We start from the raw sequence: 144,179 nt of genomic DNA, 5'->3' as shown, positions 1-144,179 counted from the left end.
CAAGCTTTGGAAAATAGTATGGTCGGAGGGCACCTTGATAGACACTATCAAGGGCTGGCAGAAGGAGGGGTTCTACATCACTGAATCACGAGAAGCAAACTCAGAAGCACCCGCCGAATTCAAGTCCGGCCCACCAGTGAGGCTAACCTCCTGGGTTAGAAAAAGCCATAGATTGGGAGTCACCCGTAGATGTAAAGATGATGCAGAAACACCTCAAACAGATGGTGGCGACAAACATCCATCTGACTGACCTGATCCAGGTCACGCTTCATTGGCGTATCCTACCCTGCGAGCACTGGGCCAACCCGATGTGGGTTTACAAGCCTGACGAACCCCGGGTAATAAAAGAATTCTTCCGCATCACCCACGAGGATATATGGAAGATATTTTTCAAACCCTAGGAGTGGCCGACCGAGGAAGAAGACATATATTTGGATGACAAGACACCCCCAGTCGAGGTATGTCTGAGTATGTACATGTCGAAGGCTTCTCTTTTTTAATGGAAGTGTTAGTTTTCCTCATATTGTTCCAACATGAATGGCTGACCAAGGCGTGAATATCCACGAACCAGCCCCTCTACCCGAAGGGCCTCGGCCGGATTTGCTGACCGCGATGCTGGTTCCGATGCCGTACACCGTATCGGAGCCAAAGAAAAAAAGAGAAGGAGACTTGTGGGGGTCTTTGTTACCGAGGACTCCCGGACACAAAGTCTCGGGACACACATGCTTCCTCTACCCGAGAGGAGGAGGACGCGGAAGATGAGGAGGAGAAGGACTCCTCGCAATCAGGGAAGAGAGCCATGCCAGAGGGGGGCGAAGAGGCCCTGCCTCCTGTTGCTCCGAAGAGGCCTTGTAAAAGCAAGGTTATTCTTCTTGATAACTGCTTGGACTCCGACGACGAGGTCAGGGAGTTCGAGATGGTTCACCGCCAAGCCCCCAGGGTCAAGCCTCCGACCCGAAGGTATGGAATCCGATGACTTTATTGAGTGGACTCCACACCGAGTTTTATGTTTAACTAGTCGGTCATGTGCCTTACTTATCGCAGCCCCATTCGAGACCTGCCAACAGATCAGATCTCGGGGGGAGATTTTCTGCCAGCCGAGCTGGCGAGAGCGGGAATGTGTCCCGCACCTCCCTTCGCCAGGCCTCTAATGAGGCCGTGGAAGTGGCTTTCCATCAAGCCCCGCCTGATGCGAGGGGCCAGGAGGTGATGGCCGAGGTGAACACCTCGGACACCGAGGACCAGGAGGTCCTGGCTACAAAAGACGTGCCAGGCATCGTGAACGAGGAGGCTGTGTCTCAAGCCAGTTCCCCGGGCAACTCAACCCGGGAGATCAACCCTTCAGAAGGTGGAAGGGAGGGTCGTAATTCGCCCGAGCTCCCTCCAACGTCTTCGGCGACACCCTCGGTGCCGCCCATCCAGAACGGGCTACGGTCGAGTGGTCGGCAATGATGGAGGAGATTCTAGCCAACTCCTTCATTGCTCATGAGCACCACACCTTAATGGGTGTGGTTATGGAGAGCATTCAGTCTGTTAACAACGGAATGAATGAAGCCTTTATTGGCTTATTGACGCGCTTTAAGGTAAAACACTCATTCATTAATATTGTTTTTATATATTTAAAATATATTTTTACTGGTATGACAGCCAGAGAGCCAGGGGACCTGGAAAAGCTAACTCGTTGCTCAAAAAAGGATTGCACCAAAAATTGTCCGAAGACTTTGCTTAGAACACTTGTCTTAAGAAACTTGGTTAAGCCAGGTTAGTTAAATAGGCTGAAACCATGCTGGCAGATTGTGCACTTTGTAGGCCTCGTCATCGTTCGCCAATGGTAATGCGTTGGAAATAGCCGAAGTAAACGGAAACTGCAAATGTCCGATGAAGAGATTGAGCACATCAATGGCCGGTTTGACGAGAAGCGGGGTAAGTTGTATAAGAGTACTGCATTTTAGTAATATCCGACGGAATGTCCTAGCCCTGCCATATGACCATTGTCATTTTATCTTTGATCAACAACTCAAGACAAAGAGCTTGAAAAGCTCCGAGCCGAGGTGGAGAGGGCCAAACAAGAGGCGTTTTCCCACAAGGCGGCGACCGAACAAGCGGCTGCCAAGCTGGACACCCTGAAGACCATTAACAAGCAATATGAGGCCAGGGTGACGGAGGTCCAACAAGAGCTGGAGGAGGTGAGGTCGAAGTGTGAGGCCTTTGAGCAAAAAGCCAAAGATCAAGCAGCCGAGCAGACCAAGCTATCCGACGAGCTATAATCAGAGTGGGTGGACCGGAGGTTCTATGAAGAAGAGGTGCACCAGGCCAAGCTGATGGAAACCAGTAAGCCATACTTACTGCAGTGTGCGTTTGGTGGGAACCGGTTTGCCTTTCTTACGCGGGTATGGCATTCCGCACGCGCCTTCACCAACCTTCCGCAAAGTGCAGCGGATGCAGCCAAGTACTTTGCGGCTCATGACGGGGATGCCGAGCAACGGCTGTTCTGGGCTCGGTTTGAGACCGCTGAGTCTAACCCTAGTATGAGCTACCAAATGAAGCAACTCCTGGAGCTACACATGATGGCCGAGCTGGCTATGAAGGACATGTGTGTTCGGTTGTGGCCTACCGAGCCCTTGCTGAACAGCTACTTCGCCTTGGTGCGGAATCTGATCGACACCGCACCTCGGATTCAAGCCCTACAACACTCATCATGTATAGAGGGGGCTCGGATAGCCTTCGTGCGGATGATAGTGCACTTCTTGGGGGTAAAGCCACTGAAGATGGCTAATAATCTGCCGCCCACCAGAAAGGAGCACACACGCCCTGAGTTGTACTTCTCTTCCGCCATGGAAGGTGCTCGGACAATCGAATCGCAATGCTCCAAGGATGTAGCATTAGAATAAATATATGTTGATGTAACTGAGAATAATTTGCCTTAAGCAATACATGTCCTAAGTTGAGTATGCTTTATATTATTTTGATTCCTATTGTGGCCGTTTTAATCTGAAAGTTGCCAGTCGTCGGCTTCAGCCCCCATGTAGATACTACTCGGGGTGTTGCATTGTCCGCACATAGCCCTTAGACGATTTAATCCGTGCCCGAAGCTGGTAGTGTAGGAGGCAAACGAGGTAATCAGACTATCAGGCTTTATCGCTTTCACTTAGCCTTAGGAATGTTTATAATGCGGGGCTAATGACAAGCCCCCAACCCTTGTTGCAGTAATCGAAAAAATTGAAGATCGGAATGATTACCGCGGGGTTTAGTTAATTGCAAACCCGTCCGTGTGACACGGAATAGCCTCTATCAACTATGTGAATAATCTCGGAGCAATCCAACTGTAGACCCAAGTCATAATTCAGAACCGATGCATATAATGCAAAATCCCGAGAAACCGAACACAAATGTAAAAGAAAGAATGACAGTGTAGTACTCGGGGCGGTGAATTTATCCCAACCCGGGTTTAGTAGCCGGTCACACTTTTTAGCAATCATGAAATAAATTTGTCCTGTTAGCGCCACGCAGTAGAGAAACATGCATAAAAATAAGTAAATTAAAAGGGAAAGAGGAGCAGCTGTGACAAATATGAGCGGGGAATCTTATATTTTCTAATTGGATGCATCATACAAGCTTTCACGTTAATCCACATCATCAAAATTAATTTAGCCGTTAGATTAAAACTTTAATGATCAAGATCTATTAAAAGACCTTGCCTTATAAAAAATCACCTGAAGAATTAAACCCACACGTATAGAGACAAAAGACAATTCCTATTACAAAAAGAAGACATCACGCGGAAAAAAAAGATAGTCTTAACACTGTCAAATATATTTTTAATACTAACACTATCAAATATAGCCATCATGATTAGAAAAGATCATCTAAACACTCACGTACAATACTGAGACACTTCGTATTATTAAAGGGCTATGTCACGTGGAGAAAAAAGAGTCATGATGCTATAAAAGAGAGCTATACACCGGAAATTGCTTTTGGCTCCCGAGCTCCATGGAGGTCTTTAAATTTGAAACTCAAATTTCTTGAAAATTCGTATTTTCATATTTTAAAAAAATATGAGAAAAAATATAGGGATAAGTGAAGGCGTAACACACATGTGTGTAAATTTTCAGAAGAAAATACAATGAAATGAGTGATGTGCAAAAAAGACAAATCTAAGGCTTTTTTACACATGACACTATTCATCGTTTCAGGTTATGAACTTGACTTTTTTGTGCAGATCGTATTTTAAGATATTTTATCCTAAATTTTTGCACACATACACATAACATCCTTTTTTACTTGCATATATTTTCTTCAGATTTTTTTAAACCAAAAATTTTGAATTTTGAATTATTCAAAAATTTCGGCCTCCACGAAGGCCGAGCTCCAAACATCCGCTCTCGCTATACACCCGCAAGAAAAGCTCTGTAGTTCAACTTCTAAAAATCATGCCTAACTAAAAAAAAGGCACGTGCCTTCTCCTTTTTGAAAAAAAGGAAAAAAAGATACGTACAAAATAACATGTACACCATGTGCATGTACTCTTATTTATTTATTTTTTATGGATCACGTGCATGTACTCTTGAAGAAAGAAACAACCACATACAAATAAGGAACCTGCAGCCACGCAAAAAAAAGGAATCCACAAATGATGAAACAAAATTATGCGTAATAATTGAAAAACAAATACCAAAAATAAGATCCAGTCGAAATAACTCCATATGGCTCCTAGATATTATCACAAGAAACACAATCAATTTAATATGTGAAATCACCTAATTTGTAAACAAGAAGGAAATATGCATAGTCACAAATCAAAAAACATATATGAACTTAATCGCATTATGAAATATAAATGAAGGAATATCAATGTTTTTTCTAGGGTTTGGAATATCAATGTGTATACACTTGGATGGAAAAGTAGAACGTCGAATATTTCAATGAGGGACATTTCTCAACCAGATCCATTAACTTCTAAGTGTTTAGTGTTAAACACTTTCCCCAAGTATTATGAGACACTATATCATTTGATTGCGTTCTAGACAGATACATTCTGAATTTACATATGAAAAAGGATCCACATCCCAATTCCCAAGAAAACATAAACTATGTAACCGTCCGTTTGAAGTAAGAAAATAGAAATGTACAAATATTGAGTCCTCAAGCCTCACGTTAAGGAAAATAGGCCTATTAATGATGGAAAAAGGAATTCCCACCCCATATACTTAAATATCCCTCACATATATCACCCCTAACTAGGTCATTTATTTTATATGTGAAATCACGTAATTGTAAGACAAGTAGAAAAGTATGCATAAATTGTCGTGCATTGGAAAAACATATATGAATAAAAACCTGTGAATAAACCATAGTTGAAGGAATATCAGTGATTTTTGTAATAATATGAATAAATTTTACATATAAAAGCTTTTTTGTTAGGATTATGTGAGCTCAATATTTTTCATTTTAATACACCTTTAATAATAATTGTGTATCTTTATAATAGCTAGGCCGTGCAGATGCACGGGTTAATGACTAGTTTTCATAATTCTCGGCACCAAGGCCACCGTGTACAGGAAATTATCGAAATTAAGCAACGCCTCCCCTCCAGCCTTTTGCGAGTGACTTGAGGTACACCTGGCTCCCTCCAGCCTTTTGTGAGTGACTTTACGTACACCTAGCTCCTAGTTGCATTAACTCTCCAAAACATTGAAGGGCGTAGGTCCTTCAAAGGTTGTTGAAGATGGAAGACAGGCTTTCAATTGAAGAGCCATGAGAAGCTGCCGATGACATAGATCTTGACACTTGGGAGTCTCTTTACGGTATCCCTTATGTGTCCGAGAAGAAGCTGGTACCATAGTTTGGTTTATCCGAGCATATGGTACTTGTTCGAATGCTCCCACAACATCCCATGTTATTCAGAGAATGGAATTGTGTACTCGAGGGACATACCTTGAAGGTGCTCAGGACATGCTCTGGCGGACCTGATTGAGCTCGGGATCACTTACCTGCATGTCGAGGCTTGATCAACTTGTGACTTGACATTTCACTGTTGTTCTCGCTTTCGGCTGCTAAGGCTGCAGTGTGTTCTTCGGTCCGGAGAGATCATTTTGTATCACCATTGACGGTGATGACTCCTCGGGGTCTGGGCATCTTGATCTTGAGATAGGCATAGTGAAGCACCATGTTGAATCGAGCGAAGGCGGTGCAGCTGAGCGGTGTGTGGTACCCGGTGCGGAAGGGGGCAATGTCCAAGATCAATTCTTCGCTGCGGAAGTTATCGGGTGATCCGAACACGACTTCCAGCGTTATGGTACTAGAGCAGTGGGCTTCAACGCTTGGAATCACTCCTTTAAAGGTACTGTTGCTTGGTTTTATTCTGGATGGGTCAATCCCATCTTTTTCACCGTATCCATGAGGACTTTGGTGAGGAAGTATCCATCTATGATGGGATCTAGAACGAGAGCGCCCGACCCTCCGTGACAGATACTGGTCGGATGATCCCTGCGGTCGAATGTGATCGGGCAAGACGACTGTGGATTATACTTTGGAGCTAGAGGTTCTACGGTTTAGACTTCTCAGAGGGTTTGCTCCCGCTCCTTATTGGGTATGTGAGTCACGTAAATCATGTTTACGATGTTTACCTCAGGAGGGAACTGTTTTTGGCCCCCATTGTTAAGGCCACGGGTCTCCTCGTTGTCTTCTCTTTGAGGGCTCCTGCCTTGTTCTTCGGCCGCTGCTTTGCCGGCCTACTTGAATACCCAACAATTATGGTTGGTGTGAGTGGTTGGCTTGTCTTGGGTGTCGTGGATTTGACAGGGTCATTCCATAATTTTTTCCCATTGTGTTGGCCTGTCTTTGTTCCCTTTGAAGGGTTTCTTCCGTTGTCCTGGCTTGGAGCTACGGAATCCACCATTTACTTCTATGTATTCGGTGTTGCCGACGGGGAGGCGGTGCTTATTCTTGTTTTTTTCCTTGGCTTGCATTTTTCGTCCCGAACCTCAGAGGTTCCAGGGTCGTCGGTGTTGTGGCTACGCCGAGTTAGCCAGTTGTCCCCGGCCACGCAAAAGTGGGTCATGAGGGATGTGAGGGCAGACATTGTCCTCAGCCTGTCATGTCCGAGCTGGCAATCCAACCACTCGTCTCAAATGTTTTGCCTAAAAGACGCTATTGCTTCAGCGTGCGGGGAGTCCACAATTTGGTTTTTGTTCGTTAATAACCGGTTCCAGAACTCTCTGGCTAATTCGCCCGCCTTTTGGATGACATTATTTAGGTCGGAGGAATCCAGGGGTGGGACATAGGTCCCTTGGAAATTGGACAGGAAGGCTTCTTCGAGCTCTTCCCAGCTTCCGATCGAGTCCTCGGGCAGGTTGTTTAACCAGTGCCATGTTGGACATTTCAACTTGAGGGGTAAGTATTTGATGGCGTGGAGATCATCCCCTCTTGCCATATGAATGTGGAGAAGGAAGTCTTCTATCCATACGTAGGGATCCGTAGTTCCGTCGTACTGCTCTATGTCGACGGGTTTGAATCCCTCCGGAAATTGGTGTTGCATTACTTCGTCTGTGAATCATAGTGGGTGTGCGGCGCCTCTAGTCTGGGTATCTTGTGCCGGAGGTCGGTCTTGGATTGATACCGGTATGAATCCCGGTCTAAGGTGTAGTAGGGAACTGAGGTGGCTCTCCATCCCATCTAGTGGGGGAGTACCTTCTGGACCCGTAAATGGACATGTTGCAACCTGTCTTGTTATCCAGGTTGTATCATAGGTCGTGTCTGCCTCGAGGGTCCACTTTTTCCTTCCCCTTCCCGCCGGGAGGCCCGAGATAGTATTCGGCGTCCTCCACCGCCCTGTCGCGCCCTCGGAGCGGGCGGTCAGGTTGGTCGTAATCTGTGCGCTTGGGGATCCGGGTTTCAGGGCCTCGTCATCGAATTGTGGCAGCAGTCAGCGAGGTGGGTAACTCTTCTTCTAATCAGTCCATCCAGGGCCGTACTCTTCTTTGGCGGCGAGTACATTAGTCCACCTGCTGTTTATAGTGTCTTGTTCGGCCTCGAGTTGTCGTTCCTTCGCTTTTAAGCTTTGAGCGGTAACTAGGAGTAGCTATCGAAACTCTTCCTGACCTCCAATGTCATCGAGAACTACGAAGGCTTCATCCTCCGGGTAGTCGTCGACGGGGGGGGGGGGGGGTAATCATCGCCGTTTGGCTTACTGATGTCGTCGGGGTCGTCCTGCTCCTCGGGCTTGTCCGCTTTCTCTTGTGGATGTTCTAGAATTTCGAGGTTACCATGGTCCTCTGGGGTTTTATTTTCCCCACTGCCTTGTGCATGGATTTTTCCCTTGTTCGCTTTAGCACACTTACGCTGCTTTCGACGCTTCGATTGCTCCTCCGTGGATTTGTCAAGTCATCATTTGGCTCGGGGGGGTGGGGGGGAGTCCCGTTGTTACACTACGGGAATCACGTATTTTGCCGTATGTTAAGATCTTTGCCGTCAACTTTTCGTCGTGGATGATGACAAAGAGCTATTTTGTCGTCAGCTGCTGACGGCAAAGAATTACTGAGAGCATAGCCAAATTTTTCCGTCTATAATAAAAACTATTGATGGCAAAGATATGTTGGTGTGTGTAAAAAACAACTGATGACGGCAAATACATTTTTTGCAGTCTATAATAAAAACTGATGAGAGCAAAGACATATTTTGCCGTATGTAACAAAAGTGATGACGGCAAAAAATCTTTGCCGTCTGTAGTTTATTTTACACACGGCAAAAAAAAAGACACCACGCGGGTCTCTCTCGCGGATTGATGACTTGGCAGCATCCACACCACACATCTCCCGCACCAGTCCACAAGGCTCTAGATCCCGCCCCACCTCGCACGTCTCCATCCCCACTGGCCCACCCCCACCTCACGTCAGGTCTCCATCACCTCCCCACCCCACCTCAGGTTTCTTCTCTCCCTAGTGCTGCACCTCACGTCTCCATCTCTTCTCTCCACCCCACTGTTTGTTCCCCGACAACCACCCCACCACCGTGCCCTCTCCACACACCTCCAACTCCGGCGAGCCAGGCACAATCACATCCGCCCACTGGCCTCGGGATCCCATCGCCACCTCGCTGTCGCGGCGGGCGTTCTCGCTACTCGCCGGCCTCAGAATCAAATTGCCACCTCTTGGTCAATTCCGGGAGCCACCTCCCGGTTGTTGTTCGCGCCACCTCCCGGTCGGGGCGACCGCGCTTGCCGCCCGCCGAACCCCGACTCCTATCGCGTGCGACGTCCTGCCTTCTCATGTCGCGAACTCCTGGTCGGGGCGGACGGTTGCGCCAGCCGGTCGCCGCCGCCAACCACGGCCTCCTGTCGTCACCACATCGTCGGGGCGGCCTTCCACACCTGCCGCTAGCGGGCCTAAAACACCTCCCGCCTCGCCGCTTGCAGCCGCAACATCTCCCCCACCCGCGCCTTGCCAAATCTCATCACCGCTGAGTCCCGTCAACATCCTGCCTCCCTGACCTCCGGGTCTACTCGCCCCCTGTCTACATGATGTGCAACGCCTGGACTTCAAGGAGAAACGCGAGAAGGCAGTGTATAAGAAGACCAAGGACTGTATTGCTTTTTTATCTTTAGTTTCAGGGTGCATTATGTAATATGCGAGGATTGCTCTAGAAATTGGGCTAATGTCAGGGTCCTTGTTCAGATTTGTATGCACTGATTGACTGCGGTTTCAAGGCCCTTTTCTGATTCTCCATTAGGAAAATAGACAGTTCAAACAAATTTATGTTTGAGATTTTTGCCTACGTTATTTTGAGGTGTACATTGTCGGTTCAACTTTTTTTTAATAATAATACAATGCTTCACCATCTCGGGCATTGAGGTTGACGGCAAAGATCTAGTATAGGTTTGTCATCTGGTAGTTCTTGCTGACGGCAAAAAACTCACATTGTTCACTAGGCACGCCATTCTGTTAGATACTTTTTTTGCCGTTTGGTAGTTCTTGTTGACGACAAACAAGGTTGACTAACGGCAAATTCTTTGCCGTCTACTCTCCCTTCAGTTGACGGCAAAACTACCTTTGCGGGCATGGTGTACGCCGACATTGTTTGCCGTCGTGGGCTCACGGCAAAATTTTCGCCGTCTGTAATTTGTTCTTTGCCGTCTGTAGTATCCTGATGGAAAAATGCCTGATTCTTGTAGTGTTACCATGCGTGTCCACCATGTGGACATCATAAGTATAAGTTGCGGCCCATTACCCTATATCTGTAGTAGTGGGTTCATCGGCCTCGTCTTCCGTGCCCTCAAGCTCCTCGGAGCCGTAGTCTAACGCATCGGTTAAATCTTCGACGGTAGCTACCAAGTGGGTGGTGGGTGACCCGTAAAAGTCCTCATATTCCGACTCAGATACGAACTGCGAGCATGTCGGGCTGGTTGAGATGTGCAACGATTGGTTTTGGCCGAAAATCTCGTTTAACACTGAGGGCTCGTCCTGGCACATCGCTGGATGTTTTTCGGAGTTAGCCTCCGGGACCTCCGTGAGGGAGGCGTGTTCAGCAAAAGTCATTTGTTGTGATCCAGGCGACATGGTAGGGTCCGGTCTTGGGGCCGACTCTTCGGAAGAGAGGGATCCGAGGACATGGCTGGACGTGGGACCTGAAATAAAGCTTCACGGTTTTTGATCTCATCGACCGAAGACGGGATTCTTGCGAGGACCAGATCGCTCTGCGGATGGGTTGGAAATTCAAAACTCCCTAACCTTGTTTGCTGATCGGGGACGAATCCTCTGATGTGGCAAAGACGGGCGGTTGGGTGTGCACACAGTGTAATGCTGCCGAACGAGAGAACCTGCGTGGTGACAAAGATGTATCCGTTGTTGATTCTGTCGCTGAAGGTTAAGCAAGCCATCGATCTTCTCACCGATCCAACAGTGGAACTCTCAGTGAAAGCACCAATGTCGGTGTCAAAACCGGCAGATCTGGAGTAGGGGGTCCCGAAGTGTGGACCTTGGATCGATGGGTTGTAGGAAGAAGGGGGAGACAACGGTTTACCTAGGTTTGGGCCCTCCTATGGAAGTAATACTCTACGTATGGCTTGATTGTATTGATGAAGATGGTTACACAAAAGATCTACCTCGAGATCGTATATGCTAAAGTCTAGATGATTCAGCCTCCTCTACATGGATAGGGGCGTTTCATTTATATAGACACCATGGATCCTAGGGTTACAAGTTACCGACCATAATCAGGCGTAGATGAGCCGACCTAGTCCTTCTAAGCTTGAAGTACACGCCAATCTTCGGAACATTCCTTCGAGAGTAGAGGTCATCATTAGCCTGATCTTCAATAGTACGGCTCAATGGGCCAACCCGACATAGACAAACAGGCCGCCCGAGGACCCTAGAATCCCGGACTCCCTCACCTGCCTCTCCTGATTTTCTCCCTTTGCTCCGGTGGATCGGTAAGTTTGGTCTGTGTTTGAGGCTTGTTCGGTGGTAGGCGGTGTCTGTGGACCTTCCATGCGTAGTAAATCATGTGTATTCGGTGATGATTTCGCTCTATGGTTTTGGACTATAAAGAAGGGGATTTTTGAGAAGAAACGGGCGATTTCAGTCCATGATAGTGGGTTGATGTACTTTATGTTTAATTTTTCGTCAATGACTATGAAACTGGGCCTAGGGTTTTGCCTTAGATCTGTCCAGTTGAAAGTTTGGTGAAAAAAATATGAACTTTGTAGTTCATTTATGCTTACGATGTGTTAGTGGTAAAATTCGAGTAATGCCATGCAGCAACATCATCTATACCATAGTACATAACAATTATTTGAGTATTTTCAGTACAATAATGTATTTTTCTATGGAATTTGGTGCGTATTTTTGCAGTTAACTGAATTTCTTCACTTAACTGAATACCTTTAGTTAACTATGCTCCTTCAGTTTACTCATTTTCTGCAGTTGTGTTGATGCTCTCTTGTAATGCTTACATTTTGCACTTTTTGGATGGAGTGTGTGATTCAGCAATGGCACAAAGTGTGGATACTCCATTTTTACACTAGAACTAGAGCATGGTAGCCCTATCCATGGAGCAAGCAATGAGAGGGAGTACTATAACTCTTATGTGGAGGTTCTTGATTATGTTGATTCTTGCAATTTCTCATATGCAATCCTTGAAGAATACTTAATATGATCGGCATATCATGCGGGTGAGCACATCATATATTGGTGCAGACCTCACAAAACAATTTCAAATGGGATGGTGAGAATTAGAGGTGAGTAGGAGTTGCAGCATATGATCAGAGCTAGTGCTTAACATAAAGTGATTGCAATCATGGTTGACCATTCAGATTTTATCTGTCGTTTCAGACAAGATTTGGTATTGAAGCTCCCATTAGTTGAGAGCCCTATGAGAATGTCCAACTCTAATATTGGTGCAGTCACTCTAGTATCTTCTCACAACCTCATATTGGTCAATGTTGAAGATCCAATTTCAGAGGTTGCATCAAATGGAACAGTAGAAGAGCCAGCATCTATCAGTGTTAGCTCATTTCTCACTGAAGGTGCAGAGAACTTGCTTATTGCTCGTGCAGAGAACTTGTTGATTGATGTTGCAGAGAATTTGCTTACTATTGGTGCACAAAATTTGTCGAGTGATGGTGTAGATGGAACGGTGGCAGAAAATTTGAGGTCTAAAGACATTGTGATGTCACACCCTGCATTTGTATCACCTCATTATATTAATAAAGCTTAAAAAATTAGGACCAACAAAAAGTTTTTGTGTGTTGTGATGCTTGACTTGATTGTTATTTGATTGCTTGTGTGAGTGTGCTCCTCAATCATAATGTTCCTCCTACTCCCAAGACTCATCTCCTTGATCCAAATCTTTGCCCAATGATCATGCCATATGTGTAGGACATAAAAACAATTTTTTTATAAAATATTATTTTGTCGAAAAATCATTTATTTGAGTTAGGTTTTCAAAACCCCGTGAAGAGAGGTTTGTACTACAAGTCCTCAAATTAGGGTAAAGCTTTTATACCAAGGATTTTAGTTGAAGCCTATTATATATAAGACTTCCTAAAACCACAAAAATATCATTTTAAAGTCTATTTTTGTATTTTATTTAAATACCCTTTTCCGAGGCTAGAAATTGTCTTTTATAGGGAAAAAATATTTGAGAAAAATTTAGGGAAACACACTAGACATATATTTTCCATATATATGAGTTTCATCACACGGTCATGTTCAAAATATTGGACAAAACCTTCCAAAACACTTTCTCTATATTTTAAGTATTTGAATTATTTCTATAAGAAATATAATCAAATAAGTCTAGGAAAATTATAGCAAGTCACATATGCCCCATGTGATAATATTGCCAAGTTTTATGTGAATGTAAATTGTTTTTGTTCACAAAAGTGCCCCAAAATCCTTTTTGTTCAGATCCAACTTTGAGCAACTTTACATTGCCAACTATCACCGTTTGCTCTCAAACTTTGTGGGCATGTTCTAATCCTCTAATAATGCATGCACACCAAGTGGTGCATCAAGGAGAACAAATCTACTTGCTCAAATCACACTAAATCCAATTTTGTTGATTACTAGGGTTTGAAATGTTTAATTAGAAAGTTTCTCCTAATGAGGTGAAAAATGTTGATCAAGTTCAAATTGAGCCCATGCCTAACCCTGTCAATTTTGACAGTCCTTGTATAGCCCTAGATGCCCTAGGAGGGCAACAAACACCTACTGCCATGAACTAGTGGACAAGCAAAGATACCCCAAACAGATTCTCCTTGCTCCTAACTTTTTACCACAACCCCGCCTACTTCCCTTCTATCTCCAGTAACTCTTTATTGGATAGGGAACAATCATTGGTGGGTAAACCCTTCCATTTTGCTACTTGGGCAGCATTGCCATGACCTCCTCCTCCTCTCCTTTTATTTTGTACATGCAAATGCCCCTAAATTTTAGCACAACCTCATTTTGTGGAATCACTAGAAGGGATGTCTAGAGGGGGGTGAATAGACTACATGACAAATTAAAACCTAGCCTCTTCTAATTTTAATTGTTGGCAGATTTTAGCATTTATAGCAAGTCAAACACACCCTACACGGGCCGGGATCTGTAACTCGGTCCAATCATTGACGAAATCGATGACGTCTCCCTCCCACCTCCCCGGGCGGCGACTCAATGGCGATCTGGAATTCTAGCCGGAATCTCGTCCACCCTTGCCGCCCATCTGCTCAGTTGAACCTTCTCTACACTTCTCTCGTGGCCGGTCATGGCCTGCATGGGAGGTTCCACGTTGGATCTGGATTTCTCGCATGGATTGGCTTTCTCTCATGGGGTTTATCGCCACTCGGGTTTTACGATGCATCCTATGAAGCATCGTCGCCCCTTCATTATGGTGATCTCTTTTGGACGTCACGTTTTCCGGCTATCGCCTGACACTATGGCTGCCGCTCTGGAATCGGTGATTGGTGGTTCGGCTATTGAGTTTCTGGTTTCTCAAATCACGGATTCGGTTTTCTCTTTCAAGGTCTCATGCATGCAAGTTGGCTTTCATATTTTGGACGTGCGCTCTTTCACATGCTCAAATTTTAAGCGCTTCTTCCATCTTTGGGGACATGGAGGTCCCAATTGGCGTCGGGAATTTGCTCTCTGGAAGAAGCAATGTGATGCTGAGTGGATTATTGTGAGCCCCTCCAAGCGGAGGGCTTCTCTAGGTCTGATGGCCATGCATTCCAGACCTCTTAAGTCTTCTCTCAAATCTGGATCTTCTGTTCGTAAGAATTTATCTTTTGCATCCCTACAGCAATATGAGGTTTGCAAGGGTTATAGATATCCTGTTTCCCATGATGAGTTAGTCACTCTTGAGCACGCTGGTTATTCGGTGCCTACCCCTGAACGTGTGATCATCTCCGCACCACCGCCGGCTGAACTCCGGTGGACGGTAGCCTCGCCGCACATTACGTTTGACACCGTTCCTTGCCAAGTTTCCTCTCCCGGTTCTTCCAGCGAAAATTTTCAAACTGCCAAAATTTTCGGAACCTCCCAGGCGCAGCATAAGGATACAGCTAATCCAACCGAGAATAGTGGGATTCCGTTGTCGGGGGCAAGTCTGGATTCTGAAAAAAATCTCCACTCTTATTAATGAGCCTGCTGAGGTTATTTCATCCTCTGGGCCTGATACTCAATCCATGATGGATATTCCCTCTTCTCAAGAGGCCCACATGGCCTTTGACGAGCTTATTAATGGCATGGTCGAGGATATCTTTTCTTGCTCTATTTGCAACGCACGGGGCCATCTAGCCGCGAACTATACGGCTTCGCCTGGCTTCTCTGACAGTATGGTGGGCCGCGCACGATCTAGCGGAGTCTCTTTTATGCGTAATAATTGTCTTACTGGGAACTGCAAGAGACCCACCACCTCCCGTGTCGCTGATATCTTGGGAACTGCTGATACCCTTGGCGAAACAGCAACCCCTGCCAAGCAGTTCCGTCCTGTCTCATCGCCGTCGTCTCCTCGAACTCCCTCGGCGACACCACCCATCACTCCGCCACCACCTCCAGCAATGGCAAACTTCGAGCTTGATCCAGAGTTCTTCCTCCCGCCTGGTCACAACATCATTGATGGAGGGGCCGATCGGCTGCCACAGACTTTCACCACGCCGGCAGTACCCATCACCCGGCGCCATGAGCGCTTCGTCATTGCCACGGTTCATCGAGCGCCACCTGCTGATGAGGTGATTCAGGTACGACAGGAAGTTGCTGCCCTTCTCCTACATCAAGGCTTCCATGTCCGGTCTGCTCAGCCCTGGATTGAGGGGGTAGGTTTGTTCGAGCTCCGGGATGCAGCGGAGAGTTATGCTACAGTCCACATGGTACCGCAGCCTCTTGCAAACTCGGTGGTGCGATTCATCCGTCATGATCACGGTCTCGGCTTCCGTGGCCAAGAGGGTTTTCGCCAGGGCTGCCTCATGCTTCTGGGGGTGCCTTTGGATTACCGTAACACCGAAGATCTTAGGGCGGCCGTTAACACCTTCGGGGAGTTTCATCATTGGGTCCAAGACGACCCATATTTGGTTCGCTCTATTGTTTTTGCTGCCTTTCCTGAAGACCGGCTAGTACCCCGCAGCATCAGTTTCTCAGAATATTCGGCCTGGGGTGGCGCACGGGTGTCCTGGTCTGCTCCTGTGTACATTTTGGGTACGGCGGCTGCTGAGATTCTCCCCAATGATGAGGATCCGATGCCTCTCAATGGCAATCCTCATCCACTCCCTGGGCAACTTGTTCATCACAATCTGCAATTTGCTTTGCCCCCATATCCTGCTCTAGGATGGAATGCGGTGCCATTAGCCCCAGGAGATCCTGGGCCTGCTGCTACGGATGCTGATGAAGGTGGCTGGGGCCAGCCACCCGTCAACCTTGAGGCTGGAGACCGGGGTCAGCCACCTGCTGACGGAGGAGGCTGGGAACATGCTGCGGCACCTGCTGCGCCCGCTGATGCGCCTGCTGTCGATCCAGTTCAAGACCAGAATCAATGGTGATTGATCAGCCAAGTCCCTCCTCCTCGGACTCGGTTCATGAATTGGTCGACCTTGATCCACAGCAGGGTCTGATGGTGGAGGAACCGGTCATTCCAGAGCTGCCCCTACATCTTCCTGATGCCGCCAATATTGATGTTGAAATTGTTGATGCTGCTGTTCTCGCTGATGCCCCGGACAATGCTGGGCTAGAGGCTCGTGTTGATGTTGCTATTGCTGGTCGGGCCAATGGGGCCGAGCTGGAGGTGGAAGAGCCTAGACTGGAGGAGGAGGAAACAAACCCTCTGGCCATGGTTATCTATACTGCCCCTCCACCTGATCAGTCCAACATCACTGTTGAGGTGCCTAGGGTTTTATTTGGGCCACCCTTGCCTCCACTGATGTCCTCGACGCGCACTTTTGAGAATCTGATGGGCCCTGCTGCTGCTCTGCATATACCACGCCAGTTCCAGATGCCACTCCTTCAGCCCATCCTGATCCCCAAGCGATCCTGGGACGTGGCTTTTGATGCTGACACTCCAGGACCCTCACTGTCGGACCCTGCTTCCTCGCTCTCTATACAGGAGGCATCCCCTATCAGCCCAGCTTCTTCTTCAGAGGACTTATCTTTCCGCTCTCCTGCTCCGTCCAAGAAGGGGTCCCGCAAGAAGGCCACCCCAGTGGTGGACTCCTCGGTGAGGCGATGTACTCGTGGCTCAATCAAACGTGATGGCTTCAAGCCAACTTTGCACGAGCTGCCTGCACACATCCCCAAGAAGAGGAAGCTGAAGGCCAAGCCTATGCCCTCAACGTCCCAGGAATCTGAAGATGTACCTCCGGCCACTCCTATCCCAGTACTCCAAGAAGTAGGTGTTGGAAATATGCCCTAGAGGCAATAATAAATTAGTTATTATTATATTTCATTGTTCATGATAATCGTTTATTATCCATGCTATAATTGTATTGATTGGAAACACAATACTTGTGTGGATACATAGACAAAACACTGTCCCTAGTAAGCCTCTAGTTGACTAGCTCGTTGATCAAAGATGGCCAAGGTTTCCTGGCCATAGGCAAGTGTTGTTACTTGATAACGGGATCACATCATTAGGAGAATCATGTGATGGACTAGACCCAAACTAATAGACGTAGCATGTTGATCGTGTCATTTTGTTGCTACTGTTTTCTGCGTGTCAAGTATTTGTTCCTATGACCATGAGATCATATAACTCACTCACACCGGAGGAATGCTTTGTGTGTATCAAACGTCGCAACGTAACTGGGTGACTATAAAGATGCTCTACAGGTATCTCCAAAGGTGTTAGTTGAGTTAGTATGGATCAAGACTGGGATTTGTCACTCCGTGTGACGGAGAGGTATCTCGTGGCCCACTCGGTAATACAACATCACACACAAGCCTTGCAAGCAATGTAACTTAGTGTAAGTTGCGGGATCTTGTGTTACGGAACGAGTAAAGAGACTTGCCGGTAAACGAGATTGAAATAGGTATGCGGATACTGACGATCGAATCTCGGGCAAGTAACATACCGAAGGACAAAGGGAATGACATACGGGATTATACGAATCCTTGGCACTGAGGTTCAAACGATAAGATCTTCGTAGAATATGTAGGATCCAATATGGGCATCCAGGTCCCGCTATTGGATATTGACCGAGGAGTCTCTCGGGTCATGTCTACATAGTTCTCGAACCCGCAGGGTCTGCACACTTAAGGTTCGACGTTGTTTTATGCGTATTTGAGTTATATGGTTGGTTACCGAATGTTGTTCGGAGTCCCGGATGAGATCACAGATGTCACGAGGGTTTCCGGAATAGTCCGGAAACGAAGATTGATATATAGGATGACCTCATTTGATTACCGGAAGGTTTTCGGAGTTACCGGGAATGTACCGGGAATGATGAATGGGTTCCGGGAGTTCAACGGGGGGGGGGGGGGCAACCCACCCCGGGGAAGCCCATAGGCTTTGGGGAGACACACCAGCCCTTAGTGGGCTGGTGGGACAGCCCAAGGGGGCCTATGCGCCAAGAGAAAGAAATCAAAGGAAAAGAAAAAAAAAGAGGGAAGAAGTGGGAAGGGAGGGGGACTCCTCCCACCAAACCAAGTCCAACTCGGTTTGGGGGGGGAGTCCTCCCCCCCTTGGCTCGGCCGACCCCTTGGGAGTCCCTTGGACCCCAAGGCAAGGTCCCCCTCCCTCCTCCTATATATATGGGGCTTTTAGGGCAGATTTGAGACGACTTTCTCACGGCTGCCCGACCACATACCTCCATAGTTTTTCCTCTAGATCGCGTTTCTGCGGAGCTCGGCCGGAGCCCTGCTGAGACGAGATCATCACCAACCTCGGGAGCGCCGTCACGCTGCCGGAGAACTCTTCTACCTCTCCGTCTCTCTTGCTGGATCAAGAAGGCCGAGATCATCGTCGAGCTGTACGTGTGCTGAACGCGGAGGTGCCGTCCGTTCGGTACTAGATCGTGGGACTGATCGCGGGATTGTTCGCGGGGCGGATCGAGGGACGTGAGGACGTTCCACTACATCAACCGCGTTCTCTAACGTTTCTGCTGTACGATCTACAAGGGTACGTAGATCACTCATCCCCTCTCGTAGATGGACATCACCATGATAGGTCTTCGTGCGCGTAGGAAATTTTTTGTTTCCCATGCGACGTTCCCCAACAGTAGGGCAGTCATTGGGCATTGCCTCGGAGAAGCTCACGGCAGATCGTCTTATGGAAGATCCTGATGACTCTGCACCCAAATCTTCTGATGTTTAATCCGCTCATATTAAGCTGCTACTGTCATGTTTTTATGTATTGTCGAACTTCTGCTGTAGTTTGGTGCTTGAAACTTCGGTTGCAGTGGCTATTACATAGCCTTGCTTTTGCTATATCTCTAATCTGCAATGGATAGTCGTTCCACAAGGAGTTGGCGTGTTTTTTGCTGGAATGTGCGTGGCCTCAATTCAGATCATAGACAACGGGCGGTCCGTAAAAAAATCGATGAGAGCCTTGCTACGGTGGTGTGCCTGCAGGAAACAAAGATGCAGTCTATTGATTTTCGAGCAGTTAAAGGTTTCTGCCCCAAACGTTTTGATCAATTTGCTTATTCCCCCTCCAGGGGTGCATCAGGAGGGCTCATTACCCTGCGGAACTCCTCTATTCTCACTGGTCACTTAGTACAGTGCACCCCATATGGCTTAGTCATCTCCTTTACCTCTAAGCACACAAGTGAATCATGGACCTTGGTTAATGTCTACGGACCATGTCATGGGGAGGCCCGGGATCTTTTTGTGAGTTGGCTTTACAATCTTCATATACCCACTGGGGCTAACTGGCTCCTTCTTGGGGACTTTAATTTCATTAGATCCCCTGACAACAGAAACCTCCCTGGGGCTGATGTAAATGACATGTTCATCTTCAATGAAATTATTGGGCATTTGGGACTATTGGAGCTTCCCATCAAAGGAAGATCCTACACTTGGTCCAATATGCAAGACAATCCTCTCCTGGAGTAGTTGGATTGGTTCTTTACATCCACCAATTGGATCTCTTCTTATCCTCTCACCCAAGTGCTCCCTCTGGCAAAGACTGCGTCTGATCATGTGCCCTGTGTGGTCTCTGTCAACACCTCCATCCCCAAATGCAACTTATTTCGATTTGAGAACTACTGGGTTGAAATGGAGGGCTTCATGGAATGTGTGCAACAATCGTGGCTCATTCCTTCACGAAAGACTCACATATCTGCTATTATCATGGATAAGATGAAGCATCTTCGCCAGGCTCTGAAGAAATGGCAGACGTCCCTATCTCAGTTAAAGCACCTTATTTCCAAATGTAACCAAGTGGTGCTATGCTTGGATGAGCTGGAAGAGATGAGATACTTATTCAGGCCGGAAGCTAACTTCAGGAATCTAGTTAAACTGCATTTGGAACATCTATTACACCTTCAATGTTTATACTGGAAGAAGAGGGCCACTATTCGATTCATCAAGGTTGGTGAGGAAAATACCAAATTCTTTCATGCTATGGCCACTGAAAGGTACAGGAAGAATTCTATTGCCTCTCTCAAGTTAACTGATGGGTCTATTATCTCTGATCATGATCAAATTGCTGCATGCTTCTGGGCATCTTTCAAGGATCGCATGGGAACTTCTCTTAGCATTAATATGGCTTTTGACCTTGACTCCCTACTGGAGGAAGTTCAGGGTCTTGACATTCTCACCAAGCCCTTTTCCAAATGTGAAATGGATAAAACTGTGCATCATATGCCTACTGACAAAGCCCCTAGACCTGATGGTTTCAATGGACTTTTTTTCAAAAAATGCTGGCATATTATTTCCCCTGAGTTTTATCAACTTGCTGCTGAATGTCATGCTGGTCAGGCTCAGCTAGTAAACATGAATTCTTCCTATATTACACTCATTCCCAAAACCAGGCCACCTGAGCAGGTGGGAGATTATAGACCAATATCTCTTACGGGCATGGGTCTTAAATTTTTGTCCAAAATGCTTGCCAATCGGCTACAATTGCAGATTGTTAAATGTCTTCATAAGAATCAATATGGTTTTATCAAATCCAGAACTATTCAGGATTGTGTGGGCTGGACTCTCGAGTACCTACATCAATGTCATCAATCCAAGAAACCTATAGTTATCCTTAAGTTGGATTTTGAAAAGGCATTTGATTCTGTGGAGCATGCATTCATCTTCCAGATTCTTCGAGCCAAGGGCTTTAATGATCGATGGATCCTTTGGGTCAAGCAGCTTCTAGCCTCTGGATCTTCTTCAGTTCTAATCAATGGTGTGCCTGGGAAGAAGTTCATGTGCAAAAAAGGTGTCAGACAGGGAGATCCTTTGTCCCCTTTGCTGTTTGCTATTGCTACTGATTTTCTACAAACTCTGGTCAATAAACTGCGGGTGGATGGACTGATTCAGCTGCCCATTCCTACCCATGATACAGATTACCCTATAGTGCAATATACTGATGATACTCTCATCATCTTACCAGCTGACAAATCACAATTATTGCAGCTTAAGGAAATGCTTTTGCTTTTCTCTCAGTCCAGTGGGTTACAGGTCAATTATCACAAATCTGCCCTCTTACCTGTCAACATTCCTTCTCAGCATCTGCAGGATCTGGCGGATTCCATTGGCTGTAAAGTGGGAACTCTACCCTTCACATATCTGGGACTGCCTGTTGGAATCACTAAACCCCGAATCATCGATCTCATGCCTCTGGTGGATAAAATGGAAAGAAGGCTCAGTGCTAGTTCCTCATTTCTTGCTCAGGGGGGCAGATTACAATATGTCAACTCAGCATTGTCTGCTGTTCCCCTCTTCTTCTTATGCAGTCTGGCTCTGCCACCAGGGATTCTGAAGCAATTGGAGCGGATTCAACGTCAATGCCTATGGCGAAGAAATGGGAATGATCATGCACCCTCTCTTGCTGGTTGGCCACTGGTATGCAGGCCTAAGAATAAAGGGGGGTTAGGGATTGTGAATCTAGCCGTTCAGAATGAAGCTCTTCTGCTCAAACATGCTGATAAATTCCTTAATCATGCTGATATCCCATGGGTTCATCTGATTTGGAACACTTACTACCACCACACTGTACCTCAGGGCACTGCACTTTGTGGCTCCTTTTGGTGGAAGGACATATGCAAGCGTCTTGACCAATTCAGAGCTGTTACTTATGTCTTGCCTAATAAGGGTGATTCATTCTTGTTCTGGTCTGATTCCTGGCTACTTGGCAACTCCACTATGCCTTTGGCAGTTCGATTCCAGCGATTGTTCTCCTTTGTAGCTGATCCTTTTTGCACAGCTCAAGAAGTTTTTGCTGCTTTTTCTGAAGATCGTCTGCTCTCTCTGTTTCACCTTCCACTATCTGCTCAAGCCTATCAGGAACTGTCTGCTGTCCAATCTTTAGTTCTGGATCTGGATCTGGATCACCATGCCTTTGACAGATGGGTATGACGCAAGGATGCTAAGGGCTATACACCCAAGGCCTACTATGCTCATGTTCATAGCAGTATTGTGCCTAACCCTCTGCTTAACTGGATATGGAAAAGTTGCTGTACCATGAAAGTTAATATGTCTGCCTGGATGCTCATTATGGATAGGCTGAACACACAGGACATGCTGGAACGGCGTCACTGGAAGGTTTCTGATTCTAATCTCTGTGTGTTATGCCATGCCAGAGTCAAGGAAGACAGAGATCATTTATTTTTCACATGCCTGTTCAGTATCAGGGTTTGGAACTACCTACAGATCACTTGGCAGGGGTCTTCTATTTGGACTGCTACTGCTGCAGCTAGAAAGAACTTCCCCCATCCGTTCTTTGCTGAGGTTGTTTTCACTGCCTGTTGGAATATCTGAACCACCAGAAATGCAAAAGTTTTCAACCAGGAATAGCCAAAGTTCAGGAAATGGAGAGCTGGATTTATCCATGATATTTCTTTATTAGCTCATAGAATTAAGGCTAGTTTCAGGGATGATCTCCTTAAGTGGATTTCCTTTTTGCCTCCTTGAGGTCTGTATCTCTCTGCTCCACCCCCCCTCTATGTACATTCTATACCACCTCTTGTACATAAAGTTTTCATAGTTGCAATACAGAAAATGGCTGTGGGGGGTTTTCCCTACAGTAGCCGGTCAAAAAAAAACACACCCTACACATGCAAGTCTACGAGTATAGCAGGAGAAGGTAAGGACTTGCACATGTAAAGTAAGGAGTAGGGTTTAGGAAGATCAAAAGCAAAGATTTACACGTATATTTTTGGCATGGTTTTGATAAGTGGTGCTATCATACGTCCACGTTGATGGAGACTTCAACCCACGGAGGGTAACGACCGCACGAGTCCACTGAGGTCTCCACCCACAAGGGGCCCACGAATAAGCAATCTTGTCTATTCCACCATGGCTTACGTCCACGAAGGACTGGCCTCACTCGGGGTAGATCTTCACGAAGTAGGCGGCTCCTTTCCCTTACAGACTTCTTGGTTCAACTACACAACACGAAGTAGGAGGCTCTCACATATTTGGCTTTGGTAGAAGAGATTGATTGGGTGTAAAGCAACTTGGTGAGGCTAGAAATCAAGATTCATATGGTAGGAATGGAATATATAGATCTTAACACATGAGTAGGTGGCTCTCTCTCAGAAAAATGGATGTGTAAAGTGTTTGTATATTCTTCCTCTATGAATGAGAGGTGGTGGAAGGGTATATATAAGAATATCTAAAAATCTAACCGTTACAACATTATTGCCCAACTCGGTTACACCGACTAGTGCAAAATGTCGCAACTTTTGGCGTTTCGGTGAGACCAATATATGAATCTCGGTGGGTCTGATTTTGGCCAACCTATAGTTACTAGACTTGCTCGCATCGATTCCTAAACCTCGGAAATTCTAATTCTTAAAAATAGGTGGACACAGAGTAAGTCACTGATTCTCGATCATACTGAAACAAGACTTGGTGTCACCGAGAAGCTAGGGTTTGGCATAGGATCTGTGTGGGTAAAAGTCGGTAGGGCCAAATAGAAAAAATTGGTGGCACCAAATTTTGGATATTTAGGATTTTGGACAAAATATTTGTGGGAGAATTCATGCGTATTTTTGGCGGCTAATCTCTAAGCACTTGAGAAACCAGATCATCATAGTCACCTCATCCCCTTTTAATAGTATCGGCTTTCCTATGGACTCAAATGTGATTTCTCACAAAATATAAAATGTAGAGTCTTGAATCTTGAAGCTTGGACAATCCTATTATTTCCTTCATTGGGGCTTTTCCTCACAATCCTTAGCCAATCCTCTATGTGGACTATATCTGAAATATACTAGGTAAAAGTATTAGTCTAAGAGAAAATGTATGTTGAAATGGATTATCAAAACCACCAAGGGAGCATATGTGCTTTCAATCTCCCCTTTTTGGTAATTTATGAAAACATATAATCAAAGCATCAAATAGAGATATGCATTAGAATATGACAACTTTGAAAGATACATGACTAGTACAAGCTCACCCTAAATGTGTGCAATCCCCTTCAAAGGACAGTTGCTTTGGAATGAATGGACACACAAATTGTAGAAAGGGACATGAGGAGTCATGAGTATCTTGGCTACATGCATCAAACATAGGTGAATCAAGTGTCTCCATGTTCAAGACTCACTCCTACAAACAATATGTGTAAGCGACAAGAGATCATCCTGAACAAGGATATGATGCATATACTTACCTTGGAGTTCTTGAGCATCTTAGCAGTGGGAACACACTTAAGAAAACAATTGTTAGATAACACAAGGGTATTCTATTGTAAAGATGCAAAGAGCTTCAAAATTACCAAGACATCGAAGATATATTCAAAATAGGATTTGACGATAGATAATCTCTCACCCTATGTTAGGATAGATATGTCTCCAAGAATATATAGATATTTTTCCCCTAAGTATGAATATGTAGGATTTCCTCTCCCCCTATCATATATATATATATATATATATATATATATATATATATATATATATATATATATATATATATTGGGAATAGGTAGGGTGAGAGAAGAACAATGTAAGAAGCTTTGCCTTCTTGTAGTTCACCTCCTTTGGGTAAGCATAGGCTTAGATAACTTTATCCCTTAAGGATTTCCCCCTTTGATATCTCCCCATTAAAGATTTCTCCCTCTTCAAGCATAATTTTTTATATTTCTCCCCCTTTGGCATTAATTTCCAAAAAGGTCAGAGGGTAAGGGTTCCTTGAGAGTAAGGGATCCTGGATTTTTCTTCCTTTGATATAGATAAGGGTTCCTTGATATTTCTCTCCCTTAAGTAGATAAGGGTTCCTTGAAATTCCCCCTTGAGTATATAAGGGTTCCTTAAAATTTCTCCCCCCTTTTGCATTTTGTGAACTTTTTAGAAGGAATCCTCCGTTGGCAAAATTGAGATAATCACTAAGAACACACGTAATATCAAAATTCTGAGTCTCCAAGGCAAAATTACTCAGTAGAACCGAGAATGATCTTAGGCCTCTTGAAGAAGTCGGTATAACCAATTTTCCCAGTTCAGAGAGACTAAGTTGCAAATTGAATCTTAAATACTTGAAAATATGGGATCTTTTCAAAATACACGTAAATCCTTCTTGGTCATTTTGTAAATAAAGATTCTTAGATATTTTGCCAAAGCTCTTAGAAAATATTCAAATGATTTGAAATGAATTTTCACAACTAGATGAGATATGAATGGTTCTAAGAAAACATGCAATAAAAATATGGACCATACAAGAAACTTCATCTAGATGTTTGTTGGTGACTAGGTCACCTATAATAGAGTATATTGACTTAAGAATCGAAGCAAGAATGCTTGATCATAGGTGATACGTCCATTTTGCATCCTGAATCTTTATTGATATTTGTCTTATTACTGTCCATTATTACCTGTTATTATGTAATTCTTATGCCTCTTCTCTCTGAATATACAAGGTACATCATGAAGATGGGAGTATCTCGAAATTGGAATTCTAGATCGAGAAACCGAGAAAAGGGCAGAAAAATAAAGTTGCTCCAAATGACGTGAAACTTCATGGAGAATTGTTTTTGGAATACATAAGAACTATTGTGCCAAAAATATACTGGAGAGGGGCAACCGGCTCGGCACAAGCCAACAGGGCGCCCCCCTGGGCGCACCCTGATGGCATGTCGGGCCCTACTGGCCCTCTGATGCCCTAATCCCCTATATGGTGTGTTACCCTATAAAAAGAGATAACTTTCGGGATTAAGTGTCCCAGTCTAGAGTCGGAAACTTGGACAGAGGCCCTTTTGCTCTCTGGCAGAGAGATTTCGTCGAATAAATTCTTCTCTAGGAAGGGGAAATCGAAGCCATCGTCATCACCAATGCTTCCTCCTTCGTGGGAGGACCAATCTTCATCAACATCTTCACCAGCACCATCTCATATCCAACCCTAATTCATCTCGTGTATTCAATCTTTGTCTCAAGACCTTAGATTGATACCTATGGGTTGCTAGTTGTCATAATTACATCTTGTAGTTGACGCTAGTTGGGTTACTTGGTGGAAGACATTATGTTCAGATCCTGAATCATTATCATAATACCTCTGATGTTGAACATGTTGATGAGGTGTGAGTAGATACTATTGTGCCTCGGGACATGGGCGAAGTCTGGTTATAAGTAATCATATAAAGTTGGTATTCGTTTGATATTTTGATGGTATGTATGTTGTTACTTCCTCTAATGGTGTCATGTGAACGTCGACTACATGACACTTAGCCATGTTATGGTCCTAAGGGAAGTCACTGTGGAGTAATAGGTAGATGATGGTTGCAAGAGTGACAAAAGCTTAAACCTGACTTTATGTGTTGCTTCATAAAGGGCTCATGTGGCTCCTCATGTTTCATGCTATGGTTAGATTTATCCTAATTCTACTTTCGTAGTTGCGGATGCTTGCGAGAGTGGTGAATCATAAGTAGATTGTTACTTGAAGTAAGAACAACATCTTAGCACCGGTCCACCCACATATCAAATTATCAAAGTAGCGAAAGCGAATCAACTCAATATGGTGTACATGACTAGACGTATATTCCCATGTGTCCGCGGGAGCAATTACTTTATATAAGAGTACTTTTAGGACTGTCCTTTGCTATAAAAAGGATTGGGCTACCTTGTTGCAACTTTGTTACTATTTTTACTTGACACCGGTTAAGAACTATCTTGCTACAAAACTATCTATCACTGCTACTTACAACACTTGCAAAGAATACCTTGCAGAAAACTGCTTATCATTTCCTTCTGCTCCTCGTTGGGTTTGACACTCTTACTTATTGAAAGGACTAGAACGATCCCCTATACTTGTGGGTGATAAATACTTTTTTTCGACGATGTTGCCGGGGAGTGAAGCGCCTTTGGTAAGTGGAAATTGGTAAGGAGACATTTTCGGTACGTGTTGAAATTTATTGTTGCTTCTAGTATAAACGGGCACCCCTTGAGTAGCTTGTTCGGGGAATCTTCGCCTCGAACGGAAGTTGAGAAAATAGTCGCTCAATGATGTCTGCTAGAACTACGTCGGTATTTCCCCAAAGAGGAAGGGATGATGCAGTATAGCAACGGTAGGTATTTCCCTCAGTGATGAGACCATGGTTATCGAACTAGTAGGAGAACCTCCTCACACCATGTAAACAACAACTGCACACAAATAACAAATACTCGCAACCCGATGTGTTAAAGGGGTTGTCAATCCCTCCCCGGCAACGACGCTAGAAATTGGCATGTTGGCGGGAGACTATCTTGACTTGATCTTCCGCGGCAACGGCGATAGAAATTCCTTTCTGGTACGGTGCCTCGAGATAGGAAACTAACGTGAGGTAAAAGTGGTAGATAGGATAAATTGATCGCAGAACAAATAAATTGCAGGAAGGTATTTTTGTATTTTTGGTTTAATAGATCTTAAAATAAAAGAAAAGGAAAATAGATTGCAAAGGCAAATATGATGAAAAGAGACCCCGGGGCCGTAGGTCTCACTAGTGGCTTCTCTCGCGAAAAATAGCAAGCGGTGGGAAAACAATTATTGTTGGGCAATTGATAGAACTTCAAATAATCATGACGATATCCAGGCAATGATCATTATATAGGCGTCCCGTCCAAGATTAGTAGACCGACTCCTGCCTGCATCTACTACTACTAGTCCACGCATCGACCGCTATCCAGCATGCATCTAGTGTATTAAGTGCACAGAAATACGGAGTAATGCAATAATAATGATGACATGATGTAGACAAAATCTATTTATGTAGAAATAGACCCCATCTTGTTATCCTTACTAGCAACAATACATACGTGTCGTTTCCCTTTCTATCACTGGGATCAAGCACTGTAAGATCGAACCCATCACAAAGCACCTCTTCCCATTGCAAGATAAATAGATCAAGTTGGCCAAAAAAAATCCAAATATCAGAGAAGAAATACGAGGCTATAATCAATCACGCATATAAGAGATCAAGGAAGACTCTAATAACTTTCATGGATAAAAACATAGATCTCATGATAAACTCAAAGTTCATCGGATCCCAAAAAACACATCGCAAAAAGACTTACATCATATGGATCTCCAAGAGACCATTGTATTGATAATCAAGAGAGAGAGAGAGAGGAAGCCATCTAGCTACTAACAATGGACCCATAGGTCTACAAAGAACTACTCACACATCATCGGAGAGGCACTAATGGACATGATGAACCCCTCTGTGATGGTGTCCAGATTGGATCTTGTGTTTCTGGACTCTGCGGTGACTGGAATTGATTTTCACCCCCTCCTTAGGGTTTGTGGAATATTGGGGTATTTATAGAGCAAAGAGGCGGTGCATGAGGCCAACGAGGAGGGCACAACCCACCGGGGGGCGCCTAGGCCCAGGCGCGCCCTGGTGGGTTGCGCTCCCATCGGAGCTCCCCTCACGTGTGTTCCTGGCCCACTGGATGTCTTCTGGGCCCCAAAGAATCCACAAAAAGTTTCGCTGCATTTGGACTACATCTGGTATTTATTTCCTGCGATGTAAAAAACATGCAGAAAACATCAACTGGCACTGGCCACTATGTCACTAGGTTAGTACCAAAAAATGATATAAAATGACTATACAATGATTGTAAAACATCCAAGAATGATTATATAACAGCATGGAACAATAAAAAAAATAGATACGATGGAGATGTATCATTGAAAATATCTATTATGAGATTCCTTCGGGTATGTTAGAGAAACTGTTAGCTAATTCTTATAACGATTTAACTCATCCTGATAATCATTAAATATATGTTGATGAGATTTGCGGATTGTTTAAGCTTTCAGGTCTACCACGAGACAAAGTGAACAAGAAAGTTTTCCCTTTATATTTGTATGGAAATCACTATTGTGGTACATGCTATTAGATGATATTGGATCATGGGATTGGAATCACTTGAAAATGGAATTTCATCAGAAGTTTTATCTTATGCATTTGATTCATCATGATCAGAATTTTATTTATAATTGTTGTCCTCATGAAGGAGAAATCATCGCTCAAGCTTGGGGGAGGCTTAAATCTATGATGCACACTTGCCCTAACCATGAGTTCCCAAGACAATTGATCATACAAAAAATCTATGCTCGGCTTTCTCATGATGATCAAACATTGCTCGACGCTTGTGTGGTTGGTTCCCATATGAAGGACACTATTGAATTCAGATGTAATCTTCTAGGAGATATTAAACGCAATTCTGAAGATTGGGAACTCGATGGAGGTAACTCATTAGGTATAAAATTCAATTTTGAGTGCGTTAAATCTTTCATGGAAACTTCTCCTTTTCATGAGTTTAGCAACAAATATGGTCTTGATCCTGAGATAGTAGCTACCTTCTGTGAAACTTTTGCCACTTACGTTGATCTCCCCAACGAGAATTAGTTTAAATTCCATCCCCCTACTGAAAAATTACATGATGAACTTGTTGAAATAAAGAAATAAGAAATAATTATTAACCATGTGGATCCAGTTGTTCCTATTGCTTACATTGAGAAACCCCCTTTTCCTGTTAAGATTAGAGAGCATGCTAGGGCGGCAACAGTGGTTAATAGAAGTCATGTTAGGACACCTAAACCTTTTGACCAAATAAATGTTGAGCATAAGGTTGCTATGGTTAATGATCTCCTAGCTAATAACATTGATGGGCAAGTTATTTACCCATGTGATGAAGCTACTAGAATTGCAAAGCCTGTTAGAAATAAATAGGATGAACTTGATAAAAATAAACCAGTGGTAGACACCTTTTATCACAGTTAAGATTGGAGAAATTATGCATGATATAACACCGTTTCAATTGAAGACATAGATGTTACTATTAAACTTGCGAACCGAGATACTATATCGCAACTTTGGATTGTTAGAGATGTTGAATTATTGTGTGGAGAAGTCAAATGCCCCACTGATTTTTTAGTACTTGGTTCAGAACAAGATAACTTTTGCCCCGTTATATTCAGTAGACCTTTCTTGAATACTGCTAATGCTCAAATTAATTGTTCTACCGAGAAGGTCAAAGTTACCTTTGGTGATATTTCTTATGAGTTCAATTTTTCGAAGTTTGGTAAACAATCACATGAAAAGGAATTGCCTAATAAATATTAAATAATTGGTCTTGCTTCTCTTGTTGTACCTCCTACAGATCCATTAGAATAGTATCTGCTAGACCATGAGAATGATATGTACTTACATGAAAGAAATGAATTAGATATGATACTTCTTGATGAGCAGTCTATTCTTAAGCACAACTTACCCGTCGAAATTTTAGGTGGCCCTCCTCCACCAAAAGGATACCACGTGTTTAAGCTCAAGTCTTTACCTGATACTTTGAAATATGCTTATCTTGATGTCAAGAAGATATATCCTATTATTATTAGTGCTAACCTTTTAGAGCATGAAGAAAAGAGATTACTGAAAACCTTAAAGGTCCACATGACTGCTATTGGCTATACTCTTGATGATCTTAAAGGCATAAGACGTACTCTTTGTCAGCAGAAGATCAACTCCGCCTCAATCCTAAAATGAAGGAGGTGGTAAGAACTGACATATTAAAACTTCTGGAAGCAGGTATATTTTATGCTATTGTTGATAGTAGATGGGTAAGTCTTGTTCATTGTGTTCCTAAGAAAGGTGGTATAACTGTTGTTCCCAACGATAAAAATGAACTCATTCCAAAAAGGACAGTAACTGGTTATAGGATGGTTATTGATTTTAGGAAATTTAATAAAGCTACTAGGAAAAAACACTATCCTTTGCCTTTTATTGATCAAATGTTAGAAAGATTATCTAAGACACAAACTTTTGTTTCCTTCATGGGTATTCTATATTTTCTCAAATACCTCTGTCAAAAGAGGACCAACATAAAGCTACCTTTACTTTCTCTTTTGGAACTTCTGCTTATAGGCGTAGGCCTTTTGGTCTATGCAATGCACCTGCTACCATTCAAAGATGTATGACTGCTATATGCTCTGACTTTTGTGAAAAGATTGTTGAGGTTTTCATGGATGACTTCTCTGTTTACGGGACTTCTTTTGATGATTGCTTGAGCAACCTTGATTGAGTGTTGCATAGATGTGAAGAAACTAATCTTGTCTTGAATTGGGAGAAGTGCCACTGTATGGTGAACGAAGGTATAGTGCTTGGGCATAAAATTTCTAAACGAGGTATTGAGGTGGATAAAGCCAATGTTGATGCAATAGAGAAAATGCCTTGCCCAAAGGATATCAAAGGTATAAGAAGTTTCCTTGGTCATGTTGGTTCCTATAAGCGTTTCATTAAAGATTTCTCAATGATTCTAGGCCATTAACTAATTTTCTTCAAAAAGATCTTCCCTTTGTTTTTAATGATGATTGTGTAGAATCCTTTGAAATACTTAAGAAAGTGTTAATTTATGCACCTATCGTCCAACCACCTGATTGGAATTTACCCTTTGAAATTATGTGTGATGCTAATGATTATGTTGTTGGTGATGTCCTAGGGCAAAGAGTAGACAAGAAATTGAATGTTATTCATTATGCTAGTAAGACCCTAGATACTGCTCAAAGAAATTATGCTACTACAGAAAAGGAATTTTTAGAAGTTGTGTTTGCATGTGATAAATTTAGACCTTACATTGTTGATTCTGAAGTAACTATACACGTCGACCAGGCTGCTATTAAGTACCTTATGGAAAAGAAAGACGTGAACCTAGACACATTAGGTGGATTCTTTTACTTCAAGAGTTTGATTTGCATGTCGTTGATAGAAAGGGAGATGATAATTTTGTAGCTGATAACTTGTCTAGAATGGAAAATGTTCGTGATGACACACTACCGATTGATGATAATTTCCCTCATGAGAAACTGGCTACTATTAATACTTCACGTAGGTCTCCTTGGTATGCTGATTATGCTAATTTTATTGTGGCCAAATGTGTTCCACCTAGCTTCACCTATCAACAAAAGAAAAAAATATTTTATGACTTAAGGCATTACTTTTGGGATGACCCACATCTTTATAAAGAATGAGTAGATGGTATTATTAGACGTTGTATATGTGAGCATGAAAAAGAATGGATCCTAAGGAAATGCCATTCTGAAGATTATGGAGGACATCATGCTAGTGACAGGACGACACACAAGGTATTACAATCTGGTTTCTATTGGCCTACTCTTTTTAAAGATGCCCCTAAGTACGTCCTTTATTGTGATGAATGCCAAAGAGTAGGTAATATTGGTAGACGTAAAGAAATGCCTATGAACTATTCACTTGCTATTGAACCATTCGATGTGTGGGGTTTTGACTTTATGTGACCTTTTCCTTCCTCGAATATATATACTCATATTCTAGTTGGTGCTGATTGATTCTAAATGGGTAGAAGCTAATCCAACTAGTAGTGTTGATCATGACACTTGTATTAAAATGCTTAAAGATATTATCTTTCCGAGGTTTGGTGTCCCTAGATATTTAATGACTAACGGTGATTCACATTTTATTCATGGTGCTTTCTGTAAAATTCTAGCTAAATATGATTTTAACCATAGGATTGCATCACCTTATCATCCTCAATCTTGTGGTCAAGTTGAGTTGAGCAATCACGAAATAAAATTAATCCTGCAAAAGACTGCCAATAGATCTAGGGAGAATTGGTATAGGAAACTAGATGATGCTCTTTGGGCCTATAGGAATGCTTTCAAGAATCCTATGGGGATGTCCCCGTACAAAACGGTCTATGAAAAAGCTTGTCATTTACCTCTTGAGCTAGAACATAAAACTTATTGGGTAATTGAATAACTTAACTATGATTTCAAACTTGCTGGTGAAAATAGGTTATTCGATTTTATCTCATTACATGAATGGAGGATGAAATTTTATGAAAATGCTAAGTTATTTAAAGAGAACGTTAAAATATGGCATGACAAGAGAATTCACAAACAATAACTCAATGTTGGAGACCTAGTGCTTTTGTACAATTCTCGTTTCAGATTCTTTGCACGTAAACTACTCTCTAAATGGGAAGGACCCTATGTTGTCGAGGAGGTTTATCGCTCCGGTGCCATAAAAATTAATAACTTTGAAGGTAAAAACCCCGAGAGTGATGAATGGGCAAAGAATCAACATTATATTTCAACTGCACCCATTAATGAGGAGACTAATATCACCCAAGTCATAGCACCAAAAGAGCACATAATGGAAGTCTTCCGAAACACTCTAGAAACCTAAAAAGCGGTATCTACGTGGTACAGTAAGTAAACTATCTCCAAAAATTTCAAAAAAATAATTTCTGTCAGTTTTGGTATTTTAGAAAAAACATAAAAATAAAAAGGAATCCATGGGACCCACGAGGGTGGCACAAGCCAACAGGGCGCGCCCCTTGGCAGCGCCCTGATGGCTTGTGGGGCCCTTGTGTGCCTCCCAGACTCCGACTTCTTCCCGAGCATGTATTCTGGTCCAGAAAAAATCATTATATATACTTGCGGTTGGTTTGACTACCGCACTACAAGGTTTTTCTTTGTTCTTGTTTCCAGTTGTTTTCCTAACAGATATGAGAATGTCTCTTCTCAAGATTCGCATGGAGAGAGCTATGTTTCCCACTATACCGTGGACCCAAAGATCTTTGGAGATATTTACCCTTACCTATGGTCTTCGGGCGAGGGAGAAGAGGATGACTTGGAAGAAATAGAAGAGGCCAGTCCTGACACCGGTTCAGATGAAGATGAAGCTCCTTTTGTCCTCAACTTGAAGATATGCATGTGGAATTCAAGAAGTCAAGTGTCCCAAAAAGGGTAAATGAGTCTAAGGATCAATTTATCCCGTCATATTTTATGCAGGAAAGCAAGATGGCACTATGCAAAAAGGTATTGAATCTTGAGCAAGAATACAATGGCTTGAGGGAGGAGAATTTTATCCTTCGACGTAAGCTGGAGAAGAATAATTTGACTACACCACCGCCATCACCTAAGGAGGACGCTTGAGTACATGGTATGGGCATCAACCTTGGCTTACTCCAAGCTTGGGGAAATGCCCTAGTATCGTATCACCATCACTTGCACCACCATTATATATCTTAGTTTATTGTTTAGTTTTAATGGATTAGACATTTAGAATTTCAGGTTTGCTTTTACTTAGTATTTTCCTTTGAGATATATCTACCTTTGTAACCGAGTGTGAGATTTATATAATAAACATTAGTTGAGTATGTGTGCTTTGCCCCCATTACACCCATCATGACAGCATAGCAATAAAAAGTATTTTATATAGAAAGATCATATGTTTATCCCATGAAGAGTAATGACTTCACATAGTAAAGAGTATAAGTGATGAAGGTTGTTGAAAATAAACAAACATAGTATTAGTCATGGTTATAATCTAAGCAAGACTATGAAAGAGGAGAGGAGATTCTCATATAAATACACTATCTTGGACATCTTTTATAATTGTGAGCCGTCATCAAATATTATATAATGATCAAGTGTTGACGTAGTACATGGAAGATAACATAATGGTAATGGTATTTTACATTCATATAGAAGTTATATGGTCCTGGATCCTGTAACATGTGATGCTTGATTAGACCTTTTGCTAGCCCAAAAACTTCGCACTAAGTGGAGAACTAGATATACTACTTGTGCATCCATAACCGTGAAACCCAGTTTCTTGCCATGAGAGTCCACCATACCTACCCATGTATTGAGTATGATCCTTCAAGTAAGTTGTCATCGGTGCACCAAGCAATATAAAGTTGCTCCTAAATATGTATGATCTTTTATTGCAGGGGAAAATAAACTTTGTACAATCTTGTGATGGCAAAGAAATAAAAGTGACATACTGCATAATAAAGGCTGCTATCACAAGGGGCAATATAAAGTGACATTCCTTTGCATTAAAAGTTTGCACATTCAAAAACCTAAAAGCGCATGACAACCTTTCCTTCCCTCTGCAAAGGGTCTATATTTTATCTTTGAAGTTCACTCTTGTGCATGAGTCACTAAATTCATTCTTCTTTCTACCTATTAATTATATAGTGGCAAGCATCATGTGTTGAGGAAAGATTCAGATTTATATATCCAAGTGAATGTAGATTATCATGATTCATTATTGTTGACATTATCCTTGAGGTAAATGAGTTGGGCGGCAAATCATTTAAGGCCCTCTCTTCCAATGTGCCCTATGAAAACATGAGATCCAAAAATGACTTGAGTACGAGCAATCATAGAAGAATAAATGATAGTTGAGTATGTGAACTTGCTAATAAGAAATCTCTTACATAGACTCTTCTCTAAAATATGTTTAATTATGATTCCTAATGACCCGAAACATAGATTTTTGTTTGTCAATAAAGTTTATGCTTCGTACTCTAATATTTGTGAATAGATTGTTACTTGTTTCTGAGAAGATATATGATAAAATAGTTGCTATTATGCTAATATTCATGATGCTCTCATGTTCGTATTTTACTTTTATCGACTTCTCCCTCTCAAATCATGTGGCCATTATTCTCGAGCTCGGCTTTCGCTTGAGGACAAGCGAGGTCTAAGCTTGGGGGAGTTGATACGTCCATTTTGCATCATGAATCTTTATTGATACTTGTCTTATTATTGTCTATTATTCCTTATTATTATGTAATTATTATGCCTCTTCTCTCCCAATATGCAAGTTACATCATGAAGAGGGAATTATCTCGAAACTGGAATTCTAGACCGAGAAACTAAGACAATATACCGAAGACCTCACGGAGAATTTTTCTGGAATATACAAGTTACATCATGAAGGGCAGAAAAATCAAGTTGCATCATGAAGGGCAGAAAAATATACAATATACAAGTTACATCATGAAGGGCAGAAAAATCAAGTTACTCCAAATGACGTGAAACTTCACGGAGAATTTTTCTGGAATATATAAGAACAATTGGGCCAAAAATATACCGAAGATGGGCAACCAGTTGGGTGTTGGAATTATGCCCTAGAGGCAATAATAGATATAGTTATTATTATAATTCCTGAATCAAGATAATCGTTTATTATCCATGCTATAATTGTATTGAATGAAGACTCATTTACATGTGTGGATACATAGACAAAACACTGTCCCTAGCAAGCCTCTAGTTGGCTAGCCAGTTGATCAAAGATAGTCAGTGTCTTTGATTATGAACAAGGTGTTGTTGCTTGATAACTGGATCACGTCATTAGGAGAATCACGTGATGGACTAGACCCAAACTAATAGACATAGCATGTTGATCGTGTCATTTTGTTGCTACTGTTTTCTGCGTGTCAAGTATTTGTTCCTATGACCATGAGATCATATAACCCACTGACACCGGAGGAATACTTTGTGTGTATCAAACGTCGCAACGTAACTGGGTGACTATAAAGATGCTCTAGAGGTATCTCCGAAGGTGTTAGTTGAGTTAGTATGGATCAAGACTGGGATTTGTCACTTCGTGTGACGGAGAGGTATCTCGGGGCCCACTCGGTAATACAACATCACATACAAGCCTTGCAAGCAATGTAACTTAGTGTAAGTTGTGGGATCTTGTATTACGGAACGAGTAAAGAGACTTGCCGGTAAACGAGATTGAAATAGGTATACGGATACTGACAATCGAATCTCGGGCAAGTAACATACCGAAGGACAAAGGGAATGACATAAGGGATTATATGAATCCTTGGCACTGAGGTTCAAACGATAAGTTATTCATAGAATATGTAGGATACAATATGGGCATCCAGGTCCCGCTATTGGATATTGACCGAGGAGTCTCTCGGGTCATGTCTACATAGTTCTCGAACCCGCAAGGTCTGCACACTTAAGGTTCGACGTTGTTTTATGCGTATTTGAGTTATATGGTTGGTTACCGAATGTTGTTCGGAGTCTCGGATGAGATCACGGATGTCACGAGGGTTTCCGGAATGGTCCAGAAACGAAGATTGATATATAGGATGACCTCATTTGATTACCGGAAGGTTTTCGGAGTTACCGGGAATGTACCGGGAATGACGAATGGGTTCCGGGAGTTCACCGGGGGGGGGGGGGCAACCCACCCCGGGGAAGCCCATAGGCCTTGAGGGTGTCCCACCAGACCTTAGTGGGCTGGTGGGACAGCCCAAAATGGCCCTATGCACATTAGAAAGAAAAATCAAAGAGAAAAAAAAGAGGAGGTGGGAAGGGAAGGAAGGACTCCCACCCACCAAACCAAGTCCAACTCGGTTTGGGGGGGGGGGGGAGACCTTCCCCCCTTGGCTCGGCCGACCCCCTTGGGGCTCCTTGATCCCCAAGGCAAGGTCCCCTCTCTCCCACCTATATATACGGAGGTTTTAGGGCTGATTTGAGACGACTTTTCCACGGCAGCCCGACCACATACCTCCACGGTTTTTCCTCTAGATCGCATTTCTGCGGAGCTCGGGCGGAGCCCTGCTGAGACAAGGTCATCACCAACCTCCGGAGCGCCGTCACGCTGCCGGAGAACTCTTCTACCTCTCCGTCTCTCTTGCTGGATCAAGAAGGCCGAGATCATCGTCGAGTTGTACATGTGCTGAACGCGGAGGTGCCGTCCGTTCGGTACTAGATCGTGGGACTGATCGCAGGATTGTTCGCGGGGCGGATCGAGGGACGAGAGGACGTGCCACTACATCAACCGCGTTCACTAACGCTTCTACTGTACGGTCTACAAGGGTACGTAGATCACTCATCCCCTCTCGTAGATGGACATCACCATGATAGGTCTTCGTGTGCGTAGGAAAATTTTTGTTTCCCATGCGACGTTCCCCAACATTGGCATCATGAGCTAGGTTCATGCGTAGATGTCTTCTCGAGTAGAACACAAAAAATTTTGTGGGCGGTGATGTGCGTTTTGCTGCCCTCCTTAGTCTTTTCTTGATTCCGCGGTATTGTTGGATTGAAGCGGCTTGGACCGACATTACTCGTACGCTTACGAGAGACTGGTTTCATTGCTACGAGTAACCCCGTTGCTCAAAGATGACTGGCAAGTGTCGGTTTCTCCAACGTTAGTTGAATCGGATTTGACCGAGGAGGTCCTTGGATGAGGTTAAATAGCAACTCATATATCTCCGTTGTGGTGTTTGCGTAAGTAAGATGCAATCCTACTAGATACCCATGGTCACCACGTAAAACATGCAACAACAAAATTAGAGGACGTCTAACTTGTTTTTGCAGGGTATGCTTGTGATGTGATATGGCCAACGATGTGATGTGATATATTGGATGTATGAGATGATCATGTTGTAATAGATAATATCGACTTGCACGTCGATGGTACGGCAACCGGTAGGAGCCATAGGGTTGTCTTTATACTAATGTTTGTGCTTGCAGATGCGTTTACTATTTTGCTAGGATGTAGCTTTAGTAGTAATAGCATGAGTAGCACGACAACCCCGATGGCGACACGTTGATGGAGATCATGGTGTGGCGCCGGTGACAAGAAGATCGTGCCGGTGCTTTGGTGATGGAGATCAAGAAGCACGTGATGATGGCCATATCATGTCACTTATGAATTGCATGTGATGTTAATCCTTTTATGCACCTTATTTTGCTTAGAACGACGGTAGCATTATGAGGTGATCTCTCACTAAAATTTCAAGACGAAATTGTGTTCTCCCCGACTGTGCACCGTTGCTACAGTTCGTCATTTCGAGACTCCACGTGATGATCGGGTGTGATAGACTCAACTTTCACATACAACGGGTGCAAAACAGTTGCGCACGCGGAACACTCGGGTTAAGCTTGACGAGCCTAGCATGTGCAGACATGGCCTCGGAACACATGAGACCGAAAGGTCGATCATGAGTCATATAGATGATATGATTAGCATAGGGATGCTTACCACTGAAACTATACTCAACTCACGTGATGATCGGACTTGAGCTATTGTAAGTGGATCATGAACCACTCAAATGACTAGAGAGATGTACTTTTTGAGTGGGAGTTTAGCGAATAATTTGATTAAGTTAAACTCTAATTATCTTGAACATAGTCTAAGTCCACTTTGAATATATTTGTGTTGTAGATCATGGCTCACGCGAAAGTCACCCTGAATTTTAATACGTTCCTAGAGAAAGCTAAGTTGAAAGATGATGGAAGCAACTTTGTAGACTGGGCACGTAATCTTAAGCTAAATCTTACAAGCTGGGAAAAAGGATTATGTCCTTAATGCTGCGCTAGGAGATGAACCACCCGCTACGGCTGATCAGGATGTTAAGAACGCTTGGTTAGCACGTAAGGAGGACTACTGAGTAGTTCAATGTGCAGTCTTGTATGGCTTAGAACCGGGACTTCAACGTCGCTTTGAGCGTCATGGAGCATTTGAGATGTTCCAGGAGTTGAAGTTTATCTTTCAGAAGAACGCCCGAATCGAGAGGTATGAGACCTCCGATAAATTCTATGCTTGCAAGATGGAGGAGAACTCGTCTGTCAGTGAACATGTGCTCAAAATGTCTGTGTACTCAAACCGTCTAGCTGAGCTGGGGATTGAACTCCCGCAAGAGGCTATCACTGACAGAATCCTTCAATCACTGCCGCCAAGCTATAAAGGCTTTGTGTTGAACTACAACATGCAAGGGATGAACAAGTCTCCCGGCGAGTTGTTTGCGATACTGAAAGTCGCAGAGTCTGAACTCCGTAAAGAGCATCAAGTGTTGATGGTGAATAAGACCACTAGTTTCAAGAGAAACGGCAAAGGCAAGAAGGGTAATTCAAAGAAGAGCGGCAAGCCTGTTGCCAATCCGATGAAGAAACCCAAAGCTGGACCTAAGCCTGAAACAGAGTGTTACTATTGCAAGGGTATGGGTCACTGGAAGTGCAATTGCCCCAAGTATCTGGTAGATAAGAAGGCGGCCAAAGAAAAATCAGGTATATTTGATATACATGTTATTGATGTGTACTTAACCGGCTCCCGTAGTAGTGCCTGGGTATTCGATACCGGTTCTGTTGCTCATATTTGCAACTCGAAACAGGAACTGCGGAATAGACGAAGGCTGGCGAAAGATAAAGTGACGATGCGCGTAGGAAATGGTTCCAATGTTGATTCAATCGCCGTCGGCACAGTTTCACTTCAGTTACCATCAGGATTAGTTATGAACTTAAATCATTGTTATTTAGTGCCTGCATTGAGCATGAACATTATATCTGGATCTTGTTTATTGCGAGACGGTTACTCTTTTAAGTCAGAGAATAATGGTTGTTCTATTTCTATGAGTAACATCTTTTATGGTCATGCACCCAATGTGAGAGGTTGTTCATATTGAATCTTGATAGTGATACACACATACATAACATTGAGACCAAAAGAGTTAGAGTTAACAATGATAGCACCATATTTTTGTGGCACTGCCGCTTAGGTCATATTGGTGTAAAGCGCATGAAGAAACTCCATGCTGATGGACTTTTGGAGTCACTTGACTTTGATTCACTTGACACGTGCGAACCATGCCTCATGGGCAAGATGACTAAGACTCCGTTCTCCGGAACAATGGAGCGTGCAAGTAACTTGTTGGAAATCATACATACCGATGTGTGTGGTCCGATGAGCGTGGAGGCACGCGGCGGATATCGTTATTTTCTCACCTTCACTGACGATTTGAGTAGATATGGTTATGTCTACTTGATGAAGCACAAGTCTGAAACATTTGAAAAGTTCAAGCAATTACAGAGTGAAGTTGAAAATCATCGTAACAAGAAGATCAAGTTCCTACGGTCTGATCGTGGGGGTAAATATATGAGTTTCGAGTTTGGTGCTCACTTAAGACAATGTGGCATTGTTTCACAGTTGACACCGCCTGGAACACCACAGCGTAATGGTGTGTCCGAACGTCGTAATCGTACTTTATTAGAGATGGTGGGATCTATGATGTCTCTTACTGATTTACCGTTATTGTTTTGGGGTTATGCATTAGAAACAGCTGCATTCACTTTAAATAGGGCACCATCAAAATCCGTTGAGACGACACCATACGAACTGTGGTATGGCAAAGGACCAAAGTTGTCATTTCTTAAAGTTTGGGGATGTGATGCTTATGTCAAAAAGCTTCAGCCTGAAAAGCTGGAACCCAAAGCGGAAAAGTGCGTCTTCATAGGTTACCCAAAAGAGACAGTTGGGTACACCTTCTATCTCAAATCCAAGGGCAAAGTGTTTGTTGCTAAAAACGGAGCTTTTTTGGAGAAGGAGTTTCTCTCGAGAGAATTGAGTGGGAGGAAGATAGAACTTGACGAGGTTGTCGAACCTCTCATCCCTCTGGATGGTGGCGCAGGGCAAGGGGAAACCTCTGTCGTTGCGACGCTGGTTGAGGAGGAAGTTAATGATGATGATCATGAAACTCCGGTTCAAGTTTCTGTCGAACCACGCAGGTCGACGAGACCACGTGCTGCTCCAGAGTGGTATGGTAATCCCGTCTTATCAATCATGTTGCTGGACAACAATGAACCTGCAAATTATGAAGAAGCAATAGTGGGCCCAGATTCCAACAAATGGCTAGAAGCCATGAAGTCCGAGATAGGATCCATGTATGAGAACAAAGTGTGGACTTTGGAGGTACTGCCTGAGGGCCGCAAGGCTACTCAGAACAAATGGATCTTTAAGAGGAAGACGGACGCTGATGGCAATGTGACCGTTTATAAAGCTCGACTTGTGGCAAAGGGTTTTTCACAAGTTCTAGGAGTTGACTACGATGAGACATTCTCACCCGTAGCGATGCTTAAGTCCGTCAGAATCATGTTAGCAATAGCTGCATTTTTCAATTATGAAACCTGGCAGATGGATGTCAAAACAGCGTTCCTTAACGGTTTCCTTAAGGAAGAATTGTATATGATGCAACCCGAAGGTTTTGTCGATCCTAGGAATGCTAACAAGGTGTGCAAGCTCCAGCGATCCATTTATGGACTGGTGCAAGCATCTCGGAGTTGGAACAAACGCTTTGATGAGGTGATCAAAGCATTTGGGTTTATACAAGTGGTTGGAGAATCTTGTATTTACAAGAAAGTGAGTGGGAGCTCTGTGGCGTTTCTAATATTATATGTGGATGACATATTGCTGATTGGAAACAACGTATAGTTTTTGGAGAGCATAAATGATTACTTGAATAAAAGTTTCTCTATGAAGGACCTAGGAGAAGCTGCTTACATTCTAGGCATTAAGATATATAGGGATAAATCAAAACGCCTGATAGGACTTTCACAAAGCAAATACCTTGATAAAGTTTTGAAGAGGTTCAAAATGGAACAGTCCAAGAAGGGGTTCTTGCCAGTTTTACAAGGTACGAGATTGAGTAAGACTCAGTGCCCAGCAACTGATGAGGATAGAGAGCATATGCGCTCCGTCCCCTATGCTTCAGCCATAGGCTCTATCATGTATGCAATGCTGTGCACTAGACCGGACGTTAGCCTGGCCATAAGTATGGCAGGTAGGTTCCAGAGTAATCCAGGAGTGGATCACTGGATGGCGGTCAAGAATATCCTGAAGTACCTGAAAAGGACTAAGGAGATGTTTCTCGTATATGGAGGTGACGAAGAGCTCGCCGTAAAAGGTTACGTCGATGCAAGCTTTGACACAGATCCGGACGACTCTAAGTCGCAAATCGGATACGTATTTATTCTTAATGGGTGCGGTAAGCTGGTGCAGTTCCAAGCAAAGCGTCGTAGCAGATTTTACATGTGAAGCGGAGTACATGGCTGCCTCGGACGCAGCTAAGGAGGGTGTCTGGATGAAGCAGTTCATGACGGATCTTGGAGTGGTGCCAAGCGCATTGAATCCAATAACCTTGTTCTGTGAAAACACGGGTGCCATTGCCTTAGCAAAGGAACCACTGTTTCACGAGAAGTCCAAACACATCAAACGACGCTTCAACCTCATCCGCGACTACGTCAAAGGGGAGGACGTAAATATTTGCAAAGTGCACACGGATCTGAATGTAGCAGACCCACTGACTAAACCTCTTCCACGGCCAAAGCAAGATCAACACCAGAACTGTATGGGTGTTAGATTTATTACAATGTAATTCACATGATGATGTGTGGGATAGATTATTGACTCTAGTGCAAGTGGGAGACTGTTGGAATTATGCCCTAGAGGCAATAATAAATATAGTTATTATTATAATTCCTGTATCAAGATAATCGTTTATTATCCATGCTATAATTGTATTGAATGAAGACTCATTTACATGTGTGGATACATAAACAAAACACTGTACCTAGCAAGCCTCTAGTTGGCTAGCCAGTTGATCAAAGATAGTCAGTGTCTTCTGATTATGAACAAGGTGTTGTTGCTTGATAACTGGATCACGTCATTAGGAGAATCACGTGATGGACTAGACCCAAACTAATAGACGTAGCATGTTGATCGTATCATTTTGTTGCTACTGTTTTCTGCGTGTCAAGTATTTGTTCCTATGACCATGAGATCATATAACCCACTGACACTGGAGGAATACTTTGTGTGTATCAAACGTCGCAACGTAACTGGGTGACTATAAAGATGCTCTAGAGGTATCTCCGAAGGTGTTAGTTGAGTTAGTATGGATCAAGACTGGGATTTGTCACTCCGTGTGACGGAGAGGTATCTCGGGGCCCACTCGGTAATACAACATCACATACAAGCCTTGCAAGCAATGTAACTTAGTGTAAGTTGCGGGATCTTGTATTGCGGAACGAGTAAAGAGACTTGCCGGTAAACGAGATTGAAATAGGTATACAGATACTGACGATCGAATCTCGGGCAAGTAACATACCGAAGGACAAAGGGAATGACATACGGGATTATATGAATCCTTGGCACTGAGGTTCAAACGATAAGTTCTTCGTAGAATATGTAGGATCCAATATGGGCATCCAGGTCCTGCTATTGGATATTGACCGAGGAGTCTCTCGGGTCATGTCTACATAGTTCTCGAACCCGCAGGGTCTGCACACTTAAGGTTCGACGTTGTTTTATGCGTATTTGAGTTATATGGTTGGTTACCAAATGTTGTTCTGAGTCCCGGATGAGATCACGGACGTCACGAGGGTTTCCGGAATGGTCCGGAAACGAAGATTGATATATAGGATGACATCATTTGATTACCGGAAGGTTTTCGGAGTTACCGGGAATGTACCGGGAATGACGAATGGGTTCCGGGAGTTCACCGAGGGGGGGGGAGCAACCCACCCCGGGAAGCCCACAGGCCTTGAGGGTGGCGCACCAGCCCTTAGTGGGCTGGTGGGACAGCCCAAAAGGGCCCTATGCGCATTAGAAAGAAAAATCAAAGAGAAAGAAAAAAAAGAGGAGGTGGGAAGGGAAGGAAGGACTCCCACCCACCAAACCAAGTCCAACTCGGTTTGGGGGGGAGACCTTCCCCCCTTGGCTCGGCCGACCCCCTTGGGGCTCCTTGAGCCCCAAGGCAAGGTCCCCTCTCTCCCACCTATATATACGGAGGTTTTAGGGCTGATTTGAGACGACTTTTCCACGGCAGCCCGACCACATACCTCCACGGTTTTTCCTCTAGATCGCGTTTCTGCGGAGCTCGGTCGGAGCCCTGCTGAGACAAGGTCATCACCAACCTCCGGAGCGCCGTCACGCTGCCGGAGAACTCTTCTACCTCTCCGTCTCTCTTGCTGGATCAAGAAGGCCGAGATCATCGTCGAGCTGTACGTGTGCTGAACGCGGAGGTGCCGTGCCGTCCGTTCGGTACTAGATCGTGGCACTGATCGCGGGATTGTTCGCGGGGCGGATCGAGGGACGAGAGGACGTTCCACTACATGAACCGCGTTCACTAACGCTTCTGCTGTATGGTCTACAAGGGTACGTAGATCACTCATCCCCTCTCGTAGATGGACATCACCATGATAGGTCTTCGTGTGCGTAGGAAATTTTTTGTTTCCCATGCGACGTTCCCCAACAGTGGGCACAAGCCAACAGGCGCCGACGTGGCCGCGCCCCTGATGGCTTGTGGGGCCCCCGCTGGCCCTCCGATGTCCCTCTTCTCCTATATGGTATTTTTTACACTAGAAAAAAATTTAAGAGATAACTTTCGGGACAAAGCGCCGCCACCTCGAGGAGGAAACCTCGCAGAGGCCCTTTTGCTTTACGACAAAGCGATTCTGTCGGAGGACTTCCTCTTTGAGAAGGGGAAATCGAAGCCATCGTCATCACCAATGCTTCCTCCTTCGTGGGAGGACCAATTTTCATCAACATCTTCACCGGCACCATCTCATCTCCAACCCTAGTTCATCTCGTGTATTCAATCTTTGTCTCAAAACCTTAGATTGGTACCTGTCGGTTGCTAGTTGCACTACTGGAATCCAGTTCTTTGCCGTCAGTCAGGTCTTTGCCGTCTGCTGGCTGATCGCAAAGAACCCGTTTGCCGTCAGTTGACACAAGGCGGACAACAAAGGGCTTACTGGTGGCAAAAATACTATTTGCCATGTGTCGGCCCTTTGCCGTCTGCCAGTGGACGGCAAAGAGACCCAGGGCAGACGGCAAAGAGCACGGGGCGACCCACCACACACCCCCTCCCACCCCATAACGGCCACTCTCTTTGCCGTCTGCCTTACACCTCTTTGCCGTCGGGGGGCGGACGACAAAGAGAAGGCCCCCTAACGGCCGTCTCCCCCACCCCACGTCCCACTCTCTCCAACAGATCCAGCCATCGCCCTCGCCCCCTCTCTCTGTCTCTGTCACCCCCTCTCTCGCCGTCCGCCGTCCTCCCTCGCCGTCCCCCCTCCGCCCGCGCCCTCACCCTCGCCCTCCTGGTCGTCCTCACTCCACTCGCGCCCTCGCCCTTACCCTCCTCACCATCCTCCCTTCGCTCGCGCCCTTGCCCTCCTCGCCGTCCTCCCTCCGCCCGCGCCCTCGCCCTCGGCCTCCCTCGTCGTCCACCCTCAGCCCGCGCCCGCGCCCTCCTCGCCGTCCTCCCTCGCCGCCTCCCTCGCCCTCGCCCTCACCCTCCCATCGCCGGCCAGACCCCCTCCTCGCCTCCTCAACTGCGACAGTGGTGACCGCCTCTTCCTTGGTTCAGGTCAGTCCTCTCTCTCTTTCTCAGATTTGCTACAATCTTTAATAGTAGGATCTCTATGATAAGGTTTTGACTTGTTAATGACTATCAAATTACATAGTTAGTTTATTAGGTAGAAAAAGTAGATAGAAAATAAAAAAATAGATAGAAAAAAACTTAGAAGAAAATAAGATAATAATAAAGTAGAAGAAAAAAGAAGAAGAAGAAAGAGGAGAGGAGGAGAAAGAGAAAAGAAAGAAGAATAAGAAGAGGAGGAGGTGGAGGAGGAGAAAAAAAGAAGAAGAATAATAATAATAGGAAGATGATCAAGAAGAAGAAGAAGAAGAAGAAGAAAAAGAGGAGAGAGGAGAAGAAGAAAGAAGAAGACCCCGACCCCCGACCCCCGGCGCACGACCCCCGACGCCCGACGCCACCAATCCCCGACCCTCGACCCCCGACACCCGACGCCACCAACCCCCGACCCTCGACCCCCGACCCCCGACACCTCTTCGGCCTCTTGTTGACCGAAAAGACCCCACCCCCGACGCCAGTGACCCTCGACCTCCGACGACACAGACCCCCGACCACCGACGCAACTAACCCCCGACCCCCGACGCCACCGACACCCGACACCACCGACCCTCGACGCCACTAAGCCCCGACCCCCGACACCTCTTCTGCCTACTGTTGAACGAGAAGGTGCTTTTCGGCCTTCTAGAGGCTGGCGAGGTCATAGTTTTGTAAATTATGAGTTAGGTCACATATTTTCCGATTATGTTAAAAACATCATATTTGTGTTGATCGTGTGAATTTCAATGTGCAGTTGTTCGACGACCTCCACGTGCGTTGGACGAGCTCCGCCCTTGCGTTTGTTGGTGAGAACAAATGGCTTCTCCTCCTACCCCCTTAATTTGCTCTGTCCCGGTCTTCGTGTCGATGAAACTTGCTAGCTATAGGTTTCTTCAATCATGAGTATGGGTGACCAGTATGTGTCTCCCGTTCGAAAGGGCGTCATCTAAAAATATGCATTTCTTTGCATATTTATAACCGCCATTCTTTCAAATTGTCCAACATTATCCATGGACAACCCGACTATGTGTAGATTGGGTTTGTTTTCCCGTATGTTGTGCTCTGGATCCTATGCAGAATTTCGTCAGTGCCTCCCTGTTGTTCTCCGGGTACACATCCTCTCTGCTTATTGCCGAGACGTGTATCAGGAGAATGGCGGGGAGGTGCTACCAAAATTCTGCGTCGCATCTGGAGCACAGCATGGGAAAACCTACCCAATCTACACATACTCGGGTGGGATTAGGACATATCTTTACCTATTAGCGTGTAGGTTGCATGGACTAATAAAACTGACAAACTTGATTAGCGTATGAATATAGATGATGAATTATATATTTATTTCTTGTGCCCCCATAGGTAGCTAGGCAACACGAGTGATCGTGCTTGGATGTACACTGGTCACCCTAGTCAGAAAGACATGACCCATGAATGGTTAACAAAAACTAGGGGGTTTGTGAGAGCCGCATTTGCAAATGGTCGGCAAAAAAACATGGTGCCCCTGTCCCAACTGCGACAACTGGAAAAAGCAGACAGAGTTTGAAATGGGTAAACACCTGCAGAAGTGGGGTTGAACGCCTAATTATACGGTGTGGAATTTTCATGGTGAGTCTGACCAACGTGCCAGAGCTGAGGTGATTCGTCGTCGCACCGACGAGCATGGTACCGGGATTGAAGACATGGTGCAAGACTTTGATGATGCTCGGGATTCGGACGATGAGATGGAGAAATCTGCAAAGGCCTTCTATGAAATGTTGGAGTCTTAAAAACATCCTCTCCACGAGCAGACTGAGCTTTGTCAGCTGGATGCCATCGCGCAAGTAATGGCTTTGAAGGCTCAATTCAACCTAGGCACAGAATGCTACGACGCGATGATGACTATATTTGGAAGATTTCTACCCAAAGGCCATGTACTGCCTGCAAACCTGTACCGGTCACAGAAAATCCTCCGTGTACTTAAGATGCCCTATGAGAAGATACATGCCTATGAGAATGGATGTGCCTTATTTAGGCTTGAGTATGCGGCCTTTAACTATTGCCCCATTTGCAATTCTTCCAGGTATATTGTGGTAGACAACGGTATGGGTGAGAAGAATCAGACCAAAATCCCCATTAGTGTTCTTCGGTATCTGCCAATCGTACCATGACTTCAACGTCTTTTCATGGTCGAAGAGACGGCGAGACAGATGACATGGCACAAATTGGGCAAAACAATCGAACTAGATGCGGATGGGAACAAGATGCTGGTACACACTTCAGATGGTTTTGCGTGGAGGCACTTCGATGCATTACATAAGGATAAATCGGAAGATCCAAGGCAACCTAGAGTTGCCATCAGCACGAATGGGTTCAATGTGGATGGTATGACGGTAGCACAATACAGTTGTTGGCCTGTATTTGTCATTCCACTAAATTTGCCACCCGGAGAGATTATGAAAAGAAAGAACATTTTCCTGACGTTGATAATTCCAGGGCCCAACTATCCGGGGAAGAATATGAATGTGTACATGCAGCCGCTTAAGGATGAGTTGCAAGAAGCCTGGGATAATGGGATCAAGACCTACGACGCGGCTACCAAAACAAATTTAAAAATGCATGTGTGGTACATGTACTCGACGCATGATTATCCGGTGTTTGCGCTATTCGCTGGCTGATGTGTGCATGGAAGGTTCCCGTGCACCACATGCAAGGCAGCTCTTCAGTTCCGTTGGCTGGAGGCTGGTCGCAAGTATTTTTTCTTCGACATGCATAGACAATTCCTGGATCATGACCATAAGTTCAGAAAAGACAAGAAAATTTTCATCAAAGGTAGAGTTGTCAAAAACACTGCACCAGCTCTGTTGACACGCCAGCAGACCCTTGATCAGTTAAACGCTCTCGAGCCTGATCCTTTGCGTCCAGGATACTTCAAAGGGTATAATACGGAACATGCGTGGACTCACAAGTCATGCTTATGGGATCTGCCTTACTTCAAAGACCTCCTTTGCCCACACAACATCGACGTGATGCACACTGAAAAGAATATTGCGGAGGCCATTTTTGGTACATTGTTCGGCATAGAGGGGAAGTCAAAAGATAATCCTAAGGCTAGAATCGACATGGAGGCTCTATGTGATAGACCGTTGCAAAACTTGCGACAACGGAAAGGAAAACAAAGCATAGCGAAGCCAAAGGCATGGTTCAATCTTGAAAGGCCAGCTATGAGGGAAATGCTATTGTCGGTGAAAATGCGGTTGATGTTCCCCGATGGGTATGCTGCGAATCTAAAGAGGGGAGCGAGTCTTGAGAAATTGAAAATGTTTGGTCTCAAGAGTCATGATTGGCACATATGGATTGAGCGGGTAATGCCGGTGATGTTGCGTGGCTTTATCCCTGAGGATGAATGGCTAGTACTGGCAGAGCTGAGATATTTCTTCCGTTCTCTTTGTGCGAAAGAACTATCGCCTGGCGTGCTAGATGAAATGGAAGAGTTGGCGCCGGAGTTGATCTGCAAATTAGAAAAGATCTTTCCACTGGGCTTCTTTAATCCAATGCAACATTTGATTTTGCATCTCCCGACCGAGGCAAGAATGGGGGGCCCGTTCAAAATCGATGGTGCTACTCAACTGAGAGGACGCAGAAGACGCTTCGAGCTAAATGTAAAAATAAACGTAGAGTTGAAGCATCGATGGCCGAGGCATTCATTACTTAGGAGGCGGCAAACTTCATGACAGCACACTACGAAGCCAAAAATCATCATTTGCATAACCCGAAGCCTCGATACAATGATGACGATACAAAAAAGTTCGATCCAACCTCAGCCTATTCAAAGGTAAGCTCGCACCATGTGGTGCTTCGAAAGGGAAATTGTTGGATGTCGAAGAATGGCGGACCATTTCATTGTATATTTTCACCAACCTAACAGAAGTGCGGCCGTACATCGAGTAAGTTCTCGGTAATTTATTGTTCCGCAACTTCTAATTGCTTTGAACTACTCTTATTCCCGGATATTTGATATAGTCGATACGTCGCCGAATTCTCGGATGGAGCGGTCATCGATAAGGATTCCGTCGAAGAGTATGAGCTTCTCGCAAAGCATGGAGGCGACTATCCCGGTTTCATCTCTTGGTTCAAACGAAGGGTAATTAATTACCATTAAGGGCCCATTTGATTTCTTGGTCTAATTTGCGGCTAATGCATCCATTCTTTCGTATTAAACTTGTAGGCTGATGCAGAGTCTATGGACGCCGAGTTGAGACAAGTCGCTAATGGTTTTGACTATAAGGTCCGTTCATTTGACAAATACAACATCAACGGGTATCACTTTCGTACCTTTGGCAAAGAGCTATCTATACCCGACCTAAAGACTACAAATTGTTCTGTCTTTGTTATCGGCGAAGGAGACACCGAGTATAATGGAAGAGTTGAAGCAATTTATGAACTTCTATTCTATGCTGAAAACCCACCGACCGTCGTAGTCTTCAAATGTTATTGGTTTGAGCCGGGGAGACAAGAAGGACTCATGAACATATAGGACTAGTCGAAATCAACCAAAACACCCACTTAGATGTTCCCAATGTCTATATTATGGCTCAACAAGCGACACAAGTTTTCTATCTACCGTGGGCCTGCCAAACTGATCCAAATCTCAAAGGTTGGGATGCCGTTTATGAAGTGCCACCACATTTTAGACCACCTACCCTCAATGAAGAGGATTATGAACCTCACATTAACCCAGACACATATGAAGGAGAATTATTCCAAGAAACACGTATGTCCAAGAAACGTTTCAAGAACCGCTCTACTTCACCCCAGAACATTGAAGTAGACAGCAACAGTGAATCCGTCTTAACCCTTGAGCCCGAACAGGAAGATCTGGAAGAAGAAGAGGTTACTGCTGAGGATGACCTGACACTTCTTGACCGATTACATAAAGGTGGCCTTCCACATGTTCTTCGTGATAGTGATGATGATGATGCATTTATTGATGATAGTGATGATCATGATGCATTTATTGACCCCGAAGCATATATAGACGAGCACGATTGTTATTAGTTCATGTCAGATATTCAACTATTATACTATATATAAATTTTGAGTTTATGTTAGGTATTCAATTTTCATTAGTCATGTTGGTATTTATGACGATGATACACATAAATTTTATAAATTTTATTACTCATGTTGGTATTTATGTTGTACTAATTTCATTTACTCTTTGTCATGACAAGTGTTGAAAGATGGTGGGAAAGGGTCGAAAGCACTCCGCGGCTCCTTCTTCATCGGCGGGTGATGGGATGGGTACTTCCATTCCTGCCTCGCAGCTTCAGAGAGCGTTGCTCTCTACTCTGCAAGGAGCGCCCCCCGTGAGAGGAGGTCGACCCCCCGCGAAGCCGAGAGGTACTAAAGGTACACGTTGTATTCATGTTGGTATTTATGTTGTACTCATGTTGTATGCATATTGGTATTTATATACATTTTATTACTCATGTTGGTATTTATGTTGTACTAAAGGTACACGTGGCCGTGGGAGAGGTAGGGCGGTGGCTGCCATGCCTTCTGAGGTGGAGGCTACACGGTCTCCGCCACCACCCCAAGCCGATTCACCTGAGCATAGGACTTCTAGGGTGGATTCATCTGAGGTGGAGGCTACACGGTCTCTAGTTCACGAGCCTCGAGTCGACAAGCCTCAGGTCGACGAGCCTTCGACCCACATGACTCGTGTCCCAGAGGCTTCGTTCTAGGCGACTCCGGAGCAAAGCAGGGATGAGGGTACGTCCCAAGAGACCCAGTGGGATACCTGGGCTGAGCCAAGTGGCCATGCTGGTAGCGACGAGGAGCTGGGTGAGGGGGCTACCGTCTACCAGCGTGGTAGTTCGGGGCTCCCGCTCGTGCTGGCGACCCCCGAGCAGAGGTGGTCGATTAGGACAAATGGGGACAAGTAAGTTAATTTACTCTTGTTTAACCTTTTGCATTCGCGTTTTCTCAAATATCTAATGTTTTGGCTTTAATTTGTCATACCGTAGGGGTTGGATTGTTGCCAAGGGTGTCTGCAAGCCCAACAACGTCCTTGGTGTGCTTTGCCGTAAAAACTTCCCAGGGTTTGTTACGTTGCTCGGTCGGGAGCGATGGTAGGAATGACCTGGGAGCACTACTTGGGTGCCCCGGCCGCCCCGGAGGTGGAGATCGACGGTGTTTTGTGCCACACGAGGGCCGACATGGTGATCCGACAGTTCTGGGTAATTTCTCCTTCACACAATTATAAATCAACCATAGCTATTTATTGTACTAATTGGTGTTGTCTAGTTTGCAGACCTACTGCAAGTGTGAAGAGGGATACGAGGAGGACGCGGCAAAGGTTATCAAAACTGAATGTCGCCGCCTACTTCAAAACTTTCGGCACGACGCTCTGGTGCAGGCTGTTCGAGACTACTATGCCACGCGGCGTATTAGGATTGACAAGGCGAAGTGCCGTGATACTAAGATGGAGAAGGAGCATTACATGAAGGTAATTACATATTATTAAGGCTTTGTAGTTAGTTTCCTTGAGTTGGTTCTTACGCACTCAAATTTCTCTTTATTAACTTAGGTGCCCCCGAGATGGTGTGTGGATAAGATGGATTGTTGGGAGGCCTTGGTGGATCAGTGGTGCTCCGAAACGTGGGAGGCCATCCACAACAACGCCAAGGAGAGGCGTGGAAAAATGGATGGTGTGCCACACCATCAAGGGAGTGTCAACTTAATCCAATTTTGCGAGAACTGGGTATGTGGTTTGCTTCATGACTCATGCAATTCATTCTTAATGCTATCTTGAGCCCTTTACTAATACAATTTTACTCTCTCTCTCTTTTAGGCGCGTCACAATAAGACGGAGGTGCCACAGATGTACGACCTGTATGCGATGGCCCATACTGCCTCGTACAAGATGGTCAAGGCATTCTCTGAGTCTGACCTCGAGCATCCAGAAAACTTCACCAACATCTCCTGCCACCACAAGCTCGTGAAGTACAGAGATCACGGGAAGGCAAGGAAAGGGGAGGACTTTAACCCGAGCGAGGGGCCTATTGATCCAGAGCTGGTGATGATAGCTGGCAACGGGAGGCCCCATGGCTCGATCGCCATTGGAGACAGCCTTATACGTTGTCCTAGCACTGTCCGGCAGATAAAGGCACGCCAAACGAGCTCATGTCCGGAGATAACACGTCGTCCACGGCGAGTCGAGCTTGCCATCGAGGTTAGTTTAATGGACTCAACTATCTTTCCGCATTATGTTGTGCGTTGGAACCAATATGATTACATTGCTAACAATGAGTTGTGTTGCAGGCTGCTATTCATACAGAGAGAGAGATGCAATGCACGCGGCTATGGCGGAGAAGGATAAGGAGATTAGGGAGCTGGAGGAGAGGACGACTGCATTGGTGGAGGCGGAGAGGGCACGGAATGATGCGTCTAACAGAGACATATACGAGCTCTTTGTGGTAAGTTTCTTCTTCATGTTATTTCAAATCTTGCATTTGAATGTCCGTTTCATTAATAAATAAAAAGTTTGACTTGTCGAAACAAAATGTAAAGTCTATGTGCGAGAAGAGCGGCCAAGTCCCTCTGTCGATGTCAGTCATTAATGTGGCGGGGACGGTGAGTTTCATTTCAGTGCAGTGATCTTAAGAGTGTCCTCATGCTAAAGACACATTGCAAACGATGTTTGGTGCAGAATATCTACCGAAACGCATCGCACGACCCTTCTACAGTTGAGCCTTCTCCAGGTGAAACAAGCTAGAGCCACCGTGCTTCACCGCCGTGATGACGATAATGGTATGTTATTTCTAGTGTTTTAATAAAAATTAGCTAGACTTCCATCTAAATGACATAATTAGCTTAGTTAGCTCCAAAATGGCTTAATAAGCATAGTTTGCTCTGGAATGGCTTAATAAGCTTAGTTAGCTCCAAAATGGCTTAATAAGCTTAGTTAGCTCGAAAATGACCTATTTAATAAAAAATGACATATAGTTACCTAAGTTCTCTCCTAAATGACATAATAAGGCTTACATAGCTGCAAGATGACCTATTCCCCCTAACTTAGGTATTGAATGACCTATAATTAGCCTAGGTAGCTCCAGAATGGCTTAATAAGCATAGTTTGCTCCGGAATGACCTATTTTACCCAAGTTAGCTCCGAAACGACCTATAGTTAGCTAGGGTTCCACCTAAATGACATAATTAGCTTAGTTAGCTCCAAAATGGTCTATTTAATAAAACATGACCTATACTTAGCTAATTATCCTCGAAATGACATAATTAGCTCCAAAAAGGCATTCTTAGCTAATTTAGCTCGAAGAAGGGGACAAGAGGAGAAGAAAGAGGAAAAATGAAAGGAAGGAAGAATAAGAATAAGAGAAGGAGGAGGATAAGAAGAAGGAGAAGAAGGAGGATAAGAAGGAGAAGGAGCTCCTCCTTCTCCTTCTTCTTCCTCCTTCTTCCTCCTTCTCCTTCTCCTTCTTCTTTTCTTGTTCTTCTCCTCTTCCTTCTCCTTCTCCTCCTCCTCCTTCTTATTTTACTTCTTCTTCTCTTCTTGGTTCTTCTCTTTCTCTTCTTCTACGTAGCTTAGACTCATCCAAGAAATACTAAATTGACTAATTATCCTACAAACTGACATAATTAGCTTAATTAGCTCCAAAATGACCTATTTAATAAAAAATGACCTATAGTTAGCTAAGTTCTCTCCTAAATGACATAATAAGGCTTACGTAGCTGCAAGATGACCTATTCCCCCTAGCTTAGGTATTAAATGGCCTATAATTAGCCTAGGTGGCTCCAAAATGGCTTAATAAGCATAGTTTGCTCCGGAATGACCTATTTTATCCAAGTTAGCTCCGAAACGACCTATAGTTAGCTAGGCTTCCACCTAAATGACATAATTAGCTTAGTTAGCTCCAAAACGGTCTATTTAATAAAACATGACCTATACTTAGCTAATTATCCTTGAAATGACATAATTAGCTCCAAAAAAGCATTCTTAGCTAATTTAGCTCGAAGAAGGGGACAAGAGGAGAAGAAAGAGGAAAAAGGAAAGCAAGGAAGAAGAAGAAGAAGAGAAGGAGGAGGATAAGAAGAAGGAGAAGAAGGAGGAGAAGAAGGAGAAGGAGCTCCTCCTTCTCCTTCTTCTTCCTCCTTCTTCCTCCTTCTCCTTCTCCTTCTTCTTCTTTTCTTGTTCTTATCCTCTTCCTTCTCCTTCTCCTCCTCCTCCTCCTCCTCCTCCTCGTTCTTCTTCTTTTACTTCTTCTTCTCTTCTTGCTTCTTCTCTTTCTCTTCTTCTACCTAGCTTAGACTCATCCAAGAAAGACTAAATTGGCTAATTATCCTACAAAACGACATAATTAGCTTAGTTAGCTCCAAAATGACATATTTAATAAAAAATGACCTATAGTTATCTAAGTTCTCTCCTAAATAACCTAATAAGGCTTACGTAGCTGCAAAATCACCTATTCCCCCTAACTTAGGTATTAAATGGCCCATAATTAGCCTAACTAGATCCAAAATGGCTTAATAAGCATAGTTTGCTACGGAATGACCTATTTTACCCAAGTTAGCTCCGAAACGACCTATAGTTAGCTAGGCTTCCACCTAAATGACCTAATTATCTTAGTTAGCTCCAAAATGGTCTATTTAATAAAACATCACCTATACTTAGCTAATTCTCCTCAAAATGACATAATTAGCTCCAAAAAGGCATTCCTAGCTAATTTAGCCCGAAGAAGGGGACAAGAGGAGAAGAAAGAGGAAAAATGAAAGGAAGGAAGAAGAAGAAGAAGAGAAGGGGGAGGATAAGAAGAAGGAGAAGAAGGAGAAGGAGCTCCTCCTTCTCCTTCTTCTTCCTCCTTCTTCCTCCTTCTCCTTCTCCTTCTTCTTTTCTTCTTCTTCTCCTCTTCCTTCTCCTTCTCCTCCTCCTCCTCCTCCTTCTTCTTTTACTTCTTCTTCTCTTCTTGCTTCTTCTCTTTCTCTTCTTATACGTAGCTTAGACTCATCCAAGAAAGACTAAATTGGCTAATTATCCTACAAAATGACATAATTAGCTTAGTTAGCTCCAAAATGACATATTTAATAAAAAATGACCTATAGTTAGCTAAGTTCTCTCCTAAATGACATAATAAGGCTTACATAGCTGCAAGATGACCTATTCCCCCTAACTTAGGTATTAAATGGCCTATAATTAGCCTAGCTAGATCGAAAATGGCTTAATAAGCATAGTTTGCTCCAGAATGACCTATTTTACCCAAGTTAGCTCTGAAACGACCTATAGTTAGCTAGGCTTCCACCTAAATGACATAATTAGTTTAGTTAGCTCCAAAATGGTCTATTTAATAAAACATGACCTATACTTTGCTAATTATCCTCGAAAAGGCATTCTTAGCTAATTTAGCCCGAAGAAGGGGACAAGAGGAGAAGAAAGAGGAAAAATGAAAGGAAGGAAGAAGAAGAAGAAGAGAAGAAGAAGGAGAAGGAGGAGGAAGAAGGAGATGGAGAAGGAGGAGAGAAGCTCCTTCTCCTTCTTCTCCTTCTTCTTGTCCTTCTTCTTTTCTTCTTCTTCTCCTTCTCCTCCTCCTTCTCCTCCTCCTCCTCCTTCTTCTTCTTTTTCTTCTCCTTCTTCTTCTCTTCTTGCTTCTTCTCTTTCTTCTTCTACGTAGGTTATTTTCCCCAACAAAGACATATTTAGCTAATTATCCTCCAAAATGACATAATTAGCATAGTTAGGTAAAAACATCATAAGAACCTTGGTTAGCTCATTAAAATGACTAATTTAGCTCCAAAATGACATAATAAGGTCAAAATGGATTAATAATCATAGTTGGCTACAAAATGACATATTTTATCCAAGTTAGCTCTAGAATGATCTATACTTAGCTAAGTTCTCTCCTAAATGAGATAATAAGGCTATCTAGCTCCAAGATGACATATTCCACCTAAATTAGCTATTAAATGGCATATACTTATCTAATTTCTCTCCGAAATAACCTATATACTTCTTCATCTAGTATTATTCTTCTAACTTTCTTATTTGTCATTTTGCAGATTACATTCACTTCACGGGAAGCTTGGATTATATTGATGGAATGCTTGAAGATGATTTCTTGTACCATGGCTTGACGGAAGCTTGTATTGAAACTATTGTAGTATATGGATATATATGAAACTTTGTATGCATGTGGATGAAACTGGTGTAATATATGGTTTGGTACGGATGCAACTTGCATAATATGTATGTACTATGGATGAAATTTATTTTAATATGGTTATGAGTACGGAAAGAAATTTATTTATGTCAAATATATATATATATATATATCCTGATTATTGTGAAAAATGCTGGATATAATAAGAAATAAATTAAAAAAGGGTCTGGTTCCCTCCTTTGTCGTCTGCCCCCACATGGCAAAGGGGGGATGGCAGACGGCAAAGGGGGAGAGAGGGGGCTGGTTCCCCCCTTTGCTGTATGCCCCCACATGGCAAAGGGGGGATGGCAGACGGCAAAGAGGGGAAAGAGAGGGGCTGGTTCCCCCTCTTTGCCATCAGCCCCACATGGCAAAGGGGGGAACCAGCCCCCTCTCTCTCCCCTCTTTGTCGTCTGCCCCCACATGGCAAAGGTGGGATGGCAGACGGCAAAGAGGGGAGAGAGAGAGGAGGCTGGTTCCCCCCTTTGCCGTCTGCCCCCACATGGCAAAGGGGGGATGGCAAACGGCAAAGAGAGGAGGCCTGTCGTTAACACTTAACGGGGCCGTTGGTGTATGTGTCGTCCCATTTAATTTGCCGTCTGTCCCCTCATGGCAAAGATTCTTTGTCGTCTGCTTTAAAAATTCAGACGGCAAAGAACCTCTTCACCGGATATTTTTTGCCGTCTACTTTGCCGTCTGGTGACCGACGGCAAAGCCTTTGCCGTCAGTGGTTCCCCCCTTTGCCGTCCGCCATGGCAGACGACAAATTTCGAAATTTCAGTAGTGTTGTGTTAATTACATCTTGTAGTTGATGCTAGTTGGATTACTTAATGTTCAAATCCTTAATCATAATTAATATACCTATGATGTTTAACATGTTTATGAGGTGTGAGTGGTTACTATTGTTCCTGAGGACATGGGAGAAGTCTGGTTATAAGTAATCTTATAAAGTCGTTATTCGTTCGATATTTTGATGATATGTATGTTTTTACTTTCTTTAGTGGTGTCATGTGAACATCGACTACATGACACTTCACCAAGTTATGGGCCTAAGAGAACTCATTGTGGAGTAACAAGTAGATGATGGGTTGCGAGAGTGACAGAAGCTTAAACCCCAAGTTATGTGTTGCTTCATAAGGGGCTATTTTGGATCCTATGTTTCATGCTATGGTTAGATTTATCTTAATTCTTCTTTCGTAGTTGCAGATGCTTGTGAGAGGGGTTAATCATAAGTAGGTTGTTTGTTGAAGTAAGAACAACACCTTAGCACTGGTCCATCCATATATCAAATTATAACGTGAATCAACTCAATAAGATGAACATGACTAGACATATATTCCCATGTGTCCTCGGGAGCACTTGCTTTATATAAGAGTACTTTCAGGCCTGTCCTTTTCCATAAAAAGCATTGGGATACCTTGCTGCACCTTTGTTACTATTGTTACTTGTCACCGATTACGAACTATCTTACTACAAAACTATCTATCACTATTACTAACAACACTTGTAGAAAATACCTTGTTGAAAACTGCTTATCATTTCCTTCAGCTCCTCTTTGGGTTTGACATTTTTTACTTATTGAAAGGACTACGACTGATCCCCTATACTTGTGGGTCATCAATAGGTCATACTCCTTGTTAAGCGCAAAATGGGGTTATCATTTTCGTTAAGCATTCTAATGTTTTCATATCACTTGAGTTTCTTTACCTCATGACTTGGAGCAAAGTTTTATCAAGGATATGAGTACATACCTTTGAATGATGCCAATGAGGTGACACGTAGGTGAACTTGTTAAGGATGCTTGATACGTCCATTTTGCATCATGTTTTCATGTTGATATTTATCGCTTTTTGTGCTGTTATTTCACTTCACGGTACAATACTTATGCCTTTTCTCTCTTATTTTGCTAGGTTTACATGAAGAGGGAGAATGCCGGCAGCTGGAATTCTGGCCTGAAATTGAGCAAGTTTGAGATACCTATTCTACGCAACTCCAAAAGCCTTAAAAATCAACGATGATTTTTTTCTGGATTTATAAAAAATACTGGGTCGAAGAAGTGCCAGAGGAGCGCAACCAGGGGGCCACAAGCCTGGTAGGCGCGGCCACCCCCCTGGCCGCGCCTAGGGGGCTTGTGGGCTCCCTGTTGGCCCACTGGCCCCTCTTCTGCTATATGAAGGGTTTCGTTCGAAAAAAAAATCAAGAGGAGGCTTTTTCATGGATTCGCCACCACCACGAGGCGGAACTTGAGCAGAACCAATCTAGAGCTCTGGCAGGACGATCCTGCCGGGGAAACTTCCCTCCAGGAGGGGGAAATCATTGCAATCCTCATTGATGTCCCACAAGCGTATGGGATCGCAGCAGTTTTCGAGGGTAGAGTATTCAACCCAAATTTATTGATTCGCTCACAAGGGGAAGCTAAAGGATATTCTCAAGTATTAGCAGCTGAGTTGTCAATTCAACCACACCTGAAAGATTAGTGTCTGCAAGCAAAGTATCAGTAGCAAGGTAGTACGATGGCAACGGCACCAGAAAAAGCTTTGGCAATCCCCAGTAATGGCGCTAGAAAAGGCCTTGTTGACAGGATGTTAGCGCCAACGAAGTCTTGCAACAAGTAACATCGGAGTAGCAAGGAACAGTAGTAACATCAGCAGCAAACTAACAAGTAACAACACCAAAGTGGCCCAATCCCTCTTGTAGCAAGGGACAAGCCTAGGCAAAGTAACATAACGAGGACCAGTAGTGAAAGACTTGTAGGCAGTGGATCGGTGATGGATCAGTGTGACGGATGTGATTCATCATCTAACAACTATAACACGGAGAGATATGTAGCTAGCTCAAGTTCATCAATCTAATGTAGGCATATATTCCATATGTAGTCATACGTGCTTAGGAAAAAGAACTTGCATGACGTCTATTGTCCATCACTCCCATGGCAGCGGGGTCCTAATTGAAACTACGGGATATTAAGGTTCTCCTTTTAATAAAGAACCGGACCAACGCATTAACACGCAGTGAATACATGAACTCCTCATACTATGGTCATCTCCGGGAGTGGTTCCGGCTATTGTCACTCCGGGGTTGCCGGGTCATAACACATAGTAGGTGACTACAACTTGCAAGATAGGATCTAAAACACACATATATTAGTGACAACTTAATAGGTTCAGATCTGAAATCATGGCACTCGGGCCCTAGTGACAAGCATTAAGCATAGCCAAGTAGTAGCAACATCAATCTAGAACATAGTGGATACTAGGGATCAATCACCGTCAAGAACTAACTCGATTACATGATAGATCTCATCCAACTCATCACCATCCAGCAAGCCTACGATGAGATTACTCACGAATGATGAAGAGCATCATGGAATTATCGATGGAGAAAGGTTGATGATGACGATGGCGACGATTTCCCCTCTCCGGAGCCCGAAACGGACTCCAGATCTGCCCTCCAGATGAAGAACATGATGTGGCGGCGCCTCCGTATCGCAAGACGTGATGAAACCTTCTCTCTAATTTTTTTCCACGAGAAACCTAAGATATAAGACTGAGATTGGGGGCGGTGGTGCCATGTGGGCCCCACAAGCCTGCATGGCGCGGCCTAGGGGGTGGCCGTGCCGTGTGGGCTTGTGGCCCACTCGTACACCCCCTTAGGTGGATCTTTGCGCAGGTATTTTTCTTTTATTCCAGAAAAAATCTCCGTAAATTTTCAGGACGTTTCGAGAACTTTCATTTGTGCACAAAAACAAGACCATGTCAATTCTGCTGAAAACAGCGTCAGTCTGGGTTAGTTCCATTCAAATCATGCAAATTAGAGTCCAAAACAGGGGCAAAAGAGTTCGGAAAAGTAGATACGACGGAGACATATCAACTCCCCTAAGCTTAAAGCCTTGCTTGTCCTCAAGCAACTCAGTTGACAAACTGAGAGAGACAAAAGAAAAACTTTGACGAACTCTGTTTGATCTTGTTGTTGCAACTATGTCTAACTCACAACTAGTATTTCAGCAATATCACAAGCAAACCACATATGCAAATGACATCTAGGTCTCACGGTAAACTCATGTCAATGGCATAATCAACTAGCAAGAAAATAATAATAAGCCTCAAGTGTCAACACTTCAGTCAAAACAACATGAAGCAGCACGAATAGATGGTATCTCGCTTGCTCTTTCTGACACCGCAAAACATAAAAGGAGAGCACCTTAAAAGACCAAGGACTGACTAAACATTGTAATTGAAGGCAATGAAGATCCAGTCATAGTCACACTCAACACAATTGAAAGAAAAGGATAAAAATGATAGAGGTGCTCTCTAATTGGTGCTTTTGTAAGAGGAGGATGACTCAACAGGAACGTAAATAGACAGGCCCTTCGCAGAGGGAAGAATTGATTTTCAGAGGTGCCAGAGCTCAACCTTTGAAAACAGAGATAATATTTTTGGGTGGCATGATTTCATTGTCAATGCAATGACTAAGAGTTCTCAACATCTTCTACGCTACACATGCTATAGGCGGTTCCCAAACAGAAAAGTAAAGTTTTGACTCCCCCACCACCAATCAATCACACTCCACGGCTAGCCGAATCCTCGGGTAACGTCCATACCAACATCAATCCTGGGGGAGTTTTGTTTGCAATTATCTTTTCGATTTGAGCATGGAACTAGGAATTCCAATTACCGCCCCCTTTCTCGTGAATGATAGTGAATAAACACATATCGAGTATAACACGCCTAGCATGGAAGATACCAATAGCCCCCTGTCACCACATGAGCGGTTCGGGCATGCGAAATAGATTATTTCTTGAAGATTTAGAGAGTGGCACATGCAAATTTACTTGGAACGGCAGGTAGATACCCCATAAAGGTAGGTATGGTGGACTCATATGGCACAACTTTGGGTTTATGGAGGTGGATGCACAAGCGGTATTCCGCTTAGTACAAGTGAAGGCTAGCAAAAGACAGGGAAGCGACAACAGTCATCAAAATGCATTGAGATTAACTAACATTGAGTGCAAGCTTGAGTAGGACATAAATCACCATGAACATGAATATCATAGAGGCTATGTTGATTTTGTTTCAACTACATGCGTGAATATGCGCCAAGTCAAGCCACTTGAAACATTCAAAGGAGGATACCATCCTATCATACTACATCATAGTCATCTCAACATTCATGTGGGCATCCAAGACAAACCATTATAAGCTCCTAGCTAAGTAAGCATGGCATAAGCAACTATGATCTCTAAGTAGTCATTGCAAACATGTTTCCCTCACAACAAAGGTGAATTAGGCATGATGATCTGGTCATATTTAGAAAAACAAAAGAGATCGAGTTCATACCAGCTTTTCCAGGCTCAGTCACTTCATCATATATCGTCATTATTGCCTTTCACTTACACGACCGAACGATGTGAACAATAATAGGTGTGCTTGTGCATTGGACTAAAGCTGGAATCTGCAGGCAAACACAAAGGAGAAGACAAAGTAATATGGCTCTTTGAAAGCTAAACATGTATGCATGCAAGAGCCATTAAACATTGTAACCAATATCTTCTACCTTGACCCAAAGAAAAAGAAAACTATTTACACGGGAAAGCTCCCAACAAGCAAAAGAAGAAAAGAAAATCTTTTTGGGTTTTCTCAAACTAGACAGACACACGAAAAGAAAACAAGAAAAAGAAAATAAACTAACATGGATGATACAGTGGCAAAGTGTGAACACCGGCTAACAAAGTGAAAGCGTAAGCAAGAATGTAAAGTCGGTGAGAACATGTACTCCCCCAAGCTTAGGCTTTTGGCCTAACTTGGTCTAATCCCAAGGATGGTCCTGGCAAAACCCAAAATCATAATCGGGGTTATACGGGAGTACTACAGCTACTGCCTGAATAGTTGCCTCATGGAGACGGGCAGCCTTTGCCTCCCTCTCATACTCCTTTGCCTCTCCTCTAGTTATGTAATATCTCTATTTTACCTGAAAGTCAAAGAAAGAAGGAGCAGGAAGGGTAATATGGAAAACACGTTGCCGGTTAAATATCAATCGGTATAGGAGGGATTCATCATCCCTCTCAAGGAACTGGTAGCGTGTCAAAGCGACGCGGTCAAGGAAAGCTGAATGGAGCGAGGGATCTCCTTCGCGGATGTGTACTCCAAGAAACTTTGCTATGCGAGTGGCATAGATCCCACCAAAGAAATCCCCTTCAATTGCATTCTTATTCAGCCTCCTTGCTATAATATCTCCCATGTTGAAGCTTTTGTCACCCATCACTGTGCTCTTAAGGACACTAAGGTCGGGTGAGCAGAGGTGACAATGCTCAATCTTGCCATTAATGGATCTGCCTATGAAGAGGGCAAAATAATGCAAGGCAGGAAAATGAATGCTCCCCATGGTAGCTTGCGTAATGTCTCTAGTTTCTCGAACAGTAATACCAGAGCAAAAATCTCTAACTGAAGATTTAGGAGGATCATTGAGGCTACCCCAAATAGGTATTTTCAGATTCTACTGAAATCCTCTAAATCCATGGTATAAGATTTATCATAGAGATCAAACAGTACCGATGTCTCACAGCCAGTTGAAAATTTGAATCTACGAACAAAAGAGGCAGTGAGAGCAACATACTGTTCACATTTATCGGAGATGAATTCTTCGAGTCCGATGTTGTGAACAAGTGCATCAAACTCATCTTTGAAACCTGCCTCATTCATAAATTCATCAGAAGGCCATTCACATGGTTATACATGCGCGTCCCTTGGTTGGTAAGGATCAGGCTCCCGAATCGCAAGATGGGGACCTCTCTTGCTTGAGGAACCACCATGAAAGTTTCTCCTGAACATCTTCCTTTTTTGAATTTTTCAGTGACCCAAAGGAAAAATGAACAAGGCTCAACTAAACTCGTAGCAACAACTCCCACAAGTGCTTAGAGACCATATTGCGCATCAAAACTATTTGGGACTAGCTAAAATCAGCAAGCTAAGCTCAAGAAAATGGTCACCAAGGCAGCAAAAATACGCGGACTATAAGGCACTAGAGCAAAAACTAATTGGACCAATGGAGGAGTCACTTACCAAGGAGTAATTTCCCCAAAATAGTTCGAAGAACGGTGATTTGAGCAAAGAGATCGAAAATACCAGCAACAGGAGCAAGAGCACGGGTTTGAGTTGCGAAATGATTTTTTCTGGAGGTAGGAGAAGCGGATGAGAGCAAGAATGAGTGGAGGGGGTCCCTGAGGGCCCCACAAGCCTGGGTGGCGCGGCCAGGGAGGTGCCCGCGCCCTTAGGGCTTGTGGCCCACTGGTGTGTCCCCCAGACAGACTCTTTGTCCTAGTATTTTTCAAAAAATCCAGAAAAAATCATACTTGATTTTCAGGACGTTCAGAGAACTTTTATTTTTGGGGTACTTTTCTAGCGGACGCTAAAACAGAAAAAAGGGAAAACTAAACTAAACCTATCATTTTTCTTCTAAGCAACTGAAGGTGAAATCTTGGAACAGAGGTTTGTGACTCCTCGATTCATCCATCTCATGGTCATCGAAAGAAATCCGTCAATGGGGTTGATCAAATCCCCTCGACAAAACTTTCTCGAATCGCAAAAGAGAACGGAAAATTTGCGAATAGTCACTAGGTCACCTCAATGGGGATGTGTATCTCCCCAACAAGCAAATCATACTTCATCTTGACACAAGGAATAGGGCATTCAAAGCTCCCAATAAGTATCGATGAAGTTTTTTCGATAGCATTGATGCAATGTACTCGATATTGTTTCTTCGGAAAGTGCACCGTATGCTCATTACCGTTCACATGGAAAGTGACATTGCCTTTGTTGCAGTCTATAACAGCCCCTGCAGTGTTTAAAAAGGGTCTTTCAAGGATGACCGCCATGGCATCGTCCTCAGGAATATCCAAGATAACAAAGTCTGTTAAGATAGTGGTGTTAGCAACCACAACAGGCACATCCTCGCAAATGCCGATAGGGAAAGCAGTTGATTTGTCGGTCATTTGCAGAGAGATTTCAGTGGGTGTCAACTTATCCAGTTCAAGTCTATGATAAAGAGAGAGAGAGAGGCATAATACAAACACCAGCTCTAAGGTCGCATAAAGCAGTTCTAACATAGTTACCTTTAACGGAGCAAGGTATAGTGGGCACACCGGGATCACCTAGTTTCTTAGGAGTTCCACCCTTGAAGGTATAATTGGCAAGCATGGCGGAGATCTCAACCTCTGGTATCCTCCTCTTATTAGTCACAATATCTTTCATGTACTTAGCATACAGAGACATTTTGAGCATATCTGTCAAACACATTTGCAGAAAGACATGTCTGATCATTTCAACAAATCGGTCAAAATCCTCATCATCCTTTTTCTTGTATGGTTTGGGAGGAAAGGGCATGGGTTTTTGAACCCATGGTTCCCTTTCTTTACCATGCTTCCTAGCAGCAAAGTCATTCTTGTCGTATCTCTTATTCTCAGACTGTGGGTTATCAAGATCAGCATGTTCAATCTCCACATCCTTATCATTGCTAGGTTGAGCATCAACATGAACATCACTATTGATATCATCATTAGGCTCATGTTCATCACGAGATTGCGTCTCAGCATCAAAGACAGAGGCATCGTTTGGACTCTTAGGTGTAGCAGCAACAGGGTTGCTAGCGTGTAGGTTCCTATCATCTTTCTTCTTGTTTCTAGGATGACTAGGTGCATCAGTGCTAACTCCTTGAGACTCTTGTTCAACTCTCTTCGGATGACCCTCAGGATACATAGGTTCCTGGGTCATTCTACCGCCTCTAGTAACGACTCTTATAGAATTGTCATTCAACTCATTGAGCAAGTCATTCTGAGCTTTAAGTACTTGTTCTACCTGAGTAGTAACCATAGAGGCATGTTTACTCAGGAGCTTAAGACCATTGGCATTTCTGTCCACACAAGCACTTAAATGACTAAGCACACGAGCATTCTTTTCCAATTGTCTGCTAACATAATCGTTGAAACTCTGTTGTTTGGTGCTACTGCAACAAAAGACCTTCCAACGGCACCAGAAACTCGTGCTGACGGGAGATTTTCTTGTCTTGATACTCCTCACCAACGGCACCAGGAATCCTTCTGCTATGGCTACGCCTATAGGGACTTCCTAGGCAAATATGCAAAGGATTTCCCCCGTGGCCTTGGAGCCTTGCGTTGGTGTTCCCTCGAAGCGGAAAAGGTGATGTAGCACAGTGGCGGTAACTATTTCCCTCGGTTTTTAGAACCAAGGTATCGATCCAGTGAAGGAGTATCACAAGTACCTGCACAAACACAAAAATCTTGCTTCCAACGCTATGATGGGGTTGTCAATCCCTTATAGATTGTTTGCCAAGTGAGAACTGAAAGCAACAAAGTAACAAAGCAAAGTGAAAGCGAAAGTGGAAAAGGTAGGTGTGAATAGACCCGGGGGCCGTAGTGTTCACTAGTGGCTTCTCTCATCAAAGCAAGTAGACGGTGGGTGAACATATTACTGTCGAGCAATTGATAGAATAGCGCAAAGTCATGACGTCATCCATGGCAATGATTATATGTATAGGCATCACGTCCAAAACAAGTAGACCGATACTTTCTGCATCTACTACTATTACACCACACGTCGACCGCTATCCAGCATGGATCTAGTGTATTAAGTCCAAAAGAACAGAGTAACGCCTTAAATAAGATGACATGATGTAGATGGACAATCTCATATCTACGATAAAAGCCAATCTTGTGACCCTTGATGGAAACAACACGATGCGTGCCTTGCTGCCCCTACTGTCACTGGGAAAGGTCACCACACGGTATGAACCCAAAACCAAGCACTTCTCCCATTGCAAGAATCATAGATCTAGTTGGCCAAACAAAACCCAAGACTCGGAGAGACTTACAAGGATATCAAATCATGCATATAAGAAATCAGAAAAGACTCAAATATATATCATAGATAATCTGATCACAAATCCACAATTCATCGGATCTCGAAAAACACACCGCCAAAGAGGATTACACCGGATAGATCTCCATGAAGATCATGGAGAACTTTGTATTGAAGATCCAAGAGAGAGAAGAATCCATCTAGCTACTAACTACGGACCCGTAGGTCTGAAGTGAACAACTCACGAGTCATTGGAGGGGCGATGATGTTGATGTAGAATCCCTCCAACTCTAAAGTCCCCTCCGGCAGGGCACCGGGAAGGGTCTCCAGATGATATCTCGCGGAAACGGAAGCTTGCGGCGGCGGAAAAGTGTTTTCGTGGATTCCCTCATTTTTTCTGTATTTTAGGGAATATATAGGCGAAGGAGCTAGGTCAGGGGGGCGCCAGGGAGGCCACAAGCCTGCTAGCCACCGTCCCCTTGGTGGCGGCTACAGGGCTTGTGGGCCCCCTGTAGCTCTCATGCCTTGGCCCTCAAGCCCCGTGATCTTCTTCCGTTCGGGAAAAATTTATTTCAGGGATTTTATTCCGTTTGGACTCCGTTCCAAAATCAGATCTGAAAAGAGCCAAAAACACAGAAGAAACAGGAACTGGCACTGAATTAATAAGTTAGTCCCAAAAAAGATATAAAAGGTACATAAAACATCCAAAGATGACAAGATGACAGCATGAAACCATCAAAAATTATAGATACGTTTGAGACATATCATTTGGCAACGAAGTTATCAAATTTATCCATGCATAAGCTAGTAGGTTTATCAAAAGGAATATCACTCTCATCAAACCTACGCAGAGAATTTACTTCTACTACCTATATTGGGTTATCGAGACCATGGATCTCTTCGATAGGTGGTAGATTTTTGACATCTTCAGATTTAGTGCCTTTCTCTCGCATAGATTTCTTGGCTTCTTGCATATCTTTGGGACTAAGGAATAGAATACCTCTTTTCTTCGGAGTTGGCTTAGGAGGTGGTTCGGGAATAGTCCAAGCATTCTCATTGCACAAGATGTTATTCAATAGAATCTCAGCTTGTTCTACAGTTCGTTCCCTAAAAACACTATCGGCACAACTATCTAGGTGGTCTTTGGAAGCATCGGGAAGTCCATTATAGAAGATATCAAGTATTTCATTCTTCTCAAGAGGGTGATCAGGCAAAGCATTCAGTAGCTGGATAAGCCTCCCAAGCTTGTGGGAGACTCTCTTCTTTGGCTTGAGCAAAGTTGTATATTTCCTACAAGGCAGCTTGCTTCTTATGGGCAGGGAAATATTTCTCAGAGAAGTAGTAGACCATATCCTGGGGGCTATGCACACAACTAGGAGCAAGAGAAGTGAACCAGGTCTTAGCATCATCCTTTAGCAAGAAAGGAAACAGCTTGAGCATACAGTAGTGGTGGATCTTTTCCTCACTAGTGAATAGGGTGGCTATATCGTGCAGTTTGGTAAGATGGGCTACAACCGTTTCAGACTCATAACCGTGAAAGGGATCAGATTCGACCAGAGTGATTAACTCAGGGTCGACTGAGAATTCATAATCCTTATCAGTCACAAAGATAGGCGAAGTGGCAAACTTCAGGTCGTATTTCATCCTAGCGTTCAGAGATTTTTTCTTTCCACTTGCGCAGGAGTTTCTCAACATCATAGCTATCCTTACACGCAAGAAAAATCCTCAGCTATCTCTCCCTCCATAACATAGCGCCTATCAGGCATAACACACAATTCAGGCATAGTAGCAGGTTCTACTTCAATAGTATCAGCAGTCTCAGAAGTATCATCACATCTAGCAGCAGCTCTAGCAAGTTGTGCATCAAGGAATGCACCTAGTGGCAAAGCAGTATCAGGCATAGCATCTAGCATAGCATCATCAGGCATAGTATCAAGCATAGCATCATAAGCATCATGGGCAGCAGAAGTAGAATCATCAAGCACATGCGACATATCAAGATTTCTAGCAGGAGGCGAAGTCGCAAACTTACTCAAAACTGAAGGTGAATCAAGTGCAAAGCTAGATGGCAGTTCCTTACCTCTCCTCGTAGTGGAAGGTAGGATTTTAGTTCTTGGATCTTTCAGATTCCTCATAGTGATCAGCAGACGTCAATCCCAAGTGAGTCAGAGAATATAGCTGTGCTTCCCCGGCAACGGTGCCAGAAAGAGCCTTGATGTCCCACAAGCGTATGGGATCGCAACAGTTTTCGAGGGTAGAGTATTCAACCCAAATTTATTGATTCTCTCACAAGGGGAAGCTAAAGGATATTCTCAAGTATTAGCAGCTGAGTTGTCAATTCAACCACACCTGAAAGATTAGTGTCTGCAAGCAAAGTATCAGTAGCAAGGTAGTACGATAGCAACCACACCAGAAAAAGCTTTGGCAATCCCCAGCAACGGCGCAAGAGAAGGCCTTGTTGACGGGATGTTAGCACCAATGAAGTCTTGCAACAAGTAACATCAGAGTAGCAAGGAATGGTAGTAACAGCAGCAACAAAGTAACAAGTAACAGCAGCAAAGTGGCCCAATCCCTCTTGTAGCAAGGGACAAGCCTAGGCAAAGTAACGTAGCAAGGACCAGCAGTGAAAGACTCGTAGGCAGTGGATCGGTGATGGATGAGTGTGACGGATGTGATTCATCATGTAACAGCTATAACACGGAGAGATATGTGGCTATCTCACGTTCATCAACCTAATGTAGGCATTTATTCCGTATGTAGTCATACGTGCTTAGGGAAAAGAACTTGCATGACATCTATTGTCCATCCCTCCCGTTGCAGCGGGGTCCGGAAACTACGGGATATTAAGGTTCTCCTTTTAATAAAGAATTGGACCAACGCATTAACACGCGATGAATACATGAATTCCTCATACTATGGTCATCTCCGGGAGTGGTTCCGGCTATTGTCACTCTGGGGTTGCCGGGTCATAACACATAGTAGGTGACTACAACTTGCAAGATAGGATCTAAAACACACATATATTGACGACAACATAATAGGTTCAGATCTGAAATCATGGCACTCGGGCCCTAGTGAGAAGCATTAAGCATAGCCAAGTAGTAGCAACATAAATCTAGAACATAGTGGATACTAGGGATCAATCATCGTCAAGAACTAACTCGATTACATGATAGATCTCATCCAACTCATCACCGTCCAGCAAGCCTACGATGAGATTACTCACGAACGATGAAGAGCATCATGGAATTGTCGATGGAGAAAGGTTGATGATGACGATGGCGACGATTTCCCCTCTCCGGAGCCCGAAACGGACTCCAGATTTGCCCTCCGGATGAAGAACAGGATGTGGCGGCGCCTCCATATTGCAAAACGCAATGAAACCTTCTCTCTGATTTTTTTCCAGGCGAAACAGAAGATATAGGACTGAGATTGGGGGCGGTGGTGCCACGTGGGCCCCACAAGCCTGCATGCCGCGGCCTAGGGGGGTGGCTGCGCCGTGTGGGCTTGTGGCCCACTGGCACACCCCCTCAGGTGGATCTTTGCGTAGGTATTTTTCTTTTATTCCAGAAAAAATCTCCGTAAATTTTCAAGACGTTCTGAGAACTTTCATTTCTGCAAAAAAACAACACCATGGCAATTCTGCTGAAAACAGCGTTAGTCCGGGTTAGTTCCATTCAAATCATGCAAATTAGAGTCCAAAACAAGGGCAAAAGAGTTCGGAAAAGTAGATACGACGGAGACGTATCAGTCATCACCAACACTCCTCTCATCGGAGGGGACTCGTCACCATCAACATCTTCATCAGCACCATCTCATCTCCAAACCCTAGTTCATCACTTGTAACCAATCTCCGTCTCGCGACTCCGATTGGTACTTGTAAGGTTGCTAGTAGTGTTAATTACTCTTTGTAGTTGATGCTAGTTGGATTACTTGGTGGAAGAGTTTATGTTCAGATCCTTGATGCTACTCATTACCTCTCTAGTCATGAATATGATTATGCTTTGTGAGTAGTTACTTTTGTTCCTGAGGACATGGGATAAGTCATGCTAATAGTAGTCATGTGAACTTGGTATTGATTTGATATTTTGATGTGTTGTATGTTATTTTTCCTCTAGTGGTGTTATGTGAACGTCGACTACATAACATTTCACCTTATTTGGGCCTAGATGAAGGTATTGGGAAGTAGTAAGTAGATGATGGGTTGCTAGAGTGACAGAAGCTTAAACCCTAGTTTATGCGTTGCTTCGTAAGGGGCTGATTTGGATCCACTAGTTTAATGCTATGGTTAGACTTTGTCTAAATTCTTCTTTCGTAGTTGTGGATGCTTGCGAGAGGGGTTAATCATAAGTGGGATGCTTGTCCAAGTAAGGGAAGTACCCAAGCGCCGGTCCACCCACATATCAAACTATCAAAGTAACGAACGCGAATCATATGAACATGATGAAAACTAGCATGACAGAAATTCCCGTGTGACCTCGGGAGCGTTTTTCCTCCTATAAGACTTTGCCTAAGCTTGTCCCTTGCTACAAAAGGGATTGGGACACTTTGCTGCACCGTTGCTACTTTTGTTACTTGTTGCTTGCTACGAATCATCTCAACACAGAATCACTTGTTACCGATAATTTCAGTGCTTGCAGAATTTACCTTGCTGAAAACCACTTGTCAGATCCTTGTGCTCCTCATTGGGTTCGACAGTCTTACTTATCGAAAGGACTATGATAGATCCCCTATACTTGTGGGTCATCAAGACTCTTTTTTGTTGCCGTTGCCGGGGAGTGAAGCGCCTTTGGTAAGTGGAACTTGGTAAGGAAATATTCATATAGTGTGCTGAAATTTATTGTCACTTGTCACTATGGAAACTAATCCTTTGAGGGGCTTGTTCGGGGTTTCTTCACATCGAACGGAAGCACAAAAAGTTGCCCCTCAACCTGCTGCACCTACTGAAAATATTTTCTTTGAATTTCCTACGGGTATGCTTGAGAAACTGCTGGCTAATCCTTTTACAGGAGATGGAACATCACATCGAGACTTGCATCTAACCTATGTAGATGAAGTTTGTGGTTTATTTAACCTTGCAGGTTTGCCCGAGGATGTGGTCAAGAAGAAGGTCTTTCCTTTACCTTTGAAGGATAAGGCGTTGACATGGTATATGCTATGTGATGATACTGGATCATGGGACTACAATCGGTTGAAATTGGAATTTCATCAAAAGTTTTATTCTATGCATTTAGTACATCGTGAGCGGAATTATATTTATAATTTTTGTCCTCGTGACAGAGAAAGCATCGCTCAAGCTTGGGGGAGGCTTAAATGGTTATATTCATGCCCCAATCATGAGCTCTCGAGAGAAATTATCATTCAGAACTTCTATGCTCGGCTTTCTCATGATGATCGCACCATGCTTGACACTTCTTATACCGGTTCTTTTATGAAGAGAGGTATTGACTTCAGATGGAATTTATTGGAGAGAATTAAATGCAACTCTGAAGATTAGGAACTTGAAGAACATAAGGAGTCAGGTATGAATTTTAAGTTTGATTGCGTTAAACCCTTCGTTGAAACAAATACTTTTTGTGACTTTAGCGCTAAGTATGGACTTGACTCTGAGATAGTAGCTTCATTATGTGAATCATTTGCTGCTCATATTGGTCTCCCCAAAGAGAAATGGTTTAAATATCATCCTCCTTTAGAAGTCAATGTAGTTAAACCCAATCCAGTTGAAGAGAAAGCCATTGCCTATAATGATCCTATTGTTCCCAATGCCTACATTGAGAAACCACCTTTCCCTATTAGGATAAAGGATCATTCTAAAGCTTCAGCTGTGATACATAGAGGCTACATTAGAACACCTACACCCCCTGAGAAAATTAGATTTGAACCTAGCATTGCTATTATCAAAGATCTTTTGTCCGACGATGTTGAGGGACATAATATTCACTTTTGTGAAGATGCTACTAGAATTGCTAAACCTCACGCTAGAGACATACATAGGCCTGTTGTTGGCACGCCTGTTGTTTGTGTTAAGATAGGAGATCATTGCTATCATGGTTTATGTGACGTGGGTGCTAGTGTTAGTGCAATACCTCAATCCTTATATGATGAAATCAAAGACGAGATTGCACCTATTGAGATAGAGCCTATTGATGTCACTATTCAGCTTGCCAATAGAGATACTATCTACCCTGTGGGAATTGTTAGGGATGTTGAAGTCTTGTGCGGTAAAACGAAGTATCCTGCTGATTTGCTCGTTCTTGCTACCGCACAAGATAGCTTTTGTCCCATCATATTTGGTAGACCTTTCTCAATACCGTCAATGCTCATATTAACTGTGAGAAGCAAACTTTCACTGTTGGCTTTGAAGGTGTGTCACATGAGTTCAATTTCTCTAAGTTTGGTAGACAACCTCATGAAAAGGAGTTGCCTAGTAAGGATGAAACTATTGCCTTAGCTTCTATTGCCGTACCTCCTACTGATCCCTTAGAGCAATACTTGCTTGAGCATGAAAATGATATGCATATGGATGAAAGGGATGAGATAGATAGAGTTGTCTTAGAACAATATCCTATCCTTAAGAATAACTTGCATGTTGAACTTCTTGGGGATCCACCCCCACCAAAGGGTGATCCTATGTTCGAGCTTAAACAGTTGCCTGATACTCTTAAGTATGCTTATCTGGATGAAAAAGAGATATATCCCGATACTCTTGATGATCTTAAGGGCATTAGTCCCACTCTATGTCAGCACAATATTAAAACTAATCTTGATTCCAAGCCAGTTGTTGATCATCAAAGGAGATTAAATCCTAAGATGAAAGAGTTAGTAAGAAAAGAAATACTAAAGCTCCTGGAAGCGGGTATTATCTATCCTGTTGCTCATAGCGATTGGGTGAGTCCGATGCATTGCATTCCTAAGAAGGGAGGCATTACCGTTGTCCCTAATGATAAGGATGAATTGATCCGAGAGAGGATTATTACTGGTTATAGGATGGTGATCGATTTTAGGAAATTGAATAAGGCCACTAGGAAAGATCATTACCCTTTGCTTTTTATTGACCAAATGCTAGCAAGACTGTCTAAACACACACACTTCTTCTTTCTAGATGGCTATTCTGGTTTCTCCCAAATACCCGTTGCACAATCTGATCAGGAGAAAGCCACTTTCACCTGCCCTTTCGGTACCTTTGCTCATAGACGTATGCCTTTTGGCTTATGTAATGCACCTGCCACCTTTCAAAGATGTATGATGGCTATATTCTCTGACTTTTGTGAAAAGATTGTCGAGGTTTTCATGGATGACTTCTCCGTTTTGGGTCTTCTTTTGATGATTGCCTCAGCAACCTTGACCGAGTCTTGCAGAGATGTAAAGATACCAATCTTGTCTTGAATTGGGAGAAGTGCCACTTTATGGTTAATGAGGGCATCGTCTTAGGACATAAAATTTCTGAAGAGGTATTGAAGTCGATAAGGCTAAGGTTGATGCAATCGAGAAAATGCCATAACCCACAGATATCAAAGGTATAAGAAGTTTCCTTGGTCATGCTGGTTTCTATAGAAGGTTCATTAAAGATTTCTCTAAGATTTCTAGGCCTCTTACCAATCTCTTGCAAAAGGATATTCCTTTTGTTTTTGACGATGATTGTGAGGAAGCCTTCGAAATACTTAAGAAGGCTTTGATAACTGTACCTATTGTTCGACCACCTGATTGGAACCTACCTTTTGAGATCATGTGTGATGCTAGTGATTTTGCTGTTGGTGTTGTCCTAGGGCAAAGAGTTGATAAGAAGTTGAATGTTATTCACTATGCTAGTAAAACTCTAGACAATGCCCAAAGAAACTATGCTACTACGGAGAAGGAATTTTTAGCAGTCGTGTTTGCATGTGAAAAGTTCAGGTCTTACATAGTTGATTCCAAAGTCACTATTCACACTGATCACGCTGCTATTAAGTACCTCATGGAGAAGAAGGACGCTAAACCTAGACTTAGGAGATGGGTTCTCTTGCTACAAAATTTTGATTTGCACGTTGTCGACAGGAAGGGTGCTGATAAGCCTGTAGCAGATAACTTGTCTAGGTCGGAGAACGTTCTTGATGACCCACAACCTATTGATAATAGCTTCCCGATGAGTAATTCAATGTCATCAATGCTTCACGTAGTGCACCGTGGTATGCTGATTATGCAAACTATATCGTTGCCAAATATATACCACCTAGTTTCACATACCAGCAAAAGAAGAAATTATTCTTTGACTTGAGACATTACTTCTGGGATGATCCTCAACTTTATAAGGAAGGAGTAGATGGTGTTATTAGACGTGTAACATCCCAAATTTTGGAATGTTAGAATAATTATTAGATTGTTTGTTTGTTTGCTTGAGTTATTGAAACTTGAGTGAAATTTGAAACTTTCAAAAACTTTTGAATGAGAGGGAATAAAATGACTTTCCCCATCTCCGATGAATTCATATTCAATCTTTTTAAAAAAAAGCAAAGAGAGAAGATGACATGACTTCTTCAACAATGAGAATTTGAACGGAGTTTGCATTTGAATCCTTTCAAAATATTTGCCCTTGCTTCTATATTTTTCTTCCCCGGGAAAATGCCCCAACAAAATTCTAGCACGCAAGAAAGAGCGGAGGAAAATGACCCTCCAAAATGTGAGGCATTTCTGAAATATTTTGAGCCAAGAAGACAAAAGTTTATGGGGAAATTTTTTTGCCAAAAGAAAATATAGCATAAGGGATTTTTCTGAAAAAAAACATTTTGTGAAAGTTTTTATTTTGGTGTTGGAAAAATCATAAACGAGTAGGAAATATTTTTCTGAAAATTTTGGTATATAAATATTTTTATTTTGTTTCCTTTTATTATTTTTCTCTTGCTGTAAAAAAAACAACAAAAACAAATCGGGGCTAGACTCCTGGATCGCTGGGATCCAAATCCCTTGCCCAACCGCCCAGCACCTCGAGCGCACCCCTTCCTTTCTTTATTTTTTTCTCTCCTTTCTCTTTCTTTTCTTTCCTTTCTTTTTTTTCTTCCTTCTTTCTTCTTCCTTCCTCCTTTCTTCTCCCGTGACTTTCCTTTCTCCAGCAAGCAGCGCACCTTCCATGGCAGCCCCGATTTCCTACCCCTCTATGCCCCCCTCCCCCTATGAAAACCGGACCCCCGAGCCGCCCTCGCCCCGTTCCCCACCCCGCCGCCCCTGCCCAGCCACCACGCCACGCCCGCACAGCTCGCCGGAGCTCCCCTTCGAGCTAGCAGGGAGCCGCTGCTGCTGCCTCCCCGTCGCCCCGGACGCCTCCCCTGCTGCCTCCCCGACGCCCCGGAGCCGACTGCCCCCTCCTCCGCCGCCCCACCCTGCCGGCGACCAGTCCCCCCTGGCTGGAGTGCCTCTCCACCCTCGCCGGAGCAGCCACCGGAGCTCCCAGCCTCCTGTGTCCACGGTGAGATCCTCTCCCTCCTCTAGTTTTTCTTTTTGTTGTTTTTCCACCATAGGATCTTAGATCAATGGGTTAGATTAGATCCAGCATACCCCTTCGGTTCTTTTAAAAGAACCAACGGTTTTTCCTTATTAGTAAGTTTAGCCGAAGCGGTTGCTTATATAGCGGCCGTCCGCTGTTTAGCCTATGCAACGCACACCAATCAGCCAATCAGAAGCCGCCACGTGGATTCCCTGTTTGTTTTATTTTTCCGTTTTAATTCAAAAACAGAGGCAGATTCAAATTTTCTTTTGCTCATAACTTTTGATCCACAACTCGAATGAGGTTGATTCTTTTTCCAGTAGATCACAATTTTTCTGTACTTTTTAAAAACATATAATTTGTCTATGTTTGAAATTTTCAAATTTGAATTAGATCAGATTTAGTTTAAACCTTGTTTTGCCTATTCCAGGAGTTTAAAAATAGCTTTTAAATTGATTCTTTTTGCTACTGATCACTAGTGATCTTATTTATGCGTGGTAAAAATTTCAGATTTGTTTGAGTATCTTAGCTCATTCTTTCTTGTGAAAAAATTTATGTTTCACCTCTTTTAGGATTATGGCTATTTCCTTTTCTATAATTTTTTTAAATTATTTTGTTTTATATTTCAGAAAGATTATGTTTTGTTTCTGTTAGTTAACAGTAGGTATGCAACAAGTTTTTATTTTTATATGTTATCATGAAATCAATTCTAGTTCTCTAATAATTTGCAATTGGTTTCTCCACTGTTTCAAATCCCGTTTGGAAATACTTTCAAATAGTTTCGTGAAAAATACTTTATTTTATCTTAGTTAAATTTATATCTTAGTTCCCTGTTATTATTTTCTGCTAGACAAAAACTATTTTAGTGTTTGATGTAGTAGAAGACTCCCTAGTCTTATTTGAAGTTTCCTTCGGATTCTTATTCACTCTCTCTTTTGTTTTGATTGCTAGAATGATTGCTAGTATGAGTGCTTATGTGAATGATATGTTTGTTATATAGATTTGATCGGAGAGTGACGAGTAGTCTATCAAGTTATTTCTCGAGAAATTCTTCTTCATCGACATCGCTAGGCAAGTCATTTGATCATGTATCACCTATGTTTTATGCATTGTAGTTCTACCATCCTATGCCCAATTGCATGCTCACTAGGTACTTGGAAATTATGGTTACATATTGTAGTACCATGTGGTAGGCACCCAACAACCCCGTTACTAGGCCCGGGACGACAAATTCCATATTGCTATGCTTGAGTAGACGGGATTCTGGTTGAGAGTTTATCACGAGTGATGCGAGGATACTTTAATAACCAAGACCGGTTAAGTCAAGACTTTTCAAGACCTCGTGATGCAATGCAAATCTGGGTGAAGGACGGTTGATCGGCTCCCTGGAGAAACGAGTGGATGACCCGGGATGCTGGAGACGGCCATGACATCTTGCGGAAAGCTTCACCCAGGCTCAAAGAGACGGACGGATATTTTCAAGACCCAAGGCTTACCTGCACAGCCACAAGTCATTATGGGCTCTGGCTTGGTTGGACAACGCGGCGACTCGGGACAGGCGGTGCTAGCAGATGTAGAAGAACGGTAGGAATGGATGGGCACCGACAGGGATTCAGAGGGACTCGTTGAAAGACCATGTTTTGATCATCCGGTCTTCAAACACCCTGAAGTGCGAGGACATACACGGAGGCGATCAAATCTTGTGGGGGAACGTGTGCAAAACTCTGCAGAGTACTCAAACCTAATCAATTAGCCCTGTCCACGGTCATGGACAACTTGAGCCAAAGGAACTAAAGTTATCTGGAATTCTCAACACCATTATATATATTTGATGTGGGTAATATTGATAACTCGGGTACGAGTATTGGTTGGTGGAACCATCTCGTTAACAACCAACAATGTAGTAACATTTTGCTTTTATCCCTCTCTTGATGTAGGAGAAAACTTGCTTTTTCGCTAAAAACTTATAGCCCCACCTGCCATATATGCATATAGTATAGATGATTACTTTTCACCCCTCTCTTATGTGACTTGCCGGCATATTCAATATGTTGACCTACACGGCTGCAACGTTTTATGTTGCAGACATTTTTCTTCGGCAAGTAAGAGTACGATTCAGGGTTACGGTCTACACTCAACTTGCCGTTGGTGTTTACTGGGACTCCACTCCCTTGACTGCTTCTGCTGAAATATTTAAGGTATATATCAGTTTTACGCTATTTACATGTGATTGCACTTTGATATATACATTGATGTACTGTGTGTGCCAGCATACTGATCCAGGGATGGCACAGAAACACAGAGGCTTGACTCGTTTTGAGTCGGGTCGCTACAAGACGTTGTGTACCTAAACATGAACAGGGATAGATCCTACAGAAGTGTCACTCCGAGGCCTACGGAGGACACCATGTGGGAGATAGAACTGCACACAAGGTATTGCAATCAGGTTTCTATTGGCCCACTCTCTTCAAGGATGCCCATAAGTTTGTCTTGTCTTGTGACGAATACCAAAGAATAGGTAATATCGGTAAACGTCAGGAAATGCCTATGAACTATTCACTTGTCATTGAACCATTTGATGTCTGGGGCTTTGATTATATGGGACCTTTTCCAAAATCCAACGGGTATACTCATATCCTAGTTGTTGTTGATTACGTCACTAAGTGGGTAGAAGCTATCCCCACTAGTAGTGTTGATCACAACACCTCTATCAGGATGCTTAAAGAAGTTATTTTCCCTAGATTTGGAGTCCCTAGATATCTAATGACCGATGGTGGTTCACATTTCATTCTTGGTTCTTTCCGTAAAACGCTTGCTAAGTACGATGTCAACCATAGAATTGCGTCTCCCTATCATACTCAGTCCAGTGGTCAAGTAGAGCTAACCAATAGAGAAATTAAACTGATTCTGCAAAAAGACTGTCAACGGGTCTAGAAACAATTGGTCTAAGAAGCTCGATGATGCATTGTGGGCTTATAGAACTGCCTATAAGAATCCCATGGGTATGTCACCGTACAAAATGGTGTACGGTAAAGCATGCCAGTTACCTCTTGACCTAGAGCATAAAGCTTATTGGGCAATCAAAGAACTCAACTTTGATTTCAAACTTGCTGGTGAGAAGAGGCTATTTGACATTAGCTCGCTTGATGAATGGAGAACTCAGGCATATGAGAATGCCAAGTTGTTCAAAGAAAAGGTTAAGAGGTGGCATGATAAGAAGATACAAAAGCGTGAGTTCAATGGAGGTGATTATGTCTTGCTATATAATTCTCGTTTAAGATTCTTTGCAGACAAGCTTCTCTCTAAATGGGAAGGTCCCTATATTGTTGAGGAAGTATATCATTCTGGTGCTATCAAGATCAACAACATGGAAGGTAATTGTCCAAGAGTTGTAAATGGGCAGAGAATCAAACATTATATCTCAGGTACTCCCATAAATGTCGAAAGCAATATTATCAATACCATAACTCCGAAAGAATACCTAAGGGATATTTATCAACCTGTTTCAGACTCCCATAAATGAAAAGGTATGTGATTCGGTAAGAAAACAGACTCCAAAACTTTTCGAGTAGGAATTTTTCTCCGTTTTGGAATATTTGAAAAAATAGAAAAAAATGGAAGTAGTCCGGAAAGCGCGCGTGGAGGCGACAAGCCTGCCAAGCGCGGGCCCACCCCCTGGACGCGCCTGGGGGGCTTGTGGCCACCTCATGTGCCTCAAGGACTCCGTTTTTGTGCGGAGTACTCCTTCTTGTCTGGAAAAATCATTATATATACTCCCGTTTGGTCTGACCCTCGTATCACGCAGATTTCCTCTGTTTTCGTTTCGAGTCTGTTTTCTGTCGCAGATTTAGAGCAAGATGTCGTCTCAGGAATCTGTGGGGGAGAACAATCTCCCTCAAGTCTATGGAGAAATAAGTGATGATCTGAAAAGGATGGAGGTCATGGAGGCTAAGGCAAGGTTACCTAAAGAAACCAAGGGCAAAACTAAGGAGAAGAATCACGCGTGGGGCGAAGTGCAATCTGTGCTCAACAAGGAAGAAGTTGAAGAAGTGGATTTCCTCCAACTCTACCTCCATCTACTGAATCCATCCTTGATTGAACTCTTGAGGTTTTCTGAAACAACTCATTCTCGCAATACTTATCTCACTCGTGAAGTTGTTTTGCTCGAGAAACATATCATAGATCTCCAAGGTATAAATCAAAGATTGATGGCCCTCTTGGAATCAAAGATTGCAACAACTCCACCACCATCACCACCAAAGGAAGACAACTGAGCATGAGTATGGGCAATCCCCTTGGCTTGTGCCAAGCTTGGGGGAGTTGCCCCGGTATCGTATCACCGTCACATCTTTTGCCTTTACCTTTGTTTTAATTTTCCTTTTCAGTTTTCTCTTTCTCTAGTAGATGAAAAGTCTTAGTGTTTTAGTCTTGAGTTTTGCTTTGTGTCACCCCTGATGTATTCGAGCTCGTGATCCTTATAATAAAGAGTGTCTTAGTTGAAGGGTTTTGCCTCTTTCCATGATCAAAAGAGTGAGAAAAGAACAAAAGCATGAAAGATCATGTAATGATCTTATGGGAAGTGATGGCTTCACATATAACAAGAATGATGATTGAAACTTGTTGAGGGTATACAAACGTAGACCTTGGTCATTGTTGCAATTAATAGGAAGTGACAAGGAAGGAGAGGTTCACATATAAATATATCATCTCTGACACCATCTATGATTGTGAACACTCACTAAACTATTACATGCCTAAAAGTAGATGTTGGACAAGGAAGACAACATAATGAATTGTGTTTGCTTGGTTCCGAACAATGTTATATGATTAGAGATCCCTTAGCATGTGACAATTGCGTCCACCTCTTATTAGCCAAAAACTCCCACACCAAGTAGAGATACAACTTGTGCATCCATAAACCTTCAACCCAGTTTTGTCATGACTGTCACCATACCTACCTATGGATTGAATAAGATCCCTCAAGTAAGTTGTCATCGGTGCAAGCAATAAAAATTGCTCTCTAATATGTATGATTTATTAGTGTGTGGAAAATAAGCTTTGTACGAACCTGTGATGAGGAAGACATAAAAGCGATAGACTACATAATAAAGTTCTTTATCATAGGAGGCAATATAAAGTGACGTTCCTCCGCACTAAGAGGACATGCATCCAAACCTCAAAAGCGCATGACAACCTCTCCTTCCCTCTGCGAAGGTCCTATCTTGTACCTTTACTTCTTGCCCTTGAAAGAGTCATGGTGATCTTCACCAATTCCTTGTTTCGCCTTTATCTTGGCTAACGTCATATGCTAGGGAAAGATCTATATTCATATGTCAACTTGCAAGTAAGTATTCATGAATTATTACTGTTGACATTACCCTTGAGGTAAGCAGTTGGGAGGCAAAACTATAAGCCCCTATCTTTCTCTCTGTCCAGATGAAACTTTGATCCCATGAGTACCACGTGAGTTGTAGCAATTGTAGAGAACGAAAGGATGATTGAGTATGTGGATTTGCTTTACAAGCTCTTATTTGACTCTTTCTGATGTTGTGATAAATTGCAATTGCTTCAATGGCTAAAGGCTATCGGTTGTTACTTCTTGGTAAGGTTCTTGATCCATGCTTTACTTTGTGAAGGAATTATCACTTCAGCATGAGAGATTATATGTTGGTATTGATGTTCTGATCATGATCATGATGCCTGCATGTTCGTATCTTGTTTTGTCGACACCTCTCTCCCTAAACATGTGGACATATTTATTGAGCTAGGCTTTCGCTCGAGGATAAGCGAGGTCTAAGCTTGGGGAAGTTGATACGTCCATTTTGCATCATGTTTTCATGTTGATATTTATCGCGTTTTGGGCTGTTATTTCACTTCACGGTACAATACTTATGCCTTTCTCTCTTATTTTATAAGGTTTACATGAAGAGGGAGAATGCCGGCAGCTGGAATTCTGGCCTGAAATTGGAGCAAGTTTGAGATACCTATTCTGCGCAACTCCAAACGCCGTAAAAATCAACGATGATTTTTTTCTGGATTTATAAAAAATACTGAGCCGAAGAAGTGCCAGAGGAGCGAAACCACGAGGCCACAAGCCTGGTAGGTGCGGTGGCTAGGGGGCTTGTGGCTCCTTGCTGGCCCACTGCCCCCCTCTTCTGCTATATGAAGGGTTTCGTCCGAAAAAAATCAAGAGGAGGCTTTTTCGTGGATACGGTGCCGCCACGAGGCGGAACTTGAGCAGAACTAATCTAGAGCTCCGACAGGACGATCCTGCCAGGGAAACCTCCCTCCCGGAGGGGGAAATCGTCGCCATCGTCATCACCAACACTCCTCTCATCAGAGGGGACTCGTCACCATCAACATCTTCATTAGCACCATCTCATCTCCAAACCCTACTTCATCACTTGTAACCAATCTCCCTCTCGCGACTCCGATTGGTACTTGTAAGGTTGCTCGTAGTGTTATTACTCTTTGTAGTTGATGCTAGTTGGATTACTTGGTGGAAGAGTTTATGTTTAGATCCTTGATGCTACTCATTACCTCTCTGGTCATGAATATGATTATGCTTTGTGAGTAGTTACTTTTGTTCCTGAGGACATGGGATAAGTCATGCTAATAGTAGTCATGTGAATTTGGTATTCGTTTGATATTTTGATGTGTTGTATGTTGTTTTTCCTCTAGTGGTGTTATGTGAACGTCGACTACATTACACTTCACCATTATTTGGGCCTAGAGGAAGGCATTGGGAAGTAGTAAGTAGATGATGGGTTGCTAGAGTGGCAGAAGCTTAAACCCTAGTTTGGATCCACTAGTTTAATGCTATGGTTAGACTTTGTCTTAATTCTTCTTTCGTAGTTGCGGATGCTTGCGAGAGGGGTTAATCATAAGTGGGATGCTTGTCCAAGTAAGGGCAGTACCCAAGCGCCGATCCACCCACATATCAAACTATCAAAGTAACGAACGCGAATCATATGAACATGCTGAAAACTAGCATGACAGAAATTCCCGTGTGTCCTCGGGAGCATTTTTCCTCCTATAAGACTTTGTCCAGGCTTGTACCTTGCTACAAAAGGGATTGGGCCACTTTGCTGCACTGTTTCTACTTTTGTTACTTGTTGCTTGCTACGAATCATCTCACCACACAATCACTTGTTACCGATAATTTCAGTGCTTGCAGAATTTACCTTGCTGAAAACCACTTGTCAGATCCTTATGCTCCTCGTTGGGTTCGACACTCTTACTTATCGAAAGGACTACAATAGATCCCCTATACTTGTGGGTCATCAATGCTCAATGTTGATGAAGTTCATCTTGAATTGGGAGCAATCTTTGTTGTTCCGGTTCACTTTTCACCCGCATAGGTTCGCCGTGCAAGGAAGAACATAATATATCCAAATGACAAGAGTGAATTTATTCATCAAATAGTTGTCAAGGATAAGATTTTGTTGTCTTCTTCCTTCATATCCAAAGAAAAGGTTGTTGATACTTGGCCATGACAAGATTGCTTTTGATGTGAATTGATGGCAATCTTTTGGAGTGTAGTTCTTCCAAGTACCTACAAAAGGTTAGATGCCATACAAGGAAGCATAGTTTTCCAAGATATAAGATAGTATCAAATCAGTAACATCATGGAATAGTCAAGTAAGCTCATGCCCTTGCATGCATCCGAGTGAGTCTAGCTCAAGTTTGAAGCATCAATGATGTTCAACTCACTCCTCAGGTGACAAAACACTTTCTCATCAACTGGCTTGGTAAAGATATAGGCCAATTGTTTAACGGTATGAACATGCTTGAGATTAATATTTCCTTTACCAACATGATGGCGAATGAAATGATGCCGAACTTGAATATGTTTAGTTCAAGAATAGTGCATGAATCTCCTTTGCCATCATGATAACGAATGAAATGATGTCAAACTTAAATATGTTTAGTTCAAGAATGGTGCATGAGATTATGAGAAATTTTAGTAGCACTTTCATTATCACACAACAACGGAACATGTTGCACATGAATGCCATAATCCTTAAGAGTTTGCGTCATCCATAGCAATCGCGCACAACGTGATCCCGCGGCAATGTATTTTGCGTTGGCGGTAGATAGAGATACCGAGTTTTGTTTCTTGGATGAACAAGACACAAGAGATCTCCCAACAAATTTACATGTACCCGAGGTGTATTTTCTATAAATCATGTGTTCGGCATAGTACAAGTTGAAATATCCAACAAGATTAAAAGAAGATCCCTTGGGATACCAAATGCCCAAGTTTGGTGTATGTATCAAGTATCTCACAATTCTTTTGACGAACTTTATATAAAACTCCTTGGGCGCCGCCCGCCGCTTGATATCAGGCACACATGCACACACTTAGCATGATATCGGGACGGGAGGCACATAGATATAGCAATGAACCGATCATTTTTCGATAAACCTTTTGATCAACTAATTTATCCTCCTTGGTGAGGTCAACATGTCCACTAGTTGGCATGGGAGTTTTCATACCTTTGCATTCTTGCATGTTGAACTTATTGATCAAGTCCTTGGTGTACTTCGTTTGAGAAATAAACGTACCTTCTCTTGTTTGTTTGATTTGCAAACCAAGAAAGAATTTCAGCTCATACATCGTGGACATCTCATACTTCTCGGACATCAACCTTCCAAACTTTTCATTAAAATGTGAGTTATCCAAAGATAATACCATCCACATAAATTTGGCACACGAATACTTCTCCATTACCTATTTTAGTGAATAAGGTTGAATCAATTTTACCAATCTCAAAACCCTTTTCAATAAAAACTTCGTTAGACATTTGTACCAAGCTCGAGAGGCTTGTTTAAGTACATATAGAGCTTTACAAAGTTTATAAACATAATTAGGTTTCTTAGGGTTCACAAAGTGAGAAGGTTGTTTGAAATAAACCTCCTCCTCAATTTCACCATTTAGAAAAGCACTTCTGATATCCATTTTGTACAGAGTAATATCATGGTGACTTGCATAAGCAAGAAGAATGCGAACGACTTCAATTCTAGCAACAGGGGCATAGGTCTCACCATAGCCCATATCTTTGACTTGCGTGTAACCTTGAGCTACGAGACGTGCCTTATTGTGTACCTCTTGGACCTCTTCATCTTGTTTGTTCCGAAACACCCATTTGTACCAATGATGTTGTGCTCGTCCTTGGTCTTCTCCACTAGTGTCCATACTTCATTCCTCTCAAAGTTGTGTAGTTGTTCGTGCATGGCATTCACCCAATCCGGGTCTTGAAGTGCTTCTTCTACCTTCATAGGATAAATGATAGAGATAAATGAGTAATGCTCACAAAAGTTAGCTAAACGAGTTTGAGAGCGAGTGATTCTCCCTGTTTGTATGTCGTCCAAGATTTGATCTAGCAGATGATACTTGTTGAATCGTGCTCGAACTCGTGATAGCTTTTGCTTCTTGGATGGTGGAGCTTCCTCATCATCATCATCTTCTTCGTTGTCGTTGAAGGTATCGTCTGCTTGAGGTGATGATGCAGGAGGTTGAGGTGGATCATTGCTATTGCAACAAAAGACCTTCCAACGGCGCCAGAAATAGGAGTGTTGCTTGATACTCCTTAGCAACGACACCAGGAATCCTTCTGCTACGGCTACGCCTTAAGGGACTTCCTAGGAAAATATGCAAAGGATTTCCCCCGTGGCCTTGGAGCCTTGCGTTGGTGTTCCCTCGAAGCGGAAAGGGTGATGTAGCACAGCGGTGGTAAGTATTTCCCTCAGTTTGAGAACCAAGGTATCGATCCAGTGAAGGAGTATCTCAAGAGCGTGCAAAACACAAAAAGCTTGCTCCCAACGCTATGAAGGGGTTGTCAAACCCTTATAGATTGTTTGCCAAGTGAGAACTGAAAGCAGCAAAGTAACAAAACAAAGTAAAAACGAAAGTGGAAACGATAGATGTGAATAGACCCGGGGGCCGTAGTGTTTACTAGTGGCTTCTCTCATGAAAGCAAGTAGATGGTGGGTGAACAAATTATTGTCGAGAAATTGATAGAACCGCGCAAAGTCGTGACGATATCTAAGGCAATGATTATATCTATAGGCATCACGACCAAAACAAGTAGACCGATACTTTCCGCATCTACTACTATTACTCCACACATCAACCGCTATCCAGCATGCATCTAGTGTATTAAGTCCAAAAGAACAGAGTAACGCCTTAAGCAAGATGACATGATGTAGATGGACAATCTCATATCTACGACAGATCCCACCTTGTTACCCTTGATGGCAACTACATGATGTGTGCTTTGCTGCCCCTGCTGTCACTTGGAAAGGTCACCACACGGTAAGAACCCAAAACCAAGCACTTCTCCCATTGCAAGAATCATAGATCTAGTTGGCCAAACAAAACCTAAGACTCGGAGAGACTAACAAGGATATCAAATCATGCATAAAATAAATCAGCAAAGACTCAAATATATATCATAGATAATCTGATCACAAATCCACAATTCATCGGATCTCGACAAACGCACCGCCAAAGAAGATTATATCGGATGGATCTCCATGAAGATCATGGAGAACTTTGTATTGAAGATCCAAGAGAGAGAAGAAGCCATCTAGCTACTAACTATGGACCCGTAGGTCTGAAGTGAACTACTCACGAGTCATTGGAGGGGCGATGATGATGATGAAGAAGCCCTCCAACTCCAAAGTCCCCCCCGGTAGGGCGCCGAGAAGGGTCCCCTTATGAGATCTCGCGGAAACGGAAGCTTGCGGCGGCGGAAAAGTATTTTCGTGGCTCCCTTGATTTTTTTTCTGATTTTTAGGGAATATATAGGCGCAAGATCTAGGTCAGGGGGCGCCAGGGAGGCCACAAGCCTGCCCACCGCCGACCCCCCTAGTGGCGGAGTGGGGGCTTGTGAGATCCGTGTAGCCCTCCTGGCTTGGCCCACAAGCCCCCTGATCTTCTTCCGTTCGGGAAAAAAATCGTTTCGGGGATTTTATTCCGTTTGGACTCCGTTCCAAAATCAGATCTGAAAAGAGCCAAAAACACACAAAAACAGGAACTGGCACTTGGCACTGAATTAATAAGTTAGTCCCAAAAAAGATATAAAAGGTACGTAAAACATCCAAAGATGACAAGATAACAACATGAAACCATCAAAAATTATAGATACGTTTGAGACGTATCAAGCATCCCCAAGCTTAGCTCCTGCTCGTCCTCGAGTAGGGAAGTGATGAAGAATGAAATTTTGATGCTTTCATGCTACCTAGCAAAGATGTCCTTTGTAACTCCTCCTATGTGACGTGAATGTTCAGATCCATTAGATTCAAAACAATAGTTTGCTATTGACGTGGAAACAATAATAATTCAAGCAAACTAGCAAGGTAATCATGAACTTTCAAAATAACAAGGCCAAAAGAAAGTTATCCCTACAAAAGCATATAGTTTGGCTATGCTCTATCATCATTGCACAACCAATTTAAATCATGCACAACCCCGGTATTGGCCAAGTAATTGTTTCACACCTTTACTTTCTCAAACCTTTTCAACTCTCACGCAATACATGAGCGTGAGCCATGGCTTTAGCACTATAGATGGTGTGGAGTGTTGTGGAGGTTGCAAGACAAAACAAGGAGAAGATGGTCACATTAACTAGGCATATCAATGAGCTGTGGAGATGCTCATCAATAGATATCAATGTGAATGAGTAGGGACTGCCATACAAATGATGCACTAGAGCTAAGAGTATGTGAAAGCTCTTAAAGAAAACTAGTGGGTGTGCATCCAACTTGCTTGCTCACGAAGACCTAAGGCAATTTTGAGGAAGCCTATCATTGGAATATACAAGCCAAGTTATACAATGAAAATTTCCCACTAGCTATATGGTGGTGACAAAATGAGAAACTCTCAATCATGAAGATCATGGTGCTTAATATGCACAAGTGTGGAAAAGTGGTAGCATTGTCCCTTATCTCTATTTCTCTCTTTTTTTTGGTGGGCTCTTTGGCCTTTTTTTATTTATTTTATTTTGGTGGGCATCTTTGGCCTCTTTTATTTCCTCACATGGGACAATTCTCCATTAATGATGATCATCACACTTTCAAATCAAAACTTAGAGCAACGATGACTCTATATGGAATGCCTTCGGTAGTGTACCGTGAGAATGATCTAGCATGGCATAGACATTAATGGAAACATCATGCTAGCTATCTTACGATCATGCAATAGCAATGTAGAAGTGATGGCACATGTCATGGTGGTAGTTGCATGGCAATATATCTCGGAATGACTTTGAAAAAAAGCCATAGTAGGTAGGTATGGTGGCTGTTTTGAGGGAGGCTAATGGTGGGTTTTGTGCACCAGCGAAAGTTGCACGGCACTAAGAAGATAGTGATGGTGGAAGGTGAAAGTGCATCTAAACCATGGACTCAACATTAGTCATGAAGAACTCATATACTTGTTGCAAAAGTTTTATTAGTAATCGAAACAAAGCATTCAACGCATACTCCTAGGGGAAGGGTTGGTAGGTATAAACCATCGCGCGATCCCAACAGCCACGCAAAGGATGACAATCAAAGGACTAATCATGCTCAGACTTCATCACATAGCGGTTCACCATACGTGCATGCTACAGGAATCACTAACTTCAACACAAGTATTTCTAGATCCACAACACCTGATTAGCATAACTTCAATATTACCATAACCACAACTCAAAACTAATTGAGATGAATCAAACTTCTCTAACTATTCAATGCACATGAAGGTGGAAGTTTTCGTATCCCTTTGGATAACTACCCCTTTTGAGACTACTTTCAAAGCATAGATCAACTACCAAGCCACGCACCGCTGTGCTCTAAAAGATATAAGTGAAACACATAGAGCAAAAGTATCTAGCTCAAAAGATATAAGTGAAGCACATGTGAGCTGAATTGTCTACCAAAAGATATAAGTGAAGCTCGACAAAATCACGATGAGTGTATGTATCTCTTTATATGTGTGCAGAAAGGATGATTGTGACACAACAAAAATAAAAGACTCCTACGATACAAGACGCTCCAAGCAAAAACACATAACATGTGGTGAATAAAAATATAGCCCCAAGTAACGTTACCGATGGATTGAAGACGAGAGAGGGGATGCCTTCCTGGGGCATCCCCAAGCTTAGGCTTTTACGACATACTTGAATCCCTTGGGGTGCCATGGGCATCCCCAAGCTTGAGCTCTTGCCACTCTTTATCTCTTTATCCATAAGAACTTCACCCAAATCTTGAAAAATTCACAACACGAAACTTAAACAAAAACTCGTGATAGCATTAGTATGAGAAAGCAAACCACCACTTCCTTAGGTACTGTAGCAAACTTAAATTCTACTTGTGCTGATGTTGGGTTACTGTTTTTTCAATCTTCCATGGCTAATACCCCCCGATACTATCCATAGTTTCATCAAAATAAGCAACCAACACAACAAAAACAGAATCTGTTAACAGCAGACCAGTCTGTAGCAATCTGTATATTTTGTATACTTTTGTACTTAAAAAATTCTGAAACATTACGACAGTCTGAAGCATTTGCGTAGAAATCAGCAACAAAAAGAATCAACTCAAAAGCTCTTACAGAAAAAAAAGAAAATTCTTTTCGTGAGCAGAAAGTTTCTGTCTTTTCCAGCATGACCAAACGATCATCCCCAAGACTAATCATAACGGTTTTGCTTGGCACAAACGCAAAAAGAAACACAAAAAACACAATCATAACAGAATTATTAAAGTGTGCAAAACACAAAACAGAAAGAAAAAGGATAGATTCGTTGGGTTGCCTCCCAACAAGCGCTTTTGTTTAACGCCCTTAGCTAGGCGAAAGGTGATGGAATCACGTATAGTCATCTTTGGTGCTCAAACCATAAGTAGCCCTCATCATAGATTCATAAGGCAATCTTATTTTCTTTCTAGGAAAGTGCTCCATGCCCTTCTTTAAAGGAAATTGAAATCTAACATTCCCTTCCTTCATATCGATGATAGCACCAATAGTCCTTAGGAAAGGTCTACCAAGAATAATGGGACATGAAGGATTGCAATCTATGTCAAGTACAATGAAATCCACAGGTACATAGTTCTTATTTGCAACAATAAGAACATCATCGATCCTTCCCATGGTTTTCTTGACGGTAGAATCCGTAAGATGCAAATTAAGAGAGCACTCTTCAATCTCATGAAAACCAAGAATATCACATAAAGACTTTGGAATCGCGGAAACACTAGCACCCAAATCACACAAAGCATTGCACTCGTAGCTTTTGATCTTGATTTTGATAGTAGTTTCCCACTCATCATGAAGTTTCTAGGTATAGTGACTTCTAATTCGAGCTTCTCTTCAAGAGATTTCATCATAGCATCTACGATATGCACGGTAAAGGCTTTGCTTTGGCTATAAGCGTGTGGAGAGTTTGCAATGGATTGCATCAAACAAATGCATTCAAACAAGGAGCAATTATCATAATTGAATTCCTTGAAATCCAGAGTGGGAGTTTCATTACTACCCAAAATTTTGATTTCTTCTACTCCACTCTCCACACCTTTATCATCAAGATAGGTGGACTCCGAATAATTGGGGCGTTTTTCAACCAAAGTGGATTCATATCCAGCCCCTATATCAATAGGTTTGACACGCGAAAACAAAGATTCAAGAGGAGACACAGCAAGCACTTTAAGATCTTCGTGATTTGCATCACTAGAACGCACCCTTTTAAACCATTCGTGCCTAGCGCGAATTTGGGCGGTTCTTTCTTTGCTCTCATTCATGGAGACATGCATAGCTTTCAAAGTTTCATCCAAGTTGACCTTGGGAGGAGTACATCTAACTTTCAAAGCATCAATATCACAAGACATCTTATCAACGCTTTTAGCCAAATCGTCTATTTTGAGTAGTGTTTCCTCTATGGACGCATTGAAAATCTTTTGAGAGTTGATGAACTCTTTGATATTACTCTCTAAATCAGAGGGTAATTTGTTGTGATTTCCATAAGTGTTGTTGTAGGAATTGCCATAATTGTTAGAGGAGTTACTAGGAAAAGGCCTAGGAACATAGTTTTCCTCTAAAAGGATTGTTGTTGCCAAAATTGATCCTACCAACAAAATTCACGTCCAAACTAGCGTTGCTACTCTCAATCAAGGAAGATAGTGGCATGTCATTAGGATCTACAGTAGCGTTTCTACTAGCAACCAAATTCATCAACTCGTCCATCTTAGCATTAAGCGAGTTTATCTCTTCTATAGCGTGTACCTTTTTGCTAGCAGGTGACCTTTCAGTGTGCCACTGAGAGTAGTTGGTCATGATATTGTCTAGGAGTTTTGTAGCGTCTCCTAACGTGATTTCCATGAACGTTGCACCTGAGGCGGAGTCCAAGATATTGCGAGAAGCAAAATTCAAGCCAGCGTAAAAGATTTGTATAATCATCCACAAACTCAAGCCATGAGCGGGACAATTTCTAGTCATAAGTTTCATCCTCTCCCAAGATTGTGCAACGTGTTCATGATCAAGTTGCTTGAAATTCATGATATCGTTACGTAAGGAGATGATCTTACCCGGCGGAAAATACTTGGATATGTGAGCATCTTTGCACTTATCCCAAGAATCGATACTGTTTTTAGGCAAACAAGAAAACCAAGTTTTTGCGCAATCTCGCAACGAGAAAGGAAAAAGTTTCAACTTAATCACGTCATTATCCACATCTCTTTTCGTTTACATATCACAAGGCTCAATGAAGGTATTGAGATGGGGTGCGGCATCTTCACTAGGAAGGCCAGAGAATTGCTCTTTCATAACAAGATTCAACAAAGTTGTGTTGATTTCATACGATTCCGCACTAGTGGCAGGAGCAGTCGGAGTACTAATAAAATCATTATTATTGGTACTCGAGAAGTCGCAAAGTTTGGTGTTTTCAGCCATGATGACTTCGACAAACAAACAAGCACACAAGCAAGCAAGAAAACCTGCAAAGGGAAACGGCAAAAGGCAAAAGACAAAAGAAAACGACAAAGGAGAAAGGCAAACAAAAACGGCAAATGTGAAGTGGGGGAGAGAAAAACGAGAGGCAACTGGAAAAAAATGTATATGCAAGAGATGAGTTTGTGAGACCTACTTGGATAGATCTCTCCTCCCCGGCAACGGCGCCAGAAATACTTCTGCTACTGCAACAAAAGACCTTCCAACGGCGCCAGAAATAGGAGTGTTGCTTGATACTCCTCAGCAACGGCACCGGGAATCCTTCTTCTACGGCTATGCCTTAAGGGACTTCCTAGGAAAATATGCAAAGGATTTCCCCCGTGGCCTTGGAGCCTTGCGTTGGTGTTCCCTCGAAGCGGAAAGGGTGATGTAGCACAGCGGTGGTAAGTATTTCCCTCAGTTTGAGAACCAAGGTATCCATCCAGTGAAGGAGTATCTCAAGAGCCTGCACAAACACAAAAAGCTTGCTCCCAATGCTATGAAGGCGTTGTCAATCCCTTATAGATTGTTCGCCGAGTGAGAACTGAAAGCAGGAAAGTAACAAAGCAAACTTAAAAACGAAAATGGAAACGATAGATGTGAATAGACCCGGGGCCATAGTGTTTACTAGTGGCTTCTCTCATGAAAGCAAGTAGACAGTGGGTGAACAAATTACTGTCGAGCAATTGATAGAACCGCACAAAGTCGTGATGATATCTAAGGCAATGATTATATCTATAGGCATCACGTCCAAAACAAGTAGACCGATACTTTCTGCATCTACTACTATTACTCCAAACGTCGACCGCTATCCAGCATGCATCTAGTGTATTAAGTCCAAAAGAACAGAGTAACGCCTTAAGCAAGATGACATGATGTAGATGGACAATCTCATATCTACGACAGAGCCCACCTTGTTACCCTTGATGGCAACTAAACGATATTTGCCTTGCTGCCCCTACTATCACTGGAAACGGTCACCACACGGTAAGAACCCAAAACCAAGAACTTCTCCCATTGCAAGAATCATAGATCTAGTTGGCCAAACAAAACCCAAGAATAGGAGAGACTTACAAGGATATCAAATCATGCATAAAAGAAATCAGCAAAGACTCAAATATATATCATAGATAATCTGATCACAAATCCACAATTCATCGGATCTCGACAAACACACCGCCAAAGAAGATTACATCGGATAGATCTCCATGAAGATCATGGAGAACTTTGTATTCAAGATCCAAGAGAGAGAAGAAGCCATCTAGCTACTAACTACGGACCCGTAGGTCTGAAGTGAACTACTCATGAGTCATTGGAGGGGCGATGATGAATATGAAGAAGCCCTCCAACTCCAAAGTCCCCTTAGGCAGGGCACCGGGAAGGGTCTCCAGATGAGATCTCGCGGAAACGGAAGCTTGCGGCGGCGGAAAGTATTTTCGTGGCTCCCTTGATTTTTTCTGATTTTTAGGGAATATATAGGCGCAAGATCTAGGTCAGGGGCGCCAGGGAGGCCACAAGCCTGCCCACCGTCGCCCCCTGGTGGCGGAGTGGGGGCTTGTGGGCTCCCTGTAGCCCTCCTCGCTTGGCCCACAATCCCCCTGATCTTCTTTCATTCGGGAAAAAAATCATTTTTGGGATTTTATTCCGTTTGGACTCCATTCCAAAATCAGATCTGAAAAGAGCCAAAAACACAGAAAAACAGGAACTGGCACTTGGCACTGAATTAATAAGTTAGTCCCAAAAAAGATATAAAAGGTACATAAAACATCCAAAGATGACAAGATAACAGCATGAAACCATCAAAAATTATAGATACGTTTGAGACATATCAATCATCACGATGTACTTATTCCTCCTCTTCATCTTGTCGTGTACCGCTTGTGGATACCTCCATGTCGTTTTGTGGTTCGCCTTGACGCGAAGTAGGATCTTCCACTTGTGTTGATGAAGTAATTTCCTTCACCTCCTTGGGACGAATCTTGCCGATGGACAGGTCCTGAATGGCTTATGAATGTTCCTTATCTCCTACATCATTTGACCATTGTTTGACTTGCGAACCATTAGATTCATTAAACTTCACATCTACCATCTCTTCAACCTTTTGAATGAAGTTGTTGTAGACGCGGTAAGTGTGAGCGTTTGATCCGTAACCAATTAGGAAACCTTCATGAGATTTTGGAGCAAATTTAGAACGATGATGCTTATCAAGAATGTAGCACTTTGAGCTGAATACCAGAAAGTATCCAACTTGGGGTTTGTTACTGGTGAGTAGCTCGTATGTCGTTTTACGGAGAAGCTTGTGTAGGTAGAGTAGGTTTTTGGCATGACAAGCTGTTTCCACGACTTGTGCCCCAAAAATGTCGTGGCTTCTTGTATTCGTCAAGCATCGTTCTAGCCATATCTATGAGAGTCTGATTCTACCTCTCAACAACTCCATTTTGTTGAGGTGTGTACGTAGTCGAGAACTCATCTGAGATACATTCTTTGTCAAGAAAAGTATCCACATTTGTGTTCTTGAACTTCGATCTGTTGTCGCTCTGAACTTTCTTGATCTTCACTTTGAACTGATTTTGGGCTTTCTGAGTGAAGTTCTTGAAGATCTTTTGTACCCGCAACTTGTCATCAAGAAAGAATACCCACGTAAATGTGGAAAAATTATTAACTATAACTAGACCAAAATAATTTCCATCGAGGCTCTTGTAAGCATTGGGACCAAAGAGATCCATGTGAAGGAGCTCGAGTGGCCTTGTAGTAGTCATGATGTTCTTCACGGGATGACTTCCACCTACTTGTTTCCCTGCTTGACAAGCACTACAAAGTCTATCTTTGTCAAATATAACAGCTTTAACACCAAGAATATGATCACCTTTGATAAGCTTGTCTAGATTATGCGTACCAACATGTCCTAGCCTTCTATGCCATAACCAACCTTTAGAATATTTTGCAATAAGACATGTACGAGGTTTGGATTTTTTAGTGAAATCGACAATTTATAGGTCACCTCTACGAAAACCGATAAAGACCATGTTATGATTATCTTGATGAAACACTTGGCAATCAACTTCCGTAAATAGCACTTTGAAACCAAAGTCCGCAAATCTAGATATGGAAAGAAGATTGTTGCCAAGTGATTCAACAAGCATGACATTTTGAATGGATCATGAGATATGGCCACCTTATCGAGAACAAGTACCTTACCCTTGGAGTTGTCTCCAAAAGTCACATACCTTCATGGTCCATGGTATGGTGTGATCTCTTGAAACATGTATATATCCCCGGTCATGTGATCGGTGCATCCAGTGTCGAGTATCCACTCCTTTCCTATGGCCATGTAGTCTCTAAGATTTTCCCTAATACTGAGACTCCTCGTGGTCTTCCCATATTTGATGTCAAACTTCTCGTCTTCCCTAGGAGCATGCATCTAATACTTTGCTTCGATAACTAATAGGCTTTTGCAATAAGTATGTGAGTTCTTTATGACTCATGTTGAGTTCATGGATTATACGCACTCTCACCCTTCCACCTTTGCTAGCCTCTCTAGTACCACAAAACTCTCGCCGGTACATTAAACCCACCTTCCTCAAAATAGCCACCATATATTTTCCTCAAAACAGCCACCATACCTACCTATTATGGCATTTTCATAGCCATTCCAAGATATATTGCCATGGAACACCACCGTCTAGTTATGACACACGCCATCACTTTCATATTGCTTATAGAGTCATACTTTGTTCTAGATATTGAGTTGTAAGTAAATAAAAGTCTGATGATTTGCATTATTAGAGCATTGTCCCATGTGAGAAAAGGATGATGGAAGCTATGATTCACTCACAAGTTGGGATGAGTATCCGGACTTTCCAAAAATATGAAAGAGGCCAGCGAAGCCCATAAAAAATAAAAGAGGCCAAAGAAGCCAATCCAAAAAAAATGAGAGAAAGAGAGAAGGGACAATGTTACTATCTTTTTCAACACTTTTGCTACAAAATAGCACCATGTTCTTCATAGGGAGTCTCCTATGTTGTCACTTTCATATAACTAGTGGGATTACATCGTTGCAAAACCACTTAGTTTTCTTTTTGAGCTTTCATACACTTATAGCTCTTGTGCATTTGTTGCATGGCAATCCCTATTCACTCACATTAATATCTATTGATGGGCATCTCCATAGCCCGTTGATATGCCTAGTTGATGTGACCCTATCTTCTTCCTTTCTTTTTGCAACCTTCACCACATTCTATTCCACCTATAGTGCTATATCCATGGCTCACGCTCATGTATTGTGTGAGAGTTGAAAAGGTTTGAGAACATAAAAAGTGTGAAACAATTTCTTGATTTTCATTGGGGTTGTGCATGATTTAGATACGTTGTGTGGCGAAGATGGAGCATAGCCATACCATATGATTTTGCAGGGATAACTTCCTAAGACCATGTTATTTTGAAAGGAAGCAATTGCCTTACTAGTATGCTTGAAATATTATTGATTTTTTTAACAATATTAGACTTTTGTTTTTAGTCTTATGGATCTGAATATTCGTGCCACATTAGAGAATATTACATGGATAAATATGTTAGATATATGCCACATCAAAAATTCGGTTTTTATCATTTACCTACTCGAGGACGAGCAGGAATTAAGCTTGGGGATGCTAATACGTCTCCAACGTATCTATATTTTTTGATTGTTCCATGCTAGTATATTATATGTTTTGGATGTTTTATATGCATTTATATGTTGTTTTATATTATTTTTGGTACTAACCTATTAATCTAGAGCCTAGTTCCAGTTTCTGATTTTTTCCACGTTTTTCAATATTGCGGATAAGGAATATTAAATGGAGTCCAAACGGAATAAAATCTCTGGAACGATTTTATTTATAGACCTGAAGACACGCGACAGACTTGGAGTAGGGGGCAAGGTAGTTGCAGGGAGGCCACAAGCCTGCATGGCGCGCCCTAGGGGGGTGGTCGCGCACCCCTTGGTTGTGGGCCCCTAAAGGTCTCCTAACCCTAATTCTTGTCCTATATATTCCCAAATATTCCTGTATCACCAGAAAGAGCCACGAAAATACTTTTACGCCGTCGGGAGCCTTTGTTTCCGAGAGATCCAATCTAGGAGCCTTTTCTGGTAATATGCCGGAGAGGGAATTGATCACGAAGGACATCTACATCAACTCCATTGCCCCTCCGATGAAGCGTGAGTAGTTCATCACAGACCTACGGGTCCATAGCTAGTAGCTAGATGGCTTCTTCTCTCTCTTTGATCTTCAATACCATGTTCTTCATGATCTTCATGGAGATCTATCCAATATAATACTCTTTTGCGGTGTGTTTGTAGAGATCCGATGAATTGTGAGTTTATGTTCAGATTACCTATGAATATTATTTGAGTCTTTTCTGAATTCTTATATGTATGATTTCATATCTTTGCAAGTCTCTTCGAGTTATTGGTTTGGTTTGGCTAACTAGATTGGTAATTCTTGCAATGGGAGAAGTGCTTAGTTTTGGGTTCAATCTTGCGGTGTCCTCACCTAGTGACAGTAGGAGTAGCGAGGCACGTATTTTATTGTTGCCATCAAGGATAAAAAGATGGGGTTTCCATCATATTGCTTGAGTTTATCCCTCTACATCATGTCATCTTACTTAATGTGTTACTCTGTTCTTCATGAACTTAATACTCTAGATGCTGGCAGGAGTCGGTGAATGTGTGGAGTAATAGTAATAGATGCAGAATCGTTTCGGTTTACTTGATATGGACGTGATGACTATATGCATAATCATTGCCTTACATATCTTCATGATTATTCGATTTTCTATCAATTGCTCAACAGTAATTTGTTCACCCACCGGATTATTTTCCTTTATGAGAGAAGCCTCTAGTCAAACCTATGGCCCCTGGGTCTATCTTCCATATTATATTTTCAGATCTATAAACCAAAAATACCAAAAATACTTTGTTGTGATTTATTTACTTTGAGATCTATCCATATTTTATATCTATCCCTATCAGATCACAGCCTTGCAAATAACTCTGAGGGCATTGACAACCCCTTTATAGCGTTGGGTGCAAGTGTTTGATATTTGTGCATGTTGGGGAACGTTGCATGGGAAACAAAAAAAATTACGCACACGAAGACCTATCATGGTGATGTTCATCTACGAGAGGGAGATAGGATCCACATACCCTTGTAGATCACTAAGCGGGAAGCTTTAAGAAATGTGGTTGATGAAGTGGAACAACTTCGTGATTCAAATCACCGTCATCCCACGATCCGTCCCGATCTAGCACTGAACGGTCGGCACCTCCGTATTCAGCACACGTACAGCTCAATGATGATCTCCGCCTTCTTGATCCAGCAAGAGATACGGGGAAGTAGATGAGTTCTCCAGCAGCGTGACGGCGCGTCGGTGATGGTGATGATCTCTTCCTGCATGGCTCCGCCCGAGCTCCGCACAAAACCGATCTAGAGGAAGAACTATGAAGTAGAGTTTTAGGGTTGCACGTGGCAAAGTTATATCTCAAAAAGCCCTAAACCTCAAGTATATATAGGAGGAGCCAAGGGGTGGGGCTTTCCCTTGGGGCGCCGGCCAAAGGGAGGAGGGATCCTCCTCCAAGTCGGTATGGAGGGACGAATCCCTTCCTTCCTTCCCAGCTCCTCTTTTTTTCTTTCCTTTTTTCTTTCTCCTTTGATTTTTCCCACTTGACCGAAATAGCCCTATTGGGATGGCCTCACCAGCCCACCAAGGGCTTGTGCGCCACCCATGGGATATTAGGTTCTCTCCCGGGTGGGTGGCCCCCTCCTGGTAAAAACCCGGAACCCATTCGTCACTCCCGATACACTTCCGGTAATGCCCGAAATATTTCCGCAGGCCAAATGCAACAATCCTATATATCAATCTTCGTTTCGGACCATTCCAAAAACCCTCGTGACGTCTGTGATCTCATCCGGGAATCCGGACAAACCTTCGGTCAAAAACACCTATAACTCAACTATACCAAAACGTCACTAAACCTTAAGTGTGCAGACCCTGCGGGTTCGAGAACTATGCAGACATGACGTGAGACACTCCCCGGTCAATATCCAACAGCGGGACCTGGAAGTCTGTATTGGATCCTAAATATTCTACGAAGATCTTATCGGTTGAAACTCTATGCCAAGGATTCATATAATCCCGTATACCATTCCCTTTGTCCTTTGTTATGTTACTTGCCTCAGATTTGATCGTCGGTATCCCTATACCTATTTCAATCTCGTTACCGGCAAGCCTCTTTACTCGTTCCGTAATACAAGATCCCGTGACTAACACTTTAGTCACATTGCTTGCAAGGCTTATATTGTGATGTTGCATTATCGAGTGGGCCCCGAGATACCTCTGTGTCACACGGAGTGACAAATCCCAATCTTGATCCATGCTAACTCAACGGACACCTTTGGAGATACATGTAGTGAACCTTTATAGTCACCCAGCAACGTTGCGACGTTTGATACACTCAAGGTATTACTCCGGTGTCAGTGAGTTACATGATCTCATGGTCATAGGAATGAATACTTGAGACGCAAAAAACAATAGCAACAAAATGACACGCTCACATGCTACGTTCATAGTTTGGGTCTTGTCCATCACATCATTCTCCCATTGATGTGATCCAGTCATCAGGTGAGAACACTTGCATATGGTCAGAAAACCTTAACCATCCTTGATCAACTTGCTAGTCAACTAGAGGCTTACTAGGGACATTGTTTTGTCTATATATCCACACATGCATTTATGTTTTCATTCAATACAATTATACCATAATAACTATTTTATCATTGCCTCTAGGGCATATTTCCAACAGTCTCCCACTTGCACTACAGTCAATAATCTAGTCTCACATCGCTATGCGATTTACATGGGAATGAATCTAACACCCATATAGTTCTAGTGTTGATCATGCTTCGCTCGTGGAAGTGGTTTAGTTAGCGGATCTGCAACATTCAGATCCATGTGCACTTTGCAAATATTTACGTCCTCTCCTTCGGCATAGTCGTGGATGAGGTTGAAGCATCGTCTGATGTGTCTGGTCTTCTTGTGAAACCTTGGTTCCTTGGCTAGAGCAACGGCACCAGTGTTGTCACGGAACAGAGTTGTTGGATTTAGTGCGCTCGGCACAACTCCAAGATCTGTCATGAACTGCTTCATCCACACACCCTCCTTAGCTGCCTCCGAGGCAGCCATGTACTCCGCTTCAGATGTAGAATCTGCTACGATGCTTTGCTTGGAACTGCACCAGCTTACCGCACCCCTATTAAGAATAAATACGTATCTGGCTTGAGAGTTAGAGTCATCCGGATCAGTGTCAAAGCTTGCATCGACGTAACGCTTTACGACGAGATCTTCGTCACCTCCATAAACGAGAAACATTTCCTTAGTCCTTTTCAGGTACTTCAGAATATTCTTGACCGCCGCCCCGTGTTCCACTCCTCGATCACTTTGAAACCTGCCTGCCATACTTACGGCCAGGCTGACGTCAGGTCTTGTGCACATCATTGCATACATGATAGACCCTATGGCTGGAGCATAGGGGACAATACTCATCTTTTCTCTATCTTCCTCAGTTTGTGGACATTGAGTCTTACTCAACTTTATACCTTGTAACACTGGCAAGAACCCCTTCTTGGACTGCTCGATTTTGAACTTTTTCAAAACTTTATCAAGGTATGTGCTTTGTGAAAGTCCTATTAGGCACCTCGATCTATCTCTATAGATCTTAATGCCTAAAATGTAAGCAGCTTCTCCTAGGTCTTTCATTGAAAAACATTTGTTCAAGAAATCCTTACGCTCTCTAAAAACTCCACATTGTTTCCAATCAGCAATATATCATCCACATATAATATTAGAAACGCTACAGAGCTCCCACTCACTTTCTTGTATATACAAGATTCTCCAACAACTTGTATAAACCCAAACGCCTTGATCACCTCATCAAAGCGCTTATTCCAACTCCGAGATGCTTCCACCAGTCCATAAATGGATCGCTGGAGCTTGCATACTTTGTTACCATTCTTCGAATCGACAAAACCTTCGGGTGCCCTATTTTGATGTTGTCTCAACGGATTTTGATGGTTCCCTATTTAAAGTGAATGCAACTGTCTCTAATGTATAACCCCAAAACGATAGCGGCAAATCGGTAAGAGACATCATAGATCGCACCATATCTAACAAAGTACGATTACGACGTTCGGGCACACCATTACGCTGTGGTGTTCCAGGCGGTGTCAACTGTGAAACGATTCCACATTCTCTTAAGTGAGCACCAAACTCGAAACTCAGATATTCACCCCCTCAATCAGATCGTAGGAACTTGATCTTCTTGTTACGATGATTTTCAACTTCACTCTAAAATTGCTTGAACTTTTCAAACGTTTCAGACTTTTGCTTCATCAAGTAGATATATCCATACCTACACATATCATCAGTGAAGGTGAGAAAATAACGATATCCGCCGCGCGCCTCCACACTCATTGTACCGCACACATCAGTATGTATGATCTCCAACCAGTCAGTTGCACGCTCCATTGTTCCGGAGAACGGAGTCTTAGTCATCTTGCCCATGAGGCATGGTTCGCACGTGTCAAGTGATTGGAAAACAAGTGACTCCGAAATCCCATCATCATGGAGTTTCTTCATACGCTTTACACCAATATGACCTAAGCGGCAGTGCCACAAAAAGGTGGCGCTGTCATTGTTAACTCATCATCTTTTGGTCTCAATCTTATGTATGAAAGTACGTTATATCGACTAGAGGTGGGTGAATAGGAGATTTTTAGAATTTCATCACTGCGGAAATTCCTTTTGAGGAAATTCCTCACTGATGACTAACTTACAGCGGAAACAGTAAAGGATCAGAAGTGCAAAGTTTCACAACAACAGTTTTTCAGAGTGAAGAATGTGAAAACAGATTGCACAGTGAGCAGGCACGCAGAATACAGATGAGAAATGACTAACGTGAAGAATTTGGGGTTGAGGAAATTCGGAGAAAGTCTTCAGCAAATTCTTCAAACAGTCACAGTGAAAGTCATCAACACATAATACGGGAAAGTAAAGAGTTGAGGAATTAGAACCCGTTTCTCAGTGAAGACAGTCGTTGATGACCCAGTTCCAACTGTTGTGACAGTCGTACATCTGGTTTGGAGCGGCTTGGTATTGAAACCAAAGGACACCCAGTCCCGGGACACATAGTCCCTACCGTATTCTCCTTGAGCTAAGGACACACAGTCCTCGCCCAACACTCGTGGTAAGTCTTCAGGGCAGACTTCCAAACCCTCACAAACTTGGTCACCCGGCGATCCACAATTGACTGCTGGATTGCTCTAGACCATGACGCCTAACCGTCTGGAGGATGCACAGTCCTCAAGGTAAAAGGCTTCAGTCCCACACAGGAACAACTTCTTCAGTGATGCTCAATCACTAGGTTTGGTTTGTGGTTTCGGTGGGTGGTGTATTTCCTCACTAATGATTTACTCTCGAAGGCTCTGAGGAATTTGGGTTGCTCTTATGACAAGTGTCGGTTTCTAACGGAGCAGCCAACCAGCTAGTGGTTGAGGGGGGTGGCTATTTATAGCCTGGGAGCATCCCGACATGATTTGACACTAGTGCCCTTAAATAATATGACCGTTGGAGTGGATAAGACCAGTGACTTGGCGTGGTTATCGAAACGGTCGTAACCCTCAACCATGAGAGTCCTCATGTCACTCATATTCCTCACTTGAGGCTTTTGGTAGGATTAGGCTTGGGTTGAGCATCATGAGGAAATTCATTCCATAGTGTAACTTCGACCCCCTTTAACAATACGGTGTTCCTATTACTCAAATGCGAAGATAAAACAGAAAGTGTAAATCTTCATGCTTCAAATTCTTCAGAATGATTTTCTTCAGGAACCACCGGACTTCTCAATATCAGTATCTTCATGAGGAATATCAATTTCATCGCAGATTCCTCGCGATTCATTTCTTCAGCTTCAGACCAATTTCTTCAACTGAAGACATATATTTTTAGGGGTCGATATTCTTCAAATATCTCAAACTTCTCAATGACTTATAGATCCTGTGTACACTTACAAACACATTAGATACTTAACCTATAAGTCTTCAAACCACCAAAATCACTAAGGGGCACTAGATGCACTTACAATCTCCCCCTTTTTGGTGGTTGATGAAAATTAGGTTAAGTCTTCAACAGGGATTAAAAATATGAAGTGTAAATACTCATTTGAGGAATTTGAAAACAAGATTCAGAGAGACTCCCCCTGAAGATGTGCATATCTTGAGGATTTTTCTTTTCACAGCAAATGCACATTGATGATTTATATCATGGAGATCTCCCCCTGAGTCTTGTACATCATGCATACATATAACATATCATATGAAGAAAATGAAGATGCATGATGACAAATGGTATCTCACGAATTCCAGCATGCGTGCATTAAAACTTGAGGAATAAGCATGCGAAGAAAAACGTTCAAAAGCGTCAGAGTACCATCGGGCTTAAGTTACAACTCATTACATAAAAACTTCAGAAGAGCCAAGAGTTTGTAACTTAAATATAGTTTATAAGCCCCAAAAATATCCCGCTTGAAGACTAACTCTCGAGTTTCTCCCCCTTTGTCATCAATTGACAAAAAGGGACAAACTGAGGACTAACGCCCGTGAAGACTTCATTTCTTGGCGGTTGAGGAAGAGCCGTGATGCTTCTTGGGAGTAGTCTTCTTCCTTGGGCCGGTTGCAGTGTCGAGCTGTTCTTCATCAGATTCAGCAGTGCGGAATGAAGAAAAGGAGTTGTCTTCAAGGTCTGGCACTGGAATGGGCCTGAACTTCTTCTTGGGAGGCCACGACGAGTCAAAGTCTCGCTCAAAGTCCAGTTCTTCAAGCTCAGTCTAAGTCTTCAGATTTGCAAGTGTAGCCCAGGTGCAATCGAAAACCTCATGCAGATAGTGATGGTTAATCTTCACAGAGTTCTGTGTTTCAGTGAGGGTTTTCACAATGGCACCAAACTGGCGTTTGACCCATTTGTGGTTGCGATCCACCTTCTGGTGAAGACTGAGGAGGAGCTCTCTGGTATTCAGCACGCGAGGAGGAACGGGGCTTGCTGGACGAGTCTTAGTATCGTCACATGAAGAATAAGCTTCTGGCTCTCTGAACTGGCCATCAAGGGGCCTGCTGCCTTCTTCAATCACGGATTTTCCTTTTCCTTCAATGGGCTCGAAAGTATTCTTGTTGACTCGGATAGGAGGCATATAACCAACATGGTTTTGACAATCAGCGTGAAAGTTGATGCGTGTCCTTGTCCTGATGAATCTCATGATCCATGGGGCATATATCTTGTGATCAAAGGGGCACATGGCATTGTCGGCCAAAGTCCTCAAGAAGAAATCATGGATATTGATAGGAATACCGTGAATAATGTTGAAGAGGATATTCTTCATGAGGCCTACAACATCTTCTTCATCGTCATGGGCTTTGATCGGTGCTAGCACACTGCAGAGGATTCTGTAAACAGACTAGGGTGTGTACTTGAGCTAGTGGACGAGGAAGGTTGTTCTTGAAGATTTGCCTGCAGCCAAAGGCTTCATGAGGACTTCCATCATTCCATTTGGCAGCTCACGCTCACCATAAAGCTTCACTGCCCCATCTGAGGGAATTGGTATGGGCAGTTCTCTGAGGAGTTCAGAAGCAGGAGCCTTGTAGTGAGTGTTTTGTGACATCCAGTCAAACACCCAAGTGTTGATGTCTTCAGGGTTGCCAGATATGTGAAGAGTGGCATAGAACTGAAGAATAAGCTCGCTGTTCCAGTCTGATATGTCTGAGCACATTGGGAGCAAACCTGCATCGTGGAGTACACTGAGGACTGGCTCTAGGCAAGGTATTGCTTCAAGATCAACATGAGGAATATGCCTGTGCTGGAATATCTTGTTTCGTCCATAGAGCACAGAGGCATAGTAGTTCATCTGAGTCCTAGTACAAAACTTCAGATGCCTCATTTGAGGCTTGTCATAAGGGTTCTCCCTGATGAAGTACATGCATTCCTCAAAGAAATTTTCTTTCTGAAACTTTGGACGCTTGGAGAATGGCTGACGCTGAACTGGCTGAAGATTTTGCTGAGGAATAGGGGGGAGACAACAATAGCAGTCTCTGGGTTGAGCACAATGAATGCATTGTCTTGGATGGGTACATTTTCTTCAGTATTTTCCTCAAGGTGAGGAATTTCATCAGCTGGTACTTCATGCTAAGGAGATGGTGCTTTCTCTGGCTGAGCTTCAGGCTGAGGAATTTCTGCTTCTTTCTGAGTTGGAGGAGTTGGATCAGCCTGTTCCTCATCTTGAGGAGTCTGCTCAGAGTGTTGAATTTCGTCAGCTTGAGGATTTTCAGCTTGTTTTTCCTCAGCTGGTTCTGTGGCAGAAGCAGTTTCATGAGCTGGTGCAGCTGATGCTTAAGCAGTTTCTGTCTGAGGAATAAGAGGTTGAGGACTGTCGTCAATCTGAATTTCCTCATCAGTGTGTTCCTCAGGAGCGACATCCTTCATTTCCTCATCTGCCTTCGTAGCTGGGTCATAAATGTCGACCATCTCATAGGAAGGGGCGACATTGAGAGGCACCGGGTCCAGAGGAGCAGTTTCTTCAATTTCTTTGAGGCGCTTTGTCTCTGTCTCTTCTACTGCTGAGGAGGCTTTTCTCTTCTTGGCTTCCTTTTCAGCAGCCCTTGTTTTCTTCACGTCTGATGCAGAAGGAATTATCTTCTTCACCTGTGAAGATTTTGGTGAAGGTGTTCTCTCTACAGTTTCTTCAGCTGGTATTGAAGAACCAGCTGGAACAGAGTCATCAGCCTGCTTTGATGAAGCAGCTGGATCAGGAGCAGTCTCATCAGTGGCAGCAATTTCATCAGTTGGAGTTTCCGTGATGATTTCTTCAATGGCCGGTTCATCAACAAGGCGCTCTTGGTGTACTTACTCAGCTTGAGGAGTTTCCTCCTCATGAGGAGATGCATCTGCTGGCTCCTCGATCAAGGGCTGAGGAGTTGGTGCTGGGGGTGCAGTTCTCTTGTTGTTGTCATCAACAGCACTAGTGGCCAGCTTGATGAAATTGCTCTTGAGGTTTTTGCGATCTGACAGCTTGGTGTACTTGTCAGTTAATTTCTGCACCTCTGCCTGTGTTGTCACCAGTGCATCAGGAGTCAGTTTGAGGAGATTCTGCCTGAGGAATTTCTCCTTTTTGATCTTTGCAACCTTTGCCTGCCTGGCCTGCTATTCTTTCCACTTGGCTTCATTTATGAAAGTAGCCACCATGTGGCTGATGCCAGGGGGAAGCTTCAAATCATCAATAGGAGTGTTTGGGTCCTCATACCAGATATTGATGTAGTCAAGGAGGACCTTGGGGTCCATGGCCAGAGGAATAGCACTGTGTGATGCTTGAGCTACTCTTTTTTGCTTGTTTCTGATGATGGCTTGCAGGGTTTCATCATCATATTCATCACTTCCCTCTGATGCAGACGGGACTGCGATGATTTTGCTGGGGCTGGGCAGAGGTGCACGTTCAGCAGTTGCCAAAGTCTTCACAGGAGGTGTTGAAGACTTTGTCTCTGAGCTAGTTGTAGCTGGGAGTGAGGAGCTGGAGCTGGCGGTCGTAGGCTTCACGACTTGCTTCTGTACTGGTTTCTCTTGAGGCTTTGGGGTTGGAGCTGAGGATTTTGATACTGAGGAGATTGGTGCTGGGGGCTTTGGTGTTGATGGTTTTGGTGTTGAAGGTTTTGGTAATGAGGGTTTTGGTGCTGAGGGTTTTGTGACAGAAGCCTGAGCAGACTTCTCTTGAGGCTTTGGAGCCCTTGGCTTTGATGGCACAGACTGCATTTGAGGAATTTCTGAGCCTGAGGTTTCTGCAGCTGAGGAATTAACAGCACCTGAGGCAGCAGCTGAGGATTCATTAAATTTCCTCACTACAGCTTCTGCCTGCTTCTTGAGCTTAGCCAGATGCTTTTCCTTTTCATCTGGATAATCATCAATGGTCTTGAGGCTTGAGGGATATGCTACTTGATGATCCTCAAGTGGGGCCCTTCTGCCAGGAGGCTTCAAAGCAAATTTCTTCGCATATTTGGGAGTCACAAACCTGTACTCCTTCCATTCCTTCGCCCATCGGTGTTCAATCTTCTGCAGCCGTATCTTTCTCTTGGCCATTGTCTCATGTTCATCAGGCGTGCAATAGTCCATGTAAATGTCCTCTGGGATATCAGCAGCTGTGTTTTGCTCAAGTTTCTTTCCTCCCTTCTGTTTTCTGTCTTCCTGCATTTTCCTCAGTTGAGGATTTTGCTGATGATTTTGAACTCTTGAGGATTCTGATGAGCCTTGAAGAGTTTCTTCCAGAAATGCTGCAAATGAGTTAATGTGATGAGAACCGAGAGATTCATCAGCTGACACGTGTGTACGTGTGAACAGAGTATAGTTGCGAGGAATTTGGAGAGGTCATATGCGTTCTCAGATTTGAAGAAAATGGAAAAGTTTGACAGATTGAGGAATATAACCAATGGTTGAGGAATTTACCAGTGGGTTCCAGAGTTGTACAGATCCGAAAATTCGCACAATTGAGGAATCTCGTGATAATCTTAGATGCTTAGTATAGTTCATCAATGATTGTGGTGATAGGTAGTGTTTGAGGAATCAACTGCGCATCGTATCTTGAGGAGAAACAGATTTCACATAGAGGATGTAAAATTTTAGATCTAACTTGCTGTAAAAATGGGATATATTTACCCTGGAAGGTGCGTACGAAGAACACAGAAAGTTGTGTGTGGAGAGGCTCTTCGTTCGAGTGTCCAATGCACCCTAACTTGGTGAAAGAGGACGTCTACGGCGGCGGCGGACGAAGATGGTCCGACTCCGGCGTGGTTCTAGCGACGAAGAGGTCGAGGCAGTGAAGCTCTTCCTCACCGGCGACGAGACTACCAGCGGTGGCGCTAGGGTTCGGTGGAGTGTGCTGTGGCAGGAGAGCGATGAGGCGAAGAAGAGGATGCCGAGGGGGATAAGGACATATTTATAGCCAAAAGTTACAGTTTGGCGCGAAAATGTCGGACCAAATAGCCCCTGCCTCTACGTCTCCGCAGGACACGTGTAGCTCCCATACGATGCGGTGGCGATAGTGGAGATCATGGTTATCCGATCGTGGGAAGTGGGGGTTCAGTTACTGTGTCTTTAAAGAAACAATTTTTGAAGATTTGAGGATTTTTGTTACAGAATCATCAGCTGACAAGGATGCAGTGAGGATTTTGAACAAAGTTTCAAGTAGAACGCATATGAAGAATTGAATAGACTGGACAAGTATAGCATAGAGGGAAAGTAGGGTCCGATGACATTCACTTAGCAGAAACATCAACTTGAAGAAATAGCAATAAGTGAATCTTGTTGAGGACTAGAAATCTCAGTCTATCTAGTCAAATGAAAGTCATCAAGTGTTTTTGAAGATTTTGTAATATCTCATCACAATGAAGAACAGCTGTTTTGAAGAAAAACGCATTGTGAGGAAATTGATCATTTGAAGAAAATCAACTTGAGGAATTTCACATTGGGCGGTGGCGTTACCCACCATATAAGAATGTTGATTACAGACGCCGCGTACAATTGTCGTAGGGCCGTGAGAATCAATTTCTTTGTTAATTTCTTCACATTGAGAGTGACATTCTTCATCAATTGAAGAAAATCGTTTCATCATGTGTTGCACATCTAAGTCATCAACTTTGCATAAGTGTTAGGATGTGTGCATGTTTTTACAAAACATTTGAAGATTCTAAGATATTTAGCTCACACCGCAACTTGCAAAACCTTTTCTCATCCAAGGGCTTAGTGAAGATATCTGCGAGTTGATCATCAGTCTTCACATGGTCGATGAGGATATTGCCCTTGAGGACATGGTCCCGAAGAAAATGATGAGGAATCTGGATGTGCTTGGTCTTCGAGTGTTGTACTGGGTTGTATGCAATCTTGATAGCACTCTCATTGTCACAGTAGAGAGGCACATTCTTCATGTTGATGCCGTAGTCCTTGAGGGTTTGCTTCATCCATAGCAATTGAGCACAGCAAGAACCAGCAGCAATGTACTCAGCTTCAGCAGTGGAAAGTGATACGCAGTTCTGCTTATTTGAGGACCAGCAAACTAGTGATCTTCCGAGGAAATGGCATGTGCCAGAAGTTGACTTGCGATCCACACGGTCACCAGCATAGTCAGAATAAAAAATACCCTACCAGATGAAGATTGGAGCCCTTGGGATACCATAATTCTAGTGTTGGTGTGTGAGCTAAGTATCGAAGAATATGTTTCACAGCCTTATGGTGTGATTCCTTCGGTTTTGCTTGAAAACGTGCACACATGCAAACACTAAGCATTATATCTGGCCTAGATGCACATAGATACAATAAGGAGCCAATCATAGAACGGTATACCTGCTGATCGAAATCTTTACCATTTTCATCAGTGCCGAGGTGGCCGTTGGTAGGCATCAGAGTCTTGGCACCTTTGCATTTGTGCATGTCGAATTTCCTCAGAACATCCTTGAGGTATTTCTCCTGTGATATGAAGATTCCATTGCTTTGTTGACGAATTTGAAGACCTAAGAAGAATTTCAGCTCCCCCATCATGGATATCTGATATTCTTCACTCATCATGTAGGCAAATTCATCACTGTATCTTTTGTCAGTACAGCCAAATATGATATCATCAACATATATTTGACACACAAATATCTCATTATCATAGGATTTTATGAAAAGAGTTGGATCGAGTGAACCAGGTTTGAAGCTTTTCTTCATGAGGAATTCCTTCAATGTATCATACCATGCCTGAGGGGCTTGCTTGAGGCCATACAGAGCCTTTTTGAGTCTGAAGACTTTGTCTGGATTCTTTGGATCCTCAAAACCTGGAGGCTGAGCAACATATACTTCTTCCTCAAGCTTACCATTGAGGAATGCACTTTTCACATCCATTTGATATAAGGTGATGTTATGATGATTAGCATAAGCAAGTAATATTCGAATAGCCTCAAGTCTAGCAACAGGTGCAAAAGTTTCATCAAAATCTATTCCTTCAACCTGGGTGTAGCCTTGGGCTACAAGTCGTGCCTTGTTCCTCACCACTTGATCGTCCTCATCTTGCTTGTTTCGGAAAATCCACTTGGTGCCGATGATGTTGTGCTTGCGAGGATCTGGTCGTTTGATGAGCTCCCATACGTCATTCAGCTTGAATTGAAGAAGTTCGTCTTGCATAGCTTGGATCCACTCCAGTTCCAGAAAGGCCTCAACAACTTTTGAGGGTTCTGTGATGGATACAAAGTAATAGTGCCCACAAAAGTTAACTAAGTGTGAAGCTTTTGAGCGAGTGAGAGGACCTGGCGCGTTGATGTCATTGAGGATTTTGTCAAGTTCTACTTCGTTTGCAATCCTCGGATGAGCTGGTTGAGGATTTTGTTTGGGCTGAGGAAGTGGTGCTGATGCAATTTCCTCAGGAGCATCTTCTTGGTTTTTATCAGCGATGGGGATCGTTTCTTCATCAATTTCCTCGGTTGGGACAATGTCTTCAGTAGGCTTGAGCTTTATGGCTTCCTCAGGAGACAGCTTATCTTGATCAGAAGGCAATTTCTCTCTTTGCGAGCTATTAGTTTCATCGAACCGCACATCTACAGTCTCAACAACTTTGTTGTGATAGTTGTTGAAGACTGTGTAAGTGTGCGAGTCCTTTCCATAACCGAGCATAAAACCTTCATGTGCCTTAGGTGCAAATTTTGAGCTATGGTGAGGATCTCTAATTCAGCATTTTGCACCGAAGACTTTGAAATAACTTACATTGGGTTTCTTGTCAGTGAGGAGTTCATATGAGGTTTTCTTGAGGAATTTGTGAAGATATACCCTGTTGATGATATGGCATGCAGTGTTGATTGCTTCAGGCCAAAAGCGACGAGGAGTCTGATATTCTTCAAGCATAGTTCTCACCATTTCAACCAGAGTCCTGTTCTTCCTTTCGACGACACCATTCCACTGAGGAGTATAAGGAGCAGACAATTCGTGAGTAATACCAAGTTCATCAAGATAATCATCAAGACCGGTGTTTTTGAACTCGGTTCCATTATCACTCCTGATATGTTTGATCTTGATGCCAAAGTTCGTCGAGGCCCTTGAAGAAAACCGTTTGAAGATTTCCTGCACTTCAGTTTTATACACTATGATATGCACCCAAGTGTATCTGGAATAATCATCAACTATGACGAAGCCATATAAAGATGTTGCATTGGTTAGTGTGGCATAGTGAGTAGGTCCAAATAAATCCATATGAAGCAATTCGAATGAACGTGTAGTAGTCATGATGGTTTTAGAGGGATGCTTGGATCTGGTCATTTTCCCAGATTCACAAGCACCGCAGAGATGATCCTTGAGGAATTTGACTGATTCGATGCCGATGACATGCTTCTTCTTCGCGAGCGTGTGCAAATTCCTCATGCCTGCATGACCTAGTCTTTGGTGCCAGAGCCATCCTTCTGAGGTTTTTGCTAGTAAGCAAGTGGCTGGTTGAGGACCTGTAGAGAAATCAACAATGTACAAATCCCCTCTTCTTACACCTTCGAAGACTTTGGATTTGTCAGATTCCATGATGACTACACATCTATATCTACCAAAGATAACAATCATATCAAGATCACAAAGCATTGAGACTGACATAAGGTTAAAACCAAGGGATTCAACAAGCATCACTTTGTCCATATGCCTATCCTTGGAAATAGCCACTTTGCCAAGTCCCAATACCTTGCTTTTACCTTTGTCAGCATATGTGATTTGCTTCACAGGTGATGGAGTTAGTGGCATATTCATCAGTAAGTTTTTATCACCAGTCATGTGATGTGTGCAGCCACTATCAAGAACCCACTCAGTATTCTTGGGTTTGTCATCCTGCAGATGAATTAGTACAGCTTACCATCTCGTATGCTTCAGTTTTGAAGAATATGATACTAATTTCATCTGATCAGTAATTTCATCATAACAGAAATGTATGGACGTGTGAAATATTTCTATTTCATCAATCATTAGCTTGCGTCCTATCAAGCATTTCCTCGGGTCTCCAGCAAATTCTTCAGATGATGATTTTCATCTGGAGACCTGTCCTGCAAAAGTGATTAGTTTGATTTCTTCACCACCCACATCTGAAGGGGTGGCAAAGCGTTCATCATCCTGCGAGCACCATATGAGAAAGGTGGCATTGAAGCCAATGCACTTCTCTTAACAGTAGGGGGGTTAAAGTACTCATATGAATATGCAGAGAACTGGTTTGAGGATTTATGAACATAATGATTTGAGGAGTAACGCTCATATTCATATTCCTTGTAGTTTCCCTGCATGTTAGAAGCATAAGCACGGGTACGAGCATAGTTTTGACCAGTTGAGGATTTTGATCCTCTTGAAGAGTTTGGTCCTCCTGAGGAATTTGATCTGGGGTTCAGATTCTTCAGTGGTGGTGTCATGAGGACATTCACCTGAAGATTTTCAAGACAGCTTTTGGGAACCCAGATTTTCTTCAGAGGAGGGCCATTCCTGCAGTTAGTTCCAACATATCGAGCAAATACTTCACCAGATTGATTTTTGAACAGTTTATAGTTGGAATCAAATGACTCATCCGAGGAATAGGATAATTCACATGAAAAGCCAGTTAGATTAGATGGATCAAAAGGAGGCCCAGTAGCAGCAACCCATGAGGTTTTGGGATACTGCTCACGTTTCCAATAAGATCCATCAGCATTTAATTTCCTCTCAAAGGCAATTCCTTCTTTCCTCGGGTTCCTGTTCAAGATCAGCTTTTTGAGCACATCACAAAGGGTTTGATGTCCTTTGAGGCTTTTGTATATGCCTGTCACATACAATTCCTTCAGCCCTGCATTTTCATCAGTAACATTTGTGTTTTCCTCAAGTGAGGAAATAGACACAGCAGGTGCAGTTAAAGAATTTGTAGCAATAGTAGCATTTGATGATTCTGGTGAGGAATTAGCAGTTTCACGTTCAGTGCATTTAAGACATGGAGGAATAAATTTAACTTGACTAGTGCTGATCTATTGAGCTAGTAATGAATCATTTTCCATACGAAGATCATCATGAGACATCCTCAGCTTCTCAAGATCAAGCTTCCTTTGAAGAAATTCATAGGAAAGCTTCTCATGATCAGTGAGGAGTGTATCATAACGATCCTGAAGATTATCAAATCTAGACTGAAGACTTTTCATGTCATCAGTGAGGATTTGGGTAAGGTTCATTTCGTCATTCAACAGATCATCACTTTTGTCTAGCAGTTTCTGAAGCTTTTCCAGAGCAGTTTGTTGTTTAGTGGCAATGATAGCAAGTTTACTGTAACTGGGTTTCTTATTATCATTAGGTTCACAGTCACTTGAATCAGAGGAGGAGGCATTATTTGGTACCTTCGAACCCTTTGCCATGAAGCAATAGGTTGGAGCGAAGTCATCAGCATAGTCATCAGCATGGATGGTGCAATCATTTTCTTCAAGGTTGAAGATTGACTTGCTGACAAAGGTGGTTGCCAGTGCAAGACTAGCCTGTCCAGATTCTGAGTCTTCGTCAGAACCCTCTTCTTCATCACATTCCTCTGATTCTGCCTCGGAGTCCATTTCCTTGCCAATAAGTGCCCGAGCCTTTCTGAAACTAGTCTTCTTGTGCGATGAGGGCTTTGAAGATGAGGATTTTGAAGATTTCTTCTTCTTCTTCGAGTCATCAGAACTGTCATCCTTGTATTTCTTCTTCTTTGATTCCTTTCCCCAACGGGGACAATCAGCAATGTAATGACGTGATTTCTTGCACTTGCGACAGGTTCGTTTCTTGTAGTCCTCAGATGAAGATTCTGATTTCCTCATGTCTCTTCTTGAAGATTTACCGAACTGACCACGTCGTGTAAATCTCTGGAATTTCCTCACAAGCATAGCAAGCTCCTGTCCAAATTCTTCAGGGTCACAAATGTTGTCATCTATGTCTTCTTCGTCAGATGAGGAAATTGCTCTAGCCTTCAGTGCACGTGGTCTGGAATAGCTTTGTCCATATAGATCTCTCTTTTCTTCTAGCTGGAATTCATGAGTATTTAGCCTTTCAAGTATATCAGCTGGATCCAGCATCTTGTAGTCTGGTCTTTCTTGAATCATCAGAACTAAAGTGTCAAATGAAGAATCCAAAGATCTCAGCAGTTTCTTCACAACTTCATGATCAGTGATGTCTCGAGCTCCCAGTGCTTGCAGTTCATTTGATATGTCAGTGAGGCGGTCAAAGGTGTCTTGGCAGCTTTCATTGTCATGTCTCTTGAAGCGATTGAAGAGATTGCGAAGAATATCAACACGAGAGTCACGCTGGGTTGATACTCCTTCATTTACCTTGCACAGTCTCTCCCAGATCAGTGTTGCAGAGCCCAAAGCACTTACTCTTCCAAACTGGCCTGGGCTCAGATGGCCACAGATGATGTTCTTCGCTTGAGAATCGAGTTGCTTGAATTTCTTCACATCAGCCGCAGTGACACTGGCAGAGATAATGGGGACACCATTTTCCACAATATACCAGAGATCATTATCAATAGCTTGTAAATGCATTTGCATTTTGTTCTTCCAGAAGGGAAAGTTCTTTCCTTCGTTGGTAGGACATGCTGCAGTCACCTTAAACATGCCTGCAGTCGACATAACTAAAAGTCCAGGTGGTTAAAACCAAAATCACACAGAACAAGGGAGTACCTTGCTCTGATACCAATTGAAAGTGCGTTATATCAACTAGAGGGGGGTGAATAGGAGATTTTTAGAATTTCATCACTGAGGAAATTCCTTTTGAGGAAATTCCTCACTAATGACTAACTTACAGCGGAAACAGTAAAGGATCAGAAGTGCAAAGTTTCACAACAGCAGTTTTTCAGAGTGAAGAATGTGAAAACAGATTGCACAGTGAGCAGGCACGTAGAATACAGATGAGAAATGACTAATGTGAAGAATTTGGGGTTGAGGAAATTCGGAGAAAGTCTTCAGCAAATTCTTCAAACAGTCACAGTGAAAGTCATCAACACATAATACGGGAAAGTAAAGAGTTGAGGAATTAGAACCCATTTCTCAGTGAAGACAGTCGTTGATGACCCAGTTCCAACTGTTGTGACAGTCGTACATCCGGTTTGGAGCGGCTTGGTATTGAAACCAAAGGACACCCAGTCCCGGGACACACAGTCCCTACCGTATTCTCCTTGAGCTAAGGACACACAGTCCTCGCCCAACACTCGTGGTAAGTCTTCAGGGCAGACTTCCAAACCCTCACAAACTTGGTCACCCGGCGATCCACAATTGACTGCTGGATTGCTCTAGACCATGACGCCTAACCGTCTGGAGGATGCACAGTCCTCAAAGGTAAAAGGCTTCAGTCCCACACAGGAACAACTTCTTCAGTGATGCTCAATCACTAGGTTTGGTTTGTGGTTTCGGTGGGTGGTGTATTTCCTCACTGATGATTTACTCTCGAAGGCTCTGAGGAATTTGGGTTGCTCTTATGACAAGTGTCAATTTCTAACGGAGCAGCCAACCAGGTAGTGGTTGAGGGGGTGGCTATTTATAGCCTCGGAGCATCCCGACATGATTTGACACTAATGCCCTTAAATAATATGACCGTTGGAGTGGATAAGACCAGTGGCTTGGCGTGGTTATCGAAACGGTCGGAACCCTCAACTATGAGAGTCCTCATGTCACTCATATTCTTCACTTGAGGCTTTTGGTAGGATTAGGCTTGGGTTGAGAATCATGAGGAAATTCATTCCATAGTGTAACTTCGAGCCCCTTTAATAGTACGGTATTCCTATTACTCAAATGCGAAGAAAGTAAAACAGAAAGTGTAAATCTTCATGCTTCAAATTCTTCAGAATGATTTTCTTCAGGAACCACCGGACTTCTCAATATCAGTATCTTCATGAGGAATATCAATTTCATCGCAGATTCCTCGCGATTCATTTCTTCAGCTTCAGACCAATTTCTTCAACTGAAGACAAATATTTTTAGGGGTCGATATTCTTCAAATATCTCAAACTCCTCAATGACTTATAGATCATGTGTACACTTACAAACACATCAGATACTTAACCTATAAGTCTTCAAACCACCAAAATCACTAAGGGGCACTAGATGCACTTACAATGTACATATGTGTCATCACAATCAAGATTCAATATCAACAAACCCCTCACATTGGGTGCATGATCATAAAAGATATTACTCATAAAAATAGAACAACCATTATTCTCTGACTTAAATGAGTAACCGTCTCGCAATAAACAAGATCCAGATATAATGTTCATGCTTAACGCGGGCACTAAATAACAATTATTTAAGTTAATAACTAATCCTGATGGTAACTGAAGTGACTGTGCCGACGGCGATTGCATCAACCTTGGAACCATTTCCCACGCGCATCGTCACTTCATCATTCGCCAACCTTCGTTTATTCCGCAGTCCCTGCTTCAAGTTGCAAATATGAGCAACAGAACCGGTATCAAATACCCAGGCACTACTACGAGAGTTGGTTAGGTACACATCAATAACATGTATATCACATATAACTGGTTTGGCGTTGGCCGCCTTCTTATCAGCCAAATACTTGGGGCAGTTGCGCTTCCAGTGACCCATTGCTACTTCTCAAACAACCAGTGCCAGAAATTGACACGTTGACGAAGACTGGGCTTGCGTTGGTTTTTCCCTTGAAGAGGAAAGGTTGATGCAGCACAGGAGCAGTAAGTATTTCCCTTAGTTTGAGAACCAAGGTATCCATCCAGAAGGAGGGTCTCGTCAAGTCCAGAGTACCTACGCAAACACAAACAAGCTTGCACCCAACGCTTCAAAGGGGCTGTCAATCCCTTCAAGATTGTTTGCAAAGTGAGATCTGAAGGCGGAAAGTGCAACAAAGTAAAAAGTGTAAGGCTGAAAATATGGTGTGGAGTAGACCCTCGGGGCCATAGTGTTCACTAGAGGCTTCTCTCAAAATAGCAAGTGTCACGGTGGGTGAAAAATTATAGTCGAGCAATTGATAGAACCGCGCAAAGTCATGACAATATCTAAGGCAATGATCATACATATAGGCACCACGTCCGAGACAAGTACACCGATACTTTCTGCATCTACTACTATTACTCCACACATCGACCGTTATCCAACATGCATCTAGTGTATTGAGTCCATGACGAACAGAGTAATGCCTTAAGCATGATGACATGATGTAGAGGGATAATCTCAAACCAGTGATGAAAACCCCATCTTTTTACCCTTGATGGCAACAACACGATGCGTGCCTCGCTACCCCTTCTGTCACTGGGTGAGGTCACCGCACGGTATGAACCCAAAACCAAGCACTTCTCCCATTGCAAGAGTAATAGATCTAGTTAGCCAAACAAAACCCACAACTCGAAGAGAATTACAAGGATATGAAATCATGCATAACAGAGATCAGAAGAAACTCAAATAAGATTCATAGATAATCTGATCATAAATCCACAATTCATCGGATCTCGACAAACACACCGCAAAAGAAGATTATCTCAGATATATCTCCATGAATATCATGGAGAACTTTGTATTGAAGATCCAAGAGAGAGAAGAAGCCATCTAGTTACTAGCTATGGACCCGTAGGTCTATGGTGAACTACTCACGCATCATCGGAGAGGTCATGGTGTTGATGGAGAAGCCCTCCGTGTCCGAATCTCCCCTCCAGCACGGCACCAGGACGTGTCCCAGATGGGATCTTGCGCAGACAGAAGCTTGCGGCGGCAGAAAAGTGATTACGATGATCTCCTGATTTTTTCTGGAATTTATGGGAATATATAGGCGAAAGTCCTAGGGCAAAGGGCGTCCAGGGGGCCCACAAGCCTGGATGGCGCGGCCCCCCTGGACGCGGGGTGGGGGCTTGTGGGACCCATGGAGCTCCTATGGCTTGGCTCCAAGTTCCCCGATCTTCTTCCGTTCCAAAAAAAAAATCTTTTCAGGGATTTTCTTCCATTTGGACTCCGTTTCAAAATCTCCTCTGAAAGGGGTCAAAACATGGAAAAAACAGGAACTGGCACTTGGCACTGAGTTAATAAGTTAGTCCCAAAAAATAAATAAAAGGCATGCAAAACATCCAAAGTTTGACAAGATAATAGCATGAAACCATCAAAAATTATAGATACGTTGGAGACGTATCAAGCATCCCCAAGCTTAATTCCTGCTCGTCCTCGAGTCGGGAAGTGATAAAGAATGAATTTTTGATCTGGAATGCTACCTAGCATATTTGTCCTTTGCAACTTCTTTCACGTGACATGAATGTTCAGATCCGTAAGATTCAAAACAATAGTTCGCTATTGACGTGAAAACAATAATACTTAAAGGAAACTAGCAAAGTAATCATGAACTTTCAAAATAACAAGGCCAAAGAAAGTTATCCCTACAAAATCATATAGTGTGGCTATGCTCCATCATCCTCACACAACTAATGTAAATCATGCACAACCCCGGAATTGGCCAAGTAATTGTTTTCGCACTCTTACTTTCTCAAACTTTTTATAACTATCACGCAATACATGAGCGCAAGCCATGGATATAGCACTATAGGTGGAATAGTGTGTGGTGGTGGTTGTGAGACAAAAAGGAGGAGATGGTCACATTGACTCGGCGTACCAATAGGCTATGGATATGCCCATTAATAGATATCAATGTGAATGAGTAGGGATTGCCATACAAGAGATGCACTAGAGCTATAAGTATGTGAAAGCTCAAAGGGAAAACTAGTGGTTGTGCATCCAACTTGCTTGCTCACGAAGACCTAGGGCAATTTTGAGGAAGCCCATCATTGGAATATACAAGCCAAGTCATATAATGAAGATTCACACTAGAATATGGTGGTGACGAAGCAAGAAGCTCTCGATCATGAAGAACATGGTGCTACATGAAGCACAAGTGTGGAAAAAGATAGTAGCATTGTCCCTTCTCTCTTTTTCTCTCTTTTTTTTATTTGGGCTCTTAGTCCTCTTTTTTTCTTTTCTATTTTTTTTGTTTTTGGACTCTTTGGCCTATTTTTATTCCTCACATGGGACAATGCTCTAATAATGATGATCATCACACTTTTATTTACTCACACCTCAAATATCACAATGATAATGACTCCATAGGAAATGCCTCCGGCAGTGTACCGGGATGCAACGATCTAGCATGGCGCATGACGTTGAAAACATCTCGCTAGCTATCTTACGATCATGCAATGGCAGTAGGAGAGTGACGGCACAAGTAATGAGACGGAACGGTGCGAGTTGCATGGCAATATATCTCGGAATGGCTATGAAATTGCCATGGTAGGTAGGTATGGTGGCAGTTTTGAGGAAGGAATTTGGTGGGTTTGAGTACCGGTGAGAACTGCGCGGCACTAGAGAGGCTAGCAATGGTGGAAGGTGAAAATGCATCTATACCATGGGCTCACATTAGTCATGAAGAACTCACATACTTATTGCGAAAGTTTTTATTAGTAATCGAAACAAAGTGCTACACGCATACTCCGAGGGGAAGGGTTGGTAGGTGTAAACCATCGCGCGATCCCGACCTCAACACAAAGGATGACAATCAATAGATCAATCATGCTCCGACTTCCTAACATAGCGGTTCACCATACGTGTATGCTACGGGAATCACTAACTTCAACACAAGTATTTCTAGATTCACAACACCCTACTAACATAACTCTCAATATTACCGAATCCATGTCTCAAAACTAATTGAGAGGAATCGAAACTTCTCTTTCTACTCAATGCACATGAAGATGGAGGTTTTTGCATCCTCTTTGGGTACCTAGCACATTTGAGACTACTTTCATAGCATAAGCCAACTACCAAATCACGCACCACCGTGCTCTAAAGATATAAGTGAAGCACAAGAGCAAAAGTATCTAGCTCAAAAGATATAAGTGAAGCACTATGAGCAAAAGTGTCTAGCTCAAAAGATATAAGTGAAGCACTATGAGCATTCTAGCAAAATCACGATGAGTGCATGTCTCTCTCTCTCAAAAAGGTGTGCAGCAAGGATGATTGTGACACAACAAAAATAAAATACTCCTAAGATACAAGACGCTCCAAGCAAAACACATGTCATGTGGTGAATAAAAATATTGCTCCAAGTAATGTTACCGATGGATTGAAGACGAAAGAGGGGATGCCTTCCCGGGGCATCCCCAAGCTTAGGCTTTTTGGTGTCCTTGAATTTGGCTTGGGGTGCCTTGGGCATCCCCAAGCTTGAGCTCTTTCCACTCCTTATCCCTTTGTCCATGAGAACATCACTCAAAACTTGAAAACTTCACAACACAAAACTTAAACAGAAACTCGTGATAACATTAGTACAAGAAAACAAACTACCACTTCTTTCGGTACTTTAGCAAACTTGAATTCCATCTATATTGATGATGGGCTACTGTATTCTCACTTTTCCATGGCTAGTACCCCCCGATACTAACCATAGTTTAATCAAAACAAGCAACAACCCAACAAAAACAGAATCTGTCAAAAACAGACCAGTCTGTAGCAATCTGTATACTTCGTATACTTCTGGTACCTCAAAAAATCTGAAAAATTACGACGGTCTGGGTAAAAAGAATATCAATCAGCAGCAAAAATAATCAACTAAAAATCTCTTTCTGAATAAAAAAGAAAAATCATCTCGTGAGCGAAAAGTTTCTGTCTTTTTCCAGCAGGATCAAACAACCATTACCAAGACTAGTCATAAAGGCTTTGCTTGGCTCAAACACAAAAAGAAACACAAAAAACATGATCACAACAGAATTATGAAAGTGTGGACGCATCAAAATAGAAAGAAAAAGATAAATTCATTGGGTTGCCTCCCAACAAGCGCTATTGTTTAACGCCCTTAACTAGGCAAAGAAGCGATAGAATCACATGTCGTCGTCTTTGGTGCTCAAACCATAAGTGGCCCTCATCATGGATTCATAAGGCAATCTTATTTTCTTTCTAGGAAAGTGTTCCATGCCCTTCCTTAAAGGAAATTGAAATCTAATATTCTGTTCCTTCATATCGATGATAGCACCGATAGTCCTTAGGAAAGGTCTACCAAGAATAATGGGGCATGAAGGATTGCAATCAATGTCAAGCACAATGAAATCCATGGGTACATAGTTCCTATTTGCAATAATAAGAACATCATTGATCCTTCCCATGGGTTTCTTGACAGTAGAATAAGCAAGATGCAAATTAAGAGAACACTCTTCAATCTCATTAAAACCCAGAACATCACATAAAGACTTTGGAATCGCAGAAACACTAGCACCCAAATCACACAAAGCATTGCACTCATAGTTTTTAATTTTGATTTTGATGGTAGGTTCCCACTCATCATGAAGCTTTCTAGGGATAGAGACTTCCAATTCAAGTTTCTCTTCAAGAGATTTTATCATAGCTTCGACAATATGATCGGTAAAGGCTTTGTTTTGGCTATAAGCGTGTGGAGAGTTCAACATGGATTGCATCAAAGAAATGCATTCAATCAAGGAGCAACTATCATAAATGAATTCCTTGAAATCCACGGTAGTAGTTTCAATACTACTCAAAGTTTTAACGTCTTCTACTCCACTTTTAATGCTTTTAGCATCAAGATAGATGGACTCCGAATCATTGGACCACTTTTCAACCAAAGTGGATTCATATGCAGCCCCATAATCATTAGGTTTGGCAAAAGAAAACAAAGATTGAATGGGAGTCACACCAAGCACTTTAAGATCTTCGTGATCCTCATCACGAGAACGCGCCTTTTTAAGCCATTCATGTCTTGCACGAATTTGGGTGATTCTTTCTTGGCTCTCAATCATGGAAACACGCATAGCTTTCAAAGTTTCATCCATGTTTATTTTGGGAGGAGCACATCTAACTTTCAAAGCATCAACATCACAAGAAATCCTATCAACGCTTTTAGCCAAATTGTCAATTTTGAGTAGATTTTCCTCTATGGACGCATTGAAAATCTGTTGAGAGTTGATGAACTCTTTGATATTACTCTCTAGATCAGAGGGTAATCTATTGTAATTTCCATGAGTATTGTTGTACGAGTTGCCAAAGTTATTAGATTAGTTACTAGGAAAAGGCCTAGGAACATAGTTTCCTCTAGAAGCATTGGTGTTGCCAAAGTTATTCCTACCAACAAAATTAACATCCAAGCTAGCGTTGCTACTCTCAATCAAAGAAGACAAAGGCATATCATTAGGATCCAAAGGAGCACTTCTACTAGCAACCAAATTCATTAACTCGTCCATCTTAGCACTCAACGAGTTAATTTCTTCTATAGCATGTACCTTCTTACTAGTAGGTGACCTTTGAGTGTGCCACTGAGAGTAGTTCGTCATGATGTTGTCTAAGAGCTTTGTGGCTTCTCCTAACGTGATTTCCATGAACGTTCCACCTGAGGCGGAGTCCAAGATATTTCTAGAAGCGAAATTCAAGCCAGCGTAAAAGATTTGAATAATCATCCAAAGGCTCAAGCCATGAGCGGGACAATTTCTAATCATTAATTTCATTCTCTCCCAAGCTTGTGCAACATGTTCATGATCAAGTTGCTTGAAATTCATGATATCATTACGGAGAGAGATGATCGTAGCCGGCGGAAAATACTTGGACATATAAGCATCTTTGCACTTATCCCAAGAATCAATACTATTTTTGGGCAAAGAAGAAAACCAAGTTTTTGCGCAATCTCGCAACGAGAAAGGAAAAAGCTTCAATTTAATCACGTCATTATCCACATATTTTTTTCTTTTGCATATCGCAAAGCTCAATGAAGGTATTGAGATGGGATGCGGCATCTTCACTAGGAAGGCGAGAGAATTGCTCTTTCATAACAAGATTCAGCAAAGCGGCATTGATTTCGTATGACTCCGCACTAGTGGCGGGAGCAATCGGAGTACTAATAAAATCATTATTAGTAGTATTCGAGAAGTCACAAAGTTTGGTGTTTTCGTTCATGGTGACTTCAACAAGCAAGCAAGCACACAAGCAAACAAAAAGCAGGCGAGAAAAAGGGTGAACGAAAAGGCGAACGAAAAAGGCAAAGGAAAAAGGCAAATTGGTGAAGTGGAGGAGAGGAAAACGAGAGGCAACTGGCAAACAAAGTAAATGCAAGAGATGAGTTTGCGACACCTACTAGGATGAGTTTTTGACTTGATCTTCCTCCCCGGGAACGGCGCCAGAAATCCTTCTACTAATTCTCAAACAACCTGTGCCAGAAATTGACACGTTGACGGAGACTGGGCTTGCGTTGGTTTTCCCTTGAAGAGGAAAGGGTGATGCAGCACAGGAGCACTAAGTATTTCCCTCAGTTTGAGAACCAAGGTATCGATCCAGAAGGAGGGTCTCATCAAGTCCAGAGTACCTGCGCAAACACAAACAAGCTTGCACCCAACGCTTCAAAGGGGTTGTCAATCCCTTCAAGAATGTTTGCAAAGTGAGATCTGAAGGCGGAAAGTGCAACGAACTAAAAAGTGTAAGGCTAAAAATATGGTGTGGAGTAGACCCTGGGGGCCATAGTGTTCACTAGAGGCTTCTCTCAAAATAGCAAGTATCACGGTGGGTGATCAAATTACTGTCGAGCACTTGATAGAACCGCGCAAAGTCATGACGATATCTAAGGCAATGATCATACATATAGGCATCGCGTCCGAGACAAGTAGACCGATACTTTCTGCAGCTACTACTATTACTCCACACATCGACCGCTATCCGGCATGCATCTAGTGTATTGAGTTCATGACGAACAGAGTAATGCCTTAAGCAAGATGACATGATGTAGAGGGATAATCTCAAACCAATGATGAAAACCCCATCGTTTTACCCTTGATGGCAACAACATGATGCGTGCCTCGCTACACCTTCTGTCACTGGGTGAGGTCACCGCACGGTATGAACCCAAAACCAAGCACTTCTCCCATTGCAAGAATCATAGATCTAGTCGGCCAAACAAAACCCACAACTCGAAGAGAATTACAAGGATATGAAATCATGCATAAGAGAGATCAGAAGAAACTCAAATAAGATTCATAGATAATCTGATCATAAATCCACAATTCATCGGATCTCGACAAACACACCGCAAAAGAAGATTACATCGGATAGATCTCCATGAAGATCATGGAGAACTTTGTATTGAAGATCCAAGAGAGAGAAGAAGCCATCTAGTTACTAGCTATGGACCCGTAGGTCTATGGTGAACTACTCACGCATCATCGGAGAGGTCATGGTGTTGATGGAGAAGCCCTTCGTGTCCGAATCCCCCCTCCAACAGGGCACCAGGACGTGCCCCAGATGGGATCTTGCAGAGACAGAAGCTTGCGGCGGCGGAAAAGTGATTACGATGATCTCCTGACTTTTTCTGGAATTTATGGGAATATATAGGCGAAAGTCCTAGGGAAAAGGGCGTCCAGGTGGCCCACAAGCCTGGATGGCGCGGCCCCCCTGGCCGCGGGGTGGGGGCTTGTGGGGCCCCTGAAGCTCCTCTTGCTTGGCTCCGAAGTTCCCCGATCTTCTTCCGTTCCAAAAAAATCTTTTCGGGGATTTTCCTCCGTTTGGACTCCGTTTCAAAATCTCCTCTGAAAGGGGTAAAAAACATGGAAAAAACAGGAACTGGCACTTGGCACTGAGTTAATAAGTTAGTCCCAAAAAATAAATAAAAGGCGTGCAAATCATCCAAAGTTTGACAAGATAATAGCATGAAACCATCAAAAATTATAGATACGTTGGAGACGTATCACCCATCCCCTTGCAATAATAGCACTTAGTTTTCGGCTTACGTCTAGCCTTGGGTTTCTTCAATGGAGTAGCAACAGTTTTGCCGCCCTTCTTGGAGCTACCCTTCTTGTCTTTGTCGTTTCTCTTGAAACCAATGGCCTTATTGACCATCAACAGTTAATGCTCTTTTCGGAGTTCTCACTCTACGACTTTCAGCATCGCGAATAACTCGCCGGGTGACTTGTTCATCCCTTGCATGTTATAGTTCAACACAAAGCTCTTGTAGCCAGGTGGCAGTGATTGAAGAATTATGTCAGTGATAGCCTCTTGCGGGAGTTCAATCCTGAGCTCAGCTAGACGGTTTGAGTACCCATACATTTTGAGCACATGTTCACTAACAGACGAATTCTCCTCCATCTTGCAAGCATAGGATTTATCGGAGGTCTCATACCTCTCGATCTGGGCGTTCATCTGAAAGATAAACTTCAACTCCTGGAACATCTCATATGCTCCATGACATTCAAAGCGTCGTTGAAATCCCGGTTCCAAGCCATACAAGAATGCACATTGAACTACTGAGTAGTCCTCCTTACGTGATTGCCAAGCGTTCAAAACATCTTGGTCAGATGTAGCGGATGGTTCATCTCCTAGCGCAGCATCAAGGACATAATTCTTTTTCCCAGCTTGTAGGATGAGCCTAAGATTATGAGCCCAGTTTACAAAGTTCCTACCATCATCTTTCAGCTTAGCTTTCTCTAGGAACTTATTGAAATTCAGGGTCGCTACTACGTGAGCCATTGATCTACAACATAAAATATTGCAAAGTGGACTTAGACTATGTTCAAGATAATTAGAGTTTAACTTATCAAATTACTAATAAACTCCCACTCAAGTAGACATCCCTCTAGTTACTTGAGTGTGGCATGATCCAAATTCACTAACTCAAATTTGATCTTCACATGAGTTGAGCGTAGTTTCAGTGGTAAACATCTCTATGCTAATCATATCAACTATACGATTCATGCTTGACCTTTCGGTCTCTCATGTTCCGAGGCCATGTCTGCACATGCTAGGCTCGTCAAGTTTAACCCGAGTGTTCCGCATGTGCAACTGTTTTGCACCCGTTGTATGTGAACGTTGAGTCTATCACACCCGATCATCACGTGGTGTCTCGAAATGACAAACTGTCGCAATGGTGCACAGTCAGGGAGAACACAATTTTATCTTGAAATTTAGTGAGGGATCATGTGACAGCCCGATGCCGACGTTCCAGAAGATTCCCTTTCCTTTCCATTTTCGTCATGTGTCTATTTTCTTTTGTCGCATCTTCATCGCATCATGCGCATCATCAACATTGCATCGGCATCTCCGTTGCCTCCAGTTTTCAAAACTTGCATCCGTTGGTAGTTGTCGGTTCTCGTCATTGTTCGTTCTGAGTCCGACCGCACACGCACGCGCCCGTGGCATCGTCGTCACCCTGTTTTAAAAGTGTGCATAAAACTTTCTCTAATCGGGTTGAAATTTGACGTGCGATCTTATTTTAATATAGCAAGGCTGCCTGTCGAATTTCGTCGCGATCGGAGTTCGTCAGGTACCCGAACGGTCGACCGTAACGGCATCGTATTCGGTCTACCATCGGACGGTCATCGGTGTTTTAAAAATCGTTGCCGCGCCACCCGTTTTCCCTCTCATCCCTGCTGAGCCCCTCTACACCGTGCACCGACCATACGTGCAGCCTAGTCCGAAAACCTCCCGAAACCCGAACCGGGTCCTCGTGACCGTTGGGTCCAGATCAACCCGTTTTTACTGCAAATCGTCACCAGTTTGTCCATTGGTCACCCTAACCTAATTATATTGGCCGTCCGATCTAAATCAGAGGGCTCTAATTAGACCCCATTTAGTTTCGTTTGCTATTTATATGTGATTTAGCCCAATCTACCCTAACCCACCAGATATATATAGACTACCTAGTACAATTAGACCAGACCCTAGAAATTCTCCCCCTGTCCCATGAGCGCCGGCGCCGCACACCACCTGGTCTCCTTCCTCGTTTTCCTCCACCTACCAATCAGGCACCAGATCCATGCCGAGCCAAAACCAGAGCCGATCCCCTCATCCCTCCTCGATTGACCCCAAGTCAGAGCAGGCCCGGTCCCTGGCACCCGTGCCCCTCGAGGCGTGTCCCTGCTCCGATTCCCTGCGCGCCGCGCCGCCCCAAGTTCCTTCGCAACCAGCCCATCGAGAGCACACCCAGCAGATCAGATCGTCTTCTCCTCCCTCCGTTTTTCCTCTGCTCCCTCTAATCTCTGATGCTCTCTCTCTTTTCTGTATCAGAGCAGGAACTGCAGGAGCTTCAGGTTCGCTCATGGCGTCGATGGAGCACCCTCCACGGGACCTCCGCCCCAACTCCCTCTGGATCCGGTGCCCTGCGGACGGATCCACGACCTAGCGCCCCATCCCCGACCTTTGGAGCCGCCCCTCCAGTCGTCCGTGCTGCAATCAGCTCGTTCCTGACGAACTGAAGCCCACATCGCGCTGTCACTACAGGTTGTTCCTGCATTTTTTTGGTTTCGTCTAGAACGTCCGAAGGTTTATTGATTGAAAGCCTCGGTGTTGTTTTATTTCACAAGCTTGTTGCTAGCCTAGCTGGTAGCCGATCCGCTCCTGGACCATGAGGTTTGCGGTTCGAATCCCAGCTGCGCCATGCCTAGTTTCGCTAATCTTTTTGGTCAGATTAGCTGTAAGCTGTGCTTCATGTGGCGCTACACCTAGCCCGCACCTGTAACTTAGCCACGATGGCAGGTCTAGCCTAGTGGCCAGCGCCACACATTTCTACTCAGTAGACCAGGGTTCGAATCCCTGGCTACACACATTTTTTTACTGCAGCGAGCCCAACATATTAGTGTGTTTCTGCACTTTTGATGCAGCATATGTGTCTGCATATTTAGAGTAAATGCCACTGTTTTAAACGTCCATAACGTTTCAACCGTGCATCGGATCGGAGTGATCTAAATATGTAACTTGACTAGAATTTCGCGTTGATTAATAATTTCCATCTCTCATGCATGTTTAAGGCTGTTAGCGTGTTGTTTGTGTCGGTTTGCGTGCCAACGTGTTAAAAACGATTTAGGTCATAGTTAATTAACCGTAGCTCCGTTGGAGATGATCTATATATGTAAGTCGAGTAGAACGACGTGTAGAATCTCATGCTCCACTTTGTTTCGTTGTTTAACAAACATAAAGTGTGATTAGGACAAATCTGGACAGAATTAAGATTTAACACGTGGGGTCATTTCGGAGATGCTATATGTCGTTTCTGGCCTCATTTAAAATGCCTAGATAGGTAGTTTAATTTGTGCTTCACCCCTTGCCATGTTAACAACATTTTAATATTGTCGTGTTATTAAAAGGGAGTGAACTAATAATTAAACGTGGAGTTTCATCGATATGCAACTCGTTGCATATCGAGCTTCACTTAATGTGTAGTGTTGTGTGAGGTGAATTGCCATGTCATCCCTTGCATTTTGAACTCATCATGCATCATAGTAGGTTGTGCATCATGTTGTGCATCGTGCGGTGAATATTTGTGTTGATGTTTGTTTCCGGTTTGCTCAGTCTCGATAGAGTTCCACAAGCGTGTCGGAATGTGAGGACCCGTTCGACTACGATGGTTCATCGACTTCTTGGAGTTGTTCTTCTTCCAAGCGGGATCTCAGGCAAGATGACCTTTTCCCCAGATACCATTACTATCATTGCCATGCTATTTTTACCGCTTCTATCGATTATGTCTCGTTGCCTACCACATGTTAAATATCAGCCTCTCAACAATGCCATGATCACCTTCAACCTGTACGACCTAGCAAACCACTGATTGGCTATGTTACTGCTTGCTTAACCCTGTTGTTAGCGTGCTAGTTGCAGGTGTAGTTGCTTCCACGTGATAACATGGGTTCCTTATCATATCACCATACTATATGCTATTTAAATTTAAGGCACCTATATACTTGGTAAAAGGTAGAAGGCTTGGCCTTTCTAGCCTGCTGTTTTGTTCCACCTTTGCCCCCTTAGTTTCGGCTACCGGTGTTATGTTCCATAAATGAGCGCTCCTAACACGATCGAGGTTGTTATGGGGACCCCCTTTATAATTCGTTTTAGATTAAAGCTGGTCCGGCAAGGCCCAACATTGGTACTACATTTGCCCAACATAATAACTTGTTAATACTGAACGCATAGGGCGTCATGAACCCGAGGAGTAATTTCACATAATACAGGGGGGCCAGTGCTATTGGTGCTGGTCCAAAAACTAGAGCCGTTTGCGGGGCCAACCCAGGGCAACTCGGGAGATTTCTATCAGGCCATCGTACGCTGTGCTTATCTGTCGTGTCCTGAGAACGAGATACGCGGCTCCTATTGGGATCGTCGACACGTCGGGCGGCCTTGCTGGATTAGTTTTACCTTTGACGAGATATCTTGTGCATCGGGATTCCGGTGATGCTTTGGGTAATCTCAGAGTTGAGGTTTTCCACTAGGGAATCCGACGAGATCGCGAGCTTCGTGATTGAGGATTTCTATGCGGCTTGTGGTAATTTGTGATGGACTAGTTGGAGCACCCCTGCAGGGTTAAATCTTTTTCGAAAAGCCGTGCCCGCGGTTATGTGGCAACGTGGAAGCTTTGTTTAACACTGGTTCTAGATAACTTGAAGTTAACTTAATTAAAATATGCCAACTGTGTGCGTAACCGTGATTGTCTCTTTCGTGAGTTCCTTCTTCGATCGAGGACACGGTGGGGTTATGTCTGACGTAGGTAGGTGTTCAGGATCATTCATTTGATCATCAGTAGTTCATGTCCGTTATGCGTAGGTCTTCCCCCTCTTATTTCTTGTACTCGTAAGTTAGCCACCTCATATATGCTTAGTCGCTGCTGCAACCTCACCACTTAACCATGTCTCACCCATTAAGCTTTGCTAGTCTTGATACCTTTGGAAATGAGATTGCTGAGTCCCCTGTGGCTCACATATTACTACAACAATAGTTGCAGGTACAGGTAAAGGTTACTTGACGTGAACGCATTGATTGTTCATTTGGAGTTGCTTCTTCTTCTTCTTCATCGATCTAGGATGGGTTCCAGGCCGACAGCCTGGGATAGCAAGGATGGACGTCGTTCTTATTTTTCTCGTTTGATTTCGTCCGTAGTCGGACCCTGCTCTTACTCTTGGTGATTATGTAATGTACTGATGTGACTCTGATGTAACTTGTGGCGAGTGTAAGCCAACTCTTTTATATATCTCTTCTTTTCAGTACATGTACTTGTAACGATATCCATTCTTGGGACACGACGAGATGCGCTTCTATCCCTGGCGAGGCCTTCGTGCCAAATTGAGGATAGGGTCGCATCTTGGGCGTGACAAGTTGGTATCAGAGCAGTACCGACCTAGGAGCCCCCTTGATTGATCGAACTTGGCCGAGTCGAGTCTAGTGAAAAACTGCTTTGAGTCTAGTTATATATCGGAGAGTAGGATTCTTTTTTCTCCTCTTCTATGCTCTGGTGAGGAATCTTGACGTAATAATTTAATTCTACTCCTCTTCTCACTCAATTTTTTTTAGGATCACGCGGATATTCTTGGAATCTATATGATGCCGATGTGACGGAGCTCTCTCTTGGTGCCTCCTATCTACTTTAAGTCTCAGGGGATTTGAGCTCCAGGGGATTCTTGAGCACATCGTTATCATTCAGATTTCTTAGTATCTCAGAACGAAGGATGTTCGTAATTGCTTCAATACTAGTAGTGGCGAGATAACCCCAATGTCCCCAGTACTGGTGCAGATTGTTCGGGAGTACTGCCATACTTTGTATCATTGTGATCACGAGGGTCTGTTGTAGATCAAGGTCCGAGATTCTGGTTGTGTGTTGACGGATGTGATACAGGTGACGGGTTAGTATAGGAGTTGTGTGATATTACTCCTTGTATCCGTGTACCAGATTGCATGACCAGTTATTTAGGGAATTCATAGGTGGGAATTCAAGTAGTTACTTATAGGACATTCTTCCAACAAATGCATGATGTTAGGTTGGGGTTCGAAATCTAGTGGATTCTGTCCACAAAGATATCGGACGAAATATTTCTCATGAGTTTGTTCTGGCTTGTTTCATAACCCTCAGCCTTTGTTTTGTTGGAATATGGTAATTCAAGTTGCTTCGATGTCAAGTGGTGATTTCAGATCTTTTCTAAGAGGTGTTCTCATATTTTTATGAGAGTATTAATTCTTTTGTTCATTCAAAGTGTCTTTTCAATTCTTTTCAACCGGTGTGCTCCTCTTCAGTAATTCCATCCTCTCCAATTTTTTTGCAAGATCAGTCTCTCTTTTATGCCGGAGTTCATCTCGTCTGTTCCAAGTCGTCTTTGTTTTTCCCCGCCCTCCCACCCTTTTCTTCAGTGATTGTATTTTCATCCAAGAGTTTTCTTTTCATTGTTGCTTCCATTATCTTTTATTCCGTGTCCTGTCCGGCGATTCATTGTGAAGATTCTCAGAAGATTCGTGTCATATTTGTTCATTCTTGTCATCCTTACCGGCGAATTTAATTCAGTTGTCCGTGTTCATCATATCCTTTTTGTGCTTGTAATTCTTTCCTATGTTGGAGATTCATTTCAGCCTATCTTCTTTCCTATAGAGGCGAATTTAGTTCAACTCTATTCCATTCGGAGCGTTAAAGATGTCTGAGAGTTTCTTGTTTTCAATTCTTTAATTATTTCGAGGTGCTAACCTCATCTAGTTTTCTTTATACCGGTGCAATCTCTCTTTCTAATCTATTGTTTCAACGGTGGTTTCTTTGAGTGGGCCCATAACCCACAGGTTCTTTCCCAGGATCTTTCCTGGCTCTTTTAATCTTTTCCCGGAGATCGTTAATTCTTTTCAACTCTGACGTAAGTATGAATTTCATCAGTCATATCCCTTCTTTAAGATCTATTCGAATTAATTCTCATATTTGGCTCAACCTTTCATTCTTCGTTAGTCCGGAGTGTCTCAGCTATTCTTGGTGTGTTACTCGTCATCATTCTCAGCTTGCAAATTCAGAGGAGTGTTTCTCTCAAATCTTGGTTCATTCCTGTGGAGATTATCATTTCAGCTTGGTGCTATCATATTCAATTGTTTCTATCATGAGTATCCCTTTCTTGCTATCCGGTGCATTTCTGAGTTGTTTTCATTCTCGTTCCTCCGAAGGCCATCATGTTAGAAGATTCTTCGTTCTCAGCTTTCAGCTTTCATCCTCAATTCTTCTCCATTGTTGTCTCTTCGTTCGGCTCTCAATTATTCCCGTGCCTTGTTTAAGTTTTTCTTCTCTCAGGTGGCTCATGATCTCTTCGTTCTCATGTTTCTCCATTGATTCTTGGTTTTCCATTCAACTGTGAATTCTTACCGGTGCTTCCTTCAATTATGCCTCAAGTGGTGCTTATCTCCCAATCTCTTCAAAATTCTTTCAAGAGGAATAAGTGGTATGCTAAATCCGTTTATTGTCGTCAATTTAACTTGATGAAGGATTAGCATAACATAATTCTTATTCTTGTTTCATCAAATGATCTGAATTCTTCTTCCGGAGTGGCTCATGATATCAATTCTTTTCTCAAGTGTTCTTATCTTTTCTTTTCCGGAGTTCCAAGTTTTCTCAAGAATCTCTTTGTGAGGCTTCATCTAAATCTTGGCAGGTCATAATCATATTCTTTTCTACCTTCATATCTTTGCATCGTTCATTTGTATACGGAGGTCCTTCTTGGTGGTGCATCAAGGTTTTAATCCATTATCAAATGTTCTTCAAGATTCTTGTTGGAGAACCTCAAGTATATTTTTCTCTTGCATTTATATGTGCAATTGTTCTTCCTTTATCCTTTGAGGTGGTATTATAGCATTCTTGTTAGTGTAGGAGTTCGTAGAGATTTCCTTTCAAGAATGAGATAATTAAACCCACCAATTCTTTGATAATGAGGTATTTCAACCCATGATTTCTTCATTGAGCTATTTTGGTTTGGATTTTACCTAAAGCTTTTCCTATGGATTATGCTATTATGGTTCTTGCCATTAATCCGAGTTCTCGATGTAGCCTCTTAGTGTTAGAAAGTGTTCATATCTTGTTTCTCCCAATCTATCCTTGTTTCTTTTAGTGGTTGTTTGTCACCTCATATTTGTTGAGATGATTTTCATAAGCCCACTACTATCTTGTTCTTTTCGTTGTTGGTTTTCCAACTACTGTGTCAATTCTCTGTCCGGAGGCTCTTCAATCCTATTGTGATGATAGTTGTCATTCTTTCTTCATTCTCTTCTTCCGTATGAGCTAGTTCATATTCTCTTGTTCCGGAGGCTTTGTGATGTTGCTCTTTTGGGTCTATTATGTTGTTCTACCAAGATCATGGTGTTCCCTTGCTCTATTTAGTTGTTTGTTATGAATATTGTCTAATTCTCTCTCCTTTTCGAATTTTTGTCCCATTTTCCTACCGAAGTGCTGCCGAAATTTTCCGTGAATTCTTGCTTCTTTCTCATATCACTCCTCAACGCTTTGCAACCTTCAAGGTTCATTGTTTTCACTCATTTGTCAAAGAAGCGACTAAGTTTTACCTCTTGTTTTCTCATCCTCTTCCCCTTTCATTCTTGGATCTCGGGGCGAGATCCTCTTGTAGTGTAGGAGAGTTGTGACAGCCCGATGCCGACGTTCCAGAAGATTCCCTTTCCTTTCCGTTTTCGTCGTGTGTCTATTTTTCTTTTGTAGCATCTTCATCGCATCATGCGCATCATCAGCATTGCATCGGCATCTCCGTTGCCGCCAGTTTTCAAAACTTGCATCCGTTGGTAGTTGTCGGTTCTCGTCGTTGTTCGTTCTGAGTCCGACCGCACACGCACGCGCCCGCGGCATCGTCGTCACCCTGCTTTAAAAGTGTGCATAAAACTTTCTCTGATCGGGTTGAGATTTGACGTGCGATCTTATTTTAATATAGCTAGGCCGCATGTCGAATTTCATCGCGATCGGAGTTCGTCTGGTACCCGAACGGTCGACCGTAGCGGCACCATATTCGGTCTACCATCGGACGGTCATCGGTGTTTTAAAAATCGTTGCCGCGCTGCCGTTTGCCCTCTCATCCCTGGTGAGCCCCTCTACACAGTGCACCGACCATACGTGCAGCCTAGTCCGAAAAGCTCCCGAAACCCGAACCGGGTGCTTGTGACCGTTGGGTCCACATCAACCCATTTTTACTGCAAATCGTCACCGGTTTGTCCATTGGTCACCCTAACCTAATTATATTGGCCGTCCGATCTAAATCGGAGGGCTCTAATTAGACCCCATTTAGTTTCGTTTGCTATTTATATGTGATTTAGCCCAATCTACCCTAACCCACCAGATATATATAGACTACCTAGTACAATTAGACCAAACCCTAGAAATTCTCCCCCTGTCCCATGAGCGCCAGCGCCACACACCACCTGGTCTCCTTCCTCGTTTTCCTCCACCTACCAATCAGGCATCATATCCATGCCGAGCCAAAACCAGAGCCGATGCCCTCATCCCTCCTCGATCGACCCCAAGTCAGAGCAGGCCCAGTCCCTGGCACCCGTGCCCCTCGAGGCGTGTCCCTGCTCCGATTCCCTGCGCGCCGCGCCGCCCCAAGTTCCTTCGCCACCAGCCCGTCGAGAGCGCACCCAGCAGATCAGATCGTCTTCTCCTCCCGACGTTTTTCCTCTGCTCCCTCTAATCTCTGATGCTCTCTCTCTTTTCTGTATGAGAGCAGGAACTGCAGGAGCTTCAGGTTCGCTCATGGCGTCGATGGAGCACCCTCCATGGGACCTCCGCCCCAATTCCCTCTGGATCCGGTGCCCTGCGGACGGATCCGTGACCTAGCGCCCCAACCCGACCTTCAGAGCCGCCCCTCTAGTCGCCCGCGCTGCAATCAGTTCGTTCCTGACGAACTGAAGCCCACATCGCGCTGTCACTACAGGTTGTTCCTGCATTTTTTTGGTTTCCTGTAGAACGTCCGAAGGTTTATTGATTGAAAGCCTCGGTGTTGTTTTATTTCACAAGCTTGTTGCTAGCCTAGCTGGTAGCCGATCCGCTCCTCGACCATGAGGTTTGCGGTTCGAATCCCAGCCGCACCATGCCTAGTTTCGTTAATCTTTTTGGTCATATTAGCTGTAAGCTGTGCTTCATGTGGCGCTACACCTAGCCCGCACCTGTAACTTAGCCACGATGGCAGGTCTAGCCTAGTGGCCAGCGCCACACATTTCTACTCAGTAGACCAGGGTTCGAATCCCTGGCTACACACATTTTTTTACTGCAGCGAGCCCAACATATTAGTGTGTTTCTGCACTTTTGATGCAGCATATGTGTCTGCATATTTAGAGTAAATGCCACTGTTTTAAACGTCCATAACGTTTCAACCGTGCATCGGATCGGAGTGATCTAAATATGTAACTTGACTAGAATTTCGCGTTGATTAATAATTTCCATCTCTCATGCATGTTTAAGGTTGTTAGCGTGCTGTTTGTTTCGGTTTGCGTGCCAACGTGTTAAAAACGATTTAGGTCGTAGTTAATTAACCGTAGCTCCGTTGGAGATGATCTATATATGTAAGTCGAGTAGAACGACGTGTAGAATCTCATGCTCCACTTTGTTTCGTTGTTTAACAAACATAAAATGTGATTAGGACAAATCTGGACAGAATTAAGATTTAACACGTGGGGTCATTTCGGAGATGCTATATGTCATTTGTGGCCTCATTTAAAATGCCTAGATAGGTAGTTTAATTTGTGCTTCACCCCTTGCCATGTTAACAACATTTTAATATTGTCGTGTTATTAAACGAGAGTGAACTAATAATTAAACGTGGAGTTTCGTCGATATGCAACTCGTTGCATATCGAGCTTCACTTAATGTGTAGTGTTGTGTGAGGTGAATTGCCATGTCATCCCTTGCATTTTGAACTCATCATGCATCATAGTAGGTTGTGCATCATGTTGTGCATCGTGCGGTGAATATTTGTGTTGATGTTTGTTTCTGGTTTGCTCCGTCTCGATAGAGTTCCACAAGCGTGTCGGAATGTGAGGACCCGTTCAACTACGATGGTTCGTCGACTTCTTGGAGTTGTTCTTCTTCCAAGCGGGATCTCAGGCAAGATGACCTTTTCCCCAGATACCATTACTATCATTGCCATGCTAGTTTTACCGCTTCTATCGATTATGTCTCGTTGCCTACCACATGTTAAATATCAGCCTCTCAACAATGCCATGATCACCTTCAACCTGTACGACCTAGCAAACCACTGATTTGCTATGTTACTGCTTGCTTAACCCTGTTGTTAGCATTGCTAGTTGCAGGTGTAGTTGCTTCCACGTGATAACATGGGTTCCTTGTCATATCACCATACTATATGCTATTTAAATTTAAGGCACCTATATACTTGGTAAAAGGTGGAAGGATTGGCCTTTCTAGCCTGGTGTTTTGTTCCACCTTTGCCGCCTTAGTTTCGGCTACCGGTGTTATGTTCCATAAATGAGCGCTCCTAACACGATCGGGGTTGTTATGGGGACCCCCTTGATAATTCGTTTTAGATTAAAGCTGGTCCAGCAAGGCCCAACATTGGTACTACATTTGCCCAACATAATAACTTGTTAATACTGAAAGCATAGGGCGCCATGAACCCGAGGAGTAATTTCACATAATACAGGGGGGCCAGTGTTGTTGGTGCTGGTCCAAAAACTTGAGCCGTTTGCGGGGCCAACCCGGGGCAACTCGGGAGATTTCTATCAGGCCACCATACGCTGTGCTTATCCGTCGTGTCCTAAGAACGAGATACGCGGCTCCTATCGGGATCGTTGACACGTCGGGCGGCCTTGCTGGATTAGTTTTACCTTTGACGAGATATCTTGTGTATCGGGATTCCGGTGATGCTTTGGGTAATCTCAGAGTTGAGGTTTTCCACTAGGGAATCCGACGAGATCGCGAGCTTCGTGATTGAGGATTTCTTTGCGACTTGTGGTAATTTGTGATGGACTAGTTGGAGCACCCCTGCTCGGTTAAATCTTTTTCGGAAAGCCGTGCCCGCGGTTATGTGGCAACGTGCAAGCTTTGTTTAACACTGGTTCTAGATCTTGAAGTTAACTTAATTAAAATATGCCAACTGTGTGCGTAACCGTGACTATCTCTTTCGTGAGTTCCTTCTCCGATCGAGGACACGGTGGGGTTATGTCTGACGTAGGTAGGTGTTCAGGATCATTCATTTGATCATCAGTAGTTCACGTCCGTTATGCGTGGATCTTCCCCCTCTTATTTCTTGTACTCGTAAGTTAGCCACCTCATATATGCTTAGTCGCTGCTGCAACCTCACCACTTAACCATGTCTCACCCATTAAGCTTTGCTAGTCTTGATACCTTTGGAAATGAGATTGCTGAGTCCCCTGTGGCTCACAGATTACTACAACACCAATTGCAGGTACAGGTAAAGGTTACTTGACGCGAGCGCATTGATTGTTCATTTGGAGTTGCTTCTTCTTCATCATCGATCTAGGATGGGTTCCAGGCCGACAGCCTGGGATAGCAAGGATGGACGTCGTTCTTATTTTTCTCGTTTGATTTCGTCCGTAGTCGGACCCTGCTCTTACTCTTGATGATTATGTAATGTACTGATGTGACTCTGATGTAACTTGTGGCGAGTGTAAGCCCACTCTTTTATATATCTCTTCTTTTCAGTACATGTACTTGTAACGATATCCATTCTTGCGACACGACGAGATGCGCTTCTATCCCTGACGAGGCCTTCGTGCCAAATTGAGGATAGGATCGCATCTTGGGCGTGACAGATCACCTTATAATGCTACCGTCGTTCTAAGCAAGATAAGGTGCATAAAAGGATTAACATCACATGAAATTCATAAGTGACTTGATATGGCCATGATCTTGTGCTTCTTGATCTCCATCACCAAAGCACTGGCATGATCTTCATCGTCACCGGCACCACACCATGATATCCATCATCGTGCCGCCATCGAGGTTGTCGTGCTATCTATGCTATTACTACTAAAGCTACAACCTAGCAATATAGTAAAGGCATCTGCAAACACAAACGTTAGTTTAAAGACAACCCTATGGCTCATGCCGGTTGCCGTAGCATCGACGTGCAAGTCGATATTAACTATTACAACATGATCATCTCATACATCCAATATATCACATCATGTCTTTGGCCATATAACATCACATGCATACCCTACAAAAACAAGTTAGACGTCCTCTAATTTGTTGTTGCGTGTTTCACGTGGCTGCTATGGGTATCTAGTATGATCGCATCTTACTTATGCAAAAACCACAACGGAGATGTGCAAATTGCTATTTAACCTCTCTCCGGGGACCGCCTCGGTCAAATCCAATTCAACTAAAGTTGAAGAAACGGGCACCCGCCAGTCATCTTTATGCAACGAGTTGCATGTTAGTCGATGAAACCGGTCTCTCGTAAGCGTACGAGTAATGTTGGTCCGGGCCGCTTCAATCCAACAATACCGTCGAATCGAGAAAAGACTAAGGAGGGCAGTAAATCGAACATCAACGCCCAGAAAAACTTTTGTGTTCTACTCGAGATAACATCTACGCATGAACCTAACTATGATACCACTGTTGGGGAACGTTGCATGGGAAACAAAAAAAATTCCTACGCACACGAAGACCTATCATGGTGATGTTCATCTACGAGAGGGAGATCGGATCCACATACCCTTGTAGATCGCTCAGCGGGAAACGTTAAGAAACATGGTTGATGTAGTGGTACAGCTTCGTGATTCAAATCACTGTCGTCCCACGATCCGTCCCGATCAAGCACCAAACGGACGGCACCTCCGCGTTCAACACACGTACAGCTCGATGACGATCTCCGCCTTCTTGATCCAGCAAGAGAGACGGGGAAGTAGATGAGTTCTTTGATAGCGTGACGGCACGCTGGTGATGGTGAAGATGCAATCCTGCAAGGCTCCGCCAGAGCTCCGCAGAAAACCGATCTAGAGGAAGAACTACGAAGTAGAGGTTTGAGTTGCACGTGGCAAAAGTTGTGTCTCAAAAACCCTAAAACCTCTAGTACATATAGGAGGAGGGGAGGGGCTAGCCTTGCGGCTCAAGGGAGCCCCTAGGGCATCGGCCGAAGTGGAGAGGAGGACTCCAACTCCAATTCGGTTTGGGGAAGGAGGAGTTCTCCTCTTCCTTCTCACCTCCCTCTTTTTTTCTTTTCTTTTGGTTTTCTTTCCTAGCGCTATAGCCCACTTGGGCTGGCCTCACCAGCCCACTAAGGGCTCGTGCGCCACCCTAGGACTATTGGTCTCACTCCCGGGTGGGTGGGACCCTCCCGGTGAAAACCCGGAATCCATTCGTCACTCCCGATACACTGGCGGTAATGCCCAAAATCTTTCCGGTGACCAAATGAAACCATCCTATATATCAATCTTTGTTTCTGGACCATTCCGGAAACACTCGTGACGTCTGTGATCTCATCCGGGACTCCGAACAACCTTCGGTCACCAACACCTATAACTGAACTATACCGAAACGTCACCGAACCTTAAGTGTGCACACCTTGTGGGTTCGAGAACTATGCAGACATGACCTGAGACACTCCCCGGTCAATATCCAATAGCGGGACCTGGATGTCCATATTGGATCCTACTTATTCTACATAGATCTTATCGGTTGAACCTCTGTGCCAAGGATTCATATAATCCCGTATAACATTCCCTTTGTCCTTCGGTATGTTACATGCCCGAGATTTGATCGTCGGTATCTCTATACCTATTTCAGTCTTGTTACCGGCAAGTCTCTTTACTCGTTTCATAATACAAGATCCCGTGACTAACACTTGAGTCACATTGCTTGCAAGGCTTATATGTGATGTTGTATTACCGAGTGGGCCCTGAGATACCTCTCCGTCACACGGAGTGACAAATCCTAGTCTTGATCCATGCTAACTCAACGGACACCTTCAGAGATACGTGTAGAGCATCTTTATAGTCACCGAGTAACGTTGTGACGTTTGATACACACAAGGTATTCCTCCGATGTGAGTGAGTTACTTGATCTCATGGTCATAGAAATGAATACTTGACACACAGAAAACAATAGCAAAAAAATGAAATGATCACATGCTACGTTTATAATTTGGGTCTTGTCCATCACATCGTTCTCCTAATGTTGTGATCCAGTTATCAAGTGACAACACTTGCATATGGTCAGTAAACCTTAACCATCCTTGATCAACTGGCTAGTCAACTAGAGGCTTACTAGGGACATTGTTTTGTTTATATATCACAAATGTATCTATGCTTTCATTCAATACAATTATAGCATGGATAATAAACGATTATCTTGAAACAGGAAATATAATAATAACTATTTTATCATTACCTCTAGGGCATATTTTCAACAGACTGCACATTGAACTACTGAGTAGTCCTCCTTACGTGCTTGCCAAGGGTTCAAAAGATCTTGATCAGACGTAGCGGGTGGTTCATCTCCTAGCGCTGCATCAAGGACATAATTCTTTTTCCCAGCATGTAGGATGAGCCTCACATTACGAGCCCAGCCTACAAAGTTGCTACCATCGTCTTTCAGCTTAGCTTTCTCTAGGAACGTATTGAAATTCAAGATTGCTACTGCGTGAGCCATTGATCTACAACATAAAATATTGCAAAGTGGACTTAGACTATGTTCAAGACAATTAGAGTTCAGCTAATCATATTACTAATAAACTCCCACTCAAATAGACATCCCTCTAGTTATTTGAGTGTGGCATGATCCAAATTCACTAACTCAGGTCCGATCATCCCGTGAGTTGAGTGTAGTTACAGTGGTAAACATATCTATGTTAATCATATCAACCATACGATTCATGCTCGACCTTTTGGTCTCTTGTGTTCCGAGGCCATGTATGCACATGCTAGGCTCGTCAAGTTTAACCTGAGTGTTCCGTGTGTGCAACTATTTTGCACCCGTTGTATGTGAACGTTGAGTCTATCACACCCGATCATCACGTGGTGTCTCGAAACGACGAACCGTCGCAACGGTGCACAGTCGGGGAGAACACCATTTTATCTTGAAATTTTAGTGAGGGATCACCTTATAATGCTACCGTTGTTCTAATCAAGATAAGGTGCATAAAGGATTAACATCACATGCAATTCATAAGTGACATGATATGGCCATGATCTTGTGCTTCTTGATCTCCATCACCAAAGCACTGGCATGATCTTCATCGTCACCGGCGCCACACCATGATCTCCATCATCATGCTCTCCATCAACGTGCCGCCATCGAGGTTGTCGTGCTATCTATGCTATTACTACTAAAGCTACAACCTAGCAATATAGTAAACGCATCTGCAAACACAAATGTTAGTTTAAAGACAACCCTATGGCTCCTGCCGGTTGTCGTAGCATCGACGTGCAAGTCGATATTTAACTATTACAACATGATCATCTCATACATCCAATATATCACATCATGTCTTTGGCCATATCACATCACATCCATACCCTGCAAAACAAGTTAGACGTCCTCTAATTTGTTGGTGTATGTTTTACGTGGCTGCTATGGGTATCTAGTATGATCGCATCTTACTTACGCAAAACCACAACGGAGATGTGCAAATTGCTATTTAACCTCTCTCCAAGGACCGCCTCGGTCAAATCCAATTCAACTAAAGTTGAAGAAACAGACACCCGCCAGTCATCTTTATGCAACAAGTTGCATGTTAGTCGATGAAACCGGTCTCTCGTAAGCGTACGAGTAATGTTGGTCCGAGCCACTTCAATCCAACAATACCGCCGAATCGAGAAAAGACTAAGGAGGGCAACAAATCGAACATCAACGCCCACGAAAACTTTTGTGTTCTACTCGAGATTACATCTATGCATGAACATAGCTCATAATGCCACTGTTGGGGAACGTTGCATGGGAAACAAAAAAAATGCTACGCACACGAAGACCTATCATGGTGATGTTCATCTATGAGAGGGAGATTGGATCCACATACCCTTCTAGATCGCTAAGCAGAAAGCGTTAAGAAACGCGGTTGATGTAGTGGAACAACTTCATGATTCAAATCACTGCCGTCCCATCCAATATACATCCAATATATCACATCATGTCTTTGGCCATATCACATCACATGCATACCCTGCAAAACAAGTTAGAGGTCCTCTAATTTGTTGGTGTATGTTTTACATGGCTGCTATGGGTATCTAGTATGATCGCATCTTACTTACGCAAAACCACAACGGAGATGTGCAAATTACTATCTAACCTCTCTCCAAGGACCGCCTCGGTCAAATCCAATTCAACTAAAGTCGAAGAAACACACACCCGCCAGTCATCTTTATGCAACAAGTTGCATGTTAGTCGATGAAACCGGTCTCTCGTAAGCGTACGAGTAATGTTGGTCCGAGCCGCTTCAATCCAATAATACCGCCGAATCGAGAAAAGACTAAGGAGGGCAACAAATCGAACATCAATGCCCACAAAAACTTTTGTGTTCTACTCAAGATTACATCTACGCATGAACATAGCTCATAATGCCACTATTGGGGAACATTGCATGGGAAACAAAAAAAATGCTACGCACACGAAGACCTATCATGGTGATGTTCATCTACGAGAGGGAGATTGGATCCACATACCCTTGTAGATCACTAAGCGGAAAGCGTTAAGAAATGCGGTTGATGTAGTGGAACAACTTCGTGATTCAAATCACTGTCGTCCCACGATCTGTCCCGATCTAGCACCGAACGGACGCCACCTCCGCGTTCAGCACACGTACAGCTCGATGACGATCTCCGCCTTCTTGATCCAGCAAGAGAGACGCGGAAGTAGATGAGTTCTCCGGCAGCGTGACGGCGCGCCGGTGATGGTGATGATCTATTCCTGCAGGGCTCTGCCCGAGCTCCGCAGAAAACCGATGTAGAGGAAGAACTATGAAGTAGAGCTTTAGGGTTGCACATGGCAAAGTTATATCTCAAAAATCCCTAAACCTCAAGTATATATGGGAGGAGACAAGGGGTGGGGCTTGCCCTTGGGGCATCGTCCGAAGGGAGGACGGATCATCCTCCAAGTCGGTTTGGAGGGAGGAATCCCTTCCTTCCTTACCACCTCCTCTTTTTTCCTTTTTTCTTTCTCCTTTGATTTTTTTCCACTTGGCCAAAATAGACCTATTGGGCTGGCCTCACCAGCCCACCAAGGGCTGGTGCGCCACCCATGGACTATTAGGTTCTCTCCCGGGCGGGTGGCCCCCTCCCGGTAAAAACCCGGAACCCAT

Source organism: Hordeum vulgare, chromosome 3H (assembly GCF_904849725.1).
Source record: "Hordeum vulgare subsp. vulgare chromosome 3H, MorexV3_pseudomolecules_assembly, whole genome shotgun sequence".
NCBI lineage: Eukaryota > Viridiplantae > Streptophyta > Magnoliopsida > Poales > Poaceae > Hordeum > Hordeum vulgare.
This window is presented reverse-complemented; position numbering follows the sequence as displayed.